The 144,179-nt window shown below is 44.9% G+C and overlaps 3 protein-coding genes across 3 annotated transcripts in view; 1 reads left to right on the top strand and 2 right to left on the bottom strand.

Moving 5' to 3' along the window:
- LOC147233624 (CLIP-associating protein 1-A-like) overlaps window positions 1-34,163 on the top strand; it is a 54,289-nt gene extending 20,126 nt beyond the window's left edge. The window contains exons 9-39 of the mRNA XM_086148618.1: window positions 828-968; window positions 1,058-1,134; window positions 1,228-1,320; window positions 1,401-1,546; window positions 2,589-2,724; window positions 4,749-4,819; window positions 4,889-4,948; window positions 6,456-6,533; window positions 6,699-6,866; window positions 7,816-7,862; window positions 7,947-8,141; window positions 11,920-12,015; window positions 12,219-12,392; window positions 13,700-13,804; window positions 16,018-16,115; window positions 16,205-16,228; window positions 17,692-17,939; window positions 19,335-19,398; window positions 20,056-20,219; window positions 20,943-21,165; window positions 21,390-21,485; window positions 23,706-23,858; window positions 23,972-24,078; window positions 27,674-27,809; window positions 28,933-29,158; window positions 29,226-29,279; window positions 29,378-29,565; window positions 29,642-29,770; window positions 30,706-30,912; window positions 31,618-31,734; window positions 33,593-34,163. Of these exons, the coding sequence (XP_086004744.1) occupies window positions 828-968; window positions 1,058-1,134; window positions 1,228-1,320; window positions 1,401-1,546; window positions 2,589-2,724; window positions 4,749-4,819; window positions 4,889-4,948; window positions 6,456-6,533; window positions 6,699-6,866; window positions 7,816-7,862; window positions 7,947-8,141; window positions 11,920-12,015; window positions 12,219-12,392; window positions 13,700-13,804; window positions 16,018-16,115; window positions 16,205-16,228; window positions 17,692-17,939; window positions 19,335-19,398; window positions 20,056-20,219; window positions 20,943-21,165; window positions 21,390-21,485; window positions 23,706-23,858; window positions 23,972-24,078; window positions 27,674-27,809; window positions 28,933-29,158; window positions 29,226-29,279; window positions 29,378-29,565; window positions 29,642-29,770; window positions 30,706-30,912; window positions 31,618-31,734; window positions 33,593-33,676 (3,905 nt within the window). The 3' untranslated portion in view covers window positions 33,677-34,163. The remainder of the gene's footprint in view (window positions 1-827; window positions 969-1,057; window positions 1,135-1,227; window positions 1,321-1,400; window positions 1,547-2,588; window positions 2,725-4,748; window positions 4,820-4,888; window positions 4,949-6,455; window positions 6,534-6,698; window positions 6,867-7,815; window positions 7,863-7,946; window positions 8,142-11,919; window positions 12,016-12,218; window positions 12,393-13,699; window positions 13,805-16,017; window positions 16,116-16,204; window positions 16,229-17,691; window positions 17,940-19,334; window positions 19,399-20,055; window positions 20,220-20,942; window positions 21,166-21,389; window positions 21,486-23,705; window positions 23,859-23,971; window positions 24,079-27,673; window positions 27,810-28,932; window positions 29,159-29,225; window positions 29,280-29,377; window positions 29,566-29,641; window positions 29,771-30,705; window positions 30,913-31,617; window positions 31,735-33,592) is intronic.
- Window positions 34,164-52,492: 18,329 nt separating this feature from the next.
- LOC147233627 (transcription activator GLI2-like) lies at window positions 52,493-121,123 on the bottom strand. The gene is made up of 14 exons (XM_086147417.1): window positions 121,009-121,123; window positions 114,120-114,224; window positions 88,416-88,548; window positions 81,184-81,368; window positions 78,879-79,061; window positions 68,645-68,846; window positions 68,353-68,536; window positions 66,265-66,375; window positions 62,676-62,816; window positions 61,760-61,909; window positions 60,306-60,470; window positions 58,474-58,764; window positions 54,901-55,231; window positions 52,493-54,786 (listed from the first exon to the last, which is right to left on the bottom strand). The coding sequence occupies exons 1-14, from the start codon at window positions 121,121-121,123 to the stop codon at window positions 53,069-53,071; spliced, it is 4,014 nt and encodes a 1,337-aa protein (XP_086003543.1). The 3' UTR covers window positions 52,493-53,068.
- LOC147233628 (E3 ubiquitin/ISG15 ligase TRIM25-like) lies at window positions 75,514-77,404 on the bottom strand. Its single transcript, XM_086148619.1, has one exon. It carries the CDS (start codon window positions 77,338-77,340, stop codon window positions 75,673-75,675), a length of 1,668 nt encoding a protein of 555 aa, XP_086004745.1. The 5' UTR covers window positions 77,341-77,404; the 3' UTR covers window positions 75,514-75,672.
- Window positions 121,124-144,179: the final 23,056 nt, after the last annotated feature.

A 144,179-nucleotide genomic window follows, 5' to 3' on the forward strand; every position in this document is an offset into this window, starting at 1 on the left:
GTGCCTGTTGTTATTTATTGATCGAGCGGCTGACCCGTGGTGGGAATCTCTCGCAACTGTTAAAACACAACAGATCTAAGAGGCCGACTCCGGTTTGGGTTCATTTCCATGGCATTCCAGTTTAGCTGCCGGCTAATTCTTCGGTGGTTTTCATGTTGTCTTATGCACATTTATGACTCTTGTTTTCTGAATGCGTCAATCATTTCCCGCTAGTTTCGGTAGGTGATTCCTTTCAGCATCTTCAGAAGTCTCATCCGTTTTTAGCTTTTCAGAGGACAAGGTCTTTCCTTATTGCAGATTTTCATGTGAATTCTCGCTTTGTAAAAGATTTTCCCGTCGGACTTTTCATAAATTCTTCTCGAATCCTCGTGGGTTCTATTTACAAATATAAAAACGGCAATAAATAATTGAGGGCGCCGTATCAAAACAAAATGAAAGAGGCTCCAGAAGGTTTCGGTCGGTGTTTGCTCGTAGGAGGGATTTGAGCTTGGAATGAGCGACGATGGAACAACTTTAATGACTTTGTGATTCTGTTGTGTTTGAAATAAAGACTCGCCTATTTCCCCACGGCGGCGGCGGCGGCGGCTGTGTGTTTCCCTCTGATACACTGGGCTAATTGTTCTTGTTGTCTTTGGGGCGTCGCGCTCCCCGCCACCATCGCCCGATTGTGTCAAGGATGCAGGAATGTGAGTTATGTCCTCTGGGTCGGCGTCAGCTGAAAGTCGGGATGCCGCCTCCGCGTTGCCCGGGCGCTCGTTCTTTGTGAATTCAGTGAATGTCCGTTGTTTTGCCATGTGACCAGGAGAGTCCGCTCCGTGCCTTCGCAGATAAAAACTTCGAGGATGACGACTCGGTGGACGGCGGCCGTTCTTCGTCCTCGTCCAAGGGAGCGTCTCTGTCCGGGAAGAAGACGGTGAGCATGGGATCGTTCCGACGTCCCTCCTCCGCTTCCAGCAGCAAGTCCTCAGGTAGGAGCGGCCGCTGTCGTAGATCGCGACGCCTGCAGAAACGCGCATCGAATTGCGAGGAATCGCTGAGTTTTCCGCGTGCGTTTAAGGGAGGGACGGCTCCGGCGCCGGAGTCGTGGACGAGGACGACTTCATCCAGGCCTTCGAGGATGTTCCCACCGTGCAGGTAAGGCCTCCCGCTCGGCGGTGCTTTCCGTGAGTTTATCGCAAAAAAAAAAAAAAAAAGGGCTTCTTTTCAAAGGGGCCGTTCTTTTTCCAGATTTATTCCAACCGAGAGGTGGAGGAGGCCATGGCCAAGATCCGGGACGTCCTGTCGGACGACAAGCGTGACTGGGAGCTTCGAGTGGCGGCCGTAAGACCCGCCTCCACGTCCCTCCGCACGTCCCTCGCGGGTCGAGCGGATCTCCAGCACGTGTCTCCTCTCTCTCCCAGCTGAAGAAGGTCCGCTCGCTGCTCCTGGCCGGCGCCGCCGAGTTCGACGGCTTCCCGCAGCAGCTGCGGCTCCTGGAGGCGGCGTTCAAGCTGTCGGCCAAGGACCTGCGTTCTCAGGTGGTGAGAGAGGCCTGCATCACGCTGGGGTAAGACGCTTTACAAATGTCCTTTCACAAGAACCCCGTCTGATGGAAACCTTGAGATCTACTGATCTACTGAGTGCGGATCTACTGCACTCACTTCCTCATAGAAAGAGCTCAACATCAACGCAGCATCAAAGCCTAATGTTAATAGCAAGCACAGGTAGATTTTTGTCCCTCATTATAGTAAATGATGTTTTCATTCGCTTAAATCATCTCCTTATTCAACGTGCGGCTCAGTTTTTTCTCTCAAAGTTCAAATTTAGCTGTTCAAATTCAGACACACAGAAGACCTCACTTTCACCACGCTGACATGAGATTAACAACATAATCATAGTGCACAATACCCACAATTCCCCTACTTATTCACAAAATGACCACATGTAATCATATACATGTACTTGTAAATTCACATGTATATACATTACATTACATATATTTTCATGTGTTTTTACATACCTTTAACTTCATTTGATTTATTTCTTTTGATGCGGACTTTTCTTTTTATTTTATTTTTATTAATCGCTGTTTTCATTCTTTATTTTCACATAAAGCTCTAATTAGATTCAGGGCTACTTTTAGCGAAAAGCAATTTTCCCCCCATCTGATTCTGATAAACAAACAAACATTAAACTATACAGTGTAAAGTGCACGCAGGTACAGTCTGCTGGTACTGAAGTGAAAGGACGATTGAGAATAAACAGCATGAAAACCTGTTTTCTGAAAAACGGTTGTAAAAAGGCGGCGATTGGATCGATGGCTGTCTGTTAGAATGCCGTTTCAAACCGATCCAGCGCAGATCGATCCCGACTCTCGCTCCCGATGTTAAAAAATGAATAAAATAAGAAGCGCCACCATCCCACCGAGCTGCTTTTGTCTCTCGGCCCATTCTGCGCTCCCTGATTTGGAGGAGGGTTTATTATTGATGACTTCATTTATAATTGATATGTACAAGCGTATCGGGGGCTATAAATACCAGTTTGTGCTTCCAGTGATGGAATGTGAAGGTTGAGCTGTTCGGTGTTTTTTTTTTTTGTTTGTTTTCCAGCCACCTGTCGTCGGTCCTCGGCAGTCGCTTCGACCACGCGGCCGAGGCCATCATGCCCACGCTCCTCAACCTGGTCCCCAACAGTGCCAAGGTCATGGCCACATCCGGCGTGGCCGCCATCCGCCTCATCCTCCGAGTGCGTGGACGCTCTTTGTGCCTCCTTATGCCAGAAATCCAATTTGGTTAAATCGAATTTGAAGCCACGGAGAACGGCCTCGGTTGTTGTCGGACTAATCGAATCAGAACGCGTGGATAAGAAACAAGCTCTTCTTTTTGTGCGATATTAGCAGAAACAGCTTCAGCACGAGGTTAAATATTTTAGAAGATGTGAATTTCACTTTTATTTAATTCTGCTCTTTGAACAGCTTCAGTCATCTGACCTCTTAACATACAATTTTTAACCTTTCAAATGCAGTTTGTCCATTAGCTATACACACTACTGTAATAACACAGAGATGTCACAACTGGGTGTGATGAATTGCGGGCGACAGGCAGCGTAGGAGACAAATGTCGTCGTTGGATGTGAAATGTTGAAAGGCACCGGCTAGAAAAAGCAAATCCCCCGGAGCCAAGATCCCGGAGAGGGGTCGGTCTCTGCGAGAGTTTTTCGGGGTGGGCGGGTGTGGAGACGCTCACGAGCCCCCGGCTGAGTTCTTCCCCCACGCCAGACGGCAGCCCCCTTTTCCTGACGCCAACAGGAAGGATCTCTGACGGTTGGTTGCTTTTAGACAGCGGCGTGTCTGAAAACCACGCCTTCTCGGTGTCTTGCACTTCGTTGTCAAGCAAAGACCAACTCTGTTGGGGTCGATCGGAAGCCTGCCCGATCTGGCGCGCATGATACCAGAACATCTCAGGCCGAAGATCGGGAAGAAGGCATCGGACCTACAGCCCGATGTCTGGGATGGAGGGCGGATCGGGTGGAGGGTTGTCCGATTAGCAGGCCCGGCGAACCAGAATGATGGGTTCCTCTTTGCTGGGAACACTTGTTGGACAAAGTGTTTCCAGTGGTGGGCCAGTGGTGAAGCAGGTGTCAGGCAGAAGAAGGAGGAGGTTCATCCTGGAAGGAAGGGCTGCATCTTTGTTGGTCGCGAGAGCGATCACTTTGGCGGAGGAGGAGTTCCCTGAGGCCTCTGTCCTTGAAGAGGATCTGGAAGGGGATCGGGGAGAGGATTTCTCGGCACAGGAAACCTGTGTGAACTCTATGGGGAACATCTTTGGAGGATGGAAAGAGCACTTCAACAAACTCCTGAAACCAAGTGCCCGTTGTGGACGAGAGGATGCGGCGGAGGACGGAGGACTCAGAGCCTCGAAGAGGTGAAGAGAGTGGCCGGTACCCGGACCTCACCCTTGTTGTGACGGTCCGATCCGGTCGGCTTCAACAGCACATGACCTCCAGCACCTCAGAGTCAGAAAGCACTTATCATGTCCCAGAAACTACTCAATCTCTCCTACGAGCCGGAAGGGTGAGGAGCTTCATCTTGGGGACTTTCTCACGCCGAGGGTGGGATGGAGAGGTCAGACGTTGCGGTGTCAGCCGGGTTGTGGCGAGCTGGAACCTGGAGGTCAGCTGTGTTTTTGTTCCAACGGTCTTCTTTGGACACCAACTTTGTGAGCAATAGAACAAGAAGGTTTTGTCTACGTCGTCATTATTAGTCCCTGTGTTTGTCACGATCGTTAACTCGTGGATATTAAATCGGAAAATCATTTCATTTCATTATATATTAAAACAAGAGATTTCTTTGACATCGAAGTTAAATCCTTTTGAATTAAAAAGAAAAAAAAAATCAATCACCTGTTTAGTTTGAGGTACATTTTTCTCCAAATCACTTTCATTTTGTTTTCAGTCAGTGACCTCACGCTCCCACACAGCAAAGTCCTTGTGTTTTTAAGTTTTCTAACAGCGCAAAAGGAAAAAGGAAAGCAAAAATCAGGATAACGATTTGTGCAGACTGAATATCGTTTAGCCAATCGTGCAATCGTGACATAACGTATGCATCAGCTGTATAATGAGCCTCGCACCTGTGATTCACCCACATTTACCGGAAGGTTTGTTTACGATTTATCCGCCGCGTCGTGACTCAGCGGCACGTCTCGCTTTTTTTTTCTCCTTTGCGCGGCGGTGAGAAATGCGTCTGACCCCGTTTGTTCCCTGCGTTGCAGCACACACACTTCCCCCGGCTCATCCCCATCATCACCAGCAACTGCACCTCCAAATCAGTGGCCGTACGGAGGTGAGTGGAGCTTCTGTTAGCGGCACATCAGGAGTGAGCGGTCGGTGAGTTCTGTGCCGTGTCTTCCAGGCGCTGCTACGAGTTCCTGGACCTGCAGCTGCAGGAGTGGCAGACCGGCGCCCTGGAGAGGTGAGACCCAGACGCCGGGTTTCCGCACCCGGATTCGAGACTCCCATTCCTCCTCCGTCTCCTGGGCCCCTTTTCTGCACATAATAATTCTAATACTTTCCTGACGTTATGGAGAGCTCTTTTTGGCCATGGTAATATAGAAATCGATCAATTACGGTATACACTGCTCAAAAAAAAGGAGCACCAAAATAGTAATCCTAGATTTGAATGAATGGAATAATCTTATTCAATAGTTGAATGAGATGAAAACAAAAGCACACAAAAATGATTAATGGAAATCAAATTTGTTCACCCACGGAGGTCTGGATTTGGAGTCACACTCCAAATGAAAGTGGAAAAACACACTACAGGCTGATGTCACGTCCTTAAAGCGAGTCCAAATGAATCCGTGTCGCTTCCAAAGTTTGATTTCACACAACTGTGATTAACTTAGAGTTACATTGTGTTATTTAGCTGTTCCCTGAGCAGTATATAATCTTTAAGTCTAAAAAAACTAGTGTTTTCTCAGTTTTTATCTTTTGCTGTAGTGATGTTAAAAAAAAAAAAAAAAAGGAAAAAAATAACATCTTCTTTCCATAAGATTTTGGCAAATGACCTTCCAGCCTCATCTGGACGGGGTTCTGACCCCCCGCTGAAGAACCCGCAACATGAAACGGGCTGTTCCACGTCTGCCCACCTCTCTTATTATGTTTCCACCGGGGAGGAACCTGAGCTTAACCCAGAGACCAAGGCCGAGTGTGTGTGTGTGTGTGTGTGTGTGGGAGAGTGTGTGATAGAGGACGCTGAATCAAGGCCTCCAGTTTGATAGGGATGAACGGTTCAGGTTTTTTGGCCCCCAGCCGCAGGAACCATTTCCCTGCTGCTCTCCGGTGACCTTGAAGAGGTTTTCTCCAGGCTTCCAGTCACGTTAACTCTTTTTATCAGTCATTTGCTTTCACGGCGCAAACTGTGCCGCTCTTCGCGGTCACTGAAAATAAAACTTTGCATCAAAGTATAGCTGCTTGAGGACAAAACCCTGCTTTTTATGACTGAGATCTTTGTGAATATAGTTGGTGTCTGACGAAGACGACGTCAATTTTTCAGACACGTCGAGTGAAAGAAATGAATGAAATGTCAAATAAAAGCCTGGGGCAAACTGCCTGGGGCTCGGAGCGCTCAGAACATCCATACTTTTGTTCAGTGAAATCAAAGTTACGATGTACATTCATACATTCAGCCTCAGGAACCAGAGGAAGAAGATGCTTGAAATGGTTTGACTGCTTTGCTCTCAATCCAGACTTTTTAGATTTTTTATTTTTTTATTTTGTTACCCACCATTCCACATTTGCCATTTTAATATCTCAGAATTGCTTAGAATATGTAGTTTGTTTTCGCATTTAACCATTCTTTAGTTATCAGGAAGAGCATCTCCTGTCGTGTTAAATCAGCAAATCAAATGTTCTATCGTATTTTCTTGACGTGTGTGTGTTTTGTGTGTGTGTGTGTGTGTGTGTGTGTGTGCGCGCAGACACGGAGCCGTCCTCATGGAGACCATAAAGAAGGGGATCCATGACGCGGACGCTGAGGCACGTTCTGTGGCCAGGAAGTAAGTCTCAAGCAGGGGTCAGGGGTCACGTTACTTTCCTCCCCACTTTGATTCATCCATTGATTTGTGAATTCACGCAGCGATTTGCTAGAGAAATGTTTGCGTTCACCTCATTGAGCGATTGTTGAGCGCCAGAAGACAGTAAAGTGTACGTTTGCGACGCAGGTGCTACTGGAGCTTCCACTGTCACTTCAGCCGGGAGGCGGAGCATCTGTTCCAGACCCTGGAGTCGTCCTATCAGAAGGCTCTGCAGGCCCACCTCAAGAGCGGAGACAGTATGATGTCACTGCCCGCCTCGGACCGCTCGTCCTCCTCCTCCCAGGAGAGCCTCAAGTAAGATCCCCACAAAACACACACGCACACACACACACACACACACACTGTCTGGCCCTGTCTCCGCTCTTATTGATTATCCAGCAAACCAAGACGGAGGCGCTACAATCTGTCTGGGAAACCGGCCTTCGTTTCTTTCCTCTCGTCACCCGATCCTCCCCGCAGATGCGAGCGGTGTCGTGATCTGTTCCCGCCGCCTCCGGGACGCTCCGGCGGCCATCAAAGAATGGACGCCGCTGAAGCTCGTCCACCTTCACCCCGTAACATCTCAAGCGTGCCGCAGCGACAGTCTATCGGTCCACTTTGCCCGAATACAAAATTCACTGGCGCCTTCTTCTCCGACCAGCTCCTGTTCACGAATATCAAAACTAAATCTATTCTCCGTCGGTTTCCTGTAAAACAACCACGGCTTCACGCTGATGACAAATAAGTAGCTCCATGATCTCACCTCCGGTAACGTGCTCCTCGTTCCTCATCCCCCGTCCTGGAAACACCGAACCCTCAAATCTCATCTTCCTCTCCCCTGAGCAAACAGCAAATCAAACCTTCCCCTTTTCCTCGCGACGCCGAAATCTTCATCCACAATCCAGAATCCTCCGCCCGCTTCAACCGCAGCAGAACATGCATGATATCAGCCAGGATCAATGCAGATCCTGCCATTATATCTTCAAGGTTCATCAAATACCAAAACGTGTTGTTTGTTGCCTGCACAAATTAACCTTTGCTCACTCACTTACCAATAATTACTGAGGAATGATCCACAGATCTGAAAGCAATGACCATTAGAATAACTTGAAACTACTAAAACGTTTTTGCCATGTGCTCAAAATAAAACGCACAATTTCCATGACTGCGGTTTTCAAACGTCAACACACGCACGAGATCTGTTTTTGTCTATGTAGTAATGGACCGGTTTCTGGACTCATGTGGTTGTTTGGTGTCTCCGCAGTCGGCCCGTGTCCGTAAAAAGCAGCGCAGGAAGTGGCGTGACCAGATGTAAGGCCCCGCCCACGTTCACGATCGCTCCCTCTGACAGAAGCGCCGCGGCTCACCGGGCGCCTCTCGTCCCTTCTCTCGCAGCCAAAGCCGGTCATGTCGGCCGGGCGGCGGCGGCGGCGGCCTCCTCGCCGGGCTCCCTCCAGCGATCCCGCAGCGACGTAGACGTCAACGCCACGGCCACCGCCGCGGCCCGAACGCGCATGCCCGCCGTGCCGTCCTCCAACGCGCCCTTCAGCTCGGCCTCCGCCCTCCCGCCGGGATCCTACGCCTCCCTCGGTAAGGTGTGATCACACATTTACCCGTGAACGCCAGCGGTCGGACTCGCGGCCCTCCTGTCCCACATCAATGATTTGTCGAATTTACGGAATTAAATGAACAGTACACGGGGTTGGAAAGGAAAAGAAGACGATTCGTTTCGAACGCGTCTGTTCGATAATCAATCGAGGATTTTGAGCAGTTTTAGGAAGATGTGATTCCATTCCGTCGGCATGCCTGGAAATTCACTTTTTGCGGGAGTTACAGTCCAAGACTCCCCGTGAGAAGTGTATTTCCGCTAAGTAGAGACGCGATCATTCCGATGGTAAAACAGATATGTTAACCCTTGACAAACCTCACTCAACCCTTTACAAACTGTAACCAACCCACCATCGACCGGAAGACGCTTCCCCCAGTCTTCTACGGTTCACTAGCTTGCCAAGAATGCATCTACTTAGCCATGTTGTTCCATATGAGATCCGTGTGGGTGCAGTGGTGGCAGCAAGAGTATGCATTGCTGGGTATCTTTGTTTCGCAATGGAGATCTCCTATTTCATCTATTTTATAAAATGAACTTTAGTTTAATTTGACTATATTCTACTATGGTAAATATATTTTACAATATTTTTTTTACTGTTTGTTTTTTCTTAAGCTAGAATATGGCTATTTCATCATAAAAAATGTTCAAAGACTGCAATATATAATAATGATAATAATAATAATAATACTGCAAATAAAGAACGATAAATCGCGAGAACCGTATTACAAAAAAAATCTGCAAACTAGCGAGGACGTGAAAGTCAAACTGAAATAGCGAGGGTCCACTGTTTGACGATATTTGAAATGTAACGTCTTATTTCTGCAAGAAAAAAATCTAAAGGTTGGAATACACTGCCGTATGTCAACAATAGAATTACAGAAATATTGAAAAAAAATCGATCCAAAAAGCAAAGTTGGTTGAAATGATTGTTACAGTTTGAATAAGAAAGGGCATGAAAAACTATCCAAATAGACAATGAATTCTCTGCAAACAAGGGAAAATGTGGAAGCGGGCGTTCGCTGGTCGGCACCGAAAATGTCATCAACACGCAGCCGCTCGCTTGCTGCTTCTGTTTTCCTGTTTAGTTTTCATTTGATGGGAATGATTCTGAAAAACAGTTAACATTCCCCAAGCTACTCATCTGTGAGCTTCTAAACCCCTGACCCCCTCACCCCTGTTGTGTCTCTCCCGGGCTCACCCGCCTGCCAGACGGCTCGTGGTGTGTAGATGCAGACGGTAAGCTGCGTGCGTGCTTGTGTGCATTTGTATGTGTGTGTGTGTGTGTGTGTGTGTGTGAGATGTTGGTCGTGCATGTGTGTGCATGCATGCCATCCTTTCCCGAACGTCAACAGTCGGTCCGGGAGATCCTGACACACGATTAGAAATATCCAAGCGCGTTCAAACCTTTTACTGCCAGTTCTCTGTTTAACGGCTTAACTTTATTTTTTTCCGTACGGCTTTTCACGTCGCAATTATTTGAAATAATTGTCACGTAAAATGATTTCCATCGACATCGGCAAAAGACTGACGCGCAAGAGGTTACTTTAACTTGTTATTTAAAAAGAGTTAGTGTGACCGGGATATTTGTGGGTAATTAAGTCATTATTTCAAGAAGTCCTTTAAATATTAGTTAGATAAATGCGAGCTTGCTAAGCCAACACCGATGTTGACTTTAGATGTTTGGGTTTCTATATTTGTCAGCGTCTGTGTCTCTTGGACATGACGTGTTATCTTAGACTGTAAATATTAATAACAGGTGTGTGTGAATGTTGCCCCTCTCAAGATCCAGCTGCTCTGTGTGTGTGTGTGTGCGTGCGTGTGTGTGTGTGTGTGCGCTTGTCTTTTAAAGGCGCCAAGTTTCAGAAACCGAACTGGTTCCTGTTTCTCACCAGTTGCTTTGTCTCTGTTACTCTTAATAGCGCTAATATATCAACCGCGTTGCCACATCTTGCCCCCTCACTCTCCGAGTCTCCATCCAAATCCTCGATTTCACCTAAATCTTTGCAAAAAGTCAGAAAGTCAGATTGGCAACGCATTTGTTTACCCAGGACGTAAAGCTTCTAAGCCTATAAAAGCACATTAGCGGTTTCCATCACGCTGCAACGCCAGTTACGCGACTTGCTTGTTTGTTATTCTGAAGTTTTGCACGTTTCCGTGGAAACGTATTTATCCATTGACAATGTACATTTTGTCCTAATCCCCTGGAATCAGTGCAGATGTTCTGCCCGTTAGAAATATAGAGCAGATAAACAGGACAAGGACCCTGACCCTCAGTGTGAACATGCCTTTGCATTTTTAATATCCCATGAAAAAGGTTGATGTTGGCCACCGGAGCCGGGGAGTCAACCGTGACCTCTCCGTTTTTCCAGTCTAGTTGACTGTGCTTAGCGTTAGCGTTAGCGTTAGTGTTAGCGTTAGCGTTAGCACGGCCAGGACGGCCGACTGACGTCGCGATGCATGACGAGCGTCTCTGTGTCGTCTGGTCCGGGTCCGCACCCACGAACACGCCGTGTCGTCTCCACGTTCACCGATGTCCCGAGTCCAGTGGTGTCATAAATGTCTGCACGCACCTCGTGTCCAACAGCCAATCGGTGTGTTTGTCTTCAGACCCAGATCAGTCTCGCCCTCCTCCAGAATTCTACCGTCTGATTGTCAGTGCGAGTTGTTCCCATACCACGAGTAGAAGCGCCTCCGATCGCCCGATGGGTGTCAGCGAGGCGACCCGCCTCTGTCCTGTGCCACGCAAGAGGCAAAATATCCAGGAGCAAAGCAATATTTATTTTTTAGAGCAGTGTTTCCTAACCTTTTTTGAGCCACGGCGCATTTTTTACATTGGAAAAATCACACGGCACACCACAAATAAATAGGGCCGAAACGTTTTTAATGAACTCCAAAGAAACTGTCGTCTCCGTTGACTCACTCAGTGGGAAATCTGGCCTTGTTTGCTTGAACACAATGTTGATATTCTTGCAGGAACTGAGGAAATGCAGTAGAACTTTGATTGCATTGAATAAATCATTTTTGGACCAATCAGGTGAAAGCGGGCATTTTTCCATGGTGCACTTTTGTGCCGTGGCACAACGGTTGGGAATCACTGTTTTAGAGAGTCTCCTTTTGTTCATTCAGAGGCTCACTGGTCCAGTTTGGTTTTTTGTTTTGTTTTTTATCTTAAGTGGAATTTAGTTTTTTGGAATAGGATGGAAGAAACTGAGAGAAATACAGGAGAGGTTTCCAAACTATATATATCAAACTGTGAGCCTCAATTACAAAAAAGACAAGGAACCATACGTGTTCATGTAAAAAAGGCAGATATTTTACAGAAAAACTGTACATGTTAAAAATAAAATAAAATAACAATGACATTTTATATGGAGAAAATGATGGGAAAGGAAAAAGCTGTAAAAATGATATCTAAACAAATCATAAAATATCCATTGTAATATGTTTTATTACGCTGGTATCTCACCTGTGCTTTGTATTGGCTGATAAAGCTAGCAATCAGTGGCTGGAAGAACAATGGTGTTGGAACATCTCTGATTTAAATGTATTTTCTTTTTCTTGTGACATTTAATCTCCCACATCGATGTCCAGAGGAAGTGGGTGTCAAAAAAAAAAAAAAAAAGGAGACGCAAGAAAACCCTCCCATTGTGCCGGTGTGTCTCTCATCAGTGTGTCCGACTCCCCGTCCGGGTGTTTTAAGAGCTGCCGTCGAGCCGCTTCTCATTTCGCTGTCCCGCCTCTCGCCTCTTGACCCTCCAGGCCGAGTGCGAACTCGGAGGACGAGCTCAGGAAACTCGCCGGCCGTGACGGACAGCCGGGGTCGCAGCAGAGGGAAAGTTGTCTCGCAGTCTCAACGTAAGCGGCGTTCGCCATCGCGCGTCTGTTTTTACAAATGCCGCTTTTACAGCACAGAGAACTGTTTGTCCTCCGAGCTGGTCGTGGATGTACGTCTGCTAGCATAACATCTAACGTCGCTTTTAGTTTAAAAAGCATGCATTTCAAATGTTACACGAGCAAAATAAGTGTGAAAACCGACGTCCCTTCTTCTTCTGCTTCAGCCGGCAGCAGGTCAGGGTCCCCGGGCCGCCTGCTGAGCTCCACCTATGGCAGGATCCCGCGGCCCGCAATGGGCACCGCCGCCGCCGCCGCCAACCTGACGGACAAGGGCCGACCCCGAGGTCACCGCAGCCAGGGCTGCAGCCGAGAGACCAGCCCCACCCGGACAGGCAACGGTAGGAACTGTCCTGGTCACGCTCTGAAAATGCGCATAGATCGCAGGGCGGGAAATAAAGGTTGCGATCGGGATGACGTCGTCGTTGCTCGTCCGCTTCTCTGCTGTCCGGAGACTTATCTCTTTATCGACGGACAAGAATTGATCCGGTTTTTCTCCTGCCTCTGATGCTTCCTCACTGACGGCAGCATCTCCTGACTTTTGTGTTTTTACTGGAGAGGCTTATTGTCTTACCAGTCAACATATATGTATATATGTGTGTATATACATGAATATACGTGCATACATGTGTATACATATATATGTATCTATGTATGTACATATATATGCATATAACTTTATTTGCATGGAAAAAATGAAGCACCTGGTGGTGTTGGAGGAGTTAGTGTGCTGTTGCTGTGCGGTGAAGGTCGCCGGCCCCTGCAAGGGTCTCCACAGTGAGATTCCAGAGCAAGAAGAGTTAGACATGGCAGCGGACGTGGAGGGGCCTCCTTCTCAGCAGAAGGAGTCGTCTGAAGAGGAGCCTCCTGTCCGAGGTGTCCCAGCCACGTCCGGCTGGGCCTGGAAAGGCCTTGGACCCCCCCGGAAGCGAGACGTCCTCAGTCTGCTGGCTCAGGATGAAGCGTGGGAGGATGAAGATGACGGTTATTAATAATGTCTTGGCCAAGTAGGGATGCGGGGAAAGTCTGTGTTTTTTTTTTTTTTTTTTTTTTTATTATTTCCAATGACAGCCTTTGAAGCCAATGTGTGTGTCATTAATCCTCGTTCCCTTTTGGAAAGTTCAAGGATCTTACATTTTATGAAAATTGTCGTGAAGGTCTCATTAGAATGCAGCAATTGCGCTTTAAAAGTCTCATGTTAATTTAAGCAGAAACGACTACGTCGCCCCACCTCGGCCCGCAGGGTTCACTTAAAGGCATCGATAAGCTTTTTATTCCAATCAGCAGATAAAAAAAAACGTCGCCGAACGAACGGCATCGTGATGCTGGCGCTCATGAAACAGGACCTCCTGCTTTTTCGGGTCCCGGCGCGAGGCCGCAAGCCATCCGCTCCTAAAAATGAGGGTTTTCTGAGTGGAGTTCAGCCCATCTGACCCCTGAGACCGCGTCAGGTCCGAGGGTCACCGTGAGTCTCCAGCCTCTTGTCGACGGTGTTTCTCGTTCTGTTCCTCTAATCCTCGCTGCCTCCCTTCTCTCCCGCCTCACTAACAGTGTCTGCAGTGCTTCAGCTGATCGTCTTCTAAACTCCTGCCACGCTCCGCTCTCTGTCTGTCCGTCCGTCTGTATCTGCCCCCCCTTCCCCTTCCAGCCCGGAGCCGCATCCCCCGGCCCAGCATGAGTCAGGGCTGCAGCCGCGAAACCAGTCGCGAGAGCAGCCGCGACACCAGCCCCGCCAGGGGCTTCTCTCCCCTGGGTGAGTACGGAACCGAACCCCCTCCTCGGCCGAGCGCAGAGAGAGGAAAAAAAAAAAAAAAAGGCTACGCTCTTGTGGAAAATAAATGTAACTGCAGCTCGGAATGATCCACACAAAGCAGGCACTTTTCTGTCTTTCCTGCACCTCTGCATGTCTGTATCACTATCTCCCCTAACGCACCGATCCCACCGAGGCAGCCCGTGTTCCCCGGATCACCTGGAAACAGCCGGGGGACGGCGTGGCGCCGGAGGTAGCGCCATCGTCCCCGGAAACGAACGTTCCTGGTTCGATTCCCAAACGTGTGTGTGTGTGTGTGTGTCCAAGTGTTGTTGAGCAACACACTAACTGCTCCCCTGGTGTTGCAGCTTGTGGTTGATCCACGGTGGGATAAATGCAGCGAAAGAATTCCCGCAGGGGGTTAATTAAGTGTAATAACTTAAGTAAAACACAGCCGGACAATATTTGATTACTTCTCAAACCCCTGACAATGAGAAATAACACTTTCTGTTGACGAGAGCCTCTGGAAAATGTTTTCTTTCTACCGCCTTGTCCGTCAACATGCAATTTTTAAAAAAAAATCTGATAAACGTAAAGACTGTAAATGCCCGTGAAAGGAGTTAGTTTGCGTAAAAGAGGCAGCGATCCAAGAGAGGTGGAGCGCATGGAGGCTCAGGCCCGGTGGGATCAACTCCTGTCGCATGATCTGTTCTTCCCTGCTCTCCTGATGAAGCGTATTAGAATAAACACCCGTCAGATTAATGACGGACTATTGCATTTTAAGAAGGGCTCAGATCCAGTGAGCTCTTAGCGAGAGAGGACATTAATGCGCTCTAAAAATGAATTCTCACAGATACACAGAAGCAATGGGTTTGCTTGTTGCCTCTAGAAGAGCCGGAGAGAATCCTCAGGTATGTCAAAAGGAACCGCGAGGGGAAAAGAGCAGGGTTAGCAGGGCGCGCTGGCGTCGGACCGGCCGGGAGGAATTCATCTTGTCCCTTTCTAACTTCCTGTGTGATCTGCTGTCACTGTGCGTCTCCTCCAGCGACACGCCGTCACTCCCGCTCCACCAGCGCCTTGTCTTCGTCTGAGTGCTACTCAGGTGACCGGTGACGTCGTCGGCTCACAGTGCTGGTCCAGCCTGCATGGCCGGCTCCAGTGGTCGCAGCTTCTTAGCAGATTTAAAAAAATAAAAATAAAAAAAGGGGTTCAGTGATTGGTGATGATTTCACCCTCAGGGGTTCTGATGAACCCTGATATTGAGACATGTTTTGATTTGCTTTTTATAACCAGAAGGCATCTGATCCCACGTCACTGATCTGACCTACACTGATGAATACGGCCACTGATCAATGAATTATACTGCTCAAAGAAATAAAAGGGGGCACTAAAATAACACATCCTAGATCTGAATGAATGACATTCTTATGAAATAATTGGTTCTGTACTGACAACAAAATCACACAAAAACGATCTATGGAAATTAAATGTATGAACCCATGAAGGTCTGAACTCCAAATGAAAAGTGTAAAAACACACTCCAGGTTGATTTTATGTCCTTAAAACAACTGTGGACACTTTGATTTCACACAAGTGTGACTGACATTGTGTTGTTGAAGTGTCCCCTTTATTTTTTGGAGCAGTACATTTTGTGTTTGCAGCTGTTCATTTATTATTATTTTCTTTTTTTTTTTGCTGTGTGTTTTTGCTCACTTTCAGGTCAATCCTTGTGTTGTTTCCTTGCTTTTTTGCCAATTTTTATTACACAACCAATACCTACATGACCTACAATACCAACCCATACCTACACAATTTGGGCACTTTTTTAAAAACATTTTCATCATTATTTCCTGAACAGCCGCAACAATTTTTAGACCATTTCAATGGGAAAGTTGCCGTAACATGAATCAATAAAGTAACTCCCAACATGCAGTGAAACTGTATTTGTATTGAAATGTCAGATCCATGATGCCGAGTTGTCTGAGCCTACTTTTTATTTTTGCAAAGCAGCACGTGCCTTTGTTTTTGTTTTGTTTTTTTTATTATTATTTGCTGCTCTCTGATGATTTATTTTGTTGTTTTCTCGCTGGACATTGTTGGTGTCATGGTATGCTGGATGGCAAATGTTGGACCTGGAGGAGCGTTGGGTTGAAAAGTGAACAATGCGTTGAACCACATCTATTGTAAACGAGCCGCATCCCGTCTCTCCCTTGCAGACCGGCTCTCCCACCAGGCTCGCATCTCCGCGTCCGTCAACGCCATGCGGATCCTGAACACCGGCACGGAGGTGGAGGCGGCGGTGGCCGACGCTCTGGTAGGCCCGAGTGTTTTCGGTGAAAAAGACGCGGCGCAAAGAGTGTCGATTAACCTGCGTTGTGCTCTCTCTCTTCCCGTGAACGTCAGCTGTTAGGAGACTCGAGGAGTAAGGTAGAGGAGCTGATCCTTCTGTGTCTGCATGAACGCATGAGCACTAAACCCTCAGACATCATCTAACCCTCACTCCCGCCCTCCAACCCCACACACACACACACACAGAAAGGCCCTGTTTCCCTGGGTCGGGCCAGGCGTCCCAGCTTTGTTTTATTGCAAGAGCGGCGTTCCCATCCGGCAGTGCGAAGCTTTGTTTACATCGTCTGATTTGTCGCCCCTGTCGGCCGTTTTGATGGAACATCTGCTTTTAAAGCGGGAGACACTTCTCAGCCCTTTGATGCACCAAGACGGATGGACGAGAAGGTTTGGCTCCGAGCTCCGCGAAGGAAGGAGATGACTTACGCGTCGTCATGCTCGCTTTCTATCTCCTCTGAAATCCAGGGAGAATATCTGATCCCGTGACATGTTTCTGGCTTGATGGCGCATGATGATGCGTACCACATGGAGAGGAAACATCAGAGAAGCGTCTCCTCAGCCACAGCGGAGAGGGGGCTGAAATCACGGCGGTTTTTCCGCCCATCTCCCGGCACGAACACTCTTGACACCGGGCGACACCAGGCCGTCTGAATGATGGACGGGTGTATCGGCGGTTTCATCCCGCTTTCATGAATAATGAACCGGACCGAGAGGATGTGTCACCCGCGACGGGAAGTTTGGATTTTATGGGCTCTCTGGCGCGTCTCGGGTCGTCAAACGCCGCACCCGTTTACGATGAGATAGTCGGCCGTCTTGGCAGGAGAGCGCGGCAGCTATTTTTCCCAGACTGCGGAGGAGTGACGGCTCATGTGGAGACCGGCCTGCAGATTAATGTCGCAGGCTCTCAGACAAGATACAGGGATGAATGAAAATAGAGCCCCGGACCAAGATTCATGAAAACAGGGCCCCCGAGGCTCAGCGTCCCGTTCATCCAGTACAACGATAAAAGCTGCCAGTTAAACAGCAATTTTCACCGTCCGCTCAGTCATAATTCATAATTCTCTTCCCTCAGTGTGGAAACCGTCTCTCTCATTTAATCACTTCTTATTCCAGAATTAATACTCAGAATACTAAATTGCCATTTTGAGTTTTTCCTGACCCGTGTGCAGTAGGATACAGCAGGGTTGGTGTTTCTTTCTGTCTAATAGTGAAGAAAATGTCCTCTTATTTTCAGGTTGACAAATGTAATGTTCTTTTGGCGCTCTCAAACTAATCATTGGTCTTATTTTTCCTTTTTCCACGTGAAAATTATCTTTAAAACAAGCGATGAACAACAACCTGAAAATAAGAAAGCAATGACCTGAGTTTGACATGTCAGGCCAATGTGGAAGGTTCAGGAAAGGTCCATCCAGCCTCTTGTGATGATCCTCTCCATCTCCATGGAAACATGCATGACCCCGTAGCTGCACGGTAGATGGAAAGTTCGGCGGCCGCTCTGCCCGTCCACCTCCTAACCCCACCTCTCCATCCCCCCCCGTCCTCAGCGGAGGCCGGTGAGACGCCGCTTCGAGTCCCCGGGCATGTACTCGGACGACGACGCCAACAGCGACGCGTCCAGCGCCTGCTCCGAGCGCTCGTACAGCTCTCGCAACGGCGGCATGGCGCCGCACTATCTGCGGCAGACGGAGGACGTGGCGGAGGTGCTGAACCACTGCGCCAGCGCCAACTGGTCCGAGAGGAAGGAAGGCCTGCTCGGCCTGCAGAACCTGCTCAAGAGCCAGAGGATGCTCAGGTTCGTCACGCTTTCCCAGCGCAACTGGATAGTTTGATGACATCAGACTTAAAGCACGATGTGAATTTTTCTCCAGAAAAGAGGAGGGCATGAATAAATCCACTTAGATCCACTAAAAAAAAAAAAAAAAACACGCAAATTATATTAGGACGTAGCTGATATATAGCAACTTGCAGCAAAGAATAACTTTATTATCATCGTATTTTAGCCTACAACAGAGAATATTCAATTTGCCTGAAATTAAAAAAATATATATCCTTATTTAAATTACAAATATTTTTTGATTGAACCATTTGATACTGAAAAATAAAATGAAGTAAATTCAATGTATTCAAATTGATCAGCAACATTAACTCAGGAGCGCAATATATAAATCTCTTTAACCGACAAAACAAAAATTAATACTACAATTTGCCGTTTTTTTTTTTTAATTATTATTTTTTTTAATCTTAAATGACTGAGTCAGGAATAATGGCTACAACAAGCACGTTTTGCAGCACGCAGGTTTGAAGCGTGATACTGCAACTCAGCTCACAGCAAACGCACCGGTATCTCCTCGTCTCCCAACCACAGTCACAGTGAAGCCAAGCCATACATTTCATCATATTTTTTATTTTTTTTATTTCGTTCATTTTCAAAATGTAATTTGAAATTTGACAGTTAGGGTGACAACTAAATTCAACGTGTAAAAATATTTTTATCGCCCTTGATAAATGACCCCACACTCAAGTAGACATTGAATATTTTGCTTCAAAGTGACCTTCAATCCTACTTATTTCTTTCTGGAGTTCAAAATGTTTTGCCGCATGCAAAAATGTAATTTAGTTTTCTCTGCAGTTGTTCATTGACTCAAAAAAAGAAAGCCACATATTTTGTTTATACATAGCATAAAGGTGAAAAAAATAATATCATATGTCAATTCATTTTTAAGTTTCAAAGGGGTTGTGTGTGTTTTGCCCGAGATCGCTTAGAGCGAGCAAAAGGTACTGCTAGTTTTAATGTACTCATTCACTGTACATTTCGTATTGTATTTCAGTGTTTATTGTACATTACAATTCTCCAACAGTGTTTCGTGTACTGTGTAAGAGTGTGGGAAGGATAATACAAGCCGATGGTTGGTCGATAACAGTTTGTGGGAGGTTGGTAAAGGGTAGAGTGAGGTTCATTGAGGGTTAATATATCCGTAAATACCATCAAATTGTTCTTGGAACGTAACTCTCGCAAAAAGTGAGGGTCCTCCATGCATCAAAAGTACGCGTGTTCCCCGGGCGCACGCGCGCCCCACAATTTGAGAAGCTTAAAGTGTTTAATAAATAATATCGGATCATATAATATGTGACCTTTTAAGAGTCAGTGAAAGACAATCCTGTGTGTGTGTGTGTGTGTGTTTTCCAGCCGGGTGGAGCTGAAGCGGCTGTGCGAGATCTTCACCAGGATGTTCGCAGACCCCCACAGCAAGGTGACCCTCAGCAGACAGAATGGGGCCGCGGTGCTGCTCACACACTGCTGTGTGACGGTGGACGTACGCCGAGACATGAGTGACTTTGGGCCTCCGTTGAAGGGATCTGACGCATCAGTAGGGATGTATAACCGCGCTCCGCATCGCGATGCACAAACGTAAAAAAAAAAAAAAAAAAAACCTGCATTGCGAAGGTGAAATAACATCCGTGAAAGTGCGACCCTCTGAATTATGGAAAAGAAAATTAAAAACATAAAAAAAGTCATAAAAAAATATTTTCGCATCAACTCAGTGGTTATGAACGTATATCGAGACAATGTCTTTGTGTGTGTGTGTTTGTGTGTGTGCACAGTCCTGAGGGGGGGGGGAACGGCTACCACCCTATTATCACATCATTCCTCAATAACCTGTGTTTATATAAATCTTGTTGTGAGGGGAAGGGAAAGGAAGCGTCAGTCATCGTCACATTATAAAAAAAAAAAAGTGTGATTTGTGTTCTCACTAACGGGACAAACTAACCGTGTGTTTTTCGTTGCATGCCTCCTTCCTTCTGCGGACTCTTAACAAAACACCAGAGAGTAAGTGTTTACTCACCTCACCATACAAAAGCGAGCGGCGTGGCGGCGACTCATCCTCCGGGCTCCCTGTCGTCCTCAGGTGTTCAGCATGTTCCTGGAGACGCTGGTGGACTTCATCACGCTGCATCGGGAGGACCTGCAGGACTGGCTCTTCGTCCTGCTCACCCAGCTGCTGAAGAAGATGGGGGCCGACCTGCTGGGCTCCGTCCAGGCCAAAGTGCAGAAGGCTCTGGACGTCACCAGGTCAGCCGCCATCCTGGGAAAAGCGAACGAAGCTCTTGCGGGAGTTCATTTCGTCGTCCTGAACGCTTTTTGTTCCGGGAAGTGAATTCCTTGACGGAATAATAAATGTTGCTTTCCTTTTATTGCCGCTTTTCGGTCCTTGAGGACGGCAAACCTTCAGTATCCATGAATCTCATTCTAAGTCTTGTTGAATTGGTTTGGACTGGTCGGGTTAATTATTTAGCTTATTTTCTGAGCAAATCAATTTCCAGCCAATTCTTTTCAGGATTCTTTTTTTTTCCTCTGGAATCGTAGGCTCGGTAATTTTCATTTTTTTTCACTCGTTTATCATTTCCAAACCATTTCCTCATAATATGCTGTTCTAAAATGAGTTTCTTTTACTTTCTTGCAAATGATCAGGTTGCAATTGGGTTACAAGGCGCATAAAAGATGTGATATTTGTAGTTCAGTTTCCTTTGAGGTTCTGCAGCCGCTGTTGTGGAACAGTCCATAAAGTACAGGCAGGTAAAGACACAGATTCGGAGTCAAAATTAGCGATAAAAACGATACACACTCTTTGAAAACGCAGGTTTTTTTATACAAAGATTTATGGGTGTGAAATCATTTTGGTTTGTTGACGCACAATGTTTACTTTTCCCCTTTTCTGTCCGGACGGAGATGGATGAGACTTTCTCGTCTTAACACCCCAAAGCATCTGAACGGTTTCTCCCGTCTGTCGCGCAGAGAGTCCTTCCCGTACGAGCAGCAGTTCAACATCCTGATGCGCTTCATCGTGGATCAGACGCAGACGCCCAACCTGAAGGTGAAGGTGGCCATCCTGCGCTACATCGAGGCTCTGGCCCGCCAGATGGACCCGTCCGACTTCGTCAACTCCAGCGAGACGCGCCTGGCCGTGTCGCGCATCATCACCTGGACCACCGAGCCCAAGAGCTCGGACGTCCGCAAGGTAGGAGCGCCGAGCCGTTCCGATCCGGTCTGCTTCGAGTCCGGTTCCGGGCGAACACCCCCTCCGCAGGCGGCGTTTTCTTTCTCACTTCTTTTAGCTGTGTCCTTATTTGTACGTTCAGTTCTGTTTGTTTGCCTTTCTTGTTTTGTTGTCTTGTTTTGTTTGTTTTTCTTTTATTTTTTTTTTTCCCAACGGCCTTTCCCTCATCCACCATTCACCCCCAGACCCTCCATAACTGGGCAGGGGAGGATTTCTCGGGCCGGCTCAGCTCCGTGGCCTCTCTGCCTGGAGAGGGCAACCTGGAGGAGAGGTGCAAGCAGGTAGAACCGCATGACGGCGTGCACAAACGTCTAACCCCCGCACGTCCCGACACCGGCGAGCGGCTGTCGAGAAAAACAAACGGCTTTTTTTTTTTTTACCACTAACTCTCTCAGAGTCAGTCAGACACTTTCCGCATTTGATTTGTAAACTTGCATGGGCGATCCAATCACAGTCGACGCCTTTCCAAGTGAGCGGGATGCATGAAGGGAGCTCGGATCTCCACGCCGAGCTCCTCAGGCCGCGGCCGACCTCACGCCGACCTTCTTTATTTAACACCGAGCGTGTCCTCGGCATGATGCGGGCGAGATTAAAAGTTTGGCAAAGTCTTTCCCAAACTTTTAACGAAAGCAATATGACACGGCATCACTGATCGGACCTTGGGATAGATCATTAGGATCCTTAGAGATGAAACGTTTCAAATATCCTTGTCGCTGCCGCCTTTTAGTTTCAAGACTGGTCAATGATTCTGTTTGACTTTTTGCAGCATTTTTTAATCATTTTATCAGTGGTGCCAAAAATAAACAACACATCATCGCAAGACACGAGTTTGATTAATTAATAAAACACTGTTAAAAAGGCTGTGACTTTAATACAGTTGCAGTTGATGTAATGGTGACTTAAAGTCTCGCCGTTTTAAACCAGTAGAATCCAGAAAAGGTCAGCACGGTGCCGAGGGAAGGCACCCGAGAACGTCTTCACGGGTGAAGTCTTAACTCGTTCGGGAGGCTTTTAATAGATAAAAACCAGGCACCATCTGTAGATCATCTCCTCTTGCCCTCTCAGAGACCTCCGTTCCTCATAAAGATACAGGTAAACCCCGGGATGTCCGGCAGGAACGCTTGCCCTGAATTGCTTCGTCCTTAGTTTGGAGCCGCAGAGTTTTCAGCCATAGTCGGCGCATCTGTAAAACGTGAATGTGGAGGGGTGAGCGGTGCGGTGCCACAGGCGTGACCATGTTTCCCAGAAGCAGGAGGTAGATAATAAGGATGGACCTCGTGGAGACAGAATATAGTGTACAGAGCCTGTAGGATGAGCTCAGTAGGTGGACCTCGACTTACCTCTGCTAAAAAATGAATTCAGTGATGTCAGTTACTGTCATTTCAAGTCTCCTGCGGTTTTGATCTGTGCCAGCATGAACCTACAGTGACGATGACACGACTAACACCGACAAACACCTTCTTCCAGTCCTGCATTAACTCTTCAATTTAATTTAAATTTCTTCTCCGTCGAAAGAAACAAAAACAAACTAAAAAAAAACCTTCACGACGCCTGACCTCCTTTTCCAGCTCCTCCTTCCTCTCCCCGAAGAAAAGTTCCGCATGTTCGGCTGCAACCAACGTCCGACGTCCAAAATAACCGTCCGGAATCCGTCTTTCACTCACTAAACCTCGAACCGGTCACAAACAACAAAATATTTTGGTTGATGTGTTTATTCAAACTGTTTATATGACGTACTTTGTGCACCGCTGGTAATACTCTAGTTATTGACTTACAGGCTTTGCTAAATCACATTTAGCCCTCTCTTCTTATTCTGCTAAAAGTTATACTCGTCACTTATTTTAGAGTGACTGTTTTTTTAAAAATTCTCTTAAAAATGTACCATAATTTCCGCGCACCCGATTCAAAGCAACACGAGCCAAAACTAACTCAAAAAATCTATGTTTACATATATATGTGGCACTTGTCTATAAGCCGCAGGTGTCCACGTTGTAACAAGAGATATTTAAACTTTTAATGAAATCCATAGCGGTAACATCTACAAATACATACTGGAAATGTCTGTTTCCAAACAGTGGCTGTAACACAGCTGATGAAAAAGAAGAAGAATAAAGAAGACAATCCATCTATTTTCTATCCCCGCTTTGTCCTCCTCCAGCTGATGTCCACCTCGGTCTTCCTCCTGCGCACTAAAACCGCTAAACTTTTCTTCTCCACTGTCGGAATTGAACGGCCCCACAATTTCATGCCGGTTTCATCGGTCCGATGTGACGAAGAAAAATGTTTCAGCGGCGCGAAGCTCGTTAGCCCCCCGAAAAATCCATAAATTAGCCGCTTCGCAGTATTCAAAGCGTCTTAAGAAAGTAGCGGCTTCTTTTGTGGGTAAATCATCAAACTCTGACCTTTCATCTTTTACTGTGTGTGTGTGTGTGTGTGTGTGTGTGTGTGTGTGTGTGTGTGTGTGTGTGTGTGTGTGTGTGTGTGTGTGTGTGTGCCTGCAGGCGGCTCAGGTGGTGCTGATCGCCCTGTTTGAGCTGAACACACCGGAGTTCACCATGCTGCTCGGCGCCTTGCCCAAAACCTTCCAGGATGGGACCACCAAGCTGCTGCACAACCACCTGAGGAACGCCAGCGCGAGCAGCAGCGTCGGCATGGTAACGCCCGCACAGCCGCTCCGTGGCACCGTCACGATTCCTTTTGGGGTTCGTGTCGGGCATCTAAAAGCTCGTTTCAGCCTGATTCTGAAAGACGTCTCGTGGCCGCACAGGCTTCGCCCAGTAACTCGGCGGGTCGGAGTTCTGGCCGGCAGCCCGGGAGCCGCAGCAGCCCCCTGACCTCCCCCACCACCTGCTCCCACGGCGGCCTCTCTCCCAGGTACGAGGCGAGGGTTCGGACCGGCCGAGTACGTGTCAGAAGGTTGAAATGGATAAAGATTTTTTTTTCTTTTCATTTATTATAAAAAACAAACAAAAAGGTTAGCAAGTTGGTCCCATGTGAATGTCTCTGACAGCGTTTAGCTCTTCTGCAGCTCTTCACAGGTCTTGTGGTTTGTATCTGAACCCTGAGCTCCCTCTCGGTCTGCACCGAGTTACGGGACCCGCTGGTGTTCCTTCTCTCCGTGAGCCAGTAGTTTCAGATCAGATCTACTTTTTTGATCCCCGCAGTCCAGGGGTCGGCAACCCGCGGCTCTTCCATCTTTACACTGCGGCTCCGAGCGGCTCGGGAAAATAAATGATACATATTTAATTGAAGTATATTTCATTTGTGTTAATTCCTTTTTTTAACTTTTAGTTCTAAGTCGGAAGATTATTGTGATCTTGAAATATTTAATGAAATTATATTTTTCATTTTTCGCCGCTCAAAATAAGCCGCTATACCCACCAGCCGGTAAAGTCACGATTGCTGTGCGCAAAAGTTCAGGAGCAGAAGTCCCATAAACCAGGTGAAATAGATATTTATGAAGATATTTTGCAAATTTTTTTTTTTTTGTTTACTGACACAGTGTTTTTTTTTTTTTCCCGATTTATTTTTAAAATTCAGGTCAAGGCTCCGCTACACGCTCTGCAAGCCCAAAGCTCAAAATGAGTTCATTACATAAATAAAATGTAATTTTCTCCGTAATACTTTGTGAATTTCAGAAGCAACACACTACACACTTGTTTATACAAAGTGTAAAGGTAATAAAAAGCAATATATACAGTGGCACCTTTATTTTAGACGTCAAAAAGTAATTGCGGCTCCCGGTGTTTTCTTTTCCGAGGAAACCGGGTCCAAATGGCTCTTTGGGTGCTAAAGGCTGCCCACCCCTGCCACAGGGGAAATTCTTTTTGTCACAGAAGCACAGCAATTACAGTATCGATAAATAGAAACAGAGGTTAAAGATAGGAAAAGACAACCGCAAATAAATAGACAGCAGAGTGAACGACAACGAGGATAAGAATAGACAACAGAATGCGGGTAAAAAAACAGCAAGGGTGAGAATAGACAACCAAAACAACAACAAGGGTAAAGACATAAACAGAGGGACAGTAGCAACGGCTAAATGACGTCGCTCCTCGCTGGAGGCCTGCACGAGTCACGTGCACCTCGGCTGCTGAATCTTCATCCTCGGGTCCAACTCATTGGTTTTTTTTTCAGCCTGACACGATGTTATTTTTTCTGCTGATCATTAAATGCGATTGGTAGGTCGCAAGAAGGCGAACGATCTTCTACTTATTGTGGCGTACGCTCACAGTTAGCTCGGTTCCAGATTTACCCGCCGCAGCCGGTGACTGTAACTAACCCTTCCTGAGACCGATGCTGCTCCTTATCTGCCGCTTCTCTCACGTCTCTGACTCCCTTCCCTCCTCGGTGGCTGCAGCCGGCTGTCCGGTTGGAGCGCAGACGGGCTCTCCAAGTTCGCTCCTTCCCCTTTCCCCTCGCCGTTTCCCGCACCCTCCACCCCTTCCTCCCTCAAGGCCCTGCGGCGCGCCTACTCACCGAGGTAACCCCGGCCCTTCTTGGCGCCCCACCCGGCCCCCTCACGCTCCACGGTCTGAGGGAATGTGAGACGGTGTCGAGTCTCAGCGGAGAGACTCGGCTTTTTTTTTTTTTTAAAGGGATTTTTATATCAGGAAGAATTCTCATTTTCCTCCTATTGTGTAACCAGTTGTCCTCAGTGCGATTCATCGATTTGATTCATTTCTATTTGATATACCGTCATTTCCAGACTGTTGAGCACAACTGAATGTAAGCCGCACCGGCGGAAAATAACGAAATAAATCTATGTGTGCATATATAGGCCGCACTTGTCTATAAGCCGCAGGTGTAACTTGACTCAAAACTTGACTCGATTAATATCATTAATCACCTAAATGTATATTTTACCAGGGCAGTTTTAGATCCTCAGCATTTACTTTACTGTCATTTCCGAAGTATCAAGAACACCTGAATATAAGCCGCGCCGGCTAAAAATAAACAAATAAATCTGTGTACATTTACACCTGTCAGAAAGCTGCAGGAGTCCACTTTGTAACATGAGATATTTAAACTTTTAATGAAATGCATACCGGTAACATCCACACGTACGAATGCTTTTTTCCGACTCGGCTGATGAAAAAGAAGAATAATAAATAAGACAAAGAAAAGTCCATTTTCCATTTTCTATCCTCGCTCTGTCCTACCTCACCTATCTCGGTCTTCCTCCATCGCACCAAAACTGTTGGTCGGTCTCAGAATTTCACTCGTTTCATGGGTCTGTTGTGACGAAGCTAAATGTTTTGGCGCCCTCCTGCTTGTTAGGCCCCCAAAAAATCCATAAATTAGCCACATCGTTGTTGAAGCCACAGTGTGGAAATGACGGCACATTATCTGATAATAATTCACATCTATTTTTATTGGGCGACTTTTTGGTTTTTCCATCCAAAAAATCACGACAGTCATTGAAATTAGAAATGTTTTTCAAACGACTTCCCGCAAAAGCACAGACCGAAACCTATCCAGATAAAGAAGGACGCACTGGAGGACGCTCTTTCCATCTTATAGCGATAAAGAAAAAGCACAAATCTGTGAAGCGAAACCAGAGGAAAGGAGTTGAAGTCTCACATGACCGTCCGTCCTGTGTGTCTCTGCAGCAACACTTTGTGCGTCCGTCCGCTCAGAGTCTGGTCCTGTGTTTGCTTTCTGTGCGGTTTTCCACATGCACGGCTCACTCTGTGTGCACGTGCACGGCCCCTGCACTCTGAATGTCGTTTTCCTACGCCGGCGTTTCCTCCTCATGGACTGAACTGTTTCTCAGGTGCCGATCGCTCTCGCATTAACTCTTGTTCTACTGCGAGTAAAAGACAACATGGCAGTGAAATCGATTGTCTATAAAAATAAACAAATGATTTCCTTTTTCAACCAACAGCATGGCTTTTTCGGAGGTAATTAGAAAAATAAGTAACATATACATATATATTGTAAAATATAACACATGCATTATAATGGACTGCTGTGGAGTATGGAAAAGCTGATGAAGACAGATAAAATAATCAGTTTGACCCAGATTCGTATGGTTTTAGAATGCAATGTTAATGTTCAGACCCGATCTCACATTGTTACGCATCTTATTTTCTCATTTTCTCTGCCTCGCACTTTGGTTATTCCGTTGCTCTCGGGGTCGATCTTTGTAAAATGACCGTTTGCGAAAGAAGTAGATCTGTGTCTTTGGTCCATGACTAGGAACGTATCCTCTGTCATTCTTCATGAATAAATGTCAAGCCGATCGAAAAGCATCGTTGGCCGCCCTTGTCCGTCTCAAGTCCCCGTGAATCTTCCGATTGTCAGAGGAATTATAAGATCCCCGTTCTTAGACGGGACATCTGAAGCACGTCTTTGAAACCTACGTGAGATACGAGGATTCTTGCGATTCTTCCGGACTGGGATTTTCCCAGGAAGCGTCTCGCCGGAGTCTTTCCTATAACGGGCCGGTCCTCCCCTTTGCCCGCAGCATGCTGGAATACGACAGCGAGAACCTGAACTCGGAGGAGATCTACAGCTCCCTGCGCGGCGTCACCGAGGCCATCCAGAACTTCAGCTTCCGCAGCCAGGAAGACCTGATGGAGCCACTGAGAAGCGACAGCGTGGTGAGTTGTTGTGCCCGAGTTTCCAGCAAAAACATAACAATAATAGTAGGAAGGAGGGAGAATAAGAAATACAATAAAATATAAATTGTCAAGGTTAAGGCTATCAAGTGTTTTAAGGTCTTAAGTACAAAGATTTGAAGATTCCCTGCGGCTGAGGAAAGAGGAAATAAAACTACCATCGCACGCGGTGGGAGAACTGAATGAAGAAGTTGCGAATAAGATTTTGAGTTTTTAGTCTCGTTTATTTGTGTACTTGGACCCCAAATTGTTTGTTTGGTCCTAAAAGTAAGATTTATTGCGATGCTGCTGCCTTTATAGCCTCTTTTTAATGTGTTTACTTCATGTTATTAAAGAGGTGGAACAGAATAACACAGGTGCGTCCGCTTTACAGTTAGAAATGGGTGCTTGATCCCCAAAAAAAGTCAACTTAGTAGAGTTTTGAAAAAATCTGCACACCAAAAATGCCCCGAAAATATGATTTATTTTACATAAAACACAAAAAACTCATTCGGATGCTTACCAGAGCTATGTGTTAAATAGGAAGAGCTTAGTTTTTTGCTCAAAACGTCATGCATGCGAGAATACGTTTTTTTGTGTTGTATGTAAAATAAATCATCTCTTCTTTTTGGAGCATATTCGGTGTGCGGATTTTTTCAAAACTTGACTCAATTAATATCATTAATCACCTAAATGTATATTTTACCAGGGCAGTTTTAGATCCTCTACATTTACTTTACTCTCATTTCTGGAGTATTAAGCGCACCTGAATATAAGCCGCCCCGGCTAAAAATGAACAAATGAACCTGTGTACATTTACACCTGTCAGAAAGCTGCAGGAGTCCACTTTGTAACATGAGATAGTTAAACTTTTAATTAAATCCATAGCGGTAACATTCACACATACGCACTGGAAATGCTTTTTTCCAAAGTGGCTGTAACCCGGCTGATGAAAAAGGCGAATAATAAATAACACCATTGCATTCATTTTCTATCTAATGACGGTATCAGCGGGCTGTTAACGTAAAGTTTTTAGTGACGTGGAGTAAGTCTGCGTTTTGAGGAGGTTCTTCTCGCCGTGATGGAGCGTCAGGGGATTCATGAAGGCCCCGGCGTTCTCTTTCAGCCCGGAGGCGGGGCTTCCTCAGACTTGGACCCGAGGCTCGGCGCTGACGTGGTGGAGGGCGGGCGCACGGCGCTGGACAACAAAACCTCGCTGCTGAACACGCCTTCGCCGCGCTCCTTCGCCGGCCCGCGGTTCCGAGACTACAACCCGTCCAACTACACGGACAGCATCGGGCTGCTGGACAAAGGCGCGCTGTTGGAGGACGCCATGGAGCAGCTGCGAGACGGTGAGGCGGCATCGGTCTTCGCCTCCGCCCGCGAGAAGGTCGGCGTCTCACATTGTCTCCTCCCCAGGTCGCCGACAAGACTGCGGCGAAAACAAGATCATGAACCCCAAAGGTTTCCCAGGTAGAAGCGTCACACCCGGCGCCGAAACATCTCGCCTGCAGGGCGGGAACGTGGAAGCGTCGGTGAAGCTAAAGGCGGCGTTTCCACCCTTTGTGCAGCCGGACCCGCCGAGCAGCTGGAGTTGGTGGAGGAGCTGCTGAAGGAGCTCTCCCGAGGCCAGGGGGAGGAGCGGCGTGGGACGCTGCTGGAGCTGCTGAAGGTGGCCCGAGAAGACAGCCTGGCCGTGTGGGAGGAGCACTTCAAGAGCATGCTGCTGCTGCTGCTGGAGACGCTCGGAGACAAAGACGTGAGGTTCCGCCGCCGCCTCTCTCCTCCGCGGCGTTTCCTTCCGATCCCGCCAGTGACGGCGCTTTCTCCCCCAGCACATCATCCGGGCCCTGGCCCTGCGGGTCCTGAAGGAGATCCTGAGGAATCAGCCCGCCCGCTTCAAGAACTACGCCGAGCTCACCATCATGAAGACGCTGGAGGCCCACAAGGACTCCTACAAGGAGGTGACGTCAAAGCTTTATTGCTAATTTCTCCGCGTGTCCCTGACATACAGAGGAACGGAGAAGACGCCTCTCGCAATCCAACTGGGACATGAAATCGACAAAATATTTAGCCGTCAAGTGCTCTGTTAGGTTAAACTACGAGGTCCGGAGTGTAAACTGCACGCAGATACAAACTGCTGGAAAGGTGAAAGGTGACCCACGTTTGTGAGCGTGAAGACTGACTCCTATAAATATATGTTATTCGATTATAGCGCTTAGCAAAAGAGGGGTTTTTTTCGTACAAGTTTCTGCAAAAGGTCAGTAAGACGTCTTTCACGATCCCGCTCTGACGTGAAATTAACAAAATAATAATAATAGTGGACCTTATAAACAGTAAAGTGCACGACTACATTAAACAGTAAACATTAAACTATGAGTTATAAAGTAGTAAGTGCACGCAGATACAAACTGCTGGTAAGGTGAAACAACACAAGTGTATGAATACGCAGAATTTGAATATAGAGTAGCAGCAGAGGCCTTTTTTTGTAGTTTTCTGCAAAAGGATGGTTTCTGCATGATGGTTTTCTCTGTCACAGCAAAGTAAAATCAAATGTATGATTCTTTCATACATTCACCATTTTAAAAACTTTGCAAGCATCGTAAAATGTAGGTCATGATGCTCGATTTGCCAGCATGACACCGTTTGGTGTAAAGTAGTTCAAACGATTTCCAGACATCTGGAGTTAGGGGAAGTTAGTCAAACTAACTAAAATATTGCTTTGGCAATATTTAACCCTCATTATGGAACGTACTGGGGTGTTTGGACCCAGGAGATTTAGATGGAAAGGTTAGCCACAATCTTGTTTGACCCTCGTCCTCATCATTGACGTATGATTAAAATCGTCCAATCGCCCTGCCGCTCTTGAATATCCCCCCCGTTTGATTGGCTGGAGCAGGTGGTGCGGGCCGCAGAGGAGGCGGCGTCCACGCTGGCGGGCTCCATCCACCCCGAGCAGTGCGTCAAGGTGCTCTGCCCCATCGTGCAGACGGCCGACTTCCCCATCAACCTGGCCGCCATCAAGATGCAGACCAGGGCCATCGAACGCATCACGAAGGAGCCGCTGCATCAGCTGCTGCCAGACATCATACCTGGACTCCTGCAGGTGAGGAACCACGGAGAGCCCTCACCTGCTGGAGCTCGGCTTCTTTATACTTTACTAATTCAGTGTGTGTGTTGTTTTAAAACGTGGTGGAGTTAAAAATCTATGTACTGCCAATTGCACTTGTTTTTAGCTTTATCCACTGCCCTTGTACTTTTTAATCTGATCTCATTTTTACGTGTTTCGAGTTTTATCTACTGCTTCCGTACTGTCTTTAATTTAATCACATTTGCACCTGTTTTTAGTTTATCTACTGTTTTTTAATTTGTACTGCCCGTTGTACTCGTTTTTAGCTTTATCCACCCCACTTGTAGTTTTTAATTTGATCTAATTCTTACTTGTTTCGAGTTTTATCTACTGCTTCCGTACTGTCTTTAATTTAATCACATTTGCACCTGTTTTTAGTTTATCTACTGTTTTTTAATTTGTACTGCCAATTGTACTTGTTTTTAGTTCTATCCACCCCCTTGTACTTTTTAATTTGATCTCATTTTTTACTTGTTTCGAGTTTTATCTACTGCTTCCGTACTGTCTTTAATTTAATCACATTTTCACCTCTTTTAGTTTATCTCCTATTTTAATTTTGATCTCATTTTATTGTTGTGCTGTGCTCTGTTTTGCTTGTAAACTTGTCGACCCTGAAAATGAGGGAGACCTCAGTGGTCTTACAAGTATAAATAAAGGTTATTATTATTATTATTGTTGCAGGGCTATGACAACACAGAGAGCAGCGTGAGGAAGGCCAGCGTCTTCTGCCTGGTGGCCATCTACGCCGTGATCGGAGAGGAGCTGAAGCCCTACCTGGCTCAGCTGACCGGCAGCAAGGTACACACACTTCCTGTCCACACACACACCAACACCCAACGCTGGTGACCCAAAAAAAAAAAAAAAAAAAAAAAAAAAAAGGTCACATGACCTACTTTAAACCGCAGCCGCCAGTCGTCTGACGGCTGCAGAAGAAAGGTGACGCTGCCTCCACTTTCAGAAACATCTAAGAGTCTCATCACGCTCTTATATCCATTCTTATTGAAGCTGCCGTATCACTAATGGTGTAAACTTTGCTCGGACGACTCACGTTTGGTTTGCCGCGCTCTAAACTCTGTCCAGCTCTCTGTGCACGTGGGGACAGACTAGCTGAGGAGGCCGAGAGAGGGAGTTAGAGGAAGTCTCTGCAGATGCTACAAGAGAGGAAAGAAATTTGAAAATTGACGAGAGGAAAAGGTAGAGAGTTGGTCGACATGATGCAGAGAAGGAAGGTGGATATACTGTGTGTCCAGGAGACCAGGTGGAGAGGTAGTAAGGCTAGAAGCTCTGGAGCAGCTTTAAGAGATGATCCAAGCAGGTTGGAATGGGTGGAGAAAAGTGTCAGGGGTACCAAGAGATAGAAGTAACATCAGCCAGAATAAAAGGAAAGATGTACAAGACAGTGGTGAGACCAGAGATGATGTTTGGACTAGAAACTGTTCCAATGACCAAAAGACAGCAGGCAGAACTAGAGGTTGCAGAGATGAAGATGTTGAGGTTCTCTTTGAGAGGGACCAGGATGGAGAGGATCAGGAATGAGTCCATCAGAGGAACGGCACATGTTAGATGTTCTGGAGAGAAGGTCAGAGAAGCCAGACTGAGATGGTCGGGTCATGGACAGAGGAGGGATAGAGAATATATTGGTAGACGGATGCTGGAATTGGAGCTGCCAGGCAAGAGGTCTGGAGGAAGACCAAAGAGAAGATTTATGGACGTCGTGAGAGAAGATATGAAGGTAGTTGGAGTGAGAGAGGAGGATCCAGAGAATAGGGTTAGATGGAGAATTGTGGATTTGCTGTGAAGACCCCTGAAGGGAAAAGACCAAAGGAAAGGAAGAATTTGTCACAGGGGTGCAGGACATGTATGACCAAGACAAAGTGATGACGGCGATGGCTTAAATATGAACACTCTGTTCATGTCTAAACCATGGTGAAGATCTGGGCAGAAGGTTGATGAAGGTGGAGCTGCCAGGCAAGAGGTCTCAAGGAAGACCAAAGAGAAGATTTATGGACGTAGTGAGAGAAGATATGAAGGTAGTTGGTGTGAGAGAGGAGGCTCCAGAGAATAGGGTTAGATGGAGAAAGTTGATTTGCTGTGGTGACACCTGAAGGGAGAAGCCCAAAGGAAAAGAAGAATTTATCACAGAGGTGCAGGACATGTATGACCGAGACAAAGTGATGACTGAGATGGTTTGGACATGAACACTCCTCTGTTCATGTCTAAAGGTAGAACATTGCTGAAGGTTGCCTGGCAGGAGGTCCAGAGGAAGACCAAAGAGAAGATTTATGGACGTAGTGAGAGAAGATATGAAGGTAGTTGGTGTGAGAGAGGAGGATCCAGAGAATAGGGTTAGATGGAGAAAGTTGACTCGCTGTGGCGACACCTGAAGGGAAAAGCCGAAAGAAGAAGAAGAAGAAGAAGAAGAAGGAGACGAGATAAACTCATAAAAAAGCTGTGAATCATCAGTCAGAAACGAGCTAAAATGAGCAGTGACCTCCTCGGCAGAGGACAAGAGGCAGGAAATGACCTCAGATCTAACAGGAAATGACCTCATGATAAGTCCACCAATAGGTGTTACTGGGAGGAAATCATGAAGGTTTAAGCCAAGAAGCCGCTGGAAAAGGTCCCTAAATCTTGGTTGAATTTGTTGGTGTCACAGATGAAGCTGCTGAACCTGTACATCAAGCGAGCGCAGCCGTCCACCAGCAACAGCAGCAGCTCCTCCGACATCTCCTCCTACTAACCCTGCCGCCGCCACCGCTTGCCCCGCCCCCTCCGCCCCTCGCCGCCCGGAAGAGGTCGGAAGGCCCGCCGGAGCGGAGAACCTCCTCATCCCGAGCCTTAAGACCTCCTCCTCCGTCTTCCCGGGAGGAAACCAAGACGATGGTCGTTTCACCTCCTCCTCCTCCCCGCGCTCCTCGCTCTCTGGGAAGGGGGCGGAGCCAGAAGAAGGAGGCGGGATGTTTCGGCGTGACCTCGGCGCCCGCAGGACGCCCGCCGTTATCAGTATTTTTGTTCCTCTTCAGTACTTTTAGTTTCCGCTTTGACACATCGTACCTTCTAGTCTATTGAATGTAAAGAGCTTTGTGGATCATGCGTCCCCCCTCCCGACGCCGGGGTCGCGACCCGCCGCCGCCGCCGCCGTCATTGACGACGACTGCAAAGAGTAACGTCATACAAGTGTGAGGTCGCCATTTCATGTGAAACGAATCGTCGAACCCGGAGAAAAATCATTTTTCGGAGAATGAAGCCAAACTGTCATTTTGTCCTAAATTTAAAAAAAAAAAAAAAAAGATATAATATTCAGAGAAAAGGGGACGTGGATATGCGTTACAGTTGTATGTAATATTCAATTTAATTCAAATCCCAGCGATCGGGGCGGGGGTTGGTCTTCATCACGCAAGAAAAGCAAAAGGAGGAAAGGGTCAATATGTGAGAAGAAAACGCTGAGGACGTTTAGTTTTGTGCCAACACATTGAAGTATTTAGTGATGTTCTAGAGACGGTTCCCAAATCACACACTTGTATGATCTTACCGCCACGTTGTTTTCTTTCAATCGGCAACTTTCCTCTCCAAGTAATCCGACGTTTCTCCTCAACTTTTATTCTCGTCATTTCCCCGGCTTTTTTCCAAGTGTTTAAGAGTCCTGGCCGGACGGAGAACCGAGGAGCTCCAGCTCTGAAAAGTGGCCGAGGAACAGTTGGACCGTTAGGTCACATGACCATTATTAGCGTTTTTGATGTTCGGGTCCAATCGACAACCAGCAGAAGGTTTTATTTTTGGTTTGTTTGTTTTGTTTTTTTAAGCGGCTCGATCCTTTTCACTGCAGTTCCGGAACAATCGCCGATGGAAAGTTGGAAAATTTTTGGAAGGCGTCCCTGAAGGTCTACATTCCAAATATAGGTCGGGATCAAAGTTCGTCCCCGTTTCCGTCCAACGTCCGAAACCCGCGGTCGCCCCGGAAACCTGCCGAGAAAGGCGGGATTTCGGCGATTCACTTTTAGCCTTCGTACAGATGTATGTTTTTACACCGGGATCGCTCGGATTTTAGAATCTATAGGCAGAGAAAGAAATCCAAACCATGCATCAATCCTGACTTTTGCCTTCGTTTTCTCGAGATAAATGCCTTTTTATCTCTCCGTGATATTTTATGAAGCTGTGACGAAGCTTATTAGGAACAGTAGGCCTCGCCACGCTCACAACATCCGCACCGTCGTTTTGAGGTAAACGGCTGCCCGGGATGTATCTTTGTATATTATTTAATATAATTTAACTCTCGGTAGCTAGCTTTGGCAGCTGGGATCTCAAAATAATGCTTATATTTTCCAATCCAACATTTTAATGTCATTTAAAGGAGAAAAAAAAAAAAAATTCGGGTAAATTTTCCAACTTTCTGTCGTTGAAATTGAATTTTTAAAAACGAGTGTTTTCTGCTCCTCACTTGTCATGTTCTCATGATTGGACTCCAAGGAGCGAGCGGAGGAAACGGGACCTAACGCCTTTCTTACCGGAGGCGCTTCCAGGTTCTCAACAGGACAGTCGAGCCACTCCGTTGAGAGTGTTTTACGGCGGTCGGCCATGTTTGTAGTTCCACGGTTCGGCCACAAGGAGCACCTGACCGGACCCGTCCACCCCCGCGTCTCGGGACGGCGGCGGCGCAGCAGCGCGGAGGCCGCGGAGGAGCGGCGGCGCCGACCGGGCCCGAATCCCAAGGTGGACGTCGACGTGAACAAACGTATGTTAATTTATGAACACTCAGTGTGTAGTTGTTACATCTCCGTGCGAGACGTGGACCTGTTCGGGAAAGAAACTCCGCCTGTATTTAATTTGAATGTAAGAGTCGCCTCCAGACTTCGACCGTTTAAAAAGGAAAAAAAAAAAACAAACCACGTGAACTATCGGAGCAGGCGGCCGACGGGGAAATTGGGAAACGGGAGGATTGACAATCTGAATGCTAAAACAAGCCAAGTGCCAGCAGCAACAGGGATTCCCACTAAAAAAAAAATGAAAAGTTTGATCTTTGGACTTGAGCAATAAACTCTGGATTTCCAGGTCGAAGCACTGTAAAGTACCGTGGCGTTCTTCCTCGCTGGTCACATGTACAGAAGCGTCATTTGTTTTGTTTCGTTTTTTAAAGTGCACCTACAAAAATGCTACTGCTGCTTGTGAAAAATACTAACAAACGCGCCTAAATAACTCCAGCGTACGTACTGTATGTATGTTAGCTCCACCCGTCCGGGGCACCTGGCCGGTCCAAACAAGCGCTCCGCAGGACGGCGAGGAAGTGATGGAGGGGCGTCCAGCTGGTCGGGAAGCAGGTTCTTTTAGTTTTATTTTATTCCGTTGAGGCGTCGGATGAGATGCGGCTAGCTAGTTAGCTTAGCAATAGTATTGAAGACGGGGACATCTACTTCTACAGTCACGAAAAATGATTTTCTTTAACGTCTGACTGCCCTGCTGGACTTTATATCAGCGATGAAGCTCCGAGAAGGACTTGCAGTTTAGGAATTGAAGAGACATTAAACAAGAATCACTGAACGGATCAAGGAAATAAGGTAAAAAGCATCAATGCATAGGAAAAAAAACATACAAAATAAGCTATCATTTACTGGAGTTCCTTTGAAAAGAGCCCCAAATGAATTAAAAGCTACTTAAAATTAGGAAATGACCTCCAACTTCCTGTCAAAATCTTGTTGCCGTGGCAACCGGACTTGAATTCCTTCACTTGAAGCGTCTTCGAGCCACGACAAGGAGATTTTGACAAGAATTCACGGTGACCCGGATGACTCTCCACAGACCCGACCTCCAAACGCTTTAAAACCCGGACCTCCGTGTTTGCCAGCGGTCCTGTAAGATCAGCTGGAAATGACCTCAAAGATGGCGGTCCAGTTTTGTTTGTTTCCCCGCTGAGCGCGAAGCCCCTCCGGCTCAGCGGCACACAGAGGTTTTTCCAGGCCTTATGCTCTACCTTTCAGACTGGAACTGTTAGGCTGAATGTGACCCCGCTGTTTCCCTCCTGCACTTTTTGAAACCGCGTCCCTTTACTTGCCGCCGCCGCCGCCGCCGCCGCCGCACCCGCCCGTGGTTCTTTGAACGTGTGCCTTTGGGTGAAGACTTGGGCTCCAAACACTAACGCACTAACAGTGGCGACGAAGACAAACAGATGCTGTAAATAAGCTTAGGACGCATGGCTCCGCCCCTTTTTAGGTTCATTAGTTTGGTTTCATCCATATTTATATCCTGTGTATGACTGTATATATTTACATGTTTGGTTCTTTCACCTGTGATAGACTTTACAGAATAAAGTATCAGACTTCTACCCCCCTCTCCTCTGGTCCGGCCACTGAATCCACTTACCAGGAAAGTATTTCAGGCGCAGAAATGAAATATCTTTCCGCACACACCTAGAAGGTGCAGATATTCGTTTTGTCGTTGCTGTCGTTTGCTTTGTCCTGGAATATTCATTATCCTAGACAATGTCCAGGTCATGGTGCGCTTCGGCCTCGCAGCAACAAGGTTTACCCTCTCCGTGTGGAGTCTCCATGTTCTCCCCGGTTCCTCCCAGAGTCCAAACACGTGCAGGAGGTTCGTTCTCGTGCGAATGTACGGCAGGCGTACGTCTGAATGTGAGAATGAACGCTTAAATACGACGCGAATGACCGAGTCAACCGTTTTATGTCCAGTTTCTTCGTGATGAAGAAAACACCGGGAGCCACACAACCCTTTTGGAATTTAAAATGAATTAACTCAACATATAAAATTTATTTTTTTATGCTATTTGTAAACAAAATATGCGTTGCGTTTTTTTTTTTTTTTTTTTTAAATCAATGAACAACTGCAGTGAAAATAAAATGACATTTCTGCATGCAGTAAAACATTTTGAACATTGGGTTGAAGGTTACCTTGAAGCAAAATACTTAACGTCTCTCTGAGTCCTTCTTGTAGTTATGAACTTAAATGATCCACCGGCAGCAAACCAAAAATGGCGTCCTCTCTCTGCGTGCTGTCATCCTTTAATAACAACAAAAATATTTTAATGTTTTATTTAGATGTTACAAGATCGCCATAATCTTCATATTTAAAATTTTCTTTCTCCTACCCTGAGGCAGGAGAACTGCATGCCTCACCCAGTGGCTCTTGGCTGTCGTTTTATGAAACTAGTTACACGCATACAGTCGCTGACAAAAAAACTACATTGGAAATGCAGTTCATACAGAAAATGTGTTTAAACATTTTAATAGCGACAGAAAAGCAGCAATATGGTCTTAGTGCGCGGCACGCTAGCAGTTAGCCGTCATTGCGCAATCTACATTGAGGCTGAACAGTCCGCAGCCTCACCGCACATCCCTTCTCAGTATTTGAATCCAATAAAAAAACGATCGAAAACTGAAAAATACCTTCATTGTGCAAATCACCGATGAATATAACTACATTTTTTCTCTCCGAGATTGGCAAGTGAGGCTCCCGGCTCCCCTGACTGCTCGTCACCGGTCGATATGACATGTGAGTGGTTGTTTGTCTCTATATGTGGCCCCGTGATGGACAGGCGAGCGGTCCGGGTTGAGACCCCCCTCTGGCAGCCGGGACCGGGACCGGGACCGGTTCCAGCCCGCCGCTACAGAGCAGCATACATGATGCATGAATATCAGGCCTCCGATTGTTTCTGCCGTCTGTCTTTTGCTTTAGTTTAAACATATGAAACTAGTATTTTCTAAACCCAGGCCTGTTAAACCCGTCTTAGGTTACTTCAACTCATAGTTCTCATTTTGCTCATGGATGACAGATGTGTCAACAAAACCCCCGAACTCTGATTCGACCAACGTAAAACTCCGGATATTTAACCGTGCAATGAAATGCACCGGGTGCATTTGGCCACCAGATGGCGCTGGAACACAGTGTCTGCACATTCTCACGTCTGGATCTTCATCCAGAAGATCCGTCACTCCATCATCTGGGGTTTTTCTATCGCATCACTTCTATCTATCGTATCACACACCTGCTGCCTGCTCTCTTACTAGATATTAATTATGATTTAATGTCGGCCACACACCCGGACAAAAGATGGTGTTTTGTTTCGTTTGAAAGGAACGAGGCGAAGTGAAATGAACTTGCACAAAAATAAAATGAAATCAAATTAAAAACTGAACTTCACAACAAATCATTTTTAATCATCTTTCACTTTTCGCCTCCATAGTTAACTTAGTTAAATTCAGAAATGACGTTCAGTAACATCTGACACGTCAGACGTCACATCTAACAGGAAGATATGATGCAAAATCCAGTGAATAGAAAATAGATTTCTATCAAATGAAACACAATGAATTGGAATTTCGGTTGAATAATACAAATTCATACCAAAATAGAAATAGATCTCTTGTTCGTGATCCGGAACCATGGCGGGGTTTTATTATGAATTTTATAGTGTTTTCAACTCAAACCGATGGTTGATGTTTTCTTCTCCTTCTTCTTCTCCTTCTTCTTCTTCTTCTCCTTCTTCTTCTTCTTTTTTTTTGTAAATATTTAAACACATCCCTCGGACCGCGGCCTCCTAACGAGCCGTTTCATTGGTGGATCAAAGCGGGGCAGAGAACCCCCCCCCCCCCCCATCGCCGTCAGACCTTGAAACGGCTTCGTTAGCATCTGTCAGCGACATCGTCGCCCATGTCATCAGCATTCCCGCTCACACACACACACACTCGCACACGTATCCCGAACACACAAACACACACCAGTGGAAATTAATTTCATTAAGCCCCCTCCCCCCTTGTTTAAGAGCTCTGATAGCGTCTGATTAGCGGCGTTTCCCCGACCTGGCTGCGAGTGGCGGCGAGGTCGGAGGTCGCGCTCGTGAAAGAGAAGGACTTCATTGTGCGATGACTGGCCCATAAATCATCGCCGGCCGTCTATAAATCACGGCAGATGGCGGGGAGCGAGCCGGGGCTCGTGGGAGCCGGCGGCGGCCCCGACGCATGACGGGAGGGGCCGGGAGGAGGAAGGGTCCGGGGTCGGAGACGTGAGAGCGGAGGAGGCCGGGCCCCCTCCCGCCCCGACGCTCCGACCCCGGAGGTCCCGGCGCCGCCCTCTACTTAACGGGTCTAAGCCGCTGCTTAATATGGAGGCGAGTCCTCGCCCCGGACACCCGGCGCTCGGCTCCGGCCCTGGAGGGACGCCAGCCGGGCGGCGCCTCCATTATTCATTAGCGGGAATCAAACACGCCGGAGAAGGAGGGAGTCCGGCACGCCGGCGCCGCCTGAACCCGCCGGCGGGGCGACGAAACACGAAAACTTTTCGGTCTCGCCGAGAGTTGTCGTTTCGGATGTTTGACGTTTCCCGCTTCGGTTAAACACCTCCAGGTATCTTTTATGATCGCTATTCATTTTTATTTGGTTTGATGAAGCTGTCGGGTTTTCAAAAACAGCCTCAGTTAGCAGCGCTAACCATATGTTAGCGATGCTTTTGTTTTTGTGCGCATTAGCAAGCATGTCCTTTTGCTATCAGGCTAGTTTTTGTTGTTTGTTAGCCAGCTACCATATGCTATGAGCTAGCATAGCTGCCCTTTGACTCCTATTCACCATATTTCAGATCAAATTATACATTTTAGCTGAAAAGGCCAATTGAAGAGATCAAAAATTTTCAGGAAAATAATATTATAAACAGGACATATGTAATGTTTTTGGTGAAAGTACTTTTCCGTGTACCTAAAAATCTGTGAACGCATGATAGCACACTTTACCCAAAATGCATTATTTTTAATATATTGACTTGTTGCAATTTTTGATTAATTGCCATTTATTTGTCTTTAAGCTAATATGTGTTCTCTTGTATCTCCCAAAGAAATAAAGTTGGCAACTTTTCCGGAAGGTTACATTGTGGATGTAGATTATCATTATGAATATTATTGTTTTATTATGATGATCAACTGTAAAACTGTGTTCATAAAACATCTTCAACATGTCCTGTTGGAGAATTGTCTCTCCCGGTGTCTTCCAGCAGAGGGAGCCTTGGAGCCGCTCACGTCCTTCACCTGTGCGTCCAGGTGAGACGCGGTGAGAAGGTCGCTGACCTTCCTTGCAGCCACGTGAGGACGAGGACGAGGTTCTCCAGAGCCGAAGATCAAACCCCGAGGCTTGACGGACATTCTGTTTGCATGAAGAAACGTACGTTGAAAAGATTTTATCCTGACTGAAATGTGGTTTTTCCAAAAGTCCAAGGTTTGCACTGGACATACAGAGGAACGGAGGAGATGTTTCTCACAATCCCACCGTGACATGAAATGAACAAAATAATAATAATAGAGTGCAAATTAGCAGTAAAGCGCACGGTTACATTAAACTATGAGGCATGACGTGTAAAGTGCACGCAGATGCAAACGACCGGTTAGGTGAAAAGATGTATGAATACATATCATTTGAATATTGAGAGGGTTTTTTCGTACAGTTTTCTGCAAAAGGTCAGTAAGTAGCACCTTAATTCTGCGTGATACAAAAGCGGCATGATGGTTTTCTGTCACAGAGTAAAAAAGAAAAAGTCAATTCCAACCCAATTTCCAATCCTACATGCAAATCAAAGGTATGATTATTTCATACCGATTTAAAAACTTTGCCAGCATGACAAGATGTAGGTCAGAATGCTTTCATACTTGCAATTATCCATGTTTGTTCCATCCTCAAAAGCCAGTGAAGCCGTGGCCGCTGGGAAAGGTGTAAATGATGAATGAATGAAAGGCTTGTAATGTGATGTAACGAAGAAACTTGAAAATAATGATTTTATTGTTCACGTCTCTTGCAAACGTCTCCTTGGTTTGTCAGTCCGAGCAGACAGAGTGGACAAGCGTCTGTTAGAAATGTTTTCCACGTTTCACCGGAGCGCTGGAAGCTCCTGGAACGAAGCCTGTCGGTTTAAAACCAATCAGAGTTGTTTTTTGGAAACGAGATGACGACGAAAACGCCCAGGGTTTAATCATGGAATGTGAAAAAAATGGGCAAAATAAATAAAAAGCGTTGAATTGAAGTGAATTTTCTTCTAAATTCAGCCGGAAATGTCCTCCTTTGACAAGAGAGATCCAAAACAGGGCGACAGAATTGGAGCGCCGTCATTAAAAAAAAAAACTTCCTCCCGACTCTGCAAGATATTAGGTAAAAAAAAAAAAAAAAAAAAAATTAAAAATTGCAGAAATAACGAGGCATAAATAAATGAGCAGAATTATTTTAAAGGATTTTTTTTTTTTTAAAAAAAGGAAAATAAAATCTCACAAAAAAAAATCAGTCATTAATAATAGTTAGAAAATATACTGCAACCGTTCAAAAGATGTCATATGAACATGTGTGATGGGGGGGGCAAGGGCACTGGGGATTTTCAAGGTGGACGTGCTTGCTAACAAGAGGGGGGGGGTTGACACACACACACACACACACACACGAGAGCAGGCATTAATGCAGATTACAGCGTGATAATTTAATAACCGGGCTCCTCTTTATTCCAGAGACGAGGGGGGAGGGAGTGCAGGGGGGCATCATCAGAAAACAAACACCATCGATCATCCTGCCGATGATTAGCTGCTGACAGGCTCGACCCGCCGCATCACCGAGGGCCAACACACACACACACACACACACACACACATGCAAACACACACTCTCTCTTCAGTCTCCCGGCCCAGCAGCAACCCTTCCCCCTTTAACGGAGGAAACGCAAATATCTTTTTCTCTTTTGGGCTGCAGGGAGGGTCTTTTCACTCTAACTTTTTTCAGATTGACTTCCAGATCGTTCTGTTGAAAATATATTATTAGAAGTGATGGGAAAATAAGGAATTTCCAAAACCAGCTTAAATGCGGGAATAAAGAGAAGAAAGTGACATTTTATGAATAATTACCAGCTAATTCAGAAACCAATCGATCAAAATTCAACAGTGACTTTAAATGTTCTTTATTATCTATTAATATTCACAAGGAATCCAACTGAAATTTACCTGAATGTAAAAAACTGAGGTGAGAAATATCACACTTCCCTCCAGGATTCATTTGTTTGCTGTATAACAACAACAACAACAAAAATAATAATAAGCATAATAATAATGATTAGAATGATAATACGTATAATAATTCAAGTTATTACCATAATGATAATAATAATAATAATGATACAGTCTGCCCTGGATGTCCCCAACTCTCTCGAATCCTTCCTGCTGAACAAACGATGACAACACTAAAACAAAAAAAAAAAAGTGGTTATTTTATGAGGATTAATTTCGTAACAGGCCAGAGGCAGGGCTTCAGCCGGACAGGTCAGCTGTCAATCACAGGTCCGCCTACGGAGACGCTCGAACCTTCACGCTGTCATTCTCACTGCAGACAATTCAGAGCCTGCAGAGAAGATGACGACTCTTTTGGATTGTTGGAGGGAGACGGAGAACCTGGAGATTCTATCTGATGCGATGAGACGCCGCTATATAAACCTCAAGGTCAGTGAAGATCCGTCTGTGTTTCCAACTGTGATCCATGAATCCTGAGCAGGAACTAAACATCTGTGGGTGTAATTTCAAAAGCTGCTTCCAAACACGTTGAAAAAAACAAGAATTTCAATAAAAACCCAACCGATGGTAAAAAAAAAAAAAAAAAAATTCAACACAAATTATATTTTATGCCGCTTGTAATTGATTGATTTGGTATACTTTTACACTTTATTTTGTTTTTGTTTTATTTCATTTTATTTTTATTTTTATTATTTTTTTATTTATTACATAAATATTTTTTTTTTTTTTTTATTTTTTTTTTTGTCACTGTCTTGTTCTTGAATGTCTTGCTGCCACTGCTGCTAAACAATTTCTCAATCATGGGATTGTTAAAGCACATCTCAAATATGCATATATATATATGTCTATACATATACACACACGGTGTCAATATACACAAATAACAAAACACAGCAATACGTATCGATTAAGGAAGTTTATTGCAGTTTTATCCAGAAATAGTGGACAAAGTCAAGTTGTTTGCTGATGATGTAGTGATGAGTAGAAATCACAGTATCTGTTCCTGTTTGTTCCTTGTCGTGTCCTTGAGGAAAACACCGGACTGTGTGTGTGTGTGTGTGTGTGTGTGTGTGTGTGTGTGTGAGATAATCAGTACTATGATGTTTGTTGTTTTTCCCATGATGAGCTGTTAATATCACAAAGTCCCTCAAACAGATGGCTTGTTGTTGTGAAACAGCTGCTATTTTGCATAGAAACCCGTTTTGAATATTCATGGCCTTTTAGTTCACGACACCGAAGGACTCGCCTCTGATTGGTCGCCGCGCTCTGACCACCGATTTCCGCCCGCACGCGCCTTTTTTCACGCCGCCAACCCGCCGGTTCTTTGACCGCTTTATTTCGTCAGTTTGGAAGTTTTCGTCAGATGGAAGCAATGAGCCGGAAATGAAATAATTTTTGGTATTAAAGAAAAAAAATAACCACTTTGACGAGGTCACATTTCGTTAAACGTGTCCTTTGTTTTAAAATTTGGACGTGCGGCACGAGGTGAGAGGTATTAATCATACTTTATGACTCGGGGTCACTCGGGGTCACCAGGAGGCGGAGTTTAAACTCAGCTGTCAGTCAAGATCTCCTCCGGCGAACCAGCCGAGAGTTTTCTGGAGTCAGAAAGGGAGGAGAACATGGAGAACCCAGCGGGCTCGGGGGGGGAGAAGATGTTTGCTTTCTCAGAACGGCAGCAGACGAAAACAATCGCGTTTTCCTGCCGTTCCAGTCCAGACATTTTTTTTTTTTCTTCTTCTCAAGCGTCAGTGTGTTTCATCAGGTGGTTGCATCATCACATGCCGTCGAATCTGCCAAGAAGGACGGAGCCGGAAACGCTGCATCACTCAGGTTCTAATGAGGAACGCGACGCCGCGGCCGTAAAAACCCCCTTCAGGAGAACAGCTTCTCACATCCTGGTCCAAAGGTGGACGCCAACATTCCCAGACGAACACCGTCATTCACAAAACGCCGCCAAATGCGACGCCCGCGGCACGATATTTCATCCCGCTAAATATATAAAATACAAATTAGGAAACAAAATTAGCCCCCAGGTGTCGGTGAAAATAGCGTTTGCAACAACGAGCACTATTTTAAGGTGAATAAAAAGCTCCTGGTCCAGATGAAACTGGTAAAGTTCTGGAGAATCACCTTGCAGCTGCAGAGATTGGAGGGCGGGGTGGTCTGCAGTGATGCGTGCACGCGCGTGTGTGTGTGCGTGTGTGTGCGTGTGTGTGCGTGTGTGTGCGTGTGTGTGTGTGTGTGTGGCCCCGCGGGGACTCATGCATTATGGATGTTGGACGGGGGCACCAGCAGCCACGCCGGGTGTCAGCCTGCTGAATATTAACCACGGACACTCGGGTCGGAGCCGCAATTAAGTCTGCGAGGACGCCGCTGCTCGACGGCCTTTTAACAAGACCCTCACACGGGACCGGCCCCCCCGGCGCCGGGCGGGGGGGCGGGAGGGGCGGCGCCGACCCCCGCGGGCCGCCAGAACTATGATGTCACGGCGCCCGACCGGCGAACGCGGATCCCGGCGAAGTCGCACTCTCGGGTTTCATTCCGGCTCGTTTTTTTTTTTTTTTTTTTTTATCCGCACATTTCCGTGTCATCATCTCTGATTGGACGGTTTCCTCGGCGACCGGCGGGTCAATTTCCCCGCTACGATTCAGATCCCGGTGCAGATCCCGGCTGGTCGTGGGCGGCCTTCTGCCTCGACCGGCCGCCGTGGAAAGAAAAAGACAGAAGGACAGCGAGAGACGTCACATCATCTACCACTGCTGGTGAAGGCAGCGTGTCGGATCCTGTTCTGCCGTGTTCACACCGTGTGTGTGTGTGTGTGTGTGTGTGTGTGTGTGTGTGTGTGTGGATCCTGTGTGTTCCTGCATGGAGATATTTAGGCTTCTATCAGTATTTTATGCAGAATAATTTAAAATAAAGCATCCAGAGCTCTGGATCTGATCTTCAGTTCCCTGACGAGCAACAAGGTGTATCAGTTCTGACCGTCTCTGTTTCCCCGACCCGGTGTTTTACCGATGGTCGTAGGTGTTTTCTTCTCGCTGGTCCTTGTTCCGATCTTCTTTCCAGTTCCTCAGAGCAGAGGCTCTCACACACACACACACACACACACACACACACACATACCTCCTCTGTCTAAAGAACCCTCAGGACCTACTTGTCTTTGTTTACCATCTATGGAGTCGTGATCCATTTCTCTCCAATCATGTTCTTTACTCGAGGCTCTCGTGTGTGACAGTTATCCCACGTGCACGCTCTTTATCTCTTCATCCTGAGCCATCCGTGCACAAAATGTTGTTTTTTTTTTTGAGAACGCATTGCTCTGCTGATGCATTCCTGCTCTCATGACCTCTTAATGCGCTCAATACGGCTTCAGTGGTTTAGCTGAATGAATATTAAATATAAAGATAAATTTTATTGATCCCCTTCGGGGAAATTCTTTTGTCAAAGCGGCGTAACACCGATGTGTCAATAAATATGAATATTCTTAATAAATAGAGAGACAGTTGGAAAATAGTAAAAGAAAAACCATCCACAATGCAAAAAATAGACAAGCAAAACTAAAGGAAACATAAACAGAGTGACAAGAATAAGATGAATAAACAAGAACAGATCGATGAGGAGTTAGGACACAAAACACGATTATTAATGATAAATATAAATATATTATTACATGAATTATTGTAATAATTTGTTCATGACTAATAGCGTGTTGATAATGATTGAACGTCAATGTAAAGCTATGCAAGCGCTAACGGCTGATGCTAATAGCTGATATGCTACATGGATAGCTTTAACGCTGCAGAATAGAAGAACCCGTGGGAGAAGATGTGAGGTGAAGATCATCTGTCGGTCCATCATGAGAGATCCATCAGCAGAAGCAGAAGCTCAGCGCTCACTCACGGATCGTGTTGTTGCAAAGTGCGAATTATGGAAGTTTCTCCTGCCGAGGGATCCGGACGGTTAATGTTGGATCTCATGTCTTCTGGAGCGTGGAGGATTAAAAAAAAAAAAGGCAATAAATTGAAAGGATTGAGGTGGTGTTGCTTTCTGACACAGATGGAGGCGGACAGTTTGACCACGAGCTTCTGAGATGGATCTGCAGATTAATGCGGCGGCGGCGGACGGTCATTTCCATCCCGCTCTAATAGGACGAACGCGTGCGCCGGGCGAGATCCATCATGGCCGCTCGACGGCCGCTCTGACTGTCACATTTGGACTAATAACGGCGAGATAATGCGGCGATGTGACGGGCGTCTCGGGTGCCGCCGGAGGTCGGAGGAGACCAGAGTCTCCTTCACGTCACAGTGCGTCTTTAATTCGACTCCTCGCCGTCACCGACGCCCGGTCGTCACTTTCCATATCGTCAGCGACCGCGGGAGGAGAAGATCAGGAAGGACGGAAATCACAGAAGGCGTCGGGTTCCTTCCTGCTAATTAATTACAATACAATTTCATGATTATCTGTTCACCTGTTTTTTTCGTTTTAATTTATAACCAGCTGTAAATCAGAATTAGGCAACAGCAGTTAGCCTCGCGCTAAACGTTCCCACAAAGTTGTGGCTACAAAATACACGGCTCCAAAAAATAAAGGGAACACTTAAAAAACACATCCTAGATCTAAATGAATGAAATATTCTTATGAAATACTTTGCTCTTTACACAGTTGAATGTGCTGACAACAAAATCACACAAAAATGATCGATGGAAATCAATTGTATCAACCCATGGAGGTCTGGATTAGGAATCACACTCCAAATTAAAGTGTAAAAACAAACTCCAGGCTGATCCAACTTTGATGTAATGTCCTTAAAACAAGTCCAAATGAATGTGTGTTGCTTCCTGAGTGGACACTATGATTTCACACAAGTGGGATTGACTTGGAGTTACATTGTGTTGTTCAAGTGTTCCCTTTATTTTTTGGAGCAGTATACTTCTATAAAACACCTAAACATTTTTCTATTTAAAGATATCAAATGTTTTAAGAGCAGGAAGGGTCATTTATCCCGTGGTCGTTCATAGTTTAAAGCAGGGAAACTGTATTTTTTTCTTGAGGGGAAAAAAAAAAGCCAAAAAAACAAAGAATCGGGTCCAGTCGCTACGGCAACGCCTGACTGAGAATCCTGCTATATCTTGTGGAACGCTAATTCACGGGTGATTAAAGTGAGGGGACGAGATACAACCGGGGCGGAAACGGGGGGCAAAAGTGTTCAAATAAGATCCGTCGGGTTCCATCTGGCGTCCTTGAAACGCTCACGGTTACGAGAAATCAGCCGGTCGATGAGAAAGAAGCGTCCAAACCGCTACGAGTCGCCCTCCCGGAAGTTTCCCGCCCCGCGAGGCGTCTTCCGCCGCCCGCCCCGTCGATGGATAAGCGAAGATGCCGGTGAAGCGTCGGCCTTCCTCCTCCTCCTCCTCGGGTTCCACAGCCCGCGGCTGTTTTCTCTGGCGCTTCACATCTCCGAGAGGACGAGGAACTCCAGTGGCAAAAGCAATCACAAACTCCAGATCAAACGTATCCTCGGCTGAATTCCCTGACAGACCGGAATCATTTGTTCCTCGTCCCCCGGATCCTCGCCGCCGCTTTGTTCTGCGCGGTTTGAGCGCCGGCGTCCTCTGGGCCGCCTGTCACAGCTCATATCCGAGTACAGCGGCGGCCGGCGCTCGGCTCACGTCTGGCCTTTTCCCCTCCTGTTAGCGTCCCTTTTCATCAGCCTCCCGGGGAGGATTTACACCGTGTCAGGCTCGCCGAGGTAAGCCCGGGTCAGGGGGGACGGAGGGGGGGGGGTTCAAAGGAGGAGGTCGTCGTAAGGGTGAGCGCCGCCTCCACGCCAGGGGTTTGAGGAAAGTGCCAAGGCTGCAGGAACGAGGCTTCAAAGACAAAAGTTTGGCCGATGAATCGCTGAAACTCAGGTGATGAATATTGTGATTTGCTTCTTCCGAGCGGGAGGACGTCCGCCTCCTCCTTCCGTCACGTTCCGGACCACCGCAGACTTCCTGCGCCGACGCGCATCTGAATATAAGCCGCACAAACAAAAGAAAATTGCAATTAAACGCACAGCGTTGCAGGAAAGGTCATGATGGCGTTCTTTATTTTTCTGTTTCCTTCTTCCACAGACAGATCATCGCCTTTCACCGGGAAGCGGCGTCATGTTTTCTCCGTGTGTTTGACTTTCAGCCAGAATAAAAGGAAAGGTGTACAAGACAGTGGTGAGACCAGAGATGATGTTTGGACTAGAAACTGTTCCAATGACCGAAAGACAGCAGGCAGAACTAGAGGTTGCAGAGATGAAGATGTTGAGGTTCTCTTTGGGAGTGACCAGGATGGAGAGGATCAGGAATGAGTCCATCAGAGGAACGGCACATGTTAGATGTTCTGGAGAGAAGGTCAGAGAAGCCAGACTGAGATGGTCGGGTCATGGACAGAGGAGGGATAGAGAATATATTGGTAGACGGATGCTGGAATTGGAGCTGCCAGGCAAGAGGTCTGGAGGAAGACCAGAGAGAAGATTTATGGACGTCGTGAGAGAAGATATGAAGGTAGTTGGAGTGAGAGAGGAGGATCCAGAGAATAGGGTGAGATGGAGAATTGTGGATTTGCTGTGAAGACCCCTGAAGGGAAAAGACCAAAGGAAAGGAAGAATTTGTCACAGGGGTGCAGGACATGTATGACCAAGACAAAGTGATGACGGCGATGGCTTAAATATGAACACTCTGTTCATGTCTAAACCATGGTGAAGATCTGGGCAGAAGGTTGATGAAGGTGGAGCTGCCAGGCAAGAGGTCTCAAGGAAGACCAAAGAGAAGATTTATGGACGCAGTGAGAGAAGATATGAAGGTAGTTGGTGTGAGAGAGGAGGATCCAGAGAATAGGGTGAGATGGAGAAAGTGGACTCGCTGTGGCGACACCTGAAGGGAAAAGCCGAAAGAAGAAGAAGAAGTTTTCCGTGACGAGGGTGAGTGTGTGAAGCGCAAAATAGCCGAAGAATTTCTCTGTGACCTTTCACGGGCCCGATGTGACCGGGCTAAATGTTTTGGCAGCGTGAAGCTCGCTAGCTCGTATGTATTAGCCGCATTGTTGTTTAAGCTGCAGTGTTGAAAACAGTGGTTAGCGGCTAATAGTCCGGAAATGACGGTCTTTTTTTTTTTGTCTACCATCTACTCGTGGGCAGCTCGGTGCCGCAGAGGCCAGCGCTTCCTCCTCGCGGTCAGAAGGTCCCTGCTTGGATTCCCTGAGTGGAGTCTCCATGTTCTCCCCGTCCTGCGTTGGTTCCTCAGGGTTCTCTGGGTTCCTCCCACAGTCCAAACACGAGCTTCAGTGGAGACCCTACCTTGTCGAGACGTGTTAAAGAGTGACTGGATAGTTTTGCGATTGACTATCAACCGGTCCAGGGGAACCCGACCTCTGGTCCAGCTCGCCGGATCGGCTCCCTCTGCAACCCTGCAGGATATGTAGATAATGAACGAACGAATAATTGACTTTTGTCCGTGTTTCAACGTCTTGGGAGGCTCACAAAACAGGAAACGTCTTGGAAATTAATCGGAAAATGAGCGAGAGCTGAAGAAAGGATCGGACCTGCTCTTGGGTTTCCCCTGAATATCAGACCGCTGGACTCTGGCGCTTCTAGACGCCCAAAGAAGGTCCAACTCTTCACCCAATCTCCAAGGGAGAGTCCAGACACCCTATAGAGAAAACTCAGTGCTTGGATCTGCCACCTCGTTCTTTCGGTCACGACCAGCAGCTGGTGGCCAAAGGTGAGGGTAGGAACGTAGATCCGCCGGTAAATTGAGAGCTTCGCCTTTTGGCTCCTTCTTCACCACGATAGACCGTTAGAGTTCGCATCACTGCTGACTCTCTCATTCGCTCGTGAACAAGACCTCAAGATACTGGACTTCTCCACTTGGGACAGGACCTCTTCCCCAACCCGGAGCGGGCGCTCCATCTGTTTCCAGCTGAGAACCATGGTCTCAGATCTGATCCTCACCCCGGCCTCTTCCCATCCGGCTGCGATCCGCCCCAGCGAGAGCTGGAAATCCCGGTCCAACGAAGCCAACAGAACTGCTAAATCATCCGCTAAGAGACCCGATCCTAAGGTCACCGAACCGGATCCCCTCGACACCCTGGGAGGGCCTGGAACTTCTGTCCATGAAGTTTCTGAACAGACGGGGTGACAAAGGACAGTCCAACCCTCCGGTAACCAGTCCAACTTGCAAGCCGCAATGCGGACCGAGCTCTGGCAGCGAGCATACAAGGAAGGAACGGCCCATTTGGCAGGGTGTGATACCCCATACTGCTAGAGCACCCCGAACTCCCCGCAGGGCACTGTTGAATGCCTTCTCTGGACCCACCAAACACAAACAGACCGGTTGTGGAAAACTCTAGTGCCCTCTGAGAGCCCTGCCGAAGACTCCGGCCCCTCCTTAAGACACCTCATGGTGACACCTCAAGACTGGTGGAGGTGTTTGCGTATCCCAGTAATCCAAGGAGCTAAGTTGTTGTCTAAGCTCCCGGTAGGGTCACCCAAGGCACACGGGTCCTGGCTGAGGGACCAGACAAAGCCTGGCCTGAGAAGACCCCGATGAAGCAAAAGACAAATGGACCTGGTTTACCCTGGTCTGGATGTGGGTCACCAAGAGCCAGGCATGTGGGCAGGGCTCCAAGGCGAACACCTGGTGGCCGGGCCCGCAACTGTCGAACTTGACCCAAAAGGACAACGTGGGCCCCCCTTCCTTGGGGTTCCCCACCCATAGGAGGGGCCACGGGTGTCGGGTGCAATGTGAGCCCGGCTGGGGCCAGAACGGCGGACCTTGGCGGTCCAAGCCACCACCGCAGAAGCTGCCTCTAGGAACATAAAATCACTTTTTTGATTTCTTTCATTCATCCTACTCCTCTTTGCACCACCTCACTGACCACATTATCACCTTCTTGCTAATTATTATTATTATCTCCTTACGTAGAGAGGGAGCACTTTGTATTTCTTTCTATATACCGTAATTTCCGGACGATAAGCCGCGACTTTTTTCACGTAAACAACGATGCGGCTAATATATGGACTTTTTCGGGCGGAGGACGCTAACGAGCTTCACACCGCAAAAGTTTCTCCTCATCACATCGGACCGATGAAATGAGCGGGAAATTCTGAGTCCGTTCAACTCCGACACTGAAGAAGACGACTTTGACCTTTTAGTGCGCAGGAGGAAGACCGAGATAGCGATCAGCTAGCCGGTGCGGCTTATATTGAGGTGCGCCTAATAGTCAGGAAATTACAGTATATTGTTCTTTAGCCAGTCTTTGTTTACCTTCATGTCAGTACGAGCTGCTCCGTGTAGGTGTGATGATGAAGCGGATTCAGATTTGAAGTGGATAAACAGATATTTCCAGAATAACAAAAATGTATTTTAAGTGTCCAGGAGTCTGTATTTTGGGATGATAAATTAAAATACTGGATAACAATGAACATCACCCGCCCACTAGGCCTGATACACTCCATTTTATATCTTTTTTTTATCAACATGAATGAAGTATCAGGCTAAAACATTCCTGATGCTGATGGTCTGAGCCAGCAAACCGTCAGTACGACACACACACACACACACACACACACACACACACATACATATATATATACACACACACACACACTCCCTGTCAGTTGGTACTGTATTTCTTTAAAAATGTACAAATGATATTTACATATCACCGAAAAACCGAGCAAGAATGTACAAGAGGACGAATGAGTCTGGTTTCTGCGGGATGAAAACAACGCTCACTAAGTCTCGGCGATGACATCGTGATGACATCATAGCGCGTAACCATCGCGCGGTTGTGTTGTGTTCCGAGTGTAACGGTCGTCGGCAGGGTTACCGGGTCTTCTCCGACACACTCCGGGTTCATGGAAACCAAACAAAAGCGAAACAAACGGGCTCCAAGAAAACACAGAAAAACGGCCCGAATGAAATATCGGTGACGGGACTTTACAGGAGGCTTTCTGTTTTTTGTTGGTTTTTTTTTGTTGAAATAACATCACATCTGGTTCTTCGCATCGCTTTGAACGTTTATGGGCCGCCTGAGGTCCGGAAGGAAACGCTTTACCGTGACAGGAGGCTAAGAGATCAAGTTCAGGAACTTGCTCTCTTCTGCCAAAGTAGTCAGCAAGGAGCTCATGTCCCCGATGGCCATGTTCCCCGTCCCCGTCCCCGCCGGCGCCAACGTGACCGAGTTCCTGGGCGTGGTGAGGCGGGAGGAGCTCCGGGAGGAGCTCTGGAGCCCCGGGCTCAGGGTTCCTGACATGAGGCTGGAGTGGTCGCCGTCGTCCAGGAGGCTCTCGAAGTCTATCTGCACCTGCTCCGATCTGGCCCGGGAGGCCCGGGTCGCCCGGAACTCGTCCGGTTCCTTCTCCGAAGGAGGACTTTCCAAGTTCTCGTCGGGTTCAAACAACTGAATGTGGCCCGTGTAGTGCATGACACCGTCCGTGGCGTCGAGTCCCGCCCCTGCGGGGTCGGGGTTACCGACCTCCTGTAGCTGCACCCCTGAAAGGCGCCTGTTCAAACCTTTAGGCTGGTCTGGGGGACGCGGCGCCAGATGCCGGGCACGTGGCGAAGGATTCCGCGAGGGGGCGTCGCAGTCCATCAGCGAGCCGCCGCAATCTTCAATTTTCACCTTCACGCTCTGAAATCCGTCACGGGTAAAGTCGACCTGCATGTCGACCGGCTCTTGTTTGCAGCCGGAGCCGAGCGCGACCTCCGCCGGCGAACGCCCGGCGTCGCCGTTTCTGCCGAACGTCCCGGCGCCGTGGTTGAATGTCTGCTGAGCGTAGCTTTGGATCAACATCTGGTGGAAGCCGGCATCGTCGCGTACAGATCCGAAGTCCTGGCCCTGCTGGAGGACGGCCAAGCTCCTGCGGATCTGCGTTTGAGACCGTTGCTGAGCGACTTGGAGGAATCCCATGGGGACGTTTTCTCGGCGGTCCGTTTGCGTCCTCCTTCGGGGCGCGTCCTCGACGGCCGTGCTTTCCGGGCATACCGACCGTCCCCGGAGAGGATCGCCTCGGAAGTGGCGATGAGTCCCCGGCTCTTCGAGGCCGTACCCCGCCGTCGTCTCGAAGGCGGCGTTCTCGGAAATGTTGGGCGGGCGCTGGCTGTAAGGGTAGCGGCGGAGGCTACCGCCGGACTGAGCGCATCCCCGTCGGGGTCGTCGATCCTCCGCGTGGAAGTGGGGCTGCGGGTTCCCGCCGAGCGCTCCCGCGCTGTTGTAGCGCTGCATCGGCGGCTGGTCGAGACGGTCGGCGGGCTCCCTCCTGACGGGGTCGCTGGCCCGGCGGGGAATGCGTGGGAGGACCTCCCGGGACGTCGCCGCGCAGCCGCCGTAGTATCCCGACGACAGCCCTTCGGTCGCTTCTTGGAAACCGTTTGGCTCGATGCACGGGAGAGGCGTCGGCGGTGCGCCCCCGGTGGCGGCGGCGTACCGTACCCTGAGGTGGTACTGCTGCGCTGGGGTCAAGCTGAAGTGACCGCTTCCCCCACACCGGCTGGCCTGACTGGAACGCCGCGAGATGTCGGCGGAGATCGGGTCGTAGGAGTCGGCCGAGCTGACGTTGCTCGGGCGGCGGATGCCGAACTGGGACTCTTGGCTGGAGGAGCAGGGGGAGAAGCCTGAGGAGCGGCGGCTGAGGGTGAAGACGGAGCTCAGGGTACTGGAGGTGCTGTCGCGGCGCTCCGACAGACCTCCCGGCAGAGTCGTGGTACCAGAGCTCAGGTCGTGAAAGCGGGAATCAGGGAAGGACGCGGGACCACCACCCATACTCGGAGTCTCGAGGAGGGACCCTGGAAGGACACAGAAAAGGAAACGGGAGTTGCCTTTGGCTTGAGGCGGCTGCTTCCACCGCGGGTTTCGGCGCAATCTTTTCAGATCCGGGTCCAAAAGTAGCCCCGGCCCACCTGAGGGTACAGGTGGCAGCCTAGTGCCGATGGCCGGGGGTGTCGGCTTGCCGGCCCACCGACAAGAGTCCCTCGCTGCCTTCAGCTTCTCCTTCTTCAGATGCTCCAGACGTTCCCGGGCGCCCGGCTGTTTCCGGACGTGGAGCCCCGCCACCGCGACCCCGCCAAAGGAGTCGTCCGCGAAGGGCAGGCCGTCCAGGGCGCTCAGGTCCCCCAGGCTTCCCCCGCTGGGCGCCGCCATTTCTACTCCACTGTCATTGTTGGTGGCGCTGCCAAGTGGTGATGGTTCGCTGCGACACGATGACTGACCGCCAGGGCTGGACTGATACATCTGGACACAAAGATGATGGATGGACTGATTTGCCGGCAAAGACTCCGGGGGATTCTGCTAAGAGAGCGAGGCGCGCAAATAAACAAGTACGCATTTATCTGAGTTAGAACGTCCAAATGAAAACAGGAGGTCGACAGGAGGCGCAACGCTTATTATTATTGGTTCGTCCGGAAGGACGGGAGCTCGAGCGGCGGCGCACGTAAATACCGTTTTTCATCATCTGATTTTACCCAAACGATATCATTTTTTCATGTCTACGTCAAAGAGAAAAATGGAAATTTGATTTAGAAAATCCTGACATTGAGTCGGCACATCTGCGGAGGTTCCCAGTCGTCCGGGTGACGGTGAATTCTCGACGAAATCTCCTCGCAGCGGCAACCGGACTTGAATTTCTTCACTTGAAGACGTTCGAAAAAGGGCTCCCCTCCTCTGTTTTGACAAAGATGGCTTCTTTGTTTCCAAATATCTGTCTTCTCTGGCCAGGGAGAAGAGAAAACCCCTCTCCGAGGAAGAAGGCCACGGACGCAACGGTTCGTAGGGGTCCTGGGATCAACACCAAGACAGACCGGGACCTTCTGCACCCTCCAAACTACCAGCAAAGATCCACCACTAGAACTTCCACCTGATCCAATAGGTTCAACTCCTTTGCTTAGCTTTACCTTTTCACATTGCGATCCAGGTAATCTCACAGTCTTTTGTCCCCAACGAATGACACCTCATTAGCATAACAACCCTGTTGGACCTACTTTCTTACACGACACCCAAAACCCCCGGCAGTGATATGAGGAAACTCATTGGAACCGAAGAAGCCTCTTGAATGAGGGTCGGAACGTCTTCCGGCAAAGGAATTCAAGTCTAGTTGAAGCAACAAGAATTGAGTCGGCACGCAATCGTCCACAAAACTAGCGTTAGCTCAGAAATCAACCAACCGGCAAAGGACCGAATGTCCCTTCAGAGCGATTCCGAGTCCCACTCAAAGAAAGGATCCAGTTGGGGTTCGAGGGCAGATACCTTTCCAGGGACGGGAGTCTCCGGAACGTCCGACGCCCCCCTACCGGGAGGTCGCCTCATTATCGGATCGGGTTCCGGAGCTGAACCGGCCGTGCACTCGGCCCGCCGTCACCCCCCCCCGCCACGCCTAATTGTAAATAATGAGTGTTTTCTGCAAGGGAGCAGATTACAGAGCGTCTCAGTCCGTCTGTGAATTGGAAATGTGCAGGATGAAAGGGCGCCGGAGGCCGAGCGCATCTTCGCCAGGCGCTTCTCTTCACGCTCAAACCTTCACCGCTTTTTGTTGAACTTTGACGCCGCCTTTAAACGAACCTGCAGAAACCGCCTTCGCTCTTGTTTCGGGAGCCGGGCGAGGGAACGGCCGGCGTCCGGGGGGGTCGGAGGTCGACATCAAGCGGACGTTTGACGTCGGATCCATTTTAAGACGGACGAGCTTCACGCGGGAACGTCCGCAGGAGTGTGATGGAATTGCTTTAAGAGGAGTTTCAGGATTGATTTCACTCAGGAAGAGTCAACATGAAAACCCGAACCTTCTCCTTTTGTTCTTGCTGGTCTTCATGGAGCCGATAGATTCCTCATGTTTCGGGCAAATCTTACCCAGCGAGTAGAAGAACACTTGTCGGCTAAGATTAGTCGTTCATTAGGGCTTGTTTGTTACGGCTTCTCAGCCGCTTCATTTCCTTTTTCAGGGAAAAAAAAGGTTTTCTTTGTTACAATGATCAGGTAATTATCTATCACACGTACTATTATCTTATTTAGAACTGAATATTTGTTTTGTTGTCATTATCATTATTATTATTGACAACAATACCACTGAAAATTTAATAACAATAATAATCAGACAGTTATTATTAATATTATTATTATTTTTATCATTATTATTATTATTATTATTATGTGTATCGTTATTATGTATTCCCTTTATATCTGTATTAATGTTATTAATAATGATAATAATAATACTATCATTAATGATCATATGATAATAATAATAACACACAATAATACACATTTTTTATGCATATTGTTATGTACATTATTATTTGTATTATTATGCATATGAGGCATTATATGCATTATATGTATTAATATGCATGTCACTACTATTATTAATAATAATAATATTATAATTATTTTCTTTATTATTATTATTGTTATTTTATTATTTTCATTATTATTATCATTTTATTATTTTCATTATTACTATTATTTTTTATTATGATTTTTTTATTATTAATTTGCATGTTACAATCATTATTATTAGCAGTATTGTTTTTATCATTGCAACAGGTTGGACAAAGTGAGAAACCCACAGCGCCCTCCTGTGTTTCAGTGTCACAACATCTGGATGGCATTTTGAGGTAACATTCATTCTTTTATTTCATTTTTAGCCGTGCACGCGGACGTGAATTTGTTTTATTTTATTTTATTTGCGAGTCCCCTCTCCCTCTCCTGCGACGCAGCCACTGATGTATCGGCGAGGCGTCTCGATCGCGGCGGTTGGTGTTTGAATATTAATGGGGTTCAGGTCCGTGACGCCCGTTTGATGGCTTTGGGTTTAAAGCGGCTTCTTGAAGGACACGTGATGCTAAAACACCGTGCACACGTATGCACGGCGTGACCAGAGCCTTCTCTGACACACACAAGTCACGTTTACTTTCGTGGCGCCTTCACTTGTGCTGCTTATCAGGCATTTTCATATATTTACATTTTTGTATTTTCGCTTTCCCAGTCGGGCAACTCACAGCTATTTTTTGGAAATTAAATTCCTGGAATTTTGTTTTATTGGCTTCGAAGATGATTGATTTTAACTCTGATTTTAAATCTTACCTTTTTGTTGGAATAATCGGTAAACGACAAATCGAGGAAGGCAAAAAGTCCGAGTGGGACGGATTTCACGATTCAGGCGAATGAAACAAAGAAAAAAAAAAGAAAATGAAGGAGGATTTAAAACTGTAAATGTTAAGAATACGGGCGAAAAGTGTGCGAAAGCAGAGCGACGGAGCAGCCGGAAGCGATATGAGAGGGGAACGTCGGAGGGTGGACGTGGGAGGAAATGATCCGGGATGCGGAAAGACGGCGCTCACCTCAGCAACGCCTGCCCTCGTCGCAGAAAAGAGGGGAAACGAAGGAAAGTCAGAAGGGAAAAATCACAGGGAAGTTGAGGCGCCGCGACGACGCTCTTCACGCGTTTTGTCCGTGAACGGATCTGCGAGCGCGTCTTTCCTCACCACGTTCTCCGACTTGATGGACGTGACCCGCAGGAAGTCCTCCACGCCTCTGGGGGAGCCGCCGTCCGACATCTTGTCCGCCTTCGGCGTCCCGTCTCCGCGGGCGCGCTCGTTCTCCGCGCTCCCCCTGGCTGGCGGCGGCGGCGGCGGCGGTTGCCTGGGCGACGGGTCACCCCGTTGCTTCTTGGTGACGTGGGCTTCGGGCCCGTGGACCGTCTTCACGTGCTTCCGCAGGGACGAGGGGTCGGTGTAGCGCTTGGTGCAGCCGGGGATCTTACAGACGTACGGTTTCTATGGAAACAAAGAAATACTGCCACTGACCTCCCGGGCCTTTCACCTCCGGCCACTAGGGGGCGCTATAACCGTCTCCACGCCTCGGTGCGAGCGCGGTACTTCTACTTTACTCTCTGGGTATTTCCCCCGTACCCTCGCAGTAATTTTCTCAGTATCCTTGCAGTATTCTCGCGGTATCTTTGCAGTATTCTCGCAGTATTCTCGCGGTATTCCCGCAGTATTCCTCAGTGCTGTGAGGGTACTCCAAGTACCACCTCGGTACGGTATTCTAGTAGTATCGCATATTTCCGCTTTACTCTGTCAGTATTTCCTCAGTATTCTCACTATACTCTTGCAGTAATCCTCGAGTATTTCCTCAGTATTCTCGCAGTATCCTTGCAGTAATCTCGCGGTATTCCCGCAGTATTCCTCAGTGCTGTGAGGGTATTCTCTGAGTATTCCAAACGTGACCTCGGTACAGTATTCTTAGTAGTATTCTTAGTGGTATCGCATATTTCCGCTTTACTCTGTCAGTATTTCCTCAGTATTCTCACTATACTCTTGCAGTAATCCTCAAGTATTTCCTCAGTATTCTCGCATTAGTATTTCCCCTGCATTGGTCAAAGTACTCGCCAGGTATTCTTGCAGTATTTTCCTGGGTATTTTCTCAGTATTCTCCGGGTATACTCAAAGTAACACCTGAGTACTTCCCAGTATTTCCTTGGCGTTCTTGTAGTAATCCCCAAGTATTCCCACAGTATACCCAGATAATATATAAAATATAAGATACTATTGTCTTTGTATTTACTTAGCATTGTTGCAGTATACTTATGCAGTATACTGTGAGTATGTTCTCTGAGTATTACCTCAGTATTCTGAGGATATTGTCTCAATATTTTCACAGTCTTCACTCTCAGTATTCTCACAGTATTCTCGCAGTAATCCCGAGGTATTTTCTCAGAGTTCTCGGGGTACGAGCGCAGTAATCCCCAAGGATTCCCACAGTATACTTAGATAATGTGAGTATGCGCTCTGAGTATTAATCCGCAAGTATTACCCCAGTATCCTCAGTATGATGTTTTCTCAATAGTATCATAGTATTCAAACTTGCCTCTCGGTATCCTTGCAGTACTTTCTCTGTATTCTCACAGTATTTCCTGAATTTCCTCAGTATTGTTACAGTAATCCCGAAGCACCTCCAAGTTTTTTTTCCCCTCAGTATTCTCTCAGTACTTCCCAGTACTTGTCAGTATTGCACCAGCCTCCCAAATGCCCCCCTTAGTATTTCCACAGTATTCTTGCGGTATTCTCGCAGTAATCCCCAAGGATTCCCCAGTATTTCCTCAGTATTCTCGCAGTAATCCCCACATATCTCCAGACATTCTCCAAGTACTCTCGCAGTATTCTCACAGCAATCCCCAAGTACTTTGGAAATATTTCAAATATTTTCCTGCATTTCCTCAGAATTGTGATCCCAGTATTTTGCACCAACATCCCAAACCTTCCCCCGAGTGTTTCCCGAGTTTAGTTGAGGTGAAGCCTCGCGTTCCCGCCGGTACCTCGTTGGAGTGCGTGCGGTTCTGGTGCTTTGCGCGGTCGGAGGCGTTGGAGAAGGCCTTGCTGCAGCCCTCGTGCTCGCACACGTACGGCTTCTCGCCGGTGTGAGAGCGCAGGTGGGTCTTGAGGTTCTCCAGGCGGGAGTAGGCCTTGGAGCAGCCCTCGAACTGAAGGGGGAGAAGAAGAGGGAGCCGGTTGAACCGACCGTGACCTCTGACCTCTGACCTCCGAACATGAGGAGCTGCTCTCAAATGGACTTTATATCCGTTATTCTCATTAAACTCTGAGAATGTTATATTTTCTCAGACTTAAAACAATAGTAATCAGACGAACGAGAAAGAAATCACGAGGAAATGGTCTTTTCTTTCAAAAGTCAACACAGAAAGAGAAAAATAGGAGTTTAACGTCGTTTCCGGACTATTGAGCGCAACGGATAAAAAAGCGAAATAAATCTATGTGTACATATATAGGCCGCACTTGTCTATAGATACATATAGATACAAAATAAATAAAATATGAATAAAAAAATAAAATGAAATATAAATAAATACATAAATCTATGTGTACATATATAGGCTGCACTTGTCTATAGATAAATATAGATACAAAATAAATAAAATATGAATAAAAAAATGAGATATAAATATAAATAAATACATAGATCTATGTGTGCATATATAGGCCACACTTCTCTATAGATATTGATAAAAAATAAATAAAATATGAATAAAAAAATAAAATATAACATAAATAAATACATAAATCTATGTGTACATATATAGGCCGCACTTGGCTATAGATAAATATAGATACAAAATAAATAAAATATGAATAAAAAATAAAATATAAATATAAATAAATACATAAATCCATGTGTACATATGTAGGCTGCACTTGTCTAAAAATAACCAGAAATGAAAATGTAATAAATGAATAAAATGTAAATAAAAAACAAAATAGAATATGAATAAAATATAATTAAATATAAATAAAAATAACGAAATAAATCTATGCTTACATATATAGGCCGCACTTGTCTATAAATAAACAAATAAATAAGATATAATTAAAAATAACTAAATAGATCTGGTTGTACATATTTGTCTATAACCCGCAGGTGTCCACATTGTAACATGAGATACTTACACACAAACATTTTTTTTTTTAACTTTTGATTAAATCCATAGCGGGAACACACACACACACGTACCGGAAAAGCTTTTTTGCGAACTTGTCGAACGGCCTGAGAATTTGACGCTCATTTCACCGGTCGATGCGACCGGGCTAAACGTTTTAGCGGCGTGAAGCTCATTAGCTTAACCTCCATAAATTAGCCGCATGGTTGTTCAAAAAAGCGCGTGCAGAAAGCAGCGTCTTATAGTCCGGATAACGCCGAGCCGGTCGCTTCCTCCGCGGCTCACAGATCCGATCTGAGCGCGCTCAGGGTTTCACCCACCGTGCATTTGTGCGGCTTCTCGCCGGTGTGGCGCCGCATGTGAACCACCAGCATGTACTGGGCCTTGAAGGGCTTCTGCTCCCGCGAACACTCGTCCCAGCGGCACACGAACTCCTTCTTCTCCCCGTGGATGTGATCGTTATTGATGTGCTGCACGCGACACACACACACACACACACACACACACACGGAGATGAGTGTTTTTTTTCTCCGGAGCTGTCCACTCAGAGCCTCCGCCGTGTTTTTACGTCCCGTGGCTGTAAATCTCCGAGGAAAGGCCGCGGCGAGAAAACTAATTAGGCCCTCAGACGTTTCTTTTTTTTTTTTTTTTTTGAGGTCCCCGATTCAAGTCGAGTCTTCACTCGTTGAAAAAAAGAAAAACTCTTGAAAAAATATATTAATCTTAGTTTGCGTCAAAAAAAAACCTCTTAATTTAAGACACTTAAAAAGAAGCGTCTCGGTGAGATAAAGGGGCTTATTTTAAGAGCCAACATGTAACATTTGCTTCTGGGCCTGGCAGATGATTTCATTAAAACAGCACCCTGGTACTTTCAGCTTAGAAGAAATATACTTTTAAGTGAAAATAAAAAATAAATAAATTCAACCCGCGTTCACGTTTCGGGATTCGTCTTTAAAAGGAATGTCCGATGAGCTTATTACCGTCGTTATTATTATTATTTCTGTCATCCCGTCCGTCTATTGTGTCGCGTTCATCCGCAACACAAGAAATGGAATAAATAATAATTTATAACAATAACATTTTAAGCTGAAATACTCGGATGTGAATCTGGATTAAGGATATAAAAAACAATCGGCATGAATTCAAATAAATAGCAAAAAGGGGAAATAATGTGCAAATATTACAACTCCCCAAATCAGCACGAAACTGCGTCAAAACAACGTTTTCAAGTCTCACGTGCACGAGCTGCTCCTGCGTGTCGAACTCTTTGCTGCAGGCGTCCCAGCGGCAGTTGGTCTCGTAAACGGCGTCGGGCTCCTGCTTGCACTCGTCACGCTCGCCGTCGTCCTTCGGGTCCGACAGGCCGGCGTGGAGGTTCTGAAGGTCCGAAGCACAGCGTTTTCCAGTTAGCGCTCCTCGTTTGCGGTCACGGGCCGACGCCGAACCCGGGATTACAGACCAGGCCCGACGTCGTTTTTAACTCTTGACGTCTGTTTACCGCCACTTGTAATTAAACGGCGGGAATCAGACCAAATAAAAAGTCCCTTCATGTGATGTTCGGGTGCAACCGTGCAAAACGGGAACGACCGAGGCGTCAGCAACGTTTCCGGGCCGGTCGTCCCAATATGGCCCGACAATATTCAGCACCAGACGCACAGATTAAATAGATAAATTAGAAAAAAAAGAAAAATAATGGAATTCATAAGTGAGTAATTCAGGAAGTAAATAAAAATTGAAAAAAAATCTTATGGCACACGGAATAAATAGATAAATTAGAAAAAAAAGAAAAATAATGGAATTCATAAGTGAGTAATTCAGGAAGTAAATGAAAATTTAAAAAAAATCTTATGGCACACGGAATAAATAGATAAATTAGAAAAAAAAAGAAAAATAATGGAATTCATAAGTGAGTAATTCAGGAAGTAACTAAAAATTTTAAAAAAATCTTATGGCACACGGAATAAATAGATAAATTAGAAAAAAAAGAGAAATAATGGAATTCATAAGTGAGTAATTCAGGAAGTAAATAAAAATTTTAAAAAAATCTTATGGCACACGGAATAAATAGATAAATTAGAAAAAAAAGAAAAATAATGTAATTCAAAAGTGAGTAATTCAGGAAGTAACTAAAAATTTTAAAAAAATCTTATGGCACACGGAATAAATAGATAAATTAGAAAAAAAAGAGAAATAATGGAATTCAAAAGTGAGTAATTCAGGAAGTAACTAAAAATTTTTAAAAAATCTTATGGCACACGGAATAAATAGATAAATTAGAAAAAAAAGAGAAATAATGGAATTCATAAGTGAGTAATTCAGGAAGTAAATAAAAATTTTAAAAAAATCTTATGGCACACGGAATAAATAGATAAATTAGAAAAAAAAGAAAAATAATGGAATTCATAAGTGAGTAATTCAGGAAGTAAATAAAAATTTTAAAAAAATCTTATGGCACACGGAATAAATAGATAAATTAGAAAAAAAAGAAAAATAATGGAATTCATAAGTGAGTAATTCAGGAAGTAAATAAAAATTAAAAAAAAATCTTACGGCACACGGAATAAATAGATAAATTAAAAAAAAGAAAAATAATGGAATACATCAGTGAGTAATTCAGAAGGTAAATAAAAATAAAGAAAATATCTTATGGCACACGGAATAAATCGATGAATTTAAAAAAAAAAAAAAAAGAAAAATAATTGAATACGTAAGTGAGCATTTCAGTACATAAATAAGTATAAACTCATGATGCACAAGACACATGGAAAAAATAAATGAATTAAGAAACAAATTTTAAAATATTGGAATACATATGTGAGTAAGTTAGTAGGTTAAATATATTAAAAAAAGAAATCTCATGACACACAAGGCACAAGGAATAAATAGATGAATTGAAAAAAGACTAAAATAATTGAACGCACAAGTGAGTGATTCAGTAAATCAATAAAAATGAAAACTCATGGGAAAATTGAAGATGTCATAAATTGGCAAGAAATCACATCAGAATAAACCAAATATCTTTTGCGACCAACGGAAAAAACACGGACTTTACATCGTAGCAACTGGAATTGATTTTCTTCTAGAAAACTGGACTTGAAAATCCAAAAGCCGGAGGAAAAATCAAACTAGCGAAAAGAAATAAAACAAATAAGACAAAAAAAAGTCAAATCTGCAGGCTAGTTTTTCCTGCTCTGAACCGCCCTACTTTCCCATTTTACCTCTATATGACGCTTTTATTCACTGGGAAAAAAAAGCGCTCATATATTTGTGAGGTCATCAGCAAAAAATGAAATGATAAAGTAAAAACAAAAAAAAAAAAAGAGAGGGATAAATTAGGGGTAAAAACGTGACATAAAAATGAATTCCATCGTCAAGAGGGGGTGATCACCATCAGCACAAAACCGCCTGAAATTCCTCACCCAGACAAAATTAAAAATACACCCAACTAAATAAACATAAATCCCCAAAGACGTGAAAGATCTGAAAATCATCAGGCCGAGAATCTTTGCGCCGCTAAAACCTTCTTTCCAAAAAACACCCTCGCTTTGCAAAAAAAAAAAAAAAAAAAAAAAAAGATTCAGACTTTCTAAAAATGCCCCAATTCTATGAAAAATCTCTTCCAGGAGACAGACGGACACACACACACACACACACACACATGTGTAATGTTGATCCATCCAGCCTCCCTGAGCTGGACCGACACACTAACACACACACACACACACACACACGCACGTGCGCGCACACACACGTGCTGACTGCAGCATGTTTTCGTCGGTCCGACGGCGCCGTCTTCATCCATCCTGGAGGCCCCCAGACGCCGCCGCGCCGCCGCCCCCATGCATCACGGCCGGGCCGCGCTCGCTCGCCAACAACGCCCGCAAATTTGTCAAAAGACGGAGGAAAAAAAGCTCCTCACATGACAATAAAGCCGGGCCAATATTTCATGAAAATGAAGTGCTCTGGCACAGTTTACGTGGGCCGGCGGGGGAAAGCTCTTATCGTGTGGGGTTTTTCTGGGGTGGCTGAGGGGGCCGGGGGGCCCCGGGGGCCCCGAGGGGGCCCGAGGGGGGCCGAGGGGGCTCCCGGGTCACCAGTTGATCGCGCCGACCAACGACCGTTCACTTCTTGGCTTGAAGACGTCTCGGTGACGGCGTGTTATGAAAGTCACGCGGGCAAAAACTCCGAAACGTCTTCAAGAGAAGAAATTTAAGTCGGACCGTCACGACGAGAAGATTCGGACAAAAGGTCGCCGTGAACCTGGGTGACGAATCTTCTGTAGAACATTTTTTATTTTTTTTTTTAAATTATATTTTACACCTTTACACTTCGGAATTTATTTTATTTTCCTTCATTTTATTTTTTACTTTTTATTTTCGAATATCTCATGTCATTCACGCATATCTCACTTTCAGTTCTTCACCCTCTCATTCAAACCTCATGGAAAATAATGCAAAATATAAATATCCTCCTGATAATATATCGAAACATGGCCACTTTTCTTTCTTTTTTTTTTTTTTTTTCGCATGACTGCTATTTTGCACAGAGAAAACCGTCCTGCTGCTTCTATCTACGGACTTGTGCATGAAACGCTACACAGAAAAATGGCATTAAATATCATACTTTCCCATTTACCGTTTAAAGTAATGTAATTCTAATGTGCACTTTACTGACAATTTATTTTAGTTTTTATTATTATTATTATTATTATTGTTTTTTTTTTATTATTATTATCAATAATAATTTTTAATTATTATATATGACAAACTGACAATAAAGCTGACTTTGATAGAAATAAATGAAATAAAAGAATTGAAGCTGGTACCGGCGAGCAGGCCAGCGCCGGCCTCAGGCCCTCCGTCTCGGTCTTGACCTTTGACCTTTTGGTGTTGGCAGGGTTGACCGTGCTGCTGACGTCCGATTCCCCGCTCCGGTTCTGAGGAGAAGCAGAAGATAAGGAGGAGATGTTTGGGTTTGGTGAGTCGCCTCACTGACGCTGGGAAATCCAGGGTTGATGCGAAAACGTGGGACTCTGATATGAATTCAAAATGTAATCAATCGTTCATTATAATAACCAAAATGTAAAAAAAAAAATAAAATGTGAAAAGCTGCTCTAGATGTATTCTGTCATCATGTTATTACACAAATAATTGTATTTTCTTTTTAAAAATATATTTTGTGAAATGATGTCAAAGACACAGAATCGGACGGAGCGGAGGAAACATTTGTGTTTAAAGCTTGTCTGGATAATTTATGACTTTTTCATTTAGTTATTATCATTATTAAAAACACTGAATTTTTTATTGATTCCAGTGAGCTGTATTCTAATCTCGTAGTTATATTGTACTACTTTTACGTTAGTTAGTGCAGAGGCTTTATGACATCATGCTCTAATATCAGTCATAAGAGCGTAATAATTTGATAATAAGTAGTTTTTTAATGAATCCTCTGGAGAAATCCAGTCCAGAGTTCAGCTACCGGTTTCCCGACCTCTTGTAGCTGCAGGATCCAGCTGGACGTCTCCAAAGCCAAACATCTGATTGTGGTTTGTGTTTGTGCAGCTTCTGGATCGGATGAACAATGACGTTTGGCGGCAAAAAGCGAAACAAGACCGGCGGTTCCAAGTAAGCGGGCAAGTTCGGGGGTTCAGGGGGTTCGCGAGCCGCTTTGGCGACTCGTACTGTTCGCATGGAAGCCGTTATAAAACTATTACTTAAATTATACATCGGCATCCGCGTTCATCCCGACGTTACGGCCCGAAGCTGAGCGGCGAGGAGCCCGGAGGAGGGGGAGCTCAACCGCCGCTGGACAGAAAATGGTCGCCAAGCCTTCAAAACGGGGAAAAAAAACACAAAATCTCCGATGTTTCGACATCGAAGGTTTCTCGATGTGGTTGGAGGGAAGGACTTCCACCTGAAGACCCATCGATGACCTATTTTAAAGCTATAAGTAACATAAATAAGGTATTCAATAAATGAACGCTACGGTTATCCCACAACACGGGAGCGCAATTGTGTTTTGGCCGTTTGTGCCAAAAAGAACTTGACGATGCTGCAGCTTTCACAAAACGATGAATGCATTATTGAAATAATTTCATTATACGTCCATAAAAAAATGTTTTTTATGAAAACAAATATAAGAAGCGTGTTTTAATGCATTTTGAAGCACTTTCCATCAACGCACTGTACAACTGAAAGGGGATTATCAACTGGAAAATAAAGCGGTGCGGTCGGGGGAGGCAGGAGAGGCCGTGCCTCACTTGCCAATCCTGGGAAAAACTTTGGCTGTAATTATCGGTCATTTGCACCATAAAGGTATTTTTCATTAAACTTCAGCCATTTTAGATTCAAAATGGCTCGATTTTCACCTTTGCTGTTCAAATACTGAGAAGAGACATGCGGTGAGGCAGCGGATTGTCGAGCCTCAATGACAGCTGACTGCTAGCATGCTCTGTGCTAACACCGGATTGCTGTCTCTATTCAAGTGTTTAAATACTTTTGCTATATGAACTACATTTCAAACGTAGTGTTTTTTTTGTCGACACCTGGAAGCGTGTTACTACTTTCTTGTGCTGAGCGATCAGAAAAACATCTGCCAAGAGCCACCAAGTGAGGCACGCAGTTCCCCTGCCTCACGGTAGGAGGCGCTGATTTCCAATGAGACTGAAGGACGACAAAGACAACTTCTACAACCAACTTTTTGATGCTTTTTTTTTTCAGAAGGAGCGGCGCATGGACTTCATTTATCAGTAAAGGTAAGACCATAACTTTTAATTAAATGTGTTTTTCTGTGCGCTACTTCCTATGTGTGAAGACAGCTGATATGCATTTAACCATAACCTGTGAACGTCACCGGAGAAAGGGGGGGGTTAAGCGATCATTCTCGGTCGATGTTAAGTGAGAGTGTGTTTCACCTTGGCCGTGGGCTCGCCATGGGCCGGCGTGGTCGCGGGGGGGCCGGGGCCCAGCTGGCGGCCCGGGTAGGCCGGCGCCGGCTGGAGGAGCGGCGAGTGTCCGAAGGCGCCGAGGCTTCGCTGCTGCGACAGGAGCTGCTGGTAGAGCAGCGGGTTGATGGGGTGCGGGAACGCCAGCGACGGACTGCACACACACACACACACACACACACACACACACACATGTGCGGTCAGACTCACGTGTTTTTTTTTGTTTTTTTTTTCACGAGGAATTTCGCGAACGGCGTCGCACCTGAGCCCCCCTACGGATAAATGTCCGTAGGAGCTGCCGGCGGCGGAGCTGGAGCGCGAGCTGTTGATGTAGGCCACCAGCGAGCTGGGCGAGGTGCGGATCATGGTCTGCAGGTCGATGCTGGCGTCCGACAGCGGCGACACGGATAGCGTGCGTTTCCTGCTCAGCCTCGGGGTCACTCTCGGGCTGGAGAAGCGCGACACTGACGGCGAAACAGGAAGTAGAGGCTCGACTGAAAACATCAAGTGCGACGAAGGGGAAGAAAAGCGGGGATGAAGCTAAAACAGGAAGCTGACTGGCGACCTTTGACCTCTCCTTCCCCAGACGTGCGGGGAAGCAGAGGGACTCCTGAATTTCCCACGATGACAATTAAACGTCATTTGTTAGACGCGCGTAAACATATATATATACATCGTTAACATCACCGTCTCGATAAAACCCCGTCATTTTCGCGACCTCTCGCTCCAAATGTGTGTTTTCCCCCGATGGTCGTTAGCCGCCGGAGCGCTGATGAATGCGGCGTGTTTGTAATTAATGAGTGTGATTAATTGAGCGTCAGGAGGCTCCGATACGGGGCGAGTAATCACACAGGTAGCATTTTTTAACAAAGAAACGTATCGACATCCGGTAGTTACTGTGTGATTACATGCAACCTTATTTACTGGTGTTAAATAAAAAAGGCAGAGGGTGAAAAGAGAAAAGCCTTCCTTGAATATCATAAATATTATAAATAAATATTGTGACATTTTGCAACATTCAATGTCTGATAACAAATAATCCTGTTTGCCCCAAGAAACAAATAGAATATGGGTAAAATAGAAATATGCAAATATCAAGGGGAATTTTCTACAATTGATCAAGAAGGGAAAGTTTGAAATACTTAAATCAGAGTTAAAAATGATCCAAATGTATAGAAAAAAAATACATTTAAAGGCATGATTAGATTACCATTTACTCGCTCATTCATTTTCTTTTTACACAAGGTATATTTATGAATTGCAATTCCAACTATACGGTATTTAACACAATAAATATCACAAAATAAATGCAATAACAACTCCTTCAGTTCATATCTTAAGCTTAAAAATGGTGCAATATCTGACCGTTTTGCAGTATTTTTATTTTTTTTTAGCACAAACATCTGCTACAAACATTGACAAATAAATGACTGTACAAAAAAACAAATAAGTACATCAAAATAGTGGAAGTTTGCAGAAAATTTTGACCTCCTAAAATGGACTGTAAGAAAAAATAAAAATAGAAAGAAAAAGTTGTTTTTTTAATATTACAATCTTAAAACAACTAAAATTTAACCTAAATCAACACTAGAAATATTTTTTAAAAAAACAAAAATAATTGATTAAAATGGTCATATATCCAGCTCAAAAAATATAAACTAGAGAGAAAAATAAACCCATAATCATATTTCCGGGTTCCGGGTCGTTTACGTACTTCGAAGAATTTACAAACGGCAGTTTTTATGTGAACGATTCTTTCTTGCCTTCTTCTCCATCCCAAAATGTGACCCCATTAGGATTCGGACCGGGCGAATCCATCGCCGCCCGATAATCCCCATAATTAGCTCTGATAAGCATCGCACTGGCGTGTCTCCATGTTAGATGAGGCCAATTTAGCCGGATTGATTTCCAGCGCGAGGAAACGTATCGTTGGCCGCCGCATCCATCTCTGCGACCGACATTTACACCCAACACATTTACATTCCCGTTCCAGCGGCGGCGGGATCTCGCAGAAGAAGCGAAAAAGAAAGAAGCTCTTTAAAGGAACCCTATGTAAGTTTTGTTTTCTTCTTACCCTCAGCTGACAGCAGGGGGCGCAATTCGCTGTTAATTCTGTCCGATGGATTCTTCGGGGTTCCTTCGTCTCAAAGATCCGAGTTCAGTTTCAGCCAATAGCAAATATTTTTTCAATTAAACAAATATGTTCACAACAAAGCTGTCTAGCCACGGGTAACACACACACACACACACACACACACACACACAATCTATTTGTACATTTCCTGTAGAAAGCCTGTGAAGTTTGGTTTACAGTTAGTCTTTTTTCTTTCGTGAATCTGAAATTTTCCCAAAGATTTTTACAAAAATTTTCCTTGGTTTGGTCTTCAGAGTAAAGACACATTTTGTCATCCTGCAGCTGCAATGAGACGGCTTGTAAATTTAAACAAAATATTTGTAGTACAGACGATAATGACGATGGAGGAATTGCTAAAGCCATTAAAATACATCGTGGATGGAGAATTCTTCTCCCTGTCATACCGACGCCATGTTGTTGTCTTCTCCTTCTTCTTCTTCTTCTTCTTCTTCTTCTTCTTCTTCTTTTTCTTCTTCTTCTTTTGAGACTGTCCTGGTGGCACTGCTGCATTTTCCGCATTCGGCTAGCTCCCAGAAAGCATACGGAATCAGGCAGGAAAGGAATGCAGAAGACTAAAAAAGCCACAACAAACCTCTGCTGTTGGGTCTCCTTGAATTTGCACCTTTGAGGAGATCAAAAAGTTGGAGGATTTCAAGTGCTTAGGGTCAACAGACCAGAGGGTAGCAGGATGTTGAAGAGCGGTGAAGAAACGAGTTTGGGCAGGTTGGAGAAAAGTGTCAGGGGTACGAAGAGATAGAAGAACATCAGCCAGAAGGAAAGGAAAAGTGGAGGAGACGGTGATGAGAGCAGCAAGGCTGTGTGGTTTGAGGAGAAGAAAGGAAGCACAGCTGGAGGTGGAAGAGATGAAGATGTTGAGATGCTCTTTGGGAGCGACCAGGATGGAGAGGATCAGGAATGAGTCCATCAGAGGGACGACACATGTTAGATGTTTTGGAGAGAAGGGCAGAGATGGTTGGGTCATGGACAGAGGAGGGAGAGGGAATATATTGGTAGACGGATGCTGGAATTGGAGGTCCGGAGGAAGACCAAAGAGAAGATGGATGGACGTGGTGAGAGAAGATATGAAGGTAGTTGGTGTGAGAGAGGAGGATCGAGAGAATAGGGTGAGATGGAGAAGGTGGAGCCCAAAGGAGAAGAAGAAGTTGTCACAGGGGTGCAGGACATGTATGACCGTGTTTCCGCTTTGAGCTCCGTCGGTGCATCTTCGCTGTGGGTCACCGCTAGCACGGCGCTAGCTCAGCAACAAACATGGATGACGGCCGGGGAGATCTTCTCCTAACTGGGTTGCACGGTTTTAAGCTCATTCTTGCTGATTTTTTCCACTTAATTTGACAGTTTTTAATCATATTTCTAGTCAACATGGCTCAACTTGGTTTTTGGCAAGTTTATGCCATTTCCCTGCGGTGGAGTGACTTGACTGAGGGGAAAAAATATGAGATTTTTTTTTTTTTTTATCTAGAAGATGATTAAACAAAGTTTGAAACGCGATGCTGATTCTCCCTGTGATGAAGTCACGAGATAAAACAGACTCCTTCTATCATCCCGCTGATCCGTCTGCTCGCTCGCCTCCAAACCACCATCACTCAACAGAGCGCCTCTTTTGGACGCGTCCTCCGGCATCTGGCGAGGATCAACCCCTCGCTTCCCGTCAGCTCCCAGGAAAGCGCTGTGATCGCGGGATATTCGGGACCCGCTGTGTTTGCTTTCCCCGTTGGCGCTAATAAATGGGTGTTGGCAGGGGGAGGGGGGTCCAACTCCAGTACAAATTTCCCACATGTGTTATCCGTTAACACCCGGAGACTTTTAGGGGTGTGTTTGAGTTCACTCCAAAGAGGAAAGAAAACATCTTGTTCCTCAGGGGAAGCCCGAGATCCACCGGCGACAGACGTTAGCATTACAGGGGGCGCCGCGGGACGCTAATTCGGATATTTAAGTAGCTGCAGCTCCGGGGTCAGGGGTCGAGGATCGGGTGTGTGTTTGTGAAGTCCAGATCTGCCTCCGTTCGCAGCTTCGCCTCTGGGGAGACGGGGTTATTCATGAGCACTCAAGATTCAATTATCTTTGAATTCTGACCTGTTATGACCTGATAATACACGGAAGTTAACCGCGACGTCGGTCGGTTGCTGCTTATTGATGATCTATAAACCTGTAGTTGCTGGGATGCAGCCCTCTTTCTGAATATAGTCAGTAAGTTCAATATCCTGGAGATAAAAGCTGTTTTTTATTTAGTGTTTTGTTTTTGGGGGCTTTTTGTGGCATTTTTTCTCATTTTTTCAGTCAGTGAAGAGCAATTTTTTTTTTTCTAATTTCACTCTTTCAGTCTTTGGTCAGTGGATTCTCCAATTTGAAATTGTTTCATCTCATTTGAGAGATAAGCGCATATTTTATCTTATTTTATTTCATCGGCTCCAGCATTCCCCATGACCCTGAGTGCAGGATAAGTGGCAGAAAATAGATGGATGGATGGATCTTTTATTTTATTTTATTTTGCTTTATTTTATTTTAATTTATTTTATTTTATTTCATTTTATTTTATTACATAGGCTCCAGGAGCCGCTGTGACCCTGAGCACAGGATAAGTGGCAGAAGATGGATGGATGGATATTTTATTTTATTTTATTTTATTTTATTTTATTTTATTTTATTTTATTTTATTTTATTCTATCTTATTTTATTTTATCTTATTTTATTTTATTTTATTTTATTTTATTTTATTTTTTTAATTTTATTTCATTTTATTTTATAGGCTCCAGGATCCCCTGCGACCCTGAGTGCAGGATAAGTGGCAGAAGATGGATGGATGGATATTTTATTTTATTTTGTTTTATTTTATTTTATTTTATTTTATTTTATCCTATTTGTTTTGTTTTATTTTATTTTATTTTATTTTACTTTATTTTATTTTATTATTGCATAACTTTCAGTGATTTGTGATGTTTTTTTTTAGGATTATTTCTTCCACAATTGAAAGTAAATCTTAGTGGATAAATTAGTTTAGGTCATGAGACTTATTCCGTTCCCTGCTCGTACACTGTTGGCCTTTTCTAATGACAGAACGAATCCCGCTTTCAAAAAACAGGTTGGATCAACCGATGGGCGTTTGCCCGGACGTGACTGGACCTCCAGCGGGGACGGGAGTCACCGAATCCACCTGCCGTGGCTTCCCGGACGCGTGGCGGCGACAGGCTTGTTTACGAGAAGCTCCGGATCCACCTGAAGGCCGTTTGAAGTCGTGCGGCATGAAAAATGTATACGAGGCTGTTTTATTTCCACGCCGGGCCTCTGATCTGGTTTCATCACCCACCTGGACTCCACCACCGGCGGGGATTCACTCAGAGACGCAGACGTGAGCTGGGTGGGCCGCTGCCATGTTGGATTCATTAAAAACTACAAGGGGGGCTCGGGCGGGGGGGCCGCGGGGGGCCGCGGGGGGCCGCGGGGGTCTGTGGGGTACCGTGGGGGGGGGCAAGATAGAAATCTAACAGGGTTTCATTTACAATACAGACGAGATGAGCTCGGCCGTGAATGTCAGCAAAGAGAGGAATCAAGAAATTGCAAAAATTGCCACTTTGCTCATTATTTATTCCCGTGAATTGGTAAGTATGAGACCCTTCTTTATTCTTTTACACTTTGAATTTTATTTCATTTTGTTTTGTTTAATTTAATTTAATTTAATTTTATTTTATTTTATTATGTTTTATCTTATTTTATTTTATTTTGTAATGTTTAATTTTATTTTATTTTATTCTATTTTATTTTGTTATGTTTAATTAAATTAAATTAAATTTAATTTAATTTAATTTAATTTAATTTAATTTAATTTAATTTTATTCTGTTTAATTTTATTTAATTCAATTTTATTTTATTTTGTAATGTTTAATTTAATTTAATTTTATTTTATTCTATTTTATTTTGTTATGTTTAATTTAATTGAATTTTATTTTATTCTATTTTATTTTGTTATGTTTAATTTAATTGAATTTTATTTTATTCTATTTTATTTTATTTTATTTTATTTTATTTTATTCTTTTTTATTTTATTTTATTTGATTCTATTTTATCTTTTTATGTTTAATTTAATTTAATTTTATTTTATTTTATTTTATTTCTTTTTTATGCATATTTTCAGCTTGTCTTATCCTTGTACAGTATGTCTCGCTGCTGCTGCAAAACAATATCCCAAGCATGGGATACTTTAAGTACATCTCATCTCAAACTGGCGCAACTGTCAGTAAATTGTAAAGAAATGTCTTATAAATCTTAAAAATCGAGTTTTCTAGACCTTTGCATTCAAAAAATTGAGTCGTAAACAGGATTGACTTGAAATCAGGAAGGAACGGTGCACTGACATTTTAATTCAAACTGAAAAAAAATCCTTAACAGAATTAAAAATGCTTCTCCAGTCAAAGAACAGATATATTTATTTATTCATTTATTATTCATTTTTTTATCGAATCATTTCTTGTTTATTTATCTACGTAGTCAATCATTTGTTTAGTTATTGTTACTCATTATTCAAGTATTTACTTATTTATTCCTCCTGTATTTCATCAATTCATACAAATTCAATAATTTACTCCTTCAATTGTTTATTGTTTAATTGGGATTTTCAAACTAAAAGCATTCCTGTGCACAAAATCCCTTCGCTGCTGACGGTCCACCCTGACACACACACACACACACACACACACACACACATGCCTGGAGTCGCATACGTTGCACCAGCAGCTGCAGCTAATTATCTCCAGCCCCGACCTGAGGTTTAGTCACAGAGTTACAGCCGCGCTTTCATACGTAAAACTGCGTTTACACGTGTAAACATTTGTTTTTCCCTGATGTTTCCACACAAACGCTCTGATCCGGACGGTCGGGCGGCGAATCTCCCGCCACAGATACGCTCTGCGCTGGAAAGATGACATGTGCGTGGGAAATAGCGAAAAAAAATAATAAGGAAAAACAAGGAGAAGCATCATTGATTGAAATTCAAATTTGGTTTCATTGATTTCATTCAGAAAATATGCATGAAAATATGACATGAAATCTGGTCCAAAAAAAAAAAAAAAAAAAAAAAGTCTATTTTTTTCGATGTCTGTCATTTTCTTAAATAAACCTTTGGTTTCGCGAGCGAGGCCTCTCTACTCGGGCCGCACGAACCGGGCCGTGTCTCCGACCCAGTAGAGCCGGACGCCGGCGTGCAGCGGCCGGCCGGAGACGCCGTGGACGGCGTGGATGAGGGTCGGGGTCTGAGAGACGCTGTAGAAGCGCAGGACGCCCACCTTCTGATCCAGGAACAGCCCGACCCTGGAGGACGGAGGACCCGCCAGGGAACGCGACACGTTGTCGTGCAGAAGTTTATACCCGTCTTTGTCGCGTCGTAAAGCCCAGGATTTGCGGTCGGACCCGAACATGCTCTCTTTCGCGGCGTCCTTGCAAACCACCGAGGCGCAGATGTTGTCCCCTTTCAGTTCCACCTCCCAGTAACAGCGTGGCGTCAGGATCTCGCCGCTCAGGACCTGGAAGTAGTCTCTGAACCTCCCGGCGTGAAGGGGGTAGCGCTGATCCTCCCTGGTGACGGTGACCTTCCGGTTCCCGTCGGACAGCGACAGCCGCCTGTGAACCGTCTCGGGGTCCAGCGTGAGTTGACGCCAGTATTTCAAGAACTTGAGTTTGGGCTTGGATTCCCGCAGGCTGATGTTTCGGGGGATGTTTGTCCGGTTCAGCCCGAGGAGCTTCAGGATCTGAGCCCTGGTCTCCGGCAAAGCGACGGCCCCCTTCTTGAAGGGCTTCCGAGAAGAAGCGGCGCGGGACGTTTGCGTGGACGGGGGGAGCTTCTCGGAGGGCATGGGGGTCTGCAGGAACCGCCCGTGATCCTGGACGCGGAACAGCGACGTCAGCTCGGCGTCCCTCTTCTTCAGCTCGCCCAGCTCCCGCCGCAGCCTCTCCTGAAGCCCTCCGAGTCGGATCTCCTCGGCTTCCTGCCAGGATCTGATCCGCCCCTCCGCCTCGGAGTGCCTCCCCTGCAAGAGCCGGATCAGCTCCGCCAGGATCTTCTCGCTGTCCTCCACCGCCTTGGCGGCGGCGACGCGGACCGCCGCCATCTCCTGCCGCGCCGCCTCCGCCTCGCCTTCCCCGTCCTGGATCTTCTGCCGGATGATCTTCTGACTCTTCGCCAGCTCTCTCTGCCTCTTTGCTCTTTCCGCGGCGGCCGACACCACGCCGTGGCCTTTGTGTCCGTCCAGACAGCACAGGTGGCAGATCATCTGCCGGTCGGTGCGGCAGAACATCTTCACGACCTGGCGGTGGCGAGCGCAGACGTGCCGCTGGAGTCCGGCGGACGGGTCGACCAGCTCGTGCCTCTGGAAGGCGGGGGCCTGGAAATGAGGTCGCAGGTGTCCGTCGCAGAAGGAGACCTGACACACCAGACAGGACTTGAGCGCTTTCAGTTTCCTGCCGATGCAGGAGTCACAGGCTACATCTTCGGGTCCGGCGTAGCGCCCGTCGGAGGGCTCGGTTTCCTTCCCGGTCGCGTTTAGCTCCTCCACCACGTTGGCCAGCGAGATGTTTTTCACCAGAGCCGGTCTCGGGGTGAAGGTTTCCCTGCACTGCGGGCAGCTGTGCACGTCGGTCCTTTCCCAGCTCCTCTGAACGCAGCTCTTGCAGTAACTGTGTCCGCAAGGAAGGCTCACCGGTACTTTCAGTAGATCCAGACAGATGGAACACGAGACGGATTCTCTGCTGGCCATCTCGGCCCTCGGAGGCGACGTCTTTCTGAGCGCCGTTTCCGAGAAGCCGCGGAGTTTCATCTGCGAGCGTTGTTTCCCTTGCAGGAATGCTGCCCGGCGGTTGCGGCGTGTCACGACACGTCGGTTCCAGACATCTTGAGATCTGATAGGCTGCGGCAGCCGTCTTTGCAGAAACAAACAACTGGGATTTGGTCTTCAAAGACAGAAGATTTTAAAGAAAGAGTCGCTCATCCTCAAACCTAATTGATGGTTTTTAAATCCCGTACTTTAGCCCCGAGACTCATCGGACAATTTTTCCGTAAAGTACAAACCGACGGAAGCGACGAAACCGGTACTTTTGGTTCGGACTTCTTTTTATGGGAGTTCAATGCTGCAGCTGGATGATCTTGATGATCTATCTTTTACACGTCGACGCGTTCAAAAAAAGCCATATCTCTACTTAAGCTATGAAAATATGTCAGATCTTGTGTAGCTTCTGGAGGTCACATGTGCGCGGCCACAGGGCTCCGGGTTCGGTCCCTTCTTTTTTCTCTTTTTAAAAGGCCGGCCTCGGAAAGGCTCATATGGAGACTGAACAACCGAGGCACTTGAGAAGCGAGGCCTTCAGAAAATTCACTGGAAATCAGCTTCAGTTGGTGGTTTAGAAAAGAACGTTTACTGTCCAAAACCTGGGGGAACCGGTTTAATGACTCCACCGATACACAAGAGAAGAAATCAGACCGACTTGTCTGAGCGCAACCGCAACACCACCAAACATGCCGTTCGGCTGGGGAGGCATCAGGAGCACCGTCAGATGTTGATGGATGGGTTCCCTGACAATCAAGCAGAGAGAAAAGTGGCAAAACCAAGACCAGAACCATTGAAGAACCATCACCTGGCAACCTCAAGGACCTCCGGACCTTCAACCTGTCCTCTGCCCCTGGTCAGGTGCGACTCAGGACCACCTTCAGCCCCTCCACTGGGGGCATCAGACCCAAGGAAACTTCCTCAGCTCCACACCAAGGAGCAAAAACATCACTACCAGCTTCCTCTGGGCTCCAAGGTCCTCCAAGGCATTGACGCAGAAGATGAAGTGGTTTGAACTTCGCCGATTCCCGTCTCACATACGAGCCGACTTGGCCACCCGGCATCTGCCAAGCACCAGGTGTCCAGACAGAAGGCCCGTCTAGACCCAAACTTTAGAGTACTTTGACAATTTTAGCCACTCCAAAATAGTGGAGAAGCTGTTTGATGGAAATGACCAAAAAGTTTGCGATTTTACTTTTAATTGCAGTGGAATAACGTGAAATTCAAAACAAGATTTATCTTCTATGAAAAGGATTTCGCCTTGGTGCTGCTCAGAGCTGCAGCCAAGCTGTAGGTTATGATATTCTAAAGGGACATTGCAAGACAATACACCGGTGCATCAGCACCATCACATTATGGGACGTTCAAAACCACACGAAATGAAGAAGAACAAGTCCTAAACAAGTGCCAAAGTACTCAGGTGGTGAAATAATGATGTGCTAAAAAACATTATCCTTGTGAACAATTGTGATGATTGATTCAGCTTTGGCTTGCGGTGAAAATCCAACGGTAGACGGGAGCAGAATACTTACCGTCGATCGGGGTGATGTATTCGGACAGGTGGGCTCCCGCCGTGGCGCCGGCGCCTTGCATGAGCAGCTCGCCGTAGGGGCCGCGGTGGCCGGCCATCAGCTGGTAGTACTCGGTGGGGCTGGCGCCGGGCGGGGGAGGGGGGAGGCCCAACAGCCCACGCTCTTTCAAATGCTCGTGGGCCACTGAGGAGAGCGAAGAGACGGGTTTTCATCCCGCAAACGTCCTCCAAGACTGTCTTCGTAGTCAAACGAGCCGGAACCGCTGCAACCAAACTCCATTGAGAAAATCAAAGATTTACCGCAGCGACTCGTGATGGATCTTTTGGTAACTACGCATTTAATTTACATCCTCACAAGGATGAAGACATAATTTTCTGGAGAATTGGTGGCGGAGGGAAACGGGCGTCTCTCCGACTCCGCTTGAGAGGCACCGTCTCTGCTGGTCAAACTGAAAAACCCAAGCTGTTGAAAATCGTGTATTTTTCCAAGGGAGTTCTGCATGAGTCGGGTGTGTCATTCTGGCCTGCTCCTCCCATTAAGCATGAAAACAAATCCGGATTATTTTCTTGTGATTTTAAAGCGAACTTCACATACACATCGCAATGAACCCCCCCCCATACACACGCACACACACACACACACACACACACACACACACACACACGCCGACACACTGTAGAGGAAGATTTATACGCCACAGCCTCTTATTGGAACCTCGCGGGAAAAGTATCCGCCTGCCGTTTCTTCTTTTATCCATTTTTTAAAAACCCCACCCCCTCTTAACAGTGTCAAACCACCTGGGAGCCGTGGTCAGGTAACCCCCAACCCCTCCCACCCCCAAACTACCTGCCTGCATAATAACATTTAAACCAACTGGATCCCCCTGAGGTTCGGTCTGCAAACAGCCGCCATCCTTTCAGGGTGTTTATGCGAAATGCACATTCCCAGGGTTTCAATTCACTGAAAACGCAAGTGAAGCTAGTGCTTGTGCCTGCCTGAATACCTGTGTGTGTGTGTGTGTGTGTGTGTGTGTGTGTGTGTGTGTGTGTGTGTGCGCACAGTTTATGATCATGTATTGATTTGTGTTTACATGTGTGTCCATGTTTTCCTAGCACTTTTTCAAGTGTTCTGATAATAACTCAATAATTAATCTTCCAGGAATAATCATTAAACTGATAAGTAGCCCTATGTGTGTGTGTGTGTGTGTGTGAGTGCGAGTGTGTGTGCGCACAGTTTATGATCATGTAGTGGTTTGTGTTTACATGTGTGTCCACATTGTCGTAGCACTTTATCAAGTGTTCTGATAACAACTCCATCAATAATCTGATTAGTAGCCCTTTGTGTGTGTGTGTGTGTGTGTGTGTGCGTGTGTATGTACATGTGCGTGCGCACAGTTTTTGTTTGTGTATACATGTGTGTCCATGTTGTGTCACTTTTTCAAATGTTCTGATAATAACTCAATAATTAATTATCAATAATCAATCGTCCAGGGATAATCGATAATCTGATTAGTAACCCTACGTGTTTGTGTGTGTGTGTGTGTGTGTGTGTGTGTGTGTGTGTGTGTGTGTGTGTGTGTGTGTGTGTGTGTGTGAGAGAGAGAGAGTGCACTGTTCTGTACCTGTAAATGTTTGCATATACATGTGTGTCCATGTTCTTGTAGCACTTTCAAGTGTTCTGTATGTGCATGTGAGTGTGTTTGTGTGTGTGTGTCTCGGTCTGTGTGTGTGTATGTGTATGTATTTGTGTGTGTGTGTGTGTGTGTGTGTGCGTGCGTGCGTGCGTGCGTGCGTGCGTGCGTGCATGCGTGCAGGTTTTGTACATGTATTCGTTTGGTGTCAATGTTCTTGTGTGTCAATGTTCTTGTAGCACCTTTTGAAGTGTTCTGAAAATAACTCCATCAATAGTTTGATTAGTAACTCTATGTGTGCGCGCGTGTGTGTGTGTGTGTGTGTGTGTGTGTGTGTGTGTGTGTGTGTGTGTGTGAGAGAGAGTGCACTGTTCTCTACCTGTAAATGTTAGCATATACCTGTGTGTCCATGTTCTTGTAGCACTTTCAAGTCTTCTGTATGCGCGCGTGTGTGTGTGTGTGTGTGTCTCGGTCTGTGTGTGTGTACGTGTATGTATGTGTGTGTGTGTGTGTGCAGCTTTTACACATGTTTTTGTCTGGATATCCGTGTGTGTCCATGTTGTAGCACCTTTTCAAGTGTTCTGAAAATAACTGCATTGATAGTTTGATCAGTAACCCTTTGTGTGTGTGTTCGTGTGTGTGTGTTCGTGTGTGTGCGCGTGTGTTCAGACTCACACTCCACGGGACTGAGGCCCCTGGCCGCCGTCATCATGGAGAGGGGCGGGCTGCCGTGCACGGATCTCAGGTAGTGCTCGACGTGCGGGGAGGCGTAGGGATGCGGGGGGCTGAAGGGGGATTCTGGCGAGAGGCGGATCAGGGAGATGTCGGAGACGACGGGGCCGCCGGTCAGACCTGCGGGACTGGAGACGGCGGGAAAAGAGGTTGAGCGACGTCTGAAAGGAAGCCGTCCTCCAAAGGTCAGCTTCCCGCCGGGGGTTTGAACCTCCAGAAACGATCAATCATTCACCGTCTCGTCCTCACGTCATGACGGGACAACGACGTCCGTCGCTTCCAGACCGGAAGCCGACACTTATTTTACACGCTTTGAACAACGATGCGGGTAATTTGTGGATTTTTATGGGCCGAACGAGCCGCACGTCGCCACAACATTTATCCTCGTCACGTCGGACCCTTGAAATGAGCGTGAAATTCTGACGACTCTAACAGTTTTAATACGCAGGATGGATAGACATCGGCTGGAGGACAAAGATAATGGATGGATCGTCTTATTTATTATTCATCTTTTTCATCAGACGTGTTGCAGCCACTGTTCGGACAAAAAAGCATTTCCAGCACGTGTGTGTGGATGTTAGCGCTATGGATTTCATTAAAAGTTTAAATAAATAGTTTAAAAGTTTAAATTAGATATCTCATGTTACAACATGGACACCTGCGGCTTATAGACAGGTGCGGCCCATATATGTACAGATAGATTTATTTAGTTGTTTTTATTCATATTCTATTTATTTTATTTTATTTTATTTTAATTTGTTATATTTTTTATTTATATTTTACTTATTTTTATCTATATCTTCATTTATATTTATTTATAGACAAGTACGGCCTCTATTTGTACACATAGATTTATTTTGTTATTTTTATTTATATTCTCTTTATTTATTTTTTATTTACATTTTATTTTATTTATTTTTTTTAATTTATATTTAATTCATCTTTATTTATATTTTCATTCATATTTATTAATAGACAAGTGCGACCTATATATGTACACATAGATTTATTCAGTTATTTTCAGCCGGGGCAGTTTATATTCAGGTGCGCTCAATAGTCTGGATATGACGGTAAACTAAATGCAGAAGATCTAAAACAACCCAGGTTAAACATCCAGGCAGGTGATTAATTAATAAACATTAATAAAATAGTTTTGAAAAAATCTACACACCAAACCGGAAAGCTGATTTATTTCAGATATAACACAAACTTTTTCTCCCATGCAAGACGTTTCAAGCGAAAAAAAAAAAAAAAAAAATGATGGTACTGATGGTCTCATCACACAATTGGGCATCTTTAAGGTTTCCAGTGAATGATTCGATCATTGGCTTATTTTTTTTTTGGTTTGTTTTTTATTTAGTTTCTTCAGACTAAATTTCTTGCAAAAAAAAACGCTTTTTATTTATTTATTTATTTTTTTCACTGCCAATTTTCCTGTTTCTTTTTTTCATGGATTCCTCAGTTTTCTGTTTCAAAATCAGAATCAGAATCAGAAAAAACTTTATTTGCAATTAGGGAGCACATGGGGTAACGGCATCAAATTATAAATGTCAATAAAAACATACAAATAATACCATTGGTAAGAGATTGTGAAGTAAACGGCGTAAAAGTGCAAACAATCGATCCCCCGTGCTGAAAAAGGCACAATACAGGAATATCGGCCCGAAAAAAATAGCAAGAAATTTGGACTCAAAAAAACACAAATTTAAAGAAATAAGCCAGTGATTGAATCATTTCTGTTTATTTTTCTTGTTACCTGTAGGATGTTTGTTTCTCATTTTCCAAAAAACATCTTCTCTCATTGTATTTATATATTATATTTTTGATTCCTGTAATTGACATCAAATGTCTTCTCTTTTTTTTTTTTCAGACTTTTTCCGCAAAACTTCATCCACGGCGCCGACGGCCGTTCGACTCGCTGAGGATTTTGAAGCTGCGGAAGGAAACGAGCAGGACGTCCGGGATCAGACGCAGCCCACGGATCTGATTCCACCAGTCGTTTTTCTATTTCTGTAAAAGACGAAAACGCTGAGCGCAGCGGCAGGAGGCGACGGCCTCTCAGCCGGACGACGTCGGGCAGAAGAAGCTCAACAGTCCCTGCGAAACAGGTGGGATCGGCCGAGGAAGAGGACGGGATTTAGAGAATCTTAGATGAACTCAAAATGGCAAGTCACTGGATTCGACATCTGAGTGAGGTCTCCGAGAAAAATCTTGAAAAGCGACCCTGAAATTAGAACGATTTTTTTTATTTATCTATTTATTTATTTTTTATCATTTTTATTTATTTTTAAATTATTATTATTATTACTATTTATTTTCCAAAAGCCAAAATTATTTTCCCCAAAATTATTTATTTATTTGTTTGTTTATTTTTAAATATTTATTATTATATTTTTTATATTATTTTTTTTACTTATTTTCCAAAAGGCGCAAAAGTTCTGGAATCTTCTGAAAGGCTCCAAGAAAACCCAGCCAGATTTAAACAAAGGGAAAACGTTCTTGAAATAAGAACCAAAGAAGCTGCTGTGCAACACTATCCTTTCCCGGAATGCTAAAACTATTTAACTGATGACCCCTGCAGGACCCCGCAGGAGGTAGCGTGTGTGTGTGTGTGTGTGTGTGTGTGTGTGTGTGTCAGGGTGGAGAGTAGAGATGAATCATGGTGTGTCAGGGAGTCTCAGGCTGCTGGAGATAAATCCCCCCCTGTCCGGCTCAATGCTAAAGAAACTCCCTCTGTAGCTTCAGTTGTCGTCAAAAACAGGCAGCCAGCACACACACACACACACACACACACACACACACAGACACACACTCCTGCTCTTCCAAAAACACGCAGCGAGGAAATGACCCAGTTAAAAAACAAAGATGGCCGAGCGGAGGCTCATAAAGGCCGGAGTCTGATCGTCCTCCAGCGATCTGGAAAAAATCCAGTTTCCTGTCTGGGCTGCACTTTCTTGCACTTTCTGGAAAAAAAAATGTCTGCGGGCCCCGCAGGGATCGGCCCCGCGGCCGGACCACGCATTTTAAATTCCCTAAAATACTTTCACTTTCAGCTGCTTGCAGAGACACGCGCTCCGCCTGAAAGTACAGGTGACGGGAAATCCCTGAAAAATCAGAGAAATTATAGGAAAATTCCCTGGAAAAAAAAGCTTTTTTTTTTTTTTTTTTTTTTTTTTTTGCAAGAATTTGGTCTGAAGAAACTAAAAAAACAATATTTTTTTATTATCTTAGTTTATTCCTGGTAGCTTTTTACTGAGGGTTCCTCTGGCCTTTCATTGCAACTGATATTTCAAAAAATGTTTCCCATTTTGAATTTTTGAAAGTCCTTTGACAGTAACATCGTTATTCACGACCGACTCGTTTCAAATCATTTCCTGTTTATTCTCAGGATGTTTGTTTCTCTTTTTCATAGCATTTTACAGGATTCATGTGATTCACATCAAATGTGTTTTTTCAGATTTTCTCCCTAAATTTAATCAACTGTGAATTTTTTTTGTTTATCACCCACAGAGAGCACTCGCCAAATTTAGTGATTTCCTAAAAAATTCGATTTTTTTTTTTTTATTATTATTATTTTCAGGATTTTTTCTATTTTTTTGGGGGGATAATTTCTTTTTTTTTTTTTTTTATTATTTTTTTTATTATCTTGTGGCATTTTGGATTAATATTTTTTTAATTCATTTATTTATTTTAGTGATAGTCAGGCAACCCGCAATTTATTCCCTATTTCTTCTTATTATCTCATGCATTTTTAAAATGTATTTACTTGGTATGTTCTCGAGTTAGTTTGATTTATTTAGTTTAATTTTCTGATGCCGTTTCAGAATATTTTTTACATTAATTCATGTATACAGACATGAATATATATATATATATATATATATTTTTTTTTTTGCTTGAGTTTGACAACCTGTTGTGTATTTATTTATCCATCTATTCCTTTTAACGTGCTCAGTCTTGTTTTAAATGTCTCCTTAACTTCTGCTCATTTTCTTCTGGGTTATTTCTGGATTATCGCAGCCGCCGGTGCCTCCGCTAACTTCTCCGTCGGGTTCTTTTAGCGAACCCGTTGGCTAACATCGACGTTCCGCTAAAAACTTAAGCAGACTTCCTGCAAACTCCCGGCTCCCGTCCCGCCTCTCCGTCAATCCCGGCCGTCCGGAGCCGACGGCGCCGGGTGACGGGGGTCGTTCGGCGTCCGGAAGGCCGGAAGGCCGGGAGGAGAAGCGGCGGCGGTTTCCCGCGACAGCCCTGACAAAACGAGCGTGCGTCTCATTACGGTTTATGCAAACAGTGATGAAGGGGCCGGCGCCGCCGTGTCATGTCGGACAATCAGGGAGGGACCCCGACACGCCGCCGCCGGCGTAACAAAGCACCGCGCCGCCACGCAAATGACACCGCACTTAATTTGCTGCGCAATGTTCCTATAATTAGGCGAGTTTGGCAGCGGCAGGCGAGCGACAGCCGGATCAAGGTGTTGATGAATGAGGGTCCACTGTCAAGATCAAATCACATTAATCAAGGTGGCCGAGCCGGCCGACAGCCCCCCCGCTCCCGCCCGCCGCCGCCCCCCCCCCCCGCCCGGCCGGCGTGATGAATAGCCCCGCCGCCGCCGGGCGCCACGTCTGCATCACCATCACATCCAGGAATGTAAATGGAAGAGCGCTGTTTGGGGAAAACTATCGACTTTTTTTTTTTTTTGTGTGTGTCCCGACACCTGATTTTTTTTTTTTTAGCGATAAAGTCAAACTTTGAAAGCAAGGATAGAAGCAGTTGTGGCTTTCGGGGGAGGTGACCGCCGTTTGTGAGACGGGAGGCTTTAAATTTCCCCGCAGATCCGGCAATTACACCGTTATTACCTGATCTCTCCTTTCTCTCTGGTCGTTGTCGGTGATTCTCTGGCCGATTCCTGGCTTTTAATAACAACAACAACCGCAACGGACGGACAGGATTTGTTTTGAATCGTCGCGCGGGTGTTTTTTCCGCTTTTTTCCAAAACGAATGGCATGAATTTGGAAAAAAAGGAAAGAGGAAAAAGTGATTAGCCGGCCGCGGGGAAAATAAATGGGTGGGTATTCGCTATTCAGCAGCCTGGAAGTGGGACTCGCCACCGGCCTGGACGCCGACCTCCGACCCCGTCGGTTTAATTATCCCGTCAGCTCGGGGCGACGCGGCTCGCGCCACACAGATTAGCTCCACCGCACGCCATTAATGACCGGCGTGCGCCATGTCGCGCGTGATGGAGCGACTCGCCGCTCATTTGACCCTTTAGGCTCCGAGGCTTATTCCCGCCTCCGTCTGGGTGACGTTAAATCAGCCCCTGAACTTCTCACAGAGCTGAGGGGGTTCACGGCGCAGAGGCCTCGCGAAAAAGTTGTAAAAATGTGTTGATTTTTGTAAAAATCATGACGTGTCATGATTGTGGGGTGGATGTTCTGTCATCTCCTCGAGCGTTAAAAGCAGCTGGATTTTTCTTTTCTTTTTTTTTTTTTTTAATCATTATTATTTTTTTTTTTAAATTTTTTAAAGTCGGAGAAAGAAAAAAGGATTATAACTTTTAAGGAAAAAATGCGCATTTTCTAATATTGAATAAAAACAGAAATAATAATACTGATAATGTAGTTATAATACTACTGATATTTGCCCATTTATTTCATGATTTTCACCATTTCAAGATTATTATCTCCAATACGTGACGTTTGACCGGATCCTTAAAATTGATTAAATTGATTACATCAATCAAAAAGTGTGCCCAGGGTGAGAAAATCTGAAAGAGCTGAAAATCAGCAAAAAAGATAAAAAATCTGTTCTAATTGACTAAAAAAGTCAATGAATAAAAAGTAATAAATTCCACATGGACCCAGAAAAAAAACACCAAAATTTGGCCAAATAAAAAAAAAAAAGCAGACAAATAAATTGACAAATTTTTTAAAAAAGAATCTCTTTGAAAGGTAGACTTAAGATGGTTTAGTACAAATTTTCCCATATTTTTTGCCATTTTTCAAACATGAAATAAAAAAAAAAAATCAGAAAAAAATAATAAAGAACCTCAAATTGAATTAAATTGAATGAAATTAAAAAGATAAACGTGAATCATCATGAAATCTGGAAAATAACTAAAACAAGACGAAAAAGACAAAAAATAGAAGAGATGGTGGAGATCACCAGTAACCGGTCTGACCAGGTGAGCAGCACCAGGAAGCTGTGCGTTACCATAGCAACCGTCACGCCTCACAACGATTATTAAAAAATACAGAGAAACTCATTTGTCAGAAATGCAAATGCAAAAAGGAAACTTTCCCACGGGAATGCATTCTTGTCCCATTGGTTCCCCTCCGAACCACCACGAGCCCACATATTGATCATGTATTGATCTGCAATCAAATTCTACTAACAGAGAGATTATTGATCTGATCTGTTCATCCGCTGCTCCTGGGAATAGACACACACACACACACACACACACACACACACACACACACACAGCAATGTGTGTATGCACACAGAAACATGCGATTGTGTTTCCTCATTATTGATCGCTGAACGAGTCATTTCTTGCGATTTGTTGATCAATTTCTATACATTTGATGTACATTTCATGTAAATTCACTTAAGTTTAAATAATCTTCTTTTTTAAATATTTCTCACTTCTATCCAGTTTTATTGGGGCATATTTTTTCATTTTCATGGATCATTTATTGAAGGGAAAAAATAATTATTAAATTGAGAAAAATAAAAAATAAATTGATATCAATTGAATATATTACTTTAAAAAAATTGGACAATGTCCACAAAGCTGTCAGATATATAATACAGTTTAAAAAAATTACCTAAAAATTTTTCTAAATGATGAATGGCCAAAAAAACATAAATACTTAGTAATTATTTTTTAATAACATTAAATTATATTGTAAAAAAATGCCATTTTATGACAGGAAAACCTAAAAAATCTGGAAAAAAATTTGCAAAAAATTTGCAAAAAAATGTGCAAAAAATAAAGTGAGAATTGATCTAAATAACTGGAAATAAAACTGAAAATTAGCTTGAATTTTTCTTTTTTTTTTTTTGTTTTGTTTTTGTAAGAAATGATCTCCCTCAGACATTTCAAAAGTGTTTTCCCGTGCAGCTCGTGCAAGCTCGACGTCAGGAAAGACTTGGAGCGAATGGCCACCTACCCGTGCACGGCGGCGTGCACCGTGTGCAAGGCGGGCGGCTCGTAGTGGTAGCGTCCGTCGTGGTGGCGCACGTCGAGCGGGACGGGCGCGTGGAAGGGGGGGAAGAGGTGGTGGTGGTGGTGGTGGTGGTGGGCTGGAAGAAGAAGTGGAGAGAGAAGCTGAGACGAGGAAGAGGAAAAGGAAGACTTCAAAAAAACACACACATTTCAAAAGCCAAAGAGCTACAATAAAGCGAGCGGGGTTTCAGAGCGGCGCCGAGCACTTTCGTGTAAAAATATTGGCGCGATCACACAAGAGAAGTGGGATAAATAAATAATCAAAGCGCCGCTAAGAAACCCTACATCTCCGGCATAAAAGACATCCATGCCGGCTTCTGACAAAGACCTGCAGCGAGATGCTCTTTGAACCAGACGGGGATGATGGAGCGACTGAAGCCCGACTCAAACCGCCGCTGACAGCCGCGGGGAAAAAAAAAAAAAAAGAGCTGCGTTCCTGCGCTGCTTGTTTTTCCCTGGATTTGAATTTTTTTTTTTTCCTCATCTTTTCTCCCATTTCCCTCCGAACGTGTCGCCTCCGTTTACGGAAATTGAAAAAAGGCGTCCCGGGCCGGCCTGTGGAGGGACACGAGGGTCAAAGTCCTCTCCGAACTACATTTCCCAGGAAGCATCTGGAGGCCTTGCAAACGCAAAAACCCGGAGTTAACACGCATTTCGACACGGTAGCTTTAAACGCAGATCGGGCGGGACAACTGAGCTCCTCACTGACGGCCATAAAAAGCAGAGAATAACTCAAAAATACTGACTTAATTTGCTTTTTTTTTTTTTCTTATTTTTCTTTTGACTCCTTGGTTTTAAATATTCCTTTAAATGCTCACTTGATACATCGAGTAAATACATAAAGGCCAGTGAGGTGCAGTCAGTGGAGGCAGGGGGAGGCCGTGCCTCACCTGTCATCACGGAAAGAAAAAAATGCAAAATGAAAAAATAAATTAAATGGTTATATTTATTTAGTGATTTGTACTGTAAAGTTATTTTCCACGGAGCTTCACCATTTTTAGTTGTTTTTTTTCAAAATCGCTAAACGAAATTCACATTTACCGTTCAAATATGAAGAGACGCACTGTGATGCGGCAACCAGCTGAGCCCACTATGGATCGTGCAATGATTCTGCTAACTGTGCTAGCATGCTATGCACTGAGACCGGGTTGAGCAATGGTTCTGCTAACTGTGCTAGCATGCTATGCACTGAGACCGGGTTGAGCAATGGTTCTGCTAACTGTGCTAGCATGCTGTGCACTGAGACCGGGTTGAGCAACGATTCTGCTAACTGTGCTAGCATGCTATGCACTGAGACCGGGTTGAGCAATGATTCTGCTAACTGTGCTAGCATGCTATGCACTGAGACCGTATCGCTGTGTCTGTGGATGTCACTATTAAAAAAAACACTTTTAATATTTGAATTGAATTTCCATAGTTTAGCTGACGTGTCTAATGTTTTTCGTCAACAACTGTAACGTTTTTCTTGTGTTTCTCATAATCATAAAACGACTGTGAAGAGACATTAGGTGAGGCAGGCAGTGACGGTGCCTCATGTTAGGGGGCGCTGCCGATCCCAATTATCCCTCTTACTACTCGGCTACAGAATAATAGAAGTAGCAATAGCAAGCTACAGTAAACAGTTAGCAAGTCAAGTGGAGCCATCCAGTTATTTTTTGCCGATCTCATGGGGCCGTACAGCTCACGAACGCTGAGGGATGAATGTAAATCTCCTGGGCAGCTTCTCAACTTTTTGTCCCAGAAGGATCTTCTGGATTTGGCCCAGAAGCCGTTCCGGCTACGACAGCATCGGCGCAGCGCTCATTCTCAGCACCGAAAAGACTCAAAACATACTGACGGAAGAGGACCCATCGAGGACGACGATTTCCATTGAGACACTTTTAAAAGTGAAGAAAGATAAGGAAGACTTTCACAAGCAAGTTATAGATGCTTCAGAAGGAGCGGCGCATGGACTTCATTTATAAGTAAAGGTAAGAGATAATAACGTTTTTTTACATGTGCTTTTTTTCTATGCTACAGTTTGTATATATAAAGAATGCTGATATGATATTTTAAGCTAAACACGTCAACTGCTGCCAATAAAATGGTGAATAAGCTTCTCTGAAGCTTCATCTGTTTGTAAATCTGACTGATGACATCAGTGCCTCACCAGCCATCAACCACAGCGCACGTCACTGATAAAGGCATTAGCGGTTAGCACACCGAGAAGCTCCCTTTCTGCGTGGAGTCTCCATGTTCTGCTCATATCTGCATGGGGTTCCTCAGGTTCCCCCCGCGGTCCAAACACCTGCAGGAGGTTCACGTCGTCCAGACTAAGGATGTGAGCGCTAACGGTTGAAAGTCTCTCCACGTGATCGACTGGTGAGTGCAAAGCTAACACACATTAATGAAGCTAAAGGCTACTGTCTTTGTTTCCATGCAAATATCATTTAAGCTGTGATTTTTTTTAACACTGCTAACTCATTAGCTGCTAGCAGCCCTCCCGCTACTTCCTGTATGTGTGCTCTGGCGGTATCGCTAGCTGCTAGCTGCTAGCTGCTAGCAGCTCTCCCGCTCCTCCCTGCATGTGAGCTCTGCTAGCTCATTAGCTGCTAGCAGCCCTCCTGCTACATCCTGCATGTATGCTCTGCTAGTTTGCTAGTTGCTAGCAGCCCTCCAAATACTTCCTGCATGTGAGCTCTGCTAGCTCATAAGCTGCTAGCAGCCCTCCTACTACATCCTGCATGTATGCTCTGTTAGTTTGCTAGTTGCTAGCAGCCCTCCCAATACTTCCTGCATGTGAACTCTGCGAGCTCATTAGCTGCTAGCAGCCCTTCCGATACTTCCTGCATGTGAACTCTGCGAGCTCATTAGCTGCTAGCTGGCCTTTTGATACTTCCTAAATATTTACCCCGATAGCCCGCTAGTTGCTAGCAGCCCTCTTAATACTTTCTGCATGTGTGCTCTGCTAGCTCGTTCGCTGCGAGAAACCCTCCCGATACTTCTTGCATGTGTGCTCTGCTAGCTCGCTAGCTGCTAGCAGCCTCCCGCTTCTCCCTGCCAGTGTGCTGTGTCGGGTCGGAGCTTCCTTCGGACCGAACCGTTTGCTTCCAAAAACCGCCAGAGCCGATCTCAAGTGTGTGATGTTTAAAAAATTAAAACGCGGGGATGAAAGGATGGTCTGCGGCCACCTTTTTTTTTATGAAAGTCTGGTCGTTTATAGAACGTAACCAAAAAAACGCCGCGAGGAGGCTACGTCATCGAGACGGAGCTCGGAGAAAAATGAAAACTCCCGAAAAAAAAAAAAAAAGAAAAACATTTCCTGACAGTCGTGTGTGACTCCATAATCCGAGACAGCTTTCAATTTGCCCGCAACGCAAACTATCCCCGTACGCGTCCCGGGAGCCTCTGCTTCCAATTTAAAGCGGCCTTTAAAAAGCTGACGTCTTTCTGTGTGTGTCTTTTTAACGGCCCTTTTTATTTTTCATTAAAAGCCTGCGTTCCGTGTTTTTCCCCGGCCCGTCTGGGAAGTGGCGGAGGTGATTAAGTGTTGCGATAACAGGAACCCGCCGTCCGACGCCGCGTCTTTACTTAAGCGCACGTCTCACACACACACACACACACACACACACACACATGCATGGTCTCTTAAAGGGACTTTATGGACTTGTGTTTCTCGTTAACATTTTTCTCAGCTTGGTTTGGTTGGAATGGCGTCCGCTGATTGTAACCGGGTGTGCGTCCGGGGGTTGGGGGGTCGGAGCGCCGAGCCCGGGACCGGGTCGGGGAGTCGGGGAGCCGGCTGATCCCCGGCCGCATTAACATTCCCGGCTCGCCGCCGGGGATTCGGGCACGGCGAGCGGAGTGGCGAGGTCAAGGCCACCATCATTATCTGCTCCGGCCTCGGGAGGCGTCGGACCCGCAGGATAACACCGTGATGTCGTGTCGCTTCTTCTTCTGATTCCCCTCCCTGTCGTTTTCCCACAACGATTGGAAATCAATACATCAATCGTTTGTTCATCCCTTCCGTTTGGACTCATTGGAAATGGACCGCTTCAGGTTCAGCGTGCGCTCGGGGTCGGGGTTATAATAGCAACCACAACAACAACAATGATAATAATAATAATAATGATAATGGTGACAACGAGATAATAATAACAATAAAAACAGTACTAATTGTAATAATAATAATAAGGAAGAGGACAATGACGTTGATAAACAACATCAATAATAATAATGCTAATAATAATGATAATAATATCAATAATCGTTAATAATAATCGTCATAATTATTAAGTAAGAATAATATAATAATAAATTCCAAAAGAATTGGATGAAATTCTTCGAAATTGTATTTGTAAATTTGAATGAAATTGTAAAAAAAACAAACAAAAAAAAAACGCACATTTGCAAAACCGGCTCTTAATAAAAAAGAAAACTAGCGTGAGACTGAATGGCTTCCCATTGACCCACAAGAGCTCGAAGATCTGCAGTCATTCAGCCCGATGAGTTCATTGAAAATGAACCGCTTCAGGTTCAGCGTGCGCTCGGGGTCGCAGAGGGGCGGAGCTAATCCCCGCTGGGGCAGGAGGCGGGGCTTAACCCGCTCGGGTCAGCTGTCAATCACAGAGCCAACGCACAGACATATCGCTTCCCCTTTCGCAACGCGAGGTCTGCAATGAAGCGGCTTCTGGACGGCGGGAGGATGACCCGGCTGTCATTGGTTGAATGTATGAATGTATAACATTTGTTTTTGTTTTGTTTTTTCCCCAGAAATGACATAAAATACAAGAAATTCCCTGAACACGTGTAAGATATTCCTCTTATAATAGTAAGAAATTAGCAACATGTTTCCAGGAAGTAGGTGAGACATTCAAAGGAAGATAAAATGTTAAAATATTGTAATGGGAAAATGATCGACTGCTAAATTGTTTGTATTTCTCACTCGAATATCTTCCTTTATGATATTAATGATAATTTAATAATAATAATGATAATAACAACAACGGAAAATGATTTACCGATGGACTGTTGAATCGTTTGTATTTCTCATTCCAACGTTTTCTACTTTCGTATGTAACGGACAATTATTTACTGATGGGCTGCTGAATTATTCATGCATATTTTCTCTCATGAAGTGTGGAATCAAGTTAAAAAAAATCCAAATATTACAGAATATTAGTTTAAAAAATAGCCTTTTCTAGAAATGATCCTATTCTGAGTGTGACCTCCTCACACATACACGGTATCCATGTACATCACCATACATAGGTGTGTGTGAGTGTGTGTGTGTGTGTGTGTGTGTGTGTGAGATCAGGCAATTAATGCAGCAGTCACACCGGTTGGGGTGAACGGGGGGTGCGCAGCTAAATCTGGGTCAGTAAAACATGGCGGTCACACTGTAATTGCTAACAGACCCTGATGTATTAACGCCCCGACTGTGCACGTGAGTCGGACGTGCACGCACGCCCATGTGATCCGTCACGGCTCGTGAAAAAGGGGTGAAGGGAAAAAAAAAAGAGGGGCGAGGAGAAGGAAAGAAGTGACGTTCTTATATTCCAAATGAAGAAATAATCCCTCGGAAATATGAACACCGGCTCCCTTGTGGAGACCCTGCTTCGAACAAAAAAACATTTTATTTTAATTCATATAATATATGATCATATCGTAATATATAGTTAAATAATACTTTCATTTTTCTCCTAATTTTTTATTAGGGCTGTTAGGCCATGTTTTCGTGTGAAATCATGAACATCTAAACATAATAATGATATGTAATAATAATAATAAGAAGAATTACACCAAGAAGAATATGAAAAATAAGAATACGAATTATTATGATTATGTCGTAATTGTTATATGTGTCCAAACATACATATAATGCAATATATTATTCAGTCATGAATTGAAAATCAAGTAAGAAACTACACAAATGATGTGATGACATCAGCCCTTTTATAAAATGTGAAAGTTAGTGATTTTTAACCTAAAAGGTTTATTATGGCGTAAACATGGCGGCGGAGTCATTCCGGCGTGAATTCTCCCGAGCGAAGGTTCAAGTTACCACTCAAACTGCGGCTAAATCCGGGCTTAACTAAACTTAACTCGTCAGTTTGTCAGGTTTGGAAGTGACGTCGGAGCGAAGGTCTCTCCGGAGGGGCCTTCAGGTCCGAGAGCCGGGTTCCCCCATATCTCCCTCCGTCACGCCGACAGCTCCATTGTTCCTCCGGCGTGGAGGGAACAAAAGGCGGGCGCCGGCGAGCCCCGGGAGGCGGGGTCACCTGACCCCCGCCGTCTCCGGCTCGCCGATCCATTAGTCTTCGCCTGATAGCATTTGTTTTAGCGGCGCGGCTAACACCCCGCTGTTTGTCACCGTCACGCGGGACGTTTGCCGTTTAATTCTTCTGTAAAACCCGCTCGGTCGTTCGCTTTATTTGCAAGTAAATAACTCTCTGGAAATGATTCGGTTCACTTGATCGGTTTATAACTAGAGTTTTTTTAATGCACGTAATAATTCTCTGTTTTTTTACACTGATCGATCATTTTTCTCTTTTTTTTTCAGATTTGTCAGGATTTTTAAGAAACTTTTATTTAGGGTCGTTGATTTTCAGTTTCTTCCGTTTTCCAGTTTCATCCATTTTTTTTTCTTCTATTTCAGCCAAATCACTTGACCAAGTATGTATGTATCGTACATGCACATATATATGTGTACAATAATCACTCACAGAAAAGGAGCTTGATATATTCAATTGGGAGATAAGGAAGTGTGTGTGCGTGTGTGTGTGTGTGTTTGTGTGTGTGTGTGTGAGAGTCATAATGAGCTTCAGTCTGGATGTCCCCATATCTAACACTTAATCCTTTAATATACCAAGGATTTAGGTTGAAACTTTGTTATAAGACAGTTTCTGCCTGAATTCCAGGTCCCTTTTTCTTCATTTTTGAAAATGTCTTTTTTTTTTGTTATATTAAAATAATAGAGTAAATGAATAATTTGGAGATCATTTATTGTATTTTTTTTCTTTTTTTCACTATTTGAAAAAAAGAAAAAAACTACAATAAATGTAGTATAATAAATGTATTTTATTTAATTTATGTATTAGATAAATAATAATATATGAAAACAAGACTAATAAAATTAGACAAATATAATATATTAATGTATCTTGTATAATATATTATTTAAAATAGTAAAAATATAATATTTATCTAATTTATTGTTCATTATCTTTAATTTATTATTATTTATTTATCATTATTATTAAGTCATTTTTTTATGCATGAAGTTTAAATCAGTTATTTCCCACTTATTTAAAAACAACATCCGCGCTCGATCTTACAAACAAACAAATCCAAATATAAAACCTGAGCTCTTCTTGCAGGCGGAGCGACACGAGGACGGAATCAGAAAAGCATCTTAACGTTCGACTTCTACAAGACTGCACTGCTGCCGCTCTGTGTGTGTGTGTGTGTGTGAGTGTGTGTGTGAGAGAGAGTGTGAGAATCTCTCCAGGGCCGGTGTGAGGCGTCCCGGGGGCGGCGGGCCCTGGGAGGCGGCGGCCCGGGGGCCCCTCAGCCGGGCTCCGGTCACGTCATAATAACCTCCATGCATCAGCGGGCTGGAGGTGAGTGGGCGGCGGCGGCGGCGGCGGCGGCGGCGGCGGCCTCTCCGCTCGCTCGGGCGCCTTCTTAGCCTTCCGTTTGTGTAATTTGCTCGCTTAAAATACAGGGCGGTGCAAAGAGTGATTGCGGCGCGTCGTAATCACCCCCATCCTCCGCGGCGTGATTTATCGGCCCCTGCCTTAATAGCGCTGCTTAACACACAGGTTTGTCCAGATTAAGGAATTACCTGCGAGCTGAAGTTTATTATCACGCCGGACGGCCATGATAAAGGCTGCTGTCGAGGCCAGCGATAATTAAAACACGCTGAATTAAATGGCGGCGGCGGGGCTGTCACCGCGCTCCACGCCGAACATCCATATTACCTCGCCGCCGCCGGCCGGGGGGGGGGGGCCGCGGATTCCGGGTCCCCCTGAAAGAGGGGCGACGAGCCAAGACCCTCGCTAGATTACACACCCGCTTCTGCTCCCAGAGCGCTCTGTGTGTGTGTGTGTGTGTGTGTGTGGGTGTGTGTGTAGAGCTAAGAATAACCGTGGCAACATTACCTTGTGGTGATGTCTTAATGAGACCGTTACCGTGGTGATGAATACAACGCAGGTGCCGCCCCTTGGCAACAACCCCCAGTTTAACACTGTCTGATTACAAACACTGACTTTTGTTATCTATCTATCTATCTATCTATCTATCTATCTATCTATCTATCTATCTATCTATCTTTTATTTGTATATTTTTTATTTATTTGTTAATGAATTGATTCCTTTATCCACTTACTTTTACTTTATTTATTAGATGGTCGATCTAACTATCTGTCCTTTTATTCATTTATTTATTTATTCATGTATTTATTTTATTGACTTACTTTTACCCTTTTTTTTTCTTTTCTTGTTTTTTTTTCTTCACTTTTGCTCACTTTAATTTGATTTGTGATTCGTTTTCCCCACAAATATTTGGGGGCAAAACAAAACAAAAAAAAAAAAAGTTGAAGGTGAGTTTTGGCTTTTCTAGAAGTTCCTGGACCTTTTGAGGACGTTGCTATGAGCTCAGAGCTCTGCTCATAAAAGATACATAAAAGAGAATGTGCTGAGATATTACCGTCTCTCTGTCATCATTTGTTGATTTATTTTATAATTTATTCATTTAAAGAGTCCAATCACCTCAAAGCTGGGCTGAATGACACGAGGATAAAGTGCATTACGGATAACCTGAGAAATAAATTATAAACAAGAAACCTGAGAAGGAAACTATAGAATTTGCGGTAATTTGATGGCAAATAAGAATTGAAGATGTTGCCCGATGTGGGTCGATGTGGTGTTAAAAATGGCGTCTGCTGAGGGTCCAAAAACATCTGCCGAGGCAGGAATGTCCACTTGTGGACTTGGCTGGTGATTGATCAATCTTCTTCTTCTTCTTCTTCTTCTTCTTCTTCTTCTTTCCCTTCAGGGTCTCCACAGTGAATCCACCTTCCCCATCTAACCCTATTCTCTGGATCCTCCTCTCTCACACCAACTACCTTCATATCCTCCCTCACGACCTCCATCCATCTTCTCTTTGGTCTTCCTCCGGACCTCCTGCCTGGCAGCTTCACCTTCAGCAACCTTCAACCCACATCTTCAACATGGTTTGGACCGGAACAGAGGAGTGTTTGGATCCAAACCATCTCAGTCATCACTTTGTCTCGGTCATACATGTCCTGCACCCCTGTGACAAACTCTTGTTATCTTTTGGTCTTTTCCCTTCAGTGGTCTCCACAGCCAATCCACCTTCTCCATCTCACCCTGTTCTCTGGGTCCTCCTCTCTCACACCAACTACCTTCATATCCTCCACCAATCCATCCATCTTCTCCTTGCTCTTCCTCTAGACCTCCAATTCCAGCATCTGTCTACCAATATATTCCCTATCCCTCCTCTGTCCATGACCCAACCATCTTTCTCTCCCAAACATCTACCATGTGTCGTTCCTCTGATGGACTCATTCCTGATCCTCTCCGCCCTGAACCTCAACATCTTCATCTCTGGGTCCTCCAGCTCTGCCTCCTGTCTTTTGGTCATCTTCAGTGTTTGTAGAGCGCACATCATTGGTCTCACCACTGCCATTACAAACCTCACATTTACTTGTTTGTCCATCGGTTGGTCCCGTAAACTAGAGGAAAGTCGGCATGGATGCGTCACATCTGCGAGTCTCTACGGGAATTCTAATTTCATCTCACGTTGTTCGTAGTTTTCCTGAGAAGTTGGAGTTTGTCGGGATATAATATATATAATCAGAAGTGGTTACGTCATAACCGTGGGTTCATCTGAGAAAGACATAAGAATGTGCTTTTGTGGAGTTTACCAGTTTTAAACGGTGATGGTGGATTTGCTTGTATGGATTATAAAACATGATCCTGAGTGTGAGAGAATATATTTACAGTTTGCCATCCAGTCCTTCTGTTGCCTCTTTGTTTTCCTCGGCGCCGGCGAGGGTGAAATGACAGGGCCGGCCTCAGTGCGGACGTCCGATCCGCCCGCCGACGCCGCCACGTCTCCGAAGGTCCCGTAAACACAGACGCCCCGGGGTTTATGTGAATCCACTAATCCCCAGGAGCTCCGGGGGTTTGATTACGGGGATCCGGAGGCTCTTGGTCACATGTCGGTCCTCCTCCACAAGCCACAACACCCGCTGGATCTCCGTCTGTCTAGTTTACGGGAAATTAAATCGCTTGAATTTGCCGCGGGGCTTTTTACGATGGGACGAATTCTCTTTCTCGCAGGGGTCGGAAATTATTTCGGCTGGCGGGACACGTTTCTTATTTCATGTTTTTTGCGCAGGCCAACTTGGTATGATGTAACTTCAACAAAATGAAAATTCCAATTTAAATAAAATTTCAACTTTAGAATCGTTAATTATCACGTAAATGTACCGACATTATTTTGTATGTAATCATCCATACAAGACTAAGAAAATGAAAAAAATAAGGAGTTTCTAAATTCCGTATTGATTGAAAATACTTATTAAAATATTCAAAGCAAATAGTTTGGCGGGCCGTAAAATACCAGGTCTGCTCAGTCGGGCACTTTAAGTCGATTTTTCTTCGATTTGAAGTATTTATTGCCGAGTTGCCGCAGCATTTTTGAACATCCAACCACTCATTGAAACCTCAAGTAGACCTCATGTTTGGGAATATATATTATAATATTATATACGATATGCGGTTTACAAAAAAATCCACACACCAAAAGTGCCCCTAAAAGAAAGATCATTTATTTTACTCAACTTATTCTCACATGAGGTTTTCGAGCAAACATAGGCTCTTCCTCAGATGACGTTTTTTTTTGTGTGAAAATAAATGTAAAATAAATGATCTTTCTTTTTGGGCCACTTTTAGTGTGCAATTTTTTTTCAAACTCTCCTGTAGTTGAGCATACAGCATGGCTGCTCTCACCAAATATAATGATATAATATTCCAAAGCCCTGGTAGTTATATACTTTTTATGATCTAGCAACCGTCCCTAACTGGGCAGCTGATGTATTCATGTTTTTTTTCCTTTTCCTGCTCTACAAACAGTGACAACGACCAAAAGACAGGAGGCAGAGCTGGAGGTGGCAGGGATGAAGATCCTGAAGTTCTCTTTGGGAGCGACCAGGATGGAGAGGATCAGGAATGAGTCCATCAGTGGGACGGCATAAGGTAGATGCTTTGGAGAGAAGGTCTGAGATGGTTGGATCATGTACATGATCAACATAGTCAATATATTGGTAGACGGAAGCTGGAATCGGAGGTCAGGAGGAAGACCAAAGAGAAGATGGATGGATGTCGTGAGAGAGGATATGAAGGTAGTTTGTGTGAGAGAGGAGGATCCAGAGGATAGGGTTAGATGGAGAAGGTGGATTTGCAGTGGAGACCCCTGAAGGGAAAAGCCGAAAAGAGTAACAAGAGTTTGTCACAGGGGTGCAGGACATGTATGACTAAGACAAAGTGATGACCGAGATGGTTTGGACAAGAACGCTCGAAGGAGGATTCGCTGAAGGGAGAAGCCCAAAAGAAGGAAGTGGTCAAACTAGAGCTCTGTTGGCGCTTCTTCGTGACCTTTGACCTCAAGAAGAAGTTTCCCACGCCTCATTTATCACTCTACCCCCCGGCACACACCCTCCTGCATGCCAACCCCTTTAGCGCCATGAAACCGACACTCTTCATGTCTGAAAACATTTAAAAACAGCAAATCCATTTACAAAGACAACAACCATAATAATAATAATAATCATTTTAAAAATGAATCAAGGTAAAATAAATAGAACACAAGGGCTGGGATTATAACATAATATTATAATATAAAAAATAAATATATAAAAATGAATGGATGGATTAATGTAAATATATAAAAAATAATCCTACAGCTAAGCAAATATTATTTCCTGTCGGACTAATAAAAAAAGGATTCTGCGCACGTGCATCGGGAATATTCGTCTTCATGCCGATACCCCGGCGCTATCGGAGTAGCGGGCCGATACCCGTGAATCCCATCAGGCGTGATTACATCTGATTATCGATCGCGAATCAATGACGATAAGTGTTCCGACGGCCGACCCGCTCTTTGTTCAACCGAAGAAACGGCGAGGGTTTGGATTCCGTGGGCGGAGCGAGTCAGGAGAAAGACTCCGCCAGTAACTCCATTAGCGAACCCTCCCCTCCGACACCCCCCTTACCCCCCCCCCGGCCCGGGGCGACCCGGAGGAGGATCAATCATCGTCCGGGTGACGGATGAAGGATTCTCACCGACCAGGAGGCTAATCATGTTTGTCTTTCAGCCTGATTCACTTTTCTTCCTCATTATAGTTCTGTCTGAAGCCGCTCCTCGTCCCCCTCCTTCCGGCTTCTCCACCGTCGAGCGCCGGAGACGACGATCAATAGCTATTTCTACGCCATGGTTTGCTCTTAAGTTGCTCTGTGTGTGTGTGTGTGTGTGTGTGTGTGTGTGTGTTTATACACAAATACACAGCGGTGAAAAATGACCCAGATAAAAAAAAAGAAGGAAAAACTGACTTAAGTGTGAAAAACAACAACAAATATGGACACCGCAACCTGAGTAGGATGTAAAAATAGACAAAAATAATAAATAAAAAGACAGGAAAAGGTCACCTCAAATGTCCGGACTATAAGACGCTTCTTTTTCCACACGCTTTAAAAAACTGCGGCTTCAACAATGAAACAATTTGGATTTTCGGTGACTAACAAGCTTTAAACATTTAGCCTCCATCAGCCGCTTGACTCAGGAAGAGTTGGAACATCGAGAAAAACCAAGCTTTCACCTTCTCATCCATCATTAGAGACCAACAACTACCCTTGTTTCCAGACTGTTAGCCGCTACTTTGTCCCAACGCTTTGAATGCTGCGGCTTAAACAACAAAACGGCTAATTTGGGTATTTTGGGACCATAACATTTAGCCTCGTCACCTCGGACCGACGAAACCAGAGGGAAATTCTGAGGTCGTCCAATTCCGACGACGAAGAAGACGACTTCAACGGTTTTAGCGCGCGGGAGGAAGACCGAGGTAGACATCGGCTGGAAAAGGAGAAAGGAAATTATTATTCATCTTTTTCACCAGCCGTGTTACAGCCACTGTTCGGGAAAAAGGATTTCCAGATTTAAATATCTCTTGTTACAACGTGGACACCTGCGGCTTATAGAAAGGTGCGGCCCTTATATGTACACAAAGATTTATTTATTAGGTTGTATTCAGGTGCGCCCAAATGTCCAGAAATTACTGTAGCCGAGAATTTTCAAATATACGAGAATTGAATTCACCGAAATATTTATCAGCGCAAAAACAAACCAACTGCAAGAGCAGAGATAAGGGAGCGCTCTGGAGTTAGCAGAAGGCTAACGGTGTTTTCAGGAAATCCGCAGGTCATGAGATTGGATTTCTGTGTCGGAGTGAACGAAATGCTCCTCCGAGCTGCCGTTTCTGTGCAAGGAAGCCGTGAGAACATCGGGAGGACCTGCAGGAACGAGGACGAGCTCCTCCCCACCGAGGAGTTTCCTCCCTGTGTGTTTGTTTCAAACGTCCCCGGGAAGCTAATAGCTCTTTTAGACTAATCGTTGTCCCTGATGTGCTTTGTCTTGCGGCCGATGGCGGCGTGCTAATTAGCGGGCGAAGGCGAGCGGCCGCGGACTGAAAGAAGGTCAGGAAACTCTTCTGGTGAAACTCATTAGACCAACCAGATGAATCAGTTAAACAACTCCATTTCTCACCGTTTGTCCTATTTCACCCTTTGAGTCCATCCGGTCCTCCTCCTCCTCCTCCTTCTCCTCTTCTTCTTCTTCTTGGATCCAGGGGAACGGCGGGTGACTCGGCCTCATGAGTGAGACGGCCCCATCTTCATCTTCTTCTACCTTGGATCTGCTTCTTCTTCCATCATCATCCTTGTCAGAGAAGGGTAGCTCCCAGTTGATGTAAGCTTGTTCCTCTCACGTATGAGGTGGCCTCCACCGCTTCTTCTTTATCTTGTGAGTAGAGCAAGACCAGAAGAGCGAGTGGACCCGGTGCCATCTTCAGCCAAACCACGGCATCCAGGTGCGTCCTGGTGGTCCTGGTGAGCATGGGTGGTCGGGATGGCTTTGGCCGTGGGATGTTCAGTTGCTTGCGAGGATGAACGAAGCTCCGCTTTTGGTTTGTGGAGAAGTTGGAGAAGCGTCATCTGCAGGTGGAGTCGGGGATTTTGATGCAGGTGTCTCTGCTGACTTGGTTAGCGACCGAAGTCACCCTCCTCAGGAAGGTGGCGTTACCCCTTTACATCCTTGTCTGGATGTGAGTCTACCTTTTGGGTCGATTATATTGACTACGTTTAAGCTCTCAGATCATAAAAGTACCTAAAGAACATTCTAAGAACTGTCCATCTTGGATTTCCTCCCAGGAACTGGCCTCCTCCAGGGGGTTGCATTGTCCCTGGTAGCAAGGGAACCCAAAGGGACTGGTGTGACAAACAATCGCAAGGACGAGGAAAACCCCTCCAACGAGGTTGCCATGGCAACCATGTTCAGCAATAACCATGGAATATCAAATGGGTTCAAGCGGCGTAGCAGACCTCAAGAGCTTGGACCACTTCATCAGCTCACTAGAGACCACAATAGTTTTTGAAGGAGTTCCTGGTAATGGGTGAGGCTTATGAGCTCCACCAATCACAGAGCATCTAGGACAAATGACTTCCTGTGGAATCGTCGAAAGACCCCGGCTTGGAGTTAGAGCTAAAAGGCTTCTCGGAGCTAGCGTCCCAGGGCCTAGGGCTGCACAAAGAAGAGGCGTACCTCCTGAAAAGGTTAGAGCAGCTACAAAAAGTCCCTCCAGTGCAAAAGAGGCTTTTGTTCCCTCTAATATAAAGTGCTTTAGTCGTGGCAAAGATTGGCAGTTACTAGGATGAATCCACGCCGAACTCGGAAGAAGTTTTACGCCGTCCTGCTGGTCAAGAGCGTCCTTCAGCAAATGCAGTGATCAGGAAGAGTACAAGTCAGAGAGAGTCATGTCCCAAATCAAGAAACATACATGTTGGTCTTTTGCAGAGTCGAACCCTCCGCACTTTCATTGGTGAAAGTGCCCTAACCCCAACCCTAACCCTAACCCTAACCTCTTTTAATCGCCCGAAATGACTACTTTTTGGTTTTAGACCGAAGAATAGGGATCTATCCGTCTAAGGAAGGGTGCCCGCACTTTGTCAGGGAATGAGGTATCGAGGAGATCACCAGATTTCATCGCAGAAACGCATTCGATTCATAAACATCAGGAACCCGTCGTAGTTCGGCAACGTCATCTCCTGTCTCCACTGGAGTCCCTCCAAAGCTCCAAACGTCCGTTTTCAGCTCCGGGTTTTTATTGACAAGTCAAGGCGTCCCCAGTGTTTGACTTCATTTCCAGCTCTAAAAAGGTTTAATAGTTTTTTTTTTTTTCTCTCTCGGGCTCCTAATGAGGAAGCAGTTACCTCAGCCGTTTACGAGGGAAAATATTCCTCAGCCTCGAGTCGGGGGAAAGGAAAAAAAGTCACATGTTGGGCGAGTCGGGCTTCACTTACGAAACCTGAGCCTCTCGTCCGAAGAAAAACAGCACCCTGTGTGTTTACCCTTTGAATTCTAGCCTAGCATCGCTAATTAGCTGTTATTGCTAATCTCCAGGTGCTCTACTTACAAGGCAATTAGCACGTCTCGCTGCGAGCTCACGGACGCAGCCCAGCGTCAGGACACCACGCCTCCGCTTGCTAGCAGCAAGGAAACAAAGTCCATTCATTTACCTTTATTTCTTTTCCCCCTGCAGGTAAACAAGGGGTGAAAGTGAAATGGGAACGACGTGATCGACCAAAATCACCAATGTGGAGTCACTTGTTTTTTCCAAAACTCGTGGATGAATGTTTGGGATGAAAAAGGCGGAAATTCGACGCTAAATGCTCTGATAAAATAGGTGAATTTACCGAAAATGAAGTTCGGCAACAATCAAGATATGAGTAGTAAATGACAGCTTCAAAAATTTTTAAAAATATTGAAATCCAACCTTTTATTGTTGAATTTTTGAAACACATCTCCTTGACGAAACCGGACGACGGCTTATTTTTTCCACATGCTAGCGAACGGCTAACGACTCTTTTTGCTGTTCGATCATTGATTTGAAGTTTTTTGACAAAAAAAGCAAACAATTTGCAGAACCCCTTCCTTCCTCCGGCTCCCCTTCAGCCTTCGGCCACTCCTGCCACGGCAACAAAAGCAAATCCGAAAGCGATTTAGGCGTGATTGGGTTTCGTCAGCTTTAAAATCTATTCTCTACGTCTCGACCGGGACGCCGAGAGCGGCCCGAGGGAGGCCAGGAAGAGGAGGAGTAAATCTCGGGGATCTTAAGCCTGTTGTTTTTGGACCGGATAGGGGCGGGTCGTCTCGGCGGCGGGAGATTAATGTCTCCAGACGTCGCCGACGCTCCGTCGTATAATTCAGAGCCCGCGACACTCTGAGCGCCCAAACCAATCTCGACTTTTCAAATGAAAAGATCCTGAACCGACGCTGTCTCAGGGGACTGACTAATAGCCATAAATTATTCCATTTAAAAAAGATAATAAAAATTTAAAAAACCTAATTTGAATTAGAAAAAAATCAAAAAGGGTCTTCATGAATTTTCACAAATCACTTTAATGCTGAATAATTCATCAAATGTTAATTATATTTATTACTATTATATTTATTATTATTATTTATTATTATTATTATTAGTAGTAGTAGTAGTAGTAGTAGTATTCAAGATTACTGTACATTATTATTATTATTAACATTATCACAAATTTATTATTATTATTATTGTTGTTGTTGTTATTATTGTTATTATGTATTATTATTAAAAATATTAAAATGTATTATAGTTATTATTTCTGTTATTGTTATTATTATTATTTATTCCCATTGCATAACGAATGACATTTGGATAGTATTCAGGGCATTGTAAAAATAAATCTGGTTCTGCAAATATTGTGTTTTTACCGCCAAAATATTGCCGGTATTTTTCCCTAAAATCCTTTTCTCCTGCATGCGGTATTTCTTACTAAATGAAGCAACAAACAGAGTGTTTGAGAGGGTAGTTTACATTACAAAGTGTCTAAATCCTTCAGAATGTAGGCCACGTTCTTCTCCCCTTTAAACGGCTGCTTAATGAGCCTCCGGCCTGCAGGCAGCTAACGAGGAAAAGCCCGGCCTGTGTTTTTCTTTTTCTTTTTTTTTTAAATTCCTCTCCTTCCTCCCACTCCCCGTCGCCATGACGCTCGACGACCGCCGACGCCGGCGTTTCCTGCTCTGATCTGCGTCCGTCCGCCACGCCTTGGGAACTCGTCGGGCTGAATGGCTGCAGATCTTCGAGCTCTTGTGGGTCAATGGGAAGCCATTCAGTCTCACGCTAGTTTTCTTTTTTATTAAGAGACGATTTTGCAAATGTGTGGTTTTTTTTTCGTTTTTTTTTACAATTTCATTCAAATTTACAAATACAATTTCAATGAATTTCATCCAATTCTTTTGGAATTTATTATTATATTATTCTTACTTAATAATTATAACGATTATTATTAACGATTATTAATATTATTATCATTATTATTATTGATGTTGTTTATCAACATCATTGTCCTCTTCCTTATTATTATTATTACAATTAGTACTATTATTATTGCTGATGTTTTTATTGTTATTATTATCTTTATCATCGTTACCATTATTATTATCATTATCATTGTTGTTGTTGTGGTTTCTATTATAATTAATGTTGTTACTGTTGTCGTTTATCAACATCATTGTCCTTTTCCTTACAGTTATTTATATTATTACTGATGTTGTTATTGTTATCATTATGTTTATCATCCTCACCCTCATTATTATTTTTAACATTATCATTATTATTATTATTATTATTGTTGTTGTTGTTGTTGTTGTTGTTGTTGTTGTTGTTGTGGTTGCTTTTATTATAATTATTATTAATGTTGTTGTTACTGTTGTTGTTTATCATCATCATTGTCCTTTTCCTTATTATTACTATTATTATTACTGATGTTGTTATTGTTATCATTATCTTTATCATCGTCATCCTCAGTATTATTATTATCATTATTATTATTATCATTATTATTATCATTATCATTATCATTATCATTATTATGGTGGTTGTTGTTGTTGTTGTTGTTGTGGTTGCTATTATTATTGTTATTACTATTATTAATGTTGTTTTACTTTTATTTTTTCAATTATCATTATTTTTAACCTTATTATTATGCTGATTTTGGGACGGCTTCCTGCAGCAGGTGAAGGAAGACGTTGACAGATGGCAGTAGTTGTTGTCTCGGCCCCAGCGGGGGGCGAAGGTGGCCCCCCTCCCCCAGCAGGGTCCTCCTGACCCCCGGGGGTCGTCCTAGCCTTGGGGGTCCTTTTCCCCACAGACCCCCCGACTCATCAGCACCCCCCACCCCGACTGACAAAATCTCTTTACCAGACCAACGTCGACCGACGACGACCTCCCAGACCCCTGTGGACTCCCGGGACCCGGGTGGACTCGGGTCCCGGGTCCTGGGTGGACTCCCCTGGCAAAGCCCGGACCCCCGTCTGACGCCTGATCCACAGACACCCACGCACATCTATGCTCATCCGACCAGGTGAGCTGGAAACACCTCACTTTGTAACAACCTCCTCAAAAAAATCCAGGCAGAAGAAAAAATCTAACATTTCTGTGAACATTAACAAAAATTACAAGGAAATTAAAAAAAAAAAGAAAAAGATGTATGGGTTGATGATGGTAAAAGTAAAATGGATAATTCAATGAATAAAAGGATAGATAGATAGATAGATAGATAGATAGATAGATAGATAGATAGATAGATAGATAGATAGATAGATAGATAGATAGATAGATAGATAGATAGATAGATAGATAGATAGATAGATCGATAGATCGATAGATAGATCGATAGATAGATCTCTACCATGGGGCTTAAATTAGAAAAAAATATATAATAAGGGATCGATCTATTTAAAAGAAGCAATAATAAAAGCTAGTGATTTTATTTTATTTTATTTTATTTTATTTTATTTCATTTTATTTTATTTTATTTTATTTCATTTTATTTTATTTTATTTTATTTTATTTCATTTTATTTTATTTTACTTTATTTATTTCATTTTATCTTATACGCCAGATTTCCCATCAGAAAGAATGACCAACTCAGGGTTGGAGCACCAGCAGAGATCATTACATCACATGGAAAATCTGCAGGAGCTTAAAATGCTTAAAAAATAGAAAGTATCTGAAAATAGTGACGAAATGTATCGGAAAAAGAAAAGAAAAAGAGGTGAACCAGAGAGGGATGAGGAAGCAGTTGTGAGAAAAACCATCAGATAATTGGCAAAGCGCAGGCGGAGCGTCCGGAGGCCCCCGGGGGCCCCCGGGGCCGCCAGCAGGAAGGCGCCACTTCCAGGTCGGGGCGCACCGGCGTGATCGGGCCGATTTGGAATATGAGCGCGGCGCCCGTCGGCCCGGACTTTTGTTCTGAGAGGCAATAAGTGTAAATGTGAGCAAACATAAATCACATTTCAATAACGGCGTTTCAGGACTTCTGTGTGTATAAACAGGCGCATTTGTATCCCGACGCCGGCCGCCTCTAATTCTCCAGGGCCGCCGCTCCGCAAATGGTCACATACATCACGCCGTTTACGGCCCGGCCCGGCGAAGACGCCTTCAATCGCGGCAGACAGATGCGGCCTGTCGCAGGAAATCCTGCCGCTCGTTTGAATCCATTAAGCGGCAGCCGGGGCGGCGGCTCGGGCCAGGAGACCCGACCAGAGAATAACTTCACCGCGTGCCAGGGCTTTATTTGTCAGCTGGAAAATAAAGTCGGGCCCTGGGAGTCAAACCCCCTCCGCTCCCTTTCACCGTTTTCGTTCTTGGCTGCTTCGACCCGCCGAAAACAGGCTTCTTCATGCACGCTATGTGTAGAATCTACACTGTGGCGTTTGAAAATAATCATTTCATTAAAATCTGCTTTATTCACTACATTTTCATGCATTTTTTAACCTTTTTTTTATATTTTTTATGAGGAAGTAAAAAAGAGAGGACGCCATTTTTGGTTTGCAGCCGGTGAATAATTGAAGTTGTTTTTTCCCATCAATACAAAAAAAGAGTATTTTGCTTAAAAGCAACCTTCGACTCGACAAAGTGTTTTGTCGCCTGCAGGAATCGACTTTTCTCCGCAGTTGTTCATTGATTTAAAACACATATTTTGTTTCTACACAGCATAAAGACAAAAAAAAAGATGCCGCGTTAATTCATTTTTCTATTTCCGAAGGGTCGCGTGGCTCCCGCTGTTTTCTTTCCTGCGAGGAAACCGAACCCTGGACTGGAACGCCGCTGCTCCTCGTGGTACGACCTCCTGACCTTTGCACTTTACGCTTCACGTTTACTGTTAAATATAAGAGTGCACTTTACTGCTGATTTGCATTGTTATTATTATTTTGTTCATTTCATGTCTTCTCCATGCCTGTGTGTCCAGTCCATGCTGACAGTAACAGAATGGACTTCAAGGCAGGAAATGAAACCCCAATTTTTTTTTTTTTTTTTAATAATTAACATAAAAAGTCCTCATACAAATTGAAGTCTTGGGGGAAAAAAAAAAAAACAAAAAAAAAAAAAAACTGGATGGTATTTTTAAGAAATCGTGTCACACCGAACAAGAAAACATTTATTATGGGGGGGGGGAAAAAAAAAAAAAAGAATTCTTTCAGGATGGTGGATTTGGATGCCGGTGCTGTAGCGAGGGTCCGCCGGCGGGTGACGGTCTGGGGGCCCCCAGGGGGGGGGCGGTTGATCCTGCGGCACCTGAGTCGGGTCTAATTGAGTGGGAAGCCTGTCGTTTCCAAAGCGGAGCTTCATTATACGCAGCCCATTTCCATAGCGGCCTCTGGGAAGCCGGCGGGCCGCCGTGATAAATGGTTCTATTAGCGGTCCAGATTGTTAAAGTGTGATATAACGGATCGGAGAGGGGCGGCGGGCCCATTCATTGCCCCGCCCGCCGCGACCCCCCCGACACAGACGCCCGCGGCAAACACCTTGTTTTATGTGTAAATAACATATTAAAAGTGGGCATTAGCCCCGTCCTCTGATAGAGAGGAAATTGCGGTAAATAAATAACGGCAGGCGGGAATATAAAGCGGCGCCGGCGGAGAACGGAGGCGGCCGTGACTCAGTGACAGCGCCTCCGAAGCCAGACGGTAAAGCATCCCGGGCTATAAACCGCCGCGGCGGATTGGAAGCGTTCGGGTTCAAGGACCCCGTCTCATCCGCCGCTGCATATTCACTTATCAGCGGGCGGCAACAGGAATAATAATGCATATTACGGCCGTAAGTGATTGCTCTGTCTCCACACGGTGGCAGCCGCGCCCCTATCTGATTGGTCGGCCAGAATCCGGGGCTTGTTTTGAGATGGAAACCAGACGAAGAGTAATGGAAGGGTGGCTTTTTTCGCTTTTTTAAAGGAGGGGGAGAGATTAAAAAGTCGGCGGCGGATGTCGCTAATGGTCACGTAGGAATACGGAGGATGTCGCATCGGCGGTCGAAACCTCGCCGGGGTCAAAGGTCGAGGCTTCGTTTTCGCAAAATAAACAGCCTTTCTTCTCGGTTCGGGAAAAGTCACCTTGGCGCCAACGGACGCTAATTCATCTTAAACTCGCAGCAAAGTGAATAAACACGATGTGAGCGTTAGCGAAAAAAAAAAAAAACAATGTACTTCTCAATAGTTGGGAAGTCCTAAAAGTGAATCGTTGCCATGGTAGCCATGAAAAAAGACTTTCATATCCCGCAAGGTATATTTGTGGATTATTGTAAGACGGGTGCGACCAAAGTCCGGCCCGCGGGCCGAATACGGCCCGTGTCCACATTTCCACCGGCCCGCAAATCTGTCGTAAAATCAATAATAAAATCAAATACGGTCGGTTTTTCTATTTCATATTTTTTTTAAAATCCGAGTCCAAAATCAAAATATTAAAAAACACTGCATTTCTCCTCTTTGATAAGGAGCATCTGGACCTCAATCAATAATATCACGGTTAGGGTCTTTCGAATTTAGATATTCATAGTGAGCATTTAATAGTGAATAATATTAAGTAAGTATTATGATATTAAATAATGATAATAATAATCAAATGTTTTTTTTTCCTCATCTTATGTGGTATTAAATTATAAGACAGTGATTTGGGTAAAACCATGACAAGTTTGCCATTTACAATCAAAAATGTCATGAAATAGTTTATTTGCGTTTAATGTTCGTCCCTCCACATCCGACCCTCTTTGCAAAACGTTTGGACGCCCGTGTTGTAAATACATCGATTATCCGCCCAAATACGTACGAGGAATAATCAGTCGACGGTTTGTTGAAATGTGTGTGTGTGTGTGTGTGTGTGTGTCGGCCTGTGTTCAAATATTGACGAGGACGGCGTGGAACGCCGCCGCCGTGGCGTGTAAAAGCGTCCCTTATCAACATTTAATGCGCGGCTCCTTCATGGTGGCGGGACGCGGCGTTCTCACGGGGGGAGGAGGAGCGGCTCCGGCGACTCATCTCCATTTCAAACGGCCGGCGTGGCGGCGGCGGCGGCGCTCCCGTCAGCACGCCGCCCTCCGAGGTGAGAACGCGGCGTTTTACCCTCATTACAGGCCGCTTTCATCAGCGCGTCACCTCAGCCTTCACACACACACACACACACACACACACACACACACCAGTGTGACACGCTGCAGGAGCGGACAGGTTTCAGGAAGGTTCTGGAAAATCTGGGCTGATTAAACGGCGTCCGAGGGAAGGAGGGCGGCCTCGGAGGTTTTAATTGGATGGACATATATACATGCATTTATGCTGGGATTTTTTTTTTTTTAATCCATTTTTTTTTTTTTTTTTAACCAAATGTATTTTAATTAACTTTTGCAATTTAAGATGACAGTATTTTTGAGGTGATTTCCTGCAAACTGCGAGGCGTGTAAACTGTTCATGGCGCTTCTACTTTCTTTTCTACTCTTTCTAAAGTGAGTTGGAGCGTCATCCTGGTCGCCGCTTTCAAAAATGCGATTCCTTCCACAATTTCCTCCGATTTTTGTTTGCCGACGCTCCTTCCGGACGGCTGTCGGTGGAATCATCATGCACAATAATTCTCAATATGTGCATCAGATCCATTTTCTTCTGTGTAATAAATATTCCCCTACTTGTACACAAACAGAATCATATGCATGTACTTGTAAATACGCATGTATACACGCTACATCTATTTTTATTTATTTTTAATAAAAATACATAAAATATATTAAAAAAAATTTACATACCTTTAACTATATTTTTATTTTTTTTTTATATAATTACCGTTCTTTTTATTTTGTTTGTATTATTTTTATATATATATTTTTTTATATATTGCAAAAAAACAAAAAAGTAATTTCCCTCTGATTCTGCATGTGAATCGTGTTGATGCACAAAGTTACAAACCCAAACACGCCAACTAGTTTATGAATTGATGGTTGTTTCTGCAGCCCGACAGGCCACCGGGCCCTTCGTTACTGTCCTAATGTCACCAAATCACACGTTTAATCTCCATTTCAAAGGCGGCGCGTCGTAGCTCTGGATCCCCGTCGGTCCCCGCGGCTCCGTGTCGTCCTTTTCTACTTTTGGTAATTCATGGTCTTTATACTCTGGAGGTGAGAACAAGCTCTTTCAGCCTCATTATGCCCGGCTTTCATCACGCGCTCCCCGACATCTTTAAAACATGGGTTCTCTCTCCGAGGCGAGAGACCATCGCTCTGCATTTAGTTCAACAACACAAAGGCTTGTTCCCACCTGCCCCTCCTCGCCTCCTGTCAGCTCGTCGCGTCGTCAGCCGCCTCGCCGCCTCGCCGCCTCGCCGCCGCGCCGCCTCGTCAGGTTGATTAAAACACAAGGGGGCGCTCCGGGCCCCGCCGTTTGACCCGATGACCCCGTATCCCCGATAAAATGTCACGTGATTAAAAAGCGCGAGTAACCTTCCTGCCAGCCGGCGTCTAATAATCTCTAACTGGAAAAAAAATGACAAAATGATACCTGATTTACTTCAAAATGAACCTGAAAGGACATGAACACGTTTGAATTCAAATGTGGAGACGGCGAATTTCCTTAAATTTAACTTAGAAATTTCTAGTTGGAAAATGTATTTAATGACTTTTCCAATGAATATTGGAAATAAGATATGTCTAAAAAGCAAGAAAACATTACAAACAAACATCTTTCAGACAAAATTCCCAGACAATGTTCAGTTATTTCCCGAAAACATCTCTAAGGACATTGGAAAAAGCTTTTGACAATTTGAAAAAAATCTTAACCTCAACAGCAAATTCAATTTATTCGCATTGAATTCTCATGAGTCCACATTAATCTTTGCGCACGTGTTTTTACTTCTATATTGTCCTCAGATGAGGACAATATTTAAGTATCTTTAGCACCTGCTAGTGGTTGAAAAAAGAAAATACCCACAACAAACTGAAGAAAAGAGCCAATCAGCACGAAGCGGGGGATAACATCAAAACCTCATCCTATTATTCTTATTATTCTGATTATTAATCACTAACCACACAGTTTAATCGCCAAATAAGTGTTTCCCCACCGCTGTGCCGTGGAAAAATTGGTCCAAAAATGATCCATTAAACGGAAATAATGGAAAGAGACAGGAAATCTTTTCCTACCTGATAACCCAACACAATAACTCACTAATCAGTTACTGCACTACATCACCTTGCCACTTTGTATATTGGTAAATATGATGTGACTGTTTTTTATAGATTATACTTTAGACTTTTACATTTTATTTTATTTTATTTTATTTTATTTTATTTCATTTTATTTTTATTTTATTTCATTTTATTTCATTTCATTGTATCTAATTTAATTTAATTTAATTTAATTTAATTTAATTTAATTTATTTTATTTTATTTTATTTTATTTTATTTTATTTTATTTTATTTTATTTTTATTTCATTTCCTTTCCTTTCATTTCATTTCCTTTCATTGTATGTCATTTCATTTCATTTCATTTTATTTTATTTCATTTCATTTCATTTCATTTTGTTTCATTTTATCTTATTTTATTTTATTTTATTTTAAAGCGAGAGACTCAGAGCAGATGAATGCTGTCTCTCCTCAGTTCCTGCAAGAATATTAGTTTGTGTTCAAACAGCAAACAGGACCAGATTTCACAGCAAGTAAAAATTGACGCTACAGTTTCATTTTTTGAAAAAAAAAAAGGTTGGGAAACACCGGACGTCCACCATTCTTATTTCTTTTATGAAGTTATTATTGTCTCATTTCAGCTATTAGCACGTAGCCTTCGGCGCGAGTGTCGATCGCGGCGACGGACCGACCGTCCCTCCCAGCGAACCCCCTCCGTCTCGGATGATGAAGCCGTCGTGTAAAAAGCACGAACCACGCCGGTTAAATGAGGTAACCGCCGGCAACCCGGCCTCCGATCGGTCTAAGATACGACCGGGTGTCGCCATGGAAACTCACCTCTGGCCTCGGAGGACTTCTTCAACACGTCCCTGAACCCGCTGCCGTCCATCTTGTCCTTCCTCTGAGCGACCCGGGACAAGGAGGTCTCCATGGCCCGCCGTCCTGGAAGGAGACACAGATTATCTTCACGTTCCCGCTGACACCTTTTATCTCCTCAAAGCGTTTAATATTCAGAGTCGCGCCGTTTCGTGCTTTGAGAATATTTTATTACTGCCGGGCCTTTATTTTATTGAGTTGCGTATTACTGATGGATGAGGTACAAAATAAGTTTTTACTTTTTAAAGGGCTCGTCGGGTGAACAAATAGAAACGTGCCAGAAGGGAGAATCTGTTTCGACCGAGACGAAACAGTGCATTTACGTGCCTTTACATTATTATGAACCGCACGGCTCTGCATACGTGCAGTAAAATCTTTACAGGAGTACAACCAACCGTATATATGCAGTAAAATGTGTGTGTTTAGTACATGTGTACGTGCACATACATGATCGTGGACTCTATCTTCTCCTTTCAGACGCTCCCTGCAGGGCTCACAATATGTAAAAATATATCTCGATGCCTTTGTATGTATGTTTGTATAGATTTTTATATGTATATATATGTGTATATACATAGGTTTACGTATACATATATCTAAATGTGTGTCTATAAGGATTTATAGGTTTAGGTATCTGCATATTTATATGTATGTGTATAGTCATATATATGTTTATTACGTATTCTTATATGTATATTTATGTCTTTTTTATCGTATGTATATGTATATATATGTTTACGTATATGTATGTGTGTAGGTGTATATATATGTACATTTATATATATGTATATTTATGTACAGTATACATACCTGTATGTGTATATATATTTTTTTAATGTACAGTACATGTATGTGTGTGCATATATATATATATATATATGTGTGTGTGTGTGTGTGTGTATATATATATATATATATACAGTATATGTGTATACATATATGTTTATATACAGTACAGGTATGTGTATATATATGTTTACGCACAGTATATATATATACATAAATATGTTTATGTACAGTACATGTATGTGTATATGTATACATCTAGGTGTATGTATATAGGTTGCGTATCGCAACTTTCTTAAAACAATTGCATGAGTAATTTTTGACAAAAATGATATTTTTTCTGCTTAAATCAACTCCTGAACCAACTTATGGATCACTTACTCGTGTTCCCTGAAAAACTTGAAAAAAGCATTTATTTTAAGCGGGTGAAGATATGTATATGTCCTGAACTTGGGATCAGCTATGTAGCATGGAGGGACCTTCTTGAGGTGTCCTGGACCCGAAGATGTAGGACGTACAATCGAAACCCCGACGCTGAGCTGCAGGCTGTTGGCGGCTCATACAGGTAAGTGGGCCGCTAGCCTGCTGCTAGCCTGCCGCTATCTTGCTGCTAGCCTGCTGCTAGCCTGCTGCTAGCCTGCCACGTCTGCTGCTAGCCTGCTGCTAGCCTGCCACGTCTGCTGCTAGCCTGCTACTAGCCTGCCGCTAGCCTGCCACTAGCCTGCTGCTAGCCCGCTGCTAGCCTGCTGCTAGCCTGCTGCTAGCTGCCTGCTTCTTTGTTTTAGAGCGCCAGCTTACGGCCTGGATTGGGCTTCTAGACGTGTTTTTACCTCGGAGTTTGGCAAAAGGGACGGTTACGCCGTGTCCGGTGTGTTAATGGGTGTATATGCACGCTCAAAAAAATAAATGGAACACTAAAATAACACATCCTAGATCTGAATGGATGAAATGCTCTTCTGAAATTCTTTGTTCTTGACATAGCTGCATGTGCTGACACCAAAATCACACCAAAATATTTTAATATTTGAATAATATAATTAAAAAAACAGCAAAAAAATCTAAAATGTTTACAGTAGCCGTATCATTAAGAATGAATGTGAAACTAAAAGAAAATCATGCACGTCAACAAATGTCTAACTTCAGGCAGGGACTGTGAATGACCGGCAAATCTCCTGATATTTTTTAAGATATCATTTTATATTTGACTGTCATTCATTTGCTAAAGTTTCTCTTTCAAAAAGTCAGAGAGAAATGGATTTAAAAAAATTTGAAAAAATGACAAGAATATCAATAAAAAATAGGATATTGAGATATCTCCTGACACTTTTAAAATTGATAAGCAAATAAATAGATGACTTACTTCATATAAAATAAAGTCAAAGAAATTTGCAAAGAAATCAGCAAGATCAGATTCAAATGATCTTCAATGACAAAACAATGGCAGCAGAAAAATGACTTCAATCAACAACTTCCTTAAATCTAACAAATCACCCGCAAACAAATACGGACCATAAGTCACATCTCCTCTGAGCAACACGCTCACACACACACACACACACACACACCCTGCGAACATATATTCACATCACAGTTTTATTTGTCTAACATTACTCTGCATTTATTCCATTACTTCTTCTTCTTCTTCTTCTTTCGGCTTTTCCCGTTAGGGGTCGCCACAGCGAGTCAACTTTCTCCATCTAACCCTATTCTCTGTATCTTCCTCTCTCACACCAGCTACTTTCATATCCTCTCTCACTACGTCCATAAATCTTCTCTTTGGTCTTCCTCGAGACCTCTTGCCTGGCAGCTCCAATTCCAGCATCCGTCTACCAATATATTCACTATCTCTTCTCTGTACATGACCGAACCATCTCAGTCTGGCTTCTCTGACCTTCTCTCCAAAACATCGAACATGTGCCGTCCCTCTGATAGATTCCATTACTATTGTTGTTATTGTTATTGTTAAGGTGGCGGCTATTGTTGTTGTTGTTTGTCATCATTTTTTGATTGATCATTATTATTATTATTGTACTGTTTATTATTATGGCTATAACTGTTATTGTTGCACTTTTTCTATCATTGCTATTATTGTTAATGATAATAAGTATCTTCATCATATCTCCTATAAATATAGCTTCATTTTATGAGGATATTATTTCCATTACTGACACATTTACCCTCCGATGCGAGCAATGCCTGTCTGCTGGTATCAGCTAATCCCATTTAAACTAATTTAACAAAGTATTTATTTATAATCCGAGGCTTCTGCCTTTCGATCATCACGCCATCGTGATCAAATGTTTATAATAGCGTCATCGATATTTTGTCCCATCAAGTGTAGGTCAAACTCAAATACACAGTGGGACAAAATTCCAAAGTGGGACAAAGCGGCGAACCAACATTGATATTTATTGAAAAAAAATCTTCCTCTGGATACAACAATGAACATCTTCATGTGGGACCAAACATGATCCGCTTAAAAACTGGATATGAAATAAGCAAAGTGTAACACTTTACAATATGTAACTTAATATTGCACGCGTGCAAAATCCAAATTCAAATTGAAAAACTAAAACTTAGAACCGGGTCGTTAGTGGGATTTCTGCTGCCACAATAAAACTAGCCTTTCCAGCAGCCTCACTTTGTGAAAAGGCTTTTTTGAACACAGTCGGTTGCGAAACCGACCCTCTCGTCAACTCTTCTACTTTCCGCCGCCCTCGAGTCACGTCCAGGTGTTCGCCCTCGTCTCGCCGTTTGCTTTCATAGCGTCGTCTAATGTTGGTTTCCAGCCACATTGCCGAACGGTTCTGTCTTTTCTGTATGGAAACAGAAATTCTGCCTCCCGCCTGTGCAGAAAGATCCCGGTTTCCCAACTTTTTATGACGACTGTCAGCAGAGGAGAGGGTGATTTTTGTGCCAAAACAGCAGCGAAGCATTCTGGGATTTGTAGTATTAGCGGTAGGCTAGATTAGCAACGGGCTAGCTCTTGTAGTCCTTTGGTTCGGCTTCACTGCGGCCCAAATTTAGCCCGCGGGCCAGAGTTTGACCCCTGAGCTCTGGACCCAACCTGGGGATTTTACAGCCGCGGACCACATCAGGCCCGTTTTGCTTTATTTTCCGGCCCGCCAAACTATTTTCTTTGACTATTTTAACAAGTATTTTCAATCAATATTGAATTCAGAAACTCCATATCTTTTCCTTTTGTTTAATTTTGTATGTATTACATACAAAATAATGTCGGTGCATTTACAGGATCATTAACCCTCCTGTTGTCCTCGGGTCAAAATGACCCGTCAATGTGTTGGACACAGGGTGTATACAGAAAATGAGGACAACAGGAGGGTTAATGATTCTAAAGTTGAAATAAAATGTCCCAAAAATTGAATATCTAAATTGCAGTTTTCATTTTGTTTAATATACATGATATGTCGTTGGCCCGCGCATAAAAATGTAATCAGAAATGTGTCCCGCCAGCCAAAATAATTGCCCACCCCTGTGCCAGACATTGGATTTGATGCTTTTTAATGCTCTTTAACACCTTCATTTTTGCAAAAATTCGAATTAACGGCTTTTTGACGGCCCGAAACCCTGGTAAGAGCGAACGATTCTCTCGCTTCAGGATTAATTGCGCAGTATTTTAATCTCAGGTGAAGCGAGTCACCTGAAGGAGTCCCGTGACGCAGTAGGAATTATCCGTCAGGAAGGGGCGTCCGGAGGAGGAAACCAATGCCCACGCCTTCACCCTCCTGCTCGTCACGGGATGAAACCGGCTTTGGCTGCCCGCTGAATTATTAGAGCAGCTCCTGTCAGCCGAACAAACGACTCTGTCTCCGCTCAAAAGGTCACGACGCTACGGAGCAAAACCGCGGAGAGTCACTTCCTCCGCCGCCGCCCCCTCCCCTTCCACGGGACACTTGCCGGAATTTATGGCGAGGCCCGACACCTATTCTCCTTTGAATAATAGCCGTCCCGTAAAAAGCGGCCCAGGTCGCTGTCGGAAATAGAATGGCGAGGGGGTTGTTTATTGTGCGGGGCTCCGAACACAAGTGGAGGCTAACGGTGACATTTCGATTTATACCGACTTCCACGACTGTTAACTAAAGACGCGGCGGACGGATTCCCAAGAGGCCACGCGTGATGAAGACCCTTGTTTCTTTCCCTGTTTGCCCTTTGGTAGATAAAAAGTGATAGGACAGATGGGGACCCCCTCTAAAAAAACAAAAACAAACAGGTAGACACTTGAGACCTGTGGACGTACTTCAAACTCCTGCGCCGCCTTTCCGTGTCCTCTAGTGGGCGTTTTGGATCGCAAGGATCTGATTCAGTGTGAAGAGTCATCGCTTTCGAACGGGAAGCCAATGTTCGCAAAGTCTTCTGATGCGCCGCTAGCTCTGATTTATCCGAAAATAAACGAGCATTTCCATCCGTACAGACGAAGAACGTGACTCCGTAGTTTTCTAATGCAAATTAAATAATACAAGGGATACTAACGGCAGGAGCTAATGTTGTTTTGTGACTGCTAGCAAACAGATGAAAGCTGCATTAGCATCGCAGGCTATCCGGCTGCCGGGTGATGCTTGCACACACAAGCTAACGCTCTGCTAACTGCTCAAGACTCAAGATAGCTAGCGGCTCTGCTATACAATGTCGCACCAAAAGGCAGAAAATGTAGCTGTTCACAATAAAATGCACGAGACGCTGGTTTCTTTACCACATAGCTGAATGGATGTAATCACCTCTTCGGTTCAGAACCGGGGCATACAAGTCATTTTCCAACCAGCTGGTCGGCTCATTACAAACTGGCACCACCGGTGAGTCGGTGATTTCATCTAGCGTTGCTATTTCAGCGAACCCCGTCCAGACTAGCTCCTGAGAGCGAAAGTGAAGTGGTAGGAAATTCTGACAATTAGCAGGTGAGCTAGCACCTCTGATGGGCACATGATAGCACTGGAGGACCTGTATGATGGAGGGGTTCTGTTTGTTTCAGGAAAACACTGCTCTGGGTCCCATGAGGTCAAAAACAATGTGAGATCCAGCGGCAGTCTGCCATGTTTTTCCCAGTAGACTGAAAACGCCCGACCGGTGGAGCGCTAAGCTACTCAGATGGAGGTTGAATCATTGACCATCACATTTCTTCCACACTTTCTACCCGTTGCTGGTCCAAGCTCATCAAAGCATGAACAATGGAGCAGTGGATCCGGTATTCTCGGGCCCGACAAGTGACGCCGTTCTTGTCAAGGCCTCGACGGCCTCGCAAGATGGCGTCATTCTTTTCTCGAAGCTCCGGTTCGGAGGTTCTCACAAGTCAAGGACAAGGACTTGGCAGAACTTGTTTCTTGGGCGGTGTTTGAGAACTAATGTGGGATTGGTCAGAAATCCAAAGTGGGCGTGGTTAATGCAGGAAACAGGTGTTGTCGTGCACACTTCTGCTGGCCCAAAAGGTCGTCCAGTGATGGACAGTTATGAGGACAAAAGTACGAAGGGTTGAAGGATGAAAATCTACGCGACCCATCAAACGTAACGACGCGCAAATGGACAGAAACTGTCCGACGGAGGCGCCCGAACGTCCGTCCCTCAAGTGGTGATTGCAGGGCCTATGAGGACTTCCCCAGTTCTGCAGAGGTAGTTATGTAATGACCTTAATTCCATAAACAACATCAACTGCATCGCTGTCTTATACAGACTGAAAGTACAAAAACACAGGGAGTTCAAGGGTGACGAGATTGACTATTGCACTTCTGCACTTCTTCTTCTCGGGCCCGAGGCTGCTTCTTCGGGTATGTAGAACTAGGAACTATGGCCTCAGTTCCTCAAAGCATTTGAGCTCCAACTCTGACGCAGGGTCTTCTCGTGGTTCCAGAGGAGCTCATGTGACTTAGGTGACCGGTGGAGCTCAAAAGCCACAGCCGTTACCAGATACCTCTCGCGGATCCTGGAGTGTCGTTTTTAAATTGCAAAGTGAGGCGGGTTCCAAGCTCTGTAACCGATAGTCCGTGGTTATTATTCCTACCGTGAAGAACTTGAACCTCCCGCTCCCTGTTTGCCCCATGCCTCGTCTTCCTACTCCACTTGAAAACTAAAACTAGCTCTTTCGGGAAGCGGTAGCGTCCCCGGTCTTGGGAGTACAGCGAGTCCAGCGGCGCATGTTGTATTTCTCTGCCGAGTAGAAGGTCTGACATGATCCACGTCCTCGCCACGTCCCTCCTCCACCAGCCCTCCGCCTACGCCGAGCTGACGACAACCCGACAAGGAGAAGGTCCTCCGACTTAAAAGGAACGCTAATTACAAGACACTTGAGATGGAGTTCAAGAATAAGAGGCGGCGGCGGCGGCGGCGCGGGGTCTGCGCATCAGGACATTTAATTATCGGCCTCGACGGATAAAACGGCGACCGCGTGCCGGCCGTCGCACCGAAGCAGCGGGGATTCCAAGGTGTAGCGTTCAGGCTCGTTTATGCTAACATTTGTGAAAAGGTACATCGGTTTCAAAATGACTAAAATGTCACTTAGCTGCCACGGTTGCTAAGCGAAACATCCACTCGAAGGCAGCGCAGAGTTCACTTACAAGCTCGGAGACACGGAAAGAAGCAGCGTTGTGGACGGAGAATTCTTCTCCGCGGTTCTTTTGGTCGGTAAAACTGTAAAAACTACGGGTTTTGGGTTTTCTTTATATCGTGATTTAAATCAGGGTAAAATATGGCTGATCAGCATTCAATGTTGTCTAAACCATAAAATCAAGGAAGTGTCTGACAAAATTACACACTAAATAGACCCAGACAATAAAAATATATTAGATTTTAAATTGATATTGATGACTCCTGTGATTTCTGCAGGGAGAATTTATTTACGTTTATTTTATGATTGTTTGTACTCACAAATATTCAGCTTAAATGTACAAGCCTTTATTAAGGGGAGAAGCAGGTTCTACTGCAGCTGCAGGATAAAAACATTTTTCGCTCCTATAAGAACCGCACCGAAGAAAAGGACTTGCTTTCTTTTTTACAACTTGTTTTGCTTTTGTGAACGTGAACTAACAAAAAAACGAACTTCCCAGTCTTTCTACAGGAAATGGATCAATACGGCGTCACTAGAAATGGACTTCAGAACATGAAGGCAGTAAGAATTCAAATCTTATTTGGGTTACATTTGTTTAATATTTGTGTACACATGCATAGAAAGCTTAATTAATTTAGATGAATTCATTTAATTAATTTAGTTACATACTTTATATTGCTTTTTTATTTTTGTATATATGTATATTTTTGTGCATGTATATTTGTTAAAAAAAAAAAAAATCCCTGTATTTACTCGAAAAAGCCATGTTTTCTTTGTTCTTTAGCCGTAGCATTTGTGCTCAACACTGCCCCCACATGGATTCCAGCGGTACTGCACCGTTCGCTGCGCTAAGCTACGCATCTGCTCGCTCTGGAGAAGGTACCAATCAGCGCTCCATCCTGATTCCTGCTCCGCTCGGCCTGCACCGGCGTGGAGGTCAGTCCATCTTAAACCGAGCTTCAGGTTCGACCGACTCGCGATCGGCTCGGTGGAATTGTTCATAAAGGAGGAACAAACGAGATTTGAGATATTCTGGTATGTTTTCTCGCAGCAAACATCGCAAAGGTTGCTGTTTCTTACGGTTTAGTTTCTTTCAGAACAGGCGAGAAAAGTTTAGGTTGATAATCTTTTTTTAAAATATCTTGCTTGAGTCGATTGTAACTCATTCCAAGTTCATTTAAATTCTAATCAAGCCATTTTTGCAGAGCTTTTCCGACATTTTTGTTTAACAGTAATAGATATTCTGTCTTTGATTGTGTTTTCCGGTCATTCATTAAATCCATCCTTTCTGGTTGTCGTTATGGAGACAAAACACAAATCACTCATCCATCCATCCATCTTCTACCGCCGATCCCTCAGTCAGGAACCACACACACATTCACAAGTCTAACAGAAACATTCGACCTCTCGTCAAAAACCTTCTTGTCGTGACGACCGGACTTGTATTTCTTCACTTGAAGACGTTTCAGCTCCTCAACCCAGAGGCTTCTTCCCTTCTAATGACCTGTGGGGAGTTTCCCAAGATCCAGTAACGGCTAGTTTTAAGGCGGCTGTAGATCATGGTGGCTCCACACAGGTCATTTGAACTGAAGAAGCTTCTCGGATGAAACGTCTTCAAGTGAAGAAATTCGTTGCCACGACAAGAAGATTTCGACAAGAATTCCCCGTGACCTTGGCGACGGAGAACATCCGTCTGGACAACGCGGGGTCTCCAGGGACCCTGAGGAACCTGAGGAACCCACGTAGACATGAGGAGAACGTGGAGGCTCCACACAGGAAGGCCTCCCGCCATCCATCCATCCATCCATCCATCCATCCATCCATCCATCCTGCAGTCGGGGTGGCGTGAGACGCTGGAGTCCATCCCAGCTGTCGTCGCTCCAGAGGCGAGCTTCTCCCTGGACCGATCGCCAGACAACTGCTGCCTCGTACAAAAACACACAACCATTCACTCCGCCGTTCGTTTTCTCTTTTTTTTCCCCGATCTACCTGCTTTTGGACGATAAGAAGAAACCGGAGAAGCCAGAAGAAACCCAGGCCTTCAGTCATCCATTCACTCGTTCTCACTGCCGCTCGTCCCATCGGTCGATCACAGAAACATTTGCAGATTCACACCTCGACCAGAAACATCCTCCTTTTCATTCACGTCTGGACAACACGGCTGTGTTTGGACTGCGGGAGGAACCTGAGGAACCTGAGGAACCTGAGGAACCCACGCAGACATGAGGAGAACATGGAGGCTCCACACGGGAAGCCTCCCGCTGGAAGTGACCCAAAGACCTTCGTGCTCTGAGGCGGCGATGCTAACTGCTAACTGCTAACTGCAGGATGCCGTTTGGAATAAAAAGATCCTGAATGCTTGACTTCATGATGCGCACACACACACACACACACACACACACACATGGGGTCAGCAGGTGTGTATCCCGTTAACACGCCCAAGGTCACCGCAGTGCATAAAAATGTCATATTTACAACCCGCCCCCCCCCCGCCGAGCACAGCTGGAAAACATCCTTGAAGGCTTTCGGACAGAGTTCGCCTGACGCGGCCCCTGGAGGCGGCTCACAGGCAGGGCCCCCCCGGCCCCCCCGGCCCCCCCGGACCCCCCGGACCCCCCCGGATCCTGATTTATACCCCACCAATCAGCGCTCCATCCCAAGATCAGAGGAAGACCCCCCTCCGCCGCCTCCTGGAAATTCTGCAGGACATCTTTTTCCTCCCCCGCCCGTTCCCTTTCAGCTCAGCGTGACGTTACATGCTGTCAGCCGGCGACGGCTAACGGCTAACGGCCCCTGACAGCGTGGAAGGAGCCCTCGCGGCCCCCCGTGACGGGAGGGGGGGGGGGGCCTGCAGATTCCTCCGGACGACTGATTACTAAAGAAATCCAGGCGGCCCCAGCGGGACGACACATGCCAGTAACATTTGTTGGAGGAGGGCGTGGAGGTGGGAGGGGGTTGAGAAGATAGCGGCGGCGGTGCAGAACCCCCTCGGGGACCCCAAAACCCCTTCAACTGTGGGCTGGTAAATGAAGCGCCCTGGTTAGAGGAGTCATTTCACTGGATGTGACCTTTAAGTCTATAAATGTCCAAAGCCTGCGCCTCCCCTCCGCCCCCTTCCCACAATCAATCACTTATTTACCGTTTTGCTAATTTTGGTCTCAATTACTTTTCCTGCTCATTTCAACGTGTATCTTATTTTTTATTTTTTTATTTTTTTTAAGACGGAGGCTCTTCATCCCCCTCCTCCTCCTCCTCCACCACCTCCTTGTGATTTTCTGGGAGATCTGGAAAGCCTCACAACATGTCAAGCGGCATCCTTTCCTTTCTCCAGGCCGCCGCCGCCGCCGCCGCCGTCCCTCCGGGATTAATTAACGTTTGCATCAAAGTGCGTGGCTGAGAGGGCGTCCGGCGCCCCCCGAGCCTCAGCCGGGGGCCTCGGACCTTTGATTCCACGCGTTTTCATCCCGTTCAAGAAGCGACTCGTGACGTCAGCGTGGGAACTCCACCTTTAACGCTCCTTTCCGGGTGTTAAAGATCCCCGACCGCCCGAAACACCAAAACACTGACTCTTCTCAGGCCTTTTCAACCATCTCAACCTTCTCTTCATTATCACCGGTGTATTTGGCGTATTATACCCTCAAAGTTCTCCTAGAAGTACCACTACATGTTCCAAGCACCTTTTTTGTTTTTGGGACGTACGATGGACACAAACAAAAAAGGACACGGCTGCCGTGACGCAACATTTCTACTTGAAAGTGACATCATCCCTTCACACCCCAACATCCCCATCCAAGGGTGTGTGTGTGTGTGTGTGTGTGTGTGTGTGTCCATCTCAGGCTGCCCCCCCCCCCGCCCGCCGTGTCATCCAGAATCCCACAATGGCCGACACACACGGCCGTCCCTTCTGATGCTAATGAGAGCTGCGCTGAAATCTGCCCCGAGCCCGAGTTCGGGGGGGCAAAGGGGGGAAGATTCTGGAAAATCCAGAGGTGAACTTTGATGGTGGAAGCCCTCGGAGGTGGAGAGGCCGGAAAGTCCTCCGGGTTTTTGTCCGAAAGCGCTGACGTTTACGAGGGATAAAGGAAGAAAAGCGTCCTGGAAGCCGGAGGGGCTCCGGGAAGCAAATCAGATTAAATATTTTTAACCGCGTTGAATTTGAAGCCTTAACAAAAAAAAAAAAAAAAAATTGGAAAAACATCAAGTTTTGTTCTCTTGACATCTGGAGGACCTCGGCTTGAGATTACAACTTTAACAAATGAAAGCTAAATTTGAAAACAAACCCAGGTGTGTGCACACACTCCGTCGCACGGTTATTATTCGCGTCTAAAACACACACGCCTGCTTCCCTGTGTAGCGTTATTATCGTATCAAGAAAACACACTGATCTTCCACCTCCCGAGGTGTGTGTCCGGGAGATCTCCGTTTCCGAAAACGCCGAGCGAGCGCGTTGGGATGAAAAGGGAAAGACGGGCCGCTTTGCAAAAACACCTGCAGAGGGAAAGAGGCCGCTTTCACGCCCGTGTTTACGGAGGTAACGGAACCGAAACGCGTCGTCTTTTTGCTTGTATTTTATTTCTTTACGTAATTATGTTATCAATTAAATGTAATCATGAGAAGTCAAATGAGAAGCTCCCCGTTAATTCAGGTTAACAGATAGGAAATATAACACGTTTAAATAAAGAGCGGCGTCGTTACACTCGTGTTAAAATTATACCGTTTGCATTCTCACCACAAAAAAGGTGAGAAATTCTTCTAATTATAATTATTTTTCATTTTCCCAGCAGGAGTCTTAAATCGGCGCGTGTGATTTACGACCCGGCCTTTTTTAAAACCCCTTCATCGCCGCTTCTGAGATGAATAAATTAATAAATAGATGAAGCTCCCCTTACGCCTGACATATGTTATACATATCACTTATATCTGCGTTCGTAAAATAAACCCAGATTGTAAAATGAAATCGTCCGCCTGAGGAAGATAAAGCTGGGGGAGGAGGAGGGATGGGAAAGGTAAGGAGGAAAAAGAAAATAAAAAAAGTCAAGGAATATCGTGGAAGCCGCTTCGCCGAGGAGCATCTTAAATATCAGGTTGCAAATTCCTGACATTCCGGCGAGGATGTAAAGCTGAGACAGGAGAGAAGAGCCTCTTCTCCAGAGGCAGGAGACCAACCCTGCCTGGGAAAGTTGACTTCTGAGATGTAGAGGTGTAATAACTGCCTTATAAACAAGCTTGCAGACCGTTTGACCTCCAAAAACCCATCCAAATGCACGGAAACACGTGTATTACATGTTATAACCGTGTAATAACACAGTCCATATTTATACTTTCACACGGTTTCACATGTTAACGGAAGTTGTGAAGATGAAGGTGCGAGTTGCGTGTGCAAGTTGTCCAAGTGCGCGTTTGGAGAAAAAAAATAAAAAGCTCCTCTTCTGAGTTTGAAGCGCGGAAGAGGAACTTTTTCCTCTCCTTCCGGTGCGGCTGCGGATGCTTTGACTTACGAGCTACTTTCACTGATGCGCGAAACACCGGACGGTAAATCCCGGGTTTTTTTTTTTCCGGTGCAAGAACAAAAAAAAAAAAAAAAAAGCATATGGACTCACCTCCTCCTCCACCTCCACCTCCTCCTCCTCTTCCTCTTCCTCTTCCTCTTCCTCTCTATCCTCCGGCAGCTTCTCCTCCGTCGGTTCAAACTTTCCTCCCGCAGTCCTCCCGCCGGGAAACCATCCAAAGCCCGCCGCCGGGAGGAGAGCCGTCCCCCTCCTCCTTCTTCTCCTCCTCCTCCTCTTCCTCCTCTTCCTCCTCGGGGTCAACCTTACAACTTTCCGTCGCCTCCAGTAACTTCACAAACTTTTTTTTTTTCCTTCCTCCGCTCCGGCCGGTCGCAGCTTTGCCCGGGATGCTGCGGAGCTCCGATCCTCCCCGCCTCCTCTTCCTCCTCTTCCTCCTCCTCCTTCTTCTTCCTCTTCCTCTCCTCCTCCTCTTCTTCCCTTAGCTTCCCTCCTCTTCTGCCCCCCCCCACCTCAATGAACCGATCACTTTCATCCGAGATCGATCGGACAGTTGATTCCAAGCATTTGTCTCAATAATCTGCTTTATTTCCCCTCCAATTCATTCATTTCTCACTAATAAATTGATTATAGCACATTAACTCTTGCGTCTCCTCCTGCTGTTGCAGCTTTACCACGCTATTTCCAACAGCTCACGCATAAATAGTTGCCATCGGTTCAATGTATTGGGTTTAGAAAAATAAAAATGAATAAATAAAATGAAAATAATTCATTTGTGTGGCCAGCAGTTTTGGAGTTTTCACAGTTAAAGCAAACAAAGATAATAAATGCGGGGAAATAACAACTCGGATTATAAACGCTGTCAAGTGTCCCCGACTCTAATTTTAAAAGTTGTTTTTCCATGTAAACAAAAAAAGTATTTTTGTTATTTTACAAAAAAAAAAAAGAAAAAAAAGATTGGGTTTTATTCAAAAATACATCTGAAGGTTCTCGTTCACGTTTTTTTTTTTTTATTAAAAAAATGTACAGCGTGAACCTCCAGGAAGAGCTGCGGTCCCGACGGCCCTCATTTCAGGGGAAACACTGACATCTAGCGGCGGAAAAGGGAACTGCAGGAGGCCGCCTTCAGAACACACACCGGATTAAAGTTGTTTTTGTGTGAAATAATCTAGAGGGATTCCTTTGAGACACGGGGTTTATATAGAATTCAATTATTTGATGAATTGCTGCCTTCTTCTAGCTCTGTGAAACGTAGAAAAGCATGCCGGGGTTTGAAAATTGTTAAAAAAAACTCTTTCTAACCTGTCCAGCTGCACATAACAAACACACACACACACAATTTGATATTTCATCTCAGAAACAAAAATGTTTGAAAAATAAGTGAAATGTTTCAAACTTTTTGCCCCTTTATTCAAAGATTCGTATTTAAAGTGATGTAGAGGGACAATACAGGATTATCTCAGAAAATTAGAATATTGTGATAAAGTTCTTTATCTTTTGTAATGCAATTACAAAAACAAAAATGCCATACATTCTGGATTCATTACAAATCAACTGAAATATTGCAAGCCTTTTATTATTTTAATACTGCTGATTATGGCGTACATCTTAAGAAAACTCAAAAATCCAATCTCAAAATATTAGAATATCATGAAAAAATAATTTTTGTTTCATTAATTGCTTCACAGAAGATGAAGAAATTCTAATTTTCTGAGACAGTCCTGTATAATGTCTTATAAACAGCAGCTGTATTTGATGTGTTTCGCTTTTCCTTTCATTTTTATGGTTTTCTGGCCTTTTGTTATGACATTATACACCAATAGCTGCCCAAATTAGCATTTATTTTGACAAAGCCTTGTTTTCAAAATGCACATGTGGACAGGAAGCGAGTGAAAAGGAGAAAGACGAAAGAAAAAAGAAAATGAGCAGGTATTTTGAAGGTCACGTGAACTCCTCTCGGTGTTTAGCCGTCTGACTGCAACCCCGTTATCATGACAGCTGCTCTGATGCATCTCCATGGCTCTGGCTCTGCGTGTGAGCGTCAGTACAAGTCAGACACACACACACACACACACACACACACACACACACACACACACACACACACCTATGTATGGTGATGTACATGGATACCGTGTATGTGTGAGGTCACACATACACATATATAGGATCATTTCTAGAAAAAGGCTATTTTTTAAACTAATATTCTGAAATATTTGGATTTTTTTTAACTTGATTCCACACCTCATGAGAGAAGATATGCATGAATAATTCAGCAGCCCATCAGTAAATAATTGTCCGTTACGTACGAAAGTAGAAAACATTGGAATGAGAAATACAAACGATTCAACAGTCCATCAGTAAATCATTTTCCGTTGTTGTTATTATCATTATTATTATTAAATTATCATTAATATCATAAAGGAAGATAATCGAGTGAGAAATACAAACAATTTAGCAGTCGATCATTTTCCCATGACATTATTTTACCATTTTTTCTTTCTATCCTCCTTTGAGTGTCTCACCTACTTCCTGGAAACATGTTGCTAATTTCTTACTATTATAAGAGGAATATCTTACCCGTGTTCAGGGAACTTCTTGTATTTTATGTCATTTCTGGGGAAAAAACCAAACCAAACATTATCCATTCATACATTCAACCAGTGCTAACCCTTCCTTCAAATCTTTGTACTTAAGACATTAAAACACTTGATAGCAATTTACATTTTATTACAATTACAATTTATATTTTATTGTATTTCGTATTCTCCCTCCTTCCTACTATTATCTATTATTGTTATGTTTTTGCTTGAAACTCTGGCACAATGATTTCCTTCGGGATAAATAAAGTTGTTCTTATCTTATCTTATCTTATCTTATCTTATCTTATCTTATCTTATCTTATCTTATCTTATCTTATCTTATCTTATCTTATCTTATCTTATCTTTTGGAGAAATCCTATAGTTAGCGCTAGGCTAACCCATAGGCTTACTGTGCTAAGGGATATCCCACGATGCAGCGCTCTCATTGCTCTCATCCTTCCCATCCTTTGTGCACCCGTCACCTCACCACTGCATGAAAGTATCCTCGCATCTTCCTCCGACTCCATGGCTTCTGTCATTCTTATTTCCTTTATGAATATTAAAGCTATTACAGTATCATTTCGGCTGTTAGCATGTAACGGTCAGCCTCCCTCTTTCTCTATCACACCTTTGCTTTCGTCTGGCTCCCTCTCTTTTTACCCCGACCGGTTGAGACAGAAGGCCGCCCACATTGCGCTGGGATCCGTCCAAGGTTTCTTCACGGTACAAAGCTGTTTTTCCTCACCGCCGCGGCCAAGCGCTCTCTCATGGGGGGAATGTAGGCCATGCCGTCCCTTAATGAAGATGAAGTGCTTCGCCCGGGAGGCCTGGACCTTTATCAACCGTGATGGCGCTGGCAAGGTCTGCGGCTGCATGAGTTCAGATTGGAGTTAATTCGAGCGGTCTCCTCTCACCTGAGCTCTTTGCATGTTCCTCGGAAGCTTCAGTGAAAACCGACACATAATACCGGCTTAAAAACATAAATGTTTCCCTCTATGCCGATGATACTGCGGCGTATACTCATCTCTGAGCCTCCGGCTCTCGGCCCCGCGGAGAGGGTCCGGCTGGATGAGGAGGATGAGGAGAACATCAAGTCCAAATTTTTCCTTTGTTTTCGTGTAAAGGAGGTAAACAGGTAGATTATAAAAATCTTTCTACGTAGGAACTGTTCCTCTAAAAAAAATACATGACGAATTAATTGAAATGAATATTAAAAAAAAATTGATGGAATTACTCCCTAAAAATATTGTTGACTATTATTAAATATTGTTTAATATTAATAGTATAATATTAGTATAGTAATAGTAATAGGATATAATATTTAATACTATTAAATATTGTTGAAAGGAGAAAAAATTCTTGTCACTGTGGGAAAATTTGCAACTAGAATTTGTTAGAAAATTGATTGGTCACGTGTTTAAGAGGAGGTTTAATGTTTACAAGGATATTCTGTTTATTAAATCAATCTTTTAAATTTGTTTGTTTTTTTTGCCATCGTTTTTGTGGTTTTTGTAGAAACAAGAAAAGAAAAGATCATTTGAACAATGTCACTAGAAGTTTTTTTCATCACAAAATCACATTTTGACGCAAAAAATACATTTCAAAGTTACATTTTCATTTTTTCCGTGCCGTTTTTATTTTTTTGAAACCCATTGTAAAAAAAACCCAGATGCATGTGAGAATAAACGCACAGGCCGCACTAACAAAGATTTGATTTCAGGCAGGGGGGCCACAAAATATTGTTCCGAGGGCAGCGAGTTTGAGACCCTGCCATGGATCGATCGATAGATTCAAGATTAAAAGAAAGTTTTTTGTCATGTGTGCAGTATGGAAACATATTTCCACTTATAATGAAATTCTTACTTTGCCGTCCGCGATGCATTTAGATATGTCGTGATGATAAATAATGGCCGCGTAAACATTACTATATATATCAACAGTGTTGGTAGTGCAGATAAAACATTTGAGAGCAGCTTGGTGTAAAACTCACAAAGTGCAGGTGTAAGGATGAGTGCAGTTTGAATAAATAAAAAAATGAAAAGGACAGATAGTTAGATAGATAGATAGATAGCTAGATAGATAGATAGATAGATAGATAGATAGATAGATAGATAGAAAGATAGATAGATAGATAGATAGATAGATAGATAGATAGATAGATAGATAGATAGATAGATAGATAGATAGATAGATAGATAGATAGATAGATAGATAGATAGATAGATAGATAGATAGATAGATAGATAGATAGATTAATTTGCCTCCTTGACATTAGTCACAGTAAGTGCATTTCACATAAGACAACACATATACACATACACACATATTAAAAAAATCTAATCATTTATACAAGTGAAGAAATATACATATATACACCTACATATTTATACATATATACATATACATGTGTAAGACTGTGTGTTATGTCACTTACAGTTGATCGTATCTGATCTACAAGCTCTGCTCCTGGAAAACAAACATCCACGGTAATCGCTAACAAGTGACGACGTGAGTTTGGATCGATAACAACTAAATTGGAAGGATGCATCTTATTGTTGGGTGTAAAAGTATCTTCGACACGTAATATTAGCGCAAGACCTTGCATGAACACTGCAAAGGAGAATGTATTCAAGTCGCTAACGATAATACAAACTTTATTTTGAAAGGATCCGGCTGAGTGTGTGACCTAGCTGACGGCTAACAGCTCCTGTCTTCTATGGCATCTTGAGAACAAACTACATCCCTCCATGCACACACACACACACACACACATACATGCACACACACACGCAAACATATGGGATCAATCACGTCACCCACAGGTTTCATTTCATTCCTGTAGAACAATATCTCCCTTTTAACGGACTTTTCCACCCACAAATGGGTCTGTGTTCATTACAGGACCTTTTCCAGGACCTTATTCTCCGTCGGCTCTTCGTCACCAGGCACATCAGTCCGTGACCTTTTGAGTGACAGGTTCGAACGGCGGCGTTTTCCACGGTTGACTCATCGGTTGACTTATTTTAAAGTCTGAAGCTAACAAGGTGTGCGTCAGGTGCTGCCGCCTCCAAAGAAAAAAATTCTGGGACCGTGTCGCCGTGACATCTGTCCGGCTCGTCAGCTCCGGCTGCCAATGTTTCTGCTCAGACGTTCCCAAAAACATTACACAAATTGCCGCTTCGCCGGCAAAGACCGGTGTGACGAGTCGGGCCGGGCGTTGTTAACGGCGTCCAGGCTGGGCTGTTTCCCAGTCTGACTTCTAGAATAATCTAAAGTCAAGTTTAATGAGGCCAAAACCAGACGTTACCCACCTGCACTCCTATTTCTTGAGTATTTCAACATGCGGTTCAGACTTAAACAGCGTTGATCTTTATTTTTCATTTTTATTTTCTGTCAGCTCCCCCCGACTGCGTGGGGGGGCTCACTTGTTTTTTGTCCGCAGTCCCATGTTTGGGCTGGTGTCGGTTCAGGAGGCGGATCTAAAGACTCGAGGATAAGGGGGTGTTTATGAAATGTCCCTACATGTATCTTGGGGTCCACATTGCCAATAAAGAGGACTGGACACACAGCACAGATACACTCTGCAGGAAGGCTCAGAGCAGGAGGTTCTTCCTAAGGACACTGAGGTGGTCTGGTGTCTGTAGCTCCTCAAGACCTTCTACCAGTCTATGGTAGCCGCCGCACTCTTTCGGTTGGGCGTTCGCCGGGACCGGTGGGCTCAACTAGCTGGTGAGGAAAGCCCGCTCGGTGGCGCGACCCAACCTGGACTGTCTCGAATGGGTGGCGGCAGGAAGGGTGAAGGACAAACAGGGAGCTATCCCGGACCTTCCTTCCCGCCACCTGCCGGGCCGACGGCGGCTCTTTCGGCCGAAGGTTCGTCGGAACCCGAAGTTTCGGACGCTCCTTTGTGCCCGCGGACATCGGACCGGACAAAAGCACACGACTCTGACTTCTGCTACCGCAACCTCACCACCTCACACATTCACATGTGTTGTGCCTGAACTCCAACGACCATTTTTATCCTTGTTGGTCTCAACCTGTTCACACTCTCCTTATTTTTGTTTATTCTTGTCCCTGTTTATGCTCCTTTCCTTGTTGTTGTCAGCTTGCTTGTCTATTTTCAACCTTACTGTTTTTTTTTTCCATTCTGTAGTCCATTCTAATTCTTCATGTTATTGTTGTTGTTGTCTATTTATCTGTGAATGTTTTTAGCTATTTTCTAATTGTCTCTCTATTTATATTCATTGATACTGTAACTGTTATGCTGCTGTGACAAAAGAATTTCCCCTATGGAGATCAATAAAGTTTCTCTTATCTTAAAAACTTCCAGTAATAAAAAAAATAAGTGTGTACAAAAACGTGAATAAATGAAATAATAGTAAAATAAATGGAAGAAAAGAAGACAGGCGGGTGAGGACAGGCAGGTGTCCGCCGGCCTGCTTCGGTCTGCCCGGCACAGCTGGACCGAATCACCGCCAATCAGAGGCTTGAAAGCCGGAGCGTTCGACCCACCGGTCGGTGTGTGCTAACGCCGTCCGCCTGGCCGCCGTAACCGACCGGACTTCCCCCTCCCCCGGCGGCGTATGTTAGCACCTCCCGCCTAGCCGTACGTGTTTCTTCCCCATGGGCGTATGCTACCGCCCTTACCTAGCCGCCGTACCCGACCAGGCTTCCTCTTCCCCCGCCGGTTTATGCTAGCCCCTTCCGCCTAGCCGACGGTTCCCGACCGGGCTTCCCCGTCGGTGTATGCTAGCGCCTCCCGCCTCGCCGACCGTGTTTTTCCCCACATCGGCGCACGCTAGCGCCCTTCGCCGAACCGCCTTCCCCGGCTGGGCTTCTCCCCTCCGCCGTCGATGAATACTAGCGCGTTCCGCCTTGCTGCCGGCGTTTCTTCCGCGTCGGTGTCCGCTAGCGACCTTCGTCCAGCCGCCCTTCCCCGAGCCGGCTTCCCCGTCGATGAATGCTCGCGCCTTCAGACTAGCCGGCGGGGTTTCTTCCCCGTTGGCGTATGCTAGCGCTCTTAGCCTAGCCGCCCGTAACGGACCGGGCTTCTCCCTCGCTGCCGTATGCTAACTGTTTTGGCTTTTTGTAAACGTACATTCTTTGTTTGGTCTAATTCAATTTTACTATAATAGTATCAGATACAGAGAAACACACTTTCCCCGACCATGTATCCCGGAGTCGTCTCCAAAAGTCTGCCTACAAAGTCCTGTGTCCGACTGAGGTAATCATCCCTAATAATGACATCCCCCTTTCTTTATGATACAAAGATAATAATCATAATGTTAAACATATCAAAGGTGTCAGTCGCCTTAACTACTATTACATGAAATATTCCGCAACCGTTTTCAATATTTGTGAGACGCCGTTGTAGGTGGTTGAGGTAAAACCCGTGCTCCTACAACGTTGGTGTCAGAAGTAGGACAGCAAAATGAAAACTACGTGCGGAGAAATGGAAAATGCGATGTTACCGCAAAAATTTAAGTTTGCCCTGCTGAAGTGAAGTATTGAGGCTGGACATCCGTGAATGGCGTGAAGATCGGCAGTGAATGGGAAGTCAGCGACAACCCGAGGATGAACGATGGCAGCTTGAAGATCAACGGCGAATTGGAAGACGTCGCCGGTGGTGGGAGGACTGGTGATGACCCGAGGATGAACGGCGGCAGTCTGGGGAACGGCGGCGGTGCAAAGGTCAGCGGCAGCGCCAGGATCTGCAGCGGCGGCACAAGGATCACCAGCGGATTGGAAGACGGCGACGAACCGAGGAGGATCAGCGGTCCGGGGACCGGCGACGACCCGAGGATGAACGGCGGCAGCGCGAGGATCGGCGGCGGTGCCAGGATCGGCGGTGCTGTGAGGATTGGCGTCGACCTGAGGACGATCTGCGGCATCACCAGGATCGGCGGCGGCCTGAGGATCAGCGGCAGATTGGAAGACAGCGACGACCAGAGGATGAACTGCTGCAGCTTGAGGATCGGCGGCGGCCCGAGGATGATCGGCGGCAGCGTGAGGAGCAGCAACCTTTTGTTGAGGACTACAGGAGCGGCAACCCTGCTAGGGAACTGATCTTCGGTATGGGCGGTGGTCAACCAACTGCCCGCCGGATTGAAATCAAAACAACCAGCAATGATGGAGGCCAGGCCCCAAGTGCAGCTCTGCGGCTCCTGCAATGGAGAGTGAGGACAGCCGTCCAACGCCTAATGGAGTGTTTGGTGTGGAGAGCCAGGCCATGCTGCAAGCTACTGCCTGATGCCAGTGCCAAAGAGCCCAGTTCCATTGCCACCTGAGTCCGCAAGCCTAACTTCCAAGCGGTCACGACCACGGCTAGGTTGTCTTGGTTGAGTACAAGGACTATTCATGGACTGCAGCATTGATGACATCCATTGCCGGGCTATGGAGGACACAGGGGCCACCATCTTGTCTGTCCCGGGGACCTCCCAAGCACCACTGATCCAGAATGTGGGGGCTGGAAAGACACCAGCCTCAGTGTCACCACAGCCACTTGGGAGCGCATTGAAATGCTGGAGGAAAGGTTCCTTCATGTCACTGTTAACTGCCTCCTACTACGTAGGTCACAAATTCTGCTCAGAGATTCAAGAATCCCTGCATCATCGGTCTGGACTTGTTAAAAACATTGAGGGCTGTGGTTGATGTTTCTGGGGAAACACTCTACTTGGGTTCTGAAGCTGCTCTGCTGATGAAGGATAGCAGCAGGCCTCAGTTCAGGCAATGAGAGCCTTGCGTGAAGCCCCAGTTGAGGATGACCCTTCAGGCAGCAGCGTTGGTGATCCCCGGGTCTCATCCATAATCCCCAACCTTGGGTGCATCGATCCCGAACAGGACCAGAAGAACGACTCGGCTCTTTCCCATATTTGGAGATCGGTGGAAGCCGGTCAGCGAACCACATGGTCAAGGGTCTCAATGCTAGACACAGAGACTGAGGCTCTCTACTTGCAGTGGACTAACATCACGACTCTCCTTCTCCACCGCTGACCACTACAGGCAACCAAAATGGCCTCTAGCTCCTGGTAACCCGCAAGCTACGACCCCCCCTTGGTGGGGGCAGGTCATGCTAGGGCAACCAAGCCCCTGCAACGGCATCGAACCCGGTTCTTCTGGTCAGGATGACGTCTGGATGTTGAGCTCTTTGTCCACCGCTGCGACACCTAGACCAGTCAGAAAGGACCAAACCGATATCTGCGTGCCCCCATGGAACGTGAGGCCATCAACATCCCGGGTCGTGGAGAGGATCTGGCAACTTGGGCGCAGCTGTGGATCGACAGCCTGGAGAGGTAAGGTCTTTTGCCAAAGCGGATGAGCCACTGGGTTGAGCCTGGTACTGTCTTAGGAAACGTGGAGGATGTTGCATTCAGAGTCAGGTTAGTGAAAGGTAACCATGTGGTGGTCCTGCACAGGGACAGGCTGACTCTTAAAGTGAACCAAGGGTGAGGCTGGATACTGGCCACAGGGATCCAACTCACCTACTGAGGCTGCCTGGAGGGCAATGAACCAACCTCACTGATGGTGTAGAGCACCTCAGCACTTTAAGGACTGAATTATGGATGCTAAGGTTGCTGAGGACAGCTGATCTGCCAGGAGGGGCCCCTTGGTGGGGAGACTGGCCGGCAGAATCCTCGCCGGCTCCCATGACCTTTGGGAGTCTCTCGTGGTTCTGTGTTAGAGAACGCCGTTGTATGAATACTTGAATAATGTTGATATGTTACACTAACCTGCTCTGTTAGTTGTCATAACAGGAGGTGCACCCTTACTTTAACTGTTGGTATTGTGAGATGCCGCCCTTGAGTTTTCCCTTGATTGTGGGTGGTTCAAGTAAAACTGTCTTCTTAGGAGCAGTGACCCCAGTTCCCAGTTCTTTCACATATCATATCTGGTCCATCACAAGTCCAGTCTATCAGGTTTCTTAATTGTTCTTATTGATTGTCTCACCAAGGGTTCACATGGCATGTAGGCATTTGTGTGATGAATCTGATCAGACCCAGCGATGGCTTCACTGTGCTCTGAAATGGTCTGGTGTTTTTTAAAAGACTGTGGTGGTTTTGTCTTTGGCTTTGTCCTTTGGTACTCTGTGAATGACCATGGAGCTACTTCTTGAACTGTTTGTCTTGTTTTCCTTGCATCCGTATCTTCCATCCTGACCGTGTTGTTGCTGGTCTGTCATTGAATGCCTTCTGATTCAGCGTTTGTTCTTTCAATTTTTGTGCATTTTGGACATTGACTCAAAAGTTGTTTGAGAATATGCACTCCCTTCTCCGCTTCCCCATTCGACTGTGCGTACCGAGGACTCAATGCCATGTGATTGATAACATACTGACCTGAGACCTCTTACCACTCTCTGCTGCTGAAAGATGGTCCATTGTCAGTCAGGACTGTCGGTATGCTGTATCTGACAAAAATGTATTTCACATTGGTAATGGCATCGGCTGATGAGGTGTTTGAGTGAAGTCAATGACCACTAAGAAATCTTTACCTTTTAAATGAAACCAGTCCTTTTCCACTTTATGCCATGGAGCTGCTGGAACTCTTTGGTTTGGTTGTTTCTATGTTTCTGCCATGTTTCACATCCAATGTCTCAGTTGATACGGTCTCTCCTTTTGCAGATTTCAATACCGAAATGACCTTCATGGATCCTATATAGCATGTCCTGTCATGTTTTGCGGGATGATGATTCTGTTTTGTCTAAGTAACAGTCCGTTCACAACACTCAGCTCACCTCTGATGTGGTCGAAAAGCAGGAACTGGAAGAACATCTGGGAAAAAGTGTACCGAGACACGATAAAGCTCGGACAGCTAGTCATTCCACGTGACATCACTCCTATTCAATCTCCTGAATTCAACCTGGAGACCGACCCTCAAAATGGATAGAAGTAGAGAATACAGTATGGGCTTCTTTCTGAGTTCTGGGTGGAAAAATAATTCTTCTTCATTGGGAGTTTGAACATGAACGCGTATACCTCTCTATAGGTATTTTTTTCTGTTTGTTTTGGTATTTGGTAGCCCTAAATTCATTACTTACATCTGCATTCAGTCACTGTTTCTTCCACAACGTTTACAGTTTTTCTTCTGTTTACAGTTTTTCAACGTTTGCAGTGCTCTCTTCTTTCTGACGAGCACTGTTTTGCAACGGGGTTCGTTCATCGCCAATTTGAGCATTGCTTACCGAAGGCAGGACACTCTTGGCTAGTGCTGTGAGTCACAGCGATTGCGGTCGAAGACCTTTTCCTCGGTCCGCTGTGGAGGTCGGGTATTCTGTCTGTCCGTGCTCTGTTTGTGACATCGCTCACAGCTGTGCTGTCACTCGGGGCTTCTGAGCTCATTGCTACATCGCAAAACGTCCTCACGTGGAGCTGGGAGAGTTCACCTGCATGACAAATCTTTATGGCTGCCCCCAGTGTCAGCTCGGTTTCTCTCAAAGGCCTTCTCCTGACTCTCTGGTCCCGGTCAGCTAATGTGGCAAAGTTACAAGTTTGTGCTTGTAATTTCAAGCCAGTGAGAAAGCTGTGGAAAGGTTCATATCTCATCGGTTTCATTTTTCTTCGGAGAGCAACAAGCGTCGAACTTGTCACTCATCGGCTACGTCGTCAAATTCAAACGCGCTGTATGACTTGCACTCCCGCTATTGTTAGCAGCAAGGCTACCTTCCTGGTGTCAGGTTTCTTTTCCAGCCCCATTACCATGAGGTACAGCCGAAAAGCTGCTTAAAGGTACACCGGTTGCTGTTGACATTACCTGTCAGCTTCAAAGTTGCCGGTGGTTTTAAATCCATACCTGTCTTTTCGACCAAACATCCTGGCCAGCTATTAGCTTGACATTCACGCTCACTGTTGCATGTACTCTTCGTGCCAGTCACTTCACCGTACGATTTACTCCTGGTACCACGCTTTGTTGGTGTCTCTTTGCAAATGAACGGAGTGCACGTTTTGATAACATAATAACTTTTATTACAACAATGCAGAGATTACGGAAAAGCACATTTTCCTGAACCTTGTATCTCTGAGTCTATTACCGATTTTGCCTTAAAAACTCTGCCCCCAGAATTGTGTGTCCATCCAAGGTAATCGAACCCGGTCATGACCCATCGGTGGATGCTAGCGCCCCCTGTCTGGTCTGCTTGTTCCTGCCAAGCGTTGGTTTGCTTGTTTGTTTACCTTTTCTTCCCTCCAAGTAAACTTTGTTTCCAAACCGGTTAGTTTGGTGCGGAGCGCTGTGTCAGTGTTTGGGTCCGACCGCTGCTTTCTAACAGTTTCGTCATCTTGACTGGGATTTTAAAATGATTGATTCAGAATGGAAGGACAGGACTTTTGTTGATGAAAGCCTTCATGTGCAATATTTACATATTTGTATAACTTGTTATAATTGTCCTACGTGCAGAGACAGCAGGGTTGTGTTGACAAGACTTTGTGTACATGTATGTTCTCTCTGCACACACACAATATATATTTTGGTTTATATTGGTTCCATTACGCAAAAGCACCCAATGTTTTCAGCCTTTTATTTGGAAACTCTGCCATCCAGTGGGCAAATTTGTTTTTTGAAACAGAAAAATATCAAACTGTATTTTAATGGTGATATAGCTTTTTTTTTTTTTTTTAAAGATTAGGAAAAAAAAAACCTCACACTGCCGTTACAAAAGGTGGTAGAGGATATTAAACAAGGGGTCTGAGATGAATCCGACATAATGCGTTTCATATTGTTCTAACTCAAGAAGAGTAAAGTGCATGGATCATGGCATCTATCATTACTGATTCTATTCCGTTTTTTCCTTTTCGTCTTCGGCACCTTGCAAAAATCCAACTCCCCATGCAGCTACGGAGCATATTTTTACACTAATTCCAGGGACGTCTTGTTCGGTGTGATTATTATTATTATTAATTTTCCCAGATGTGACTCTTTACCATTATTTAGAAAACGTGGGTTAAAGCCTTGTGACTGAGATGAACAGAATAACATTCGAGAAGTCGGGAGGAAAGCGAATCCTATGCTCTTATCAGGAGTTGTGAGCGTGGGGGAGGATTTGGCGTCACCTGGTGGCAGAAGCTAACCTTCTTCCACCAGCATGGCTCTGTGAAGAAATGTAGAATCCTGAATGAATCAAATTACTACACTTCAAAATCCCAAAAAAAGAAAAATCTAAATTAACGTCCAGGGAGTTCTCACTTCTTTGTTTTCATCACCTAAGCCTTGAAGAAAAGAACAAACTGTGCGCCTTTTTCTGCTTCGAACTCGGCGTTTCGGGGACCATCTGCTGCTCCATTTATCAGCAGGCTCGGGTTCACGATGATGAAATGGGCCAAATTAAAGGAAAATAAAACACAGGAGTTAAATCATAACCGCTAAAAAATGATGGTATCACTTGTACAGCTGCCATATGGAAATAATCTCACCTCCAGGCAATAATAAGAGTGAATATCTTTTAAAACTGTTGCGTGAGAACTCGTCCCTCCGTCCCGCCATCTGATACTGATGACTTCCACAGAGGCGAGCGCCGCGTTCAGACGTGACTGCGTTCCCTCGGTCCCGCTGCGGGAGCGACTGGGAAACCTGCCTTCTTGCATTTTAATATTCCACCGCGACCCCGAACTGCCGAGGTGCCGCCGAGCAGCGGCTCGAACCCGTCATGCGGGATGGAACGGTTGCACTGTGGCTTTTGATTTAGGGAATCTTCAATCTTTGTAGTTACTGCTAACAGTTAGACCATTTATATTCTTATTCTTTCTACTTTATCTATTAGTGTTATGTTTTTGTACTTGAAACTCTGGCACAACAATTTCCTTCGGGATTAATAAAGTTGTTCTCATCTCATTTACCTCTGAAAACATTTGAATGGTTTACTTTGAATTTTCTGAGATTTGTAACTCCCTCAGTTATATTCATCTCAATTATTTTAGTTTGCATTCATTCATTCATTCGACCCGCACTCGGGGGCCTCATATGGAGGCATATAAGCGTTCACTCTTTCATTCACATGTCAATTTCCAAAGAACCTCCTGCATGTGTTTGGAGGGTCTGAGGAACCGGAGGAACCCTGTGCAGACACGAGGAGAACATGGAGACTCCACACCTGTAGGTCCCTGGAAAGTCTTTCCTTTGGGAATCAAACCAGGCTCCTCCTCTGTGTGAGGCTGTCTACTTTGCTGCCCCATATTTTATTCATGATTAACATTATTATTGTAGTAGCAGTTGTTTTTATCGATACAAAACCATTATTATTATTATTGTTTCTGATATGATGTGATGGTGATGATTATGATCATTTTGTTATGGTCCTTGCTGCTGGCTGCCGTTGTTGTTGTTTGTAGCGGGATTATTTTTCAGATATGTCACCCTTCATATGGTTTTCACATTTTTAATAATGATCCTTGCTAATACTCCTAATACTGCTTTATTTTTTTCCCTCCATTTCTGGGTTTTGACTGAGTGTTCCAGTGTGCGTTTCTCCTTCGGGCCACTAGAGGGCTCATTGAGCTTCTTGAAGTGACAAACACAACCTGTGCTTTTTGGAAATGGATAAAGTCACAGCGTCAGGTTTTGTTCAAGGACAATTTGCAGGAAGCAGGACTCCGTTTCCCCCCCTTGTTATGATGTGCTTTCAATAGTGTAGTTCAGTGTTTGACTTGAACTGTTTTTCCCCTCTGAACCTACAAATTGTGTGCAGGTGCCATCTTGGTTTGGCTACCTGTTAATGTTGCGAATGGACACAAGTTTAATACTTTAAACGCCCGAAGATAAAAACAGAGCACAAAAGGGATGGCTAATAGGAGGCACGGTGAGCCGCTGATCTCATGAAATGCACGGGATGCTAGATGACAACCCAGGTGAACCCGAGCTAACCATTGTTAACCAGCTCTGCTGGAGTAGCCGTAGCCGCCGTCTCGTCGCGAACGCAGAACTACAGTCCTTGAGCCAAACCTGATTAAATCTTATTTGCGGAGCAACGTGAGACGGCGAGGAAGCAGAGGACTTTTTCATTTTCAATAAAGACGTCTGGACTGAATGTCAACAGGATGAACTCCTAATGGAGTCCAGGCTCCCATCTTTATCATCTTTATCACGAGCACTGACACAAACTCAACGCATGTGTCATTTTCATTTCTATGAGAATATCCTACATGGAACTGTGGCGATTATAAGGCCGAGCCACGATTGATACCTCCTTTTATTAATGCAACTGTTGTAACAACAAGTAATACCCATTGTAAGGACGGGACGGAGGGGTTTATTTCCATATATCATTTTCCGCAGCCCTCTCCATGCACAGCAACACCCTCCGGATATCCAACCGAAACATGCAGCATTGTTTTGAAGTTGTCGTAGCAACTAGCGGTGGATGCTCATTCCTGCTTTTGTGTTTGTGCGAAGCAGTGGTGAGCTGTACGTTGATTCGTCATGCATTTTATTTGTCTTAAGATATATTTTAAAAGGGTACATTTTAGTGGAAGGATCACTGCAGAATTAGTCCATATGGGTATATTTCATCGTAGTAACTGGTTTTGCTCTTCTTTACCAGAAGTTCTAGTTATATCACATTCAAGGGCCTTGGAATTCAGATGTTTGTCTGGAGAAGTCTGGAGGTTCTCAGTCATCCGGACGACGGTGAATACCTGTCCAGATCTTCTTGTCTTTGCAACTGGACTTGAATTTCTTCACTTGAAGATGTTTCACCCCTCATCCCAGGGGCGTCTTCAGTTCTTTGGAGAAACGAAGCGAGAGTGAAGCTCTTTCCTTTGCAAAAAAAGGACAAAAAAAACAATTTGTCACACTTGCCACAGCATCTACGTCATTAACAATTCTTTCGTGCCTTCATGGTCTCGTCCTCGGTTCTCCAAGTTCTCCAAACACCCACTTAGATTCATCTAAGACTGCAATCAGTGAATGAGAGTGCGAACGTTTGTGTGTCTCTATATGTGGCCTTGTGATTGACAGTTGGCAGCTCCAGGTTAAGCCCCGCCCCCACAATCCTGTGCAGAATTAATGATCTTTGCAATGAATGAATGAATGAATGAATGGAGTGATGTTTGAATGCCAATCCTGGCTCTTAATCCACATCTACTCTTAATAATTCTGATTCTTTTTTTTCCTCCATCTTGTGTGCTGCTACTCCTCTGAGTACGGCGGTATTGCTGAAAACAAAACTTATGCGCTTAATATTTGTTGTCAGTGGAGGTTCTCAGTTATCCAGGTCGTGGTGAATTCTTGTCAAAATCTGCTTGTTGCAACTGGACTTGAATTTCTTCACTTGAGATGTGAAATTAATTCATATCACCGGTCACTTTCATATTTATTTTACTCCAATATTTCATTTGGGTCCTGTCAAATCAATCTGGGAATAAGGAAATAAAATACCTAATATATGCTTATTTAATCAGTGAAATTAAACATTCTATCATTAAATCCATGGAGAATTTCTGTTCAAAGTTTGGTAGAATAAGAAGTATGTAATTGATTTATAGGAGTTGGTTATCAGTTCATTCTCTTGCCAGGGCAATGTAGTTTTACAAAAAGAAAAATCTACAAAAATAACGTAAAAGAAATCCGACGATGACGCCTGTCGTAAAGCATCCTGAAGGTGTATAA

This window comes from Fistularia commersonii, chromosome 6 (genome assembly GCF_037954325.1).
Source record: "Fistularia commersonii isolate RoL2024-O1a breed Wild chromosome 6, RoL_Fcom_v1.0, whole genome shotgun sequence".
In the NCBI taxonomy this organism is placed as follows: domain Eukaryota; kingdom Metazoa; phylum Chordata; class Actinopteri; order Syngnathiformes; family Fistulariidae; genus Fistularia; species Fistularia commersonii.

Excerpts from the sequence above, each read along its gene's own strand:
- LOC147233628 (XM_086148619.1), bottom strand. The coding sequence starts at position 77,340 with ATGAAACTCCGCGGCTTCTCGGAAACGGCGCTCAGAAAGACGTCGCCT.
- LOC147233627 (XM_086147417.1), bottom strand. The coding sequence starts at position 121,123 with ATGTCAGACCTTCTACTCGGCAGAGAAATACAACATGCGCCGCTGGAC. Across the intron at positions 88,549-114,119 it reads GAAGTCCTCCGAGGCCAGAG|CCCACCACCACCACCACCAC; the intron begins GTGAGTTTCCAT and ends TTCTTCTTCCAG. Across the intron at positions 81,369-88,415 it reads GTGCACGCCGCCGTGCACGG|TCCCGCAGGTCTGACCGGCG; the intron begins GTAGGTGGCCAT and ends CGCCGTCTCCAG.